General features: G+C 38.3%; 2 protein-coding genes across 3 annotated transcripts; one reads left to right on the top strand and one right to left on the bottom strand.

Annotated features, from left to right (window-relative positions):
* Positions 1-29,778: 29,778 nt before the first annotated feature.
* LOC139719993 (uncharacterized) lies at positions 29,779-98,104 on the top strand. Of its 2 annotated transcripts, none has more exons than XM_071631369.1 (3): positions 29,779-29,795; positions 83,659-83,821; positions 96,885-98,104. In XM_071631369.1, the coding sequence occupies exon 3, from the start codon at positions 97,096-97,098 to the stop codon at positions 97,768-97,770; it is 675 nt and encodes a 224-aa protein (XP_071487470.1). In that variant the 5' UTR covers positions 29,779-29,795; positions 83,659-83,821; positions 96,885-97,095; the 3' UTR covers positions 97,771-98,104. The 2 variants fall into 2 exon arrangements, with proteins under 2 accessions (XP_071487470.1, XP_071487469.1); XM_071631368.1 differs by lacking the exon at positions 29,779-29,795 and adding an exon at positions 51,950-52,355.
* A 10,657-nt stretch (positions 98,105-108,761) lies between these two features.
* On the bottom strand, positions 108,762-131,596 carry LOC139720009 (helicase POLQ-like). The gene is made up of 16 exons (XM_071631387.1): positions 130,529-131,596; positions 129,804-129,982; positions 129,054-129,254; positions 128,278-128,448; positions 127,901-128,011; positions 126,952-127,097; positions 123,577-123,828; positions 123,084-123,225; positions 121,904-122,008; positions 118,303-118,498; positions 115,447-115,607; positions 114,307-114,408; positions 112,017-112,193; positions 111,072-111,185; positions 109,986-110,120; positions 108,762-108,944 (listed from the first exon to the last, which is right to left on the bottom strand). Exons 1-16 carry the CDS (start codon positions 131,184-131,186, stop codon positions 108,861-108,863), a joined length of 2,934 nt encoding a protein of 977 aa, XP_071487488.1. The 5' UTR covers positions 131,187-131,596; the 3' UTR covers positions 108,762-108,860.
* Positions 131,597-144,179: the final 12,583 nt, after the last annotated feature.

The raw sequence follows: 144,179 nt of genomic DNA, 5'->3' as shown, positions 1-144,179 counted from the left end.
CCAGAAATGATTATCGCAGTTGGGCGAATTCATTTATCAAGCAGGAGTCACCTAAAATACCTTCCGGAGGTCCTTCTTGCGCAGAGCACACATATTTCGTCTGTGAATTGATGGACTGCATGGAGACACTCTGTACGAATTAAGACCACTTTCGGACGTCACGCGACGCTAATTATTTTCTATTGGGACTCTTTAGGATTATTAACATATTTACCACCGCCATTTGTTGATACAAGCGGTGTCCCCTGTGTAGGGCGTCTGGATATAGTTTTGAATAGCTCCCAGTTTACCAAGGATTCCCTGGTTCTCGTTGATTATCTTTACGGCTCTTAAGTCTGAACTAACTTTCTCTCTCTCTCTCCCTCTATTTACTTTTGAATTCAGTTCAGTTACTCTCAGATGTGAAAATACAAAGCCTCTGTCGTCGCTTTTATAACAAATTTAAAAAGATCACCCTTCCTAACCTCAGTATGTAGTACAAGAAATTTAAAGGGTGTGTACAATTCTGGTCGAGGTGAGGATTTAGCTTTTAACATTTTGCGAGATATTCATATATACTCTATGAGATGTCAAAGAGCATGCAATTCTAAGGGGTATCAAAAGTTTATTTGATGAAAATCGGTTTTGAAATGGCTGAGATATCCAAAAACAAGGTGAAGCAAAGAGATCCCAATAAAAGGCGTGGCCTGTAGTCTTTTATTATTATCACTTTTTGGGATATCTCAGCCATTTGAAAACGAATTTTCATCAAATAAACGATGAATCTTTCTTAAAATTACATGCTCTTTCATATTTCAGAAAAGGCTTCTCATTATCTCACTTAGGTCCAGCTTAGGAATGTTCAAAACATGAATCCCCACCTCAACCACTACTGTACAGTCCCTTTAATTCATTCTTGTCAAGAAATGTGATATTCCTGGACTTCCACTGTGATTGATTTCATAGCTCTTTGGAACACCATCTGACTAAACACTTCGGGTGTCCCACTTACGTATATAACGTAATACACAACACAAAATGTATGAAAGTTAGAGCACTGTATACTTCTATACGAAATAAATGATACCAATAGTACCATCCGATTGGATGCAATTCCATATTCGCGTCAAGGCGAAGGAGCCTATTCTTCTAATTGTCAAGACGTTCCTTAGCCAGAAATGATGCTGAGGAAGATCATAATGTATCATCAGTTGTTGACAAACAAAAAAACCATCTGGCACTTATCATTTCGCCGTGTTCAATCATTCCAAACGTATAATGCTACGTAGTATGCCACATGGTTTTCGTTGTCATCAAAATCCCCGATAATTTTAGCACTTTGTTGCCGGCATTCGTACGTTTATTTGTCTGCTTGTTTGTTTCTTTGCTTGTTTGTTCGCAAAATGACTCAAAAAGTTATGTTACGATTTGAATGAAACTTTTAGGAAAAGTTGATTATGACAGGATATAAGGGACAGATGATTAAATTCTGGTAGTGATCCGGATCACCATCTGGAACCAGGATTTTTTTTTTCTCTGGTCTTTAGGGTAGAAATCACAACATGGGTGGAAATGAGCTGCTTGGAGGAGGTTTACGCTCTCTGGGTGCTTTTCTAGTTGATAGATAAATTGTTTACCCAGTGTATTTTAGGCCAATGTGTTGTTGGCATCTGCTCCATGAATGGAAAGTTAAAAGTGATAATTCTTCCGGAGCGTGCTCAGGTACCATCGATCTTCACACCAGGATAGCATGTGAGATAAACTTTATGGGATTTGATGGAATTTTTAATTTGCTCAGGTACCTCAGTGTGACTTTTTTGTGCCGCAAGATGAAGAATTTATACGAAATCACTGGAATGTATATCGAAATGTCTGTTTGACGAATCGCAGAGTTATCTCCAGTATCTCGCACTGGGTTATTTTTGGTCGTGTTTGGCGGATTTAAAAAAAAAAACAGTGAATAACTCAAAATAACTGTAGTAATGCAATAAAGATTTTTGTTTATACTTGACTTCGCTCTTCAGACCATTCGGATATTATGCACAGCTCCTCTTTCAGCTTCTTCTTATTCATTATTGCCATTCTTTTGAGAGTCTTCTTCGGACTGAAAGTGAAAAGAAGAGAGATATCATAATGTGCAGTGAACGACGAAGGTGTGGGAATCGACCGGTCTCCCTGATGGATGGCTCCGTGTTAATGTGTTGGCGGAGCGTCAGCTTTTACACCTGAGTCAAGTGTCTTCCATTCTCCTTTTTTTTCTTCTTCTTCCTCTTCTTCTATCCCCCCTGAGGTCATCCGTATTTGACCTGTCAAATAATACGTCTGATATATTACGTCAGTCTTTAATCCTCTTTCATCAATTTCACGAAAAATATGACGGATGTCCGGCGGAATTCTAGCTCGCTATGACTGTGGGAGAGAGGTATTATGCTATTAAATATTTTATTTCAAGGGTTTTTAGCATTCAGTATAAGGGTATGACGTTTGATCAAAATCTTTACACTAATGACGTGGGTATGTTGTGCCTGATAGTGAAAAGGTATGTAATTTTCGGAGATCATTCAGAGTGCGAGTCCAGACTTACAAACACACTCACAAGCCATTCAACAGCGCAAGCTAATAACGACAAACTTTTATACTCCGAGCCTTGAACATGTATCAAGGAACCAAATCATGTGAATTTCGTGCTTTTAAGAAAGTCAGTGAAAACAGACACAAAAAATAAAGATGTTCTAAGCGACTTAAAAACATACTTCTTCTATTGCCCTTGTCTCTTGTGCGTATATTGGGCTTTGATGTTTTGAGCAGATACAATTTAGAAAAGAGATATGTAGTTCTAATAAGAACAGAGAAACTTTTGAGGGGTTTATCACCTGGAATCTGGAATCTGAAAGTGACATACATCCCTTAAAACATCATGCATATTTAGATACAAATCTGAGTACTCTAAGTCAGTTAGGACGAGTTCTGTAACTTGTTTGGAGAGCTGGTCGGTCTCGTATATGACTCAATGTTAGTTACGAGACTCACTCAATGGTTTATTGAGTCATTTGCAAGAGAGAGTAACTCAATTGTTTATCGAGTCATGCGAGACTGGTCAACTCTCTCTACAAGACTCGCCCTATCAGTATACCAGAGTCAAATACTCTAATTTGTGTCTAGATGATGGTGTCAGCACACGGACACTACGAAAACTCACTATAAAAGTGAGTCATTCGACTTGCATTGAGTCAATTGATTCAGTATGTGGGTGTGTGGGTAACAGGACTTGAGGAAAGGAAAAAAAGGGGGAGGGGCACTACACGGCCAAACTGAAGACACGCTGAAACTAGTCTTTAGACTCGGCATTTGTGTGTGTGTGTGCCTGTGCGTGTGCGTGTAGACACCACGCCACATGTTAGCCTCTGACTGTACTGAAAGAGAAAGAGTGCGAAAAATGACATACGGCCTAAAATTTTCGCGGGTAAAATGTCTACCTGCAACTTTTCATCACTCATTTGTTACCGTTTGCATTTATCTATTTCAACAACTGGAAATCAATGTGATTTTTTTAAAGGAAAAGTGTGGCTTTTCTGGCGAGGGGAAAAAAAGGAGAAACCGCGCGGCAATTTGCACTGGCGTTTCTTTTTTTAGCACGTCATTATGTGGTAAGAGACTGCGTGAGTTAACAAGCAAGACTCGATGGACTAGAATATTATGCCAGTGTCATACGAAGTGTGTGATTTTGCGCATCTTCTTGTAAATGATTCCGCGTTCTAAGTGATGAAAGCAACGCAGATGTATACTAATTATATAAAGGCAACACAACAAAGCAACAAGAATGAATAACATGCATGATATACAGATGAGCCCAACACATTTACGACGTACTGCGCATATTAATTCAAATTGTAGATCGATTGTACAAGCCAAAATATTTACCAAAGTATTAAGCGTTTCAACCCTGGTGCAACTCTTTGAAGTAGGCTAAAGATAATATCCGCACATTGAGAGTGCATAGACCATTATTTGCAATGAAAGGGAATCTATAGCGCAAGGAAATCCGAACATACATGATCCCAAGACTTGCTAGGCTATTGTTGTTGTCACCATGGCGCTACTATCTCTTTCTTTCTTTCTTTTTTGTGATGACGGAAAAAAAACCCAATGCGATCATGCATTATGCTCCAAGCTCATTAACGGAGTGTAATAAAGCCAGCTGCAACGGTTTTTGTCCCAACCATTCATTTGGCATTCACATCATTACGTGGAATACTGCGTGGGAGCAAAATTATTCGATGAAACTATAAATTGACAAGTTTATTGTGTTTTTGTTTCTTGAAGTAGGGGTGGACTATTTTTGTCGTCATTATGTCACGGACATGACGTCGGATTGAGTAATGCATCGGACTGCACGACCTCATGCGACACCTGATAGGCCCCACTCCAGACATCTAACCCACAGCGCCACCCTGCACCCGGAAGCGTAGAGTTGTTTGGCGGGATAAGTAGTCCAATTGGTTGGAATTTCCTACGACGTCTGTCAAGTGTTAAATGCCTGTAGGGAAGCTTTGACAGAGGATAAAGTTGGTGGGAGTAGAAAGTCCGTTGGACGTGGATAATGCGTGCATAAATGAGTATTGAAAAAGGGCGCTGCATTTAGTAATTCATGTACTATCATCACGAGCATCCTCTAAAGTCTTACAAATTGGTTTTGGCTTATTAAATACAAATAACGACTAGAGTATGTGAACTCAACGTGTTCCCGGCATACACACACAAACGCGCACACTTTACGCACTCCCACGATGTACTGGAGTATTTGATATACACAGATAAATTTCTCAGTCAAATATTTTGGTTGTGCCTGGCAGTTGAAAGGATCGAAATACAACTATACACTTTTATAAAGCACGAATATTGAGATCAGCGGTAGCAATCGTTGCATTCATTTGGTATGATACTCGTTCGGTTGAACTTTGCGATCATGATTTGGAAAGATATTATACACCGTTTAATGTTTCTCAGACGTTAAATATGGTAACAAGTCATCAGCCTCATATTACTGACCCCGGCAAAAAAAGAAGATTAAAGTGAAATAGAATAACGATAATAGCAATAATGGCTACGTCGGAGAGCAGCACGCCGACATCAAAAAAATCAGGAGGATCTCTACGCTAAATTATGAAAGCACAATGGCTTTCCCGATTAATTTGGTTCGCTTACTGGACGTTTGGAATCACCTGTGCAAATATTTTTTCCCCTATGAAATCGAGTGAATTAGATTGGTTTCGGGTATCGACCGAGCTATGGAGCTCGCGGTTCTGCCCATGCAGCAGCGTATGCGCTGCTCTGTATGCAATACGTGCTCGATTTTTAAATGAGATACGAGTTCAATCACATCGTGTCTTTTGCTCTGTCCCCAGATGAATAACCTCATTATAGGACGGACGTGAAGCTCATACCGACTTGCCGCGAGGCAAGATACATTCCCCATGATGCTTTAATGTCTGCCTAATCCGGGTATAGCGAAGCTTTGTTTACAAAAGGTGAAGCATTTAAGTTATTTTTTATTCCAGAAATCAGGAGATACCCGCATAACCTTCATTAATATACACATTTCAAGGCTTGGTGCAGAAATGTCAGAGGTAAAATGCCATAAGTAAATTATGCCATCACAACCATATCGGAGGTAAAAAGTAAAAAAAAAAAAAAATGAAGGAAAAATAACCGTCAGAGGGTATAATATACCAGGGTGAATATCATATCTGATTGATATATGTATAGTATGTTCAGTTTAATGTCAGTTGTTTTTATTTCTCTACCAGTTGAGTCTGACACCCACGAGTTATACAGCCCACGTACGCGACGCGAGGCAAAGACGGCCCATGAGTCCGACAATAGGCAAACAAGTCTCACGAGTCCGACACTGCGTATACATTAAGCCCCGTGATGAAATGAGTGTCGGACTTGTGGGCCTTGTTTGCCTAGTGTCGGTCTCATGGGCCTAATATTCCTGGTGTCGAGCTCGTGGGCTTTATAACTTGTGGGCTTTATAACTCGTGGGCTGTATTACTCGTGGGTGTCGACCTCGTGACGTGCACCCATTACACCACGGAGCTTGTCGGTTTCATGGATCTTTTTCCCTAGTGTCAAGTTCATGAGCTGCATGACTCGTGGGCTGTATAACTCACGGCCATTATTTCTTGGGCCGTATGATTTGTGGGTTTCTTGCTCGTTGGATGACCCCTCTTACTAATGACACCTTTACCTCTATTATTTTTACCTCACACCCACTTTTAGATTTATTTCGAAAGTGATCCACTGTATATGCGGATAATGATCAGTACCCGTTATAATTTGGTTAATTTCTAATGATAGTTATGACCACCTTCCTGTTATATCATATAGAGGAACTTTACATTCACATTGACCCTAGTAGTTTGTATTAGCATCATTCCGTTCTTCACTCGGCTTGTCTGCTCAGCCAGGGTATCTTACCGATCACTAGTAATGTAAACCCAGGCTGATTGATGATCATCAACGATTTGATTGGTAGGTTAAGTCATCATACAGATGACGTGGGTGAGTCTGTCATTATGCAAAGACGATACTATACTCAGCTAACCCCTACTATACTGATGAATAACAAACATGGAATATTATCATTTGCCTATTTAAGACTTAATTAGGTAATAAAAATAGTGGAACCTTTTAATCATGATGCAGAAAATACTATTTCCTACGGTTACTCCTCCACCTCCTACGACTATCAATGATATAGTGATAATAATAATAATGATAATAAAAATTACTTAGCATTACTCATCAAAGTCTACTCAAATTGAATCGAACTGAATTGAATCGAATTTCATAGTACAATTTTTAGAAGGACTTATGCTCGTATTATTACTACTATAAGTAATACGCCATTCTTTTCCGGTTATCATTATGCTCCCTTGAAGATAAGGGATAGTATTTGTGTCTTCAGATTGTAATTGCCACTATTACCATTACTGTGTTTTGGTTCGTTTTATACAGATGCGTGCGTGCGTGCGTGTGTGTGTGTGTGTGTGTGTGTGTGTGTGTGTGTGTGTGTGTGTGTGTGTGTGTGTGTGTGTGTGTGGTTCTAGAACTAATGATAATATTACATTGTAAAACAGATATGATATTTTTAATCCAGGGGTAGTCTATTCAGTGTTGCCACTGTTCTACCAGAGGATCCTGCTATTGCAGTTACCCAAGTACCAATCTATACACCACATTCGAGCGGGACATGGTGGGTTAAAAACATCTTGTCTGAGGACGAAGGCATTTGTAGGGGATTTGAACTCGGAATCTACGATTGAAAATCAAGAGTCTTATCCACCATGCCACAGTGCCCCGACAGTCTACTCAGTTTCATAGTACAATCAATTAAATGCGCTGAAAGGCAACATGAATATCACAAACCAAACTTTTGAACACACGACTGCGGGTAATTAAGCCCCGGCGCCCGGAGCAAAAAAGGAAGACTTAGAAATTGGATGTTCGCGGCCACCGAAATCGCAAGTATTGATTGCTTTCACGACATAAACGCCGAGTCGCCGACTTTGGATCTAGAGAGAGAGAGAGAGGAAAAAACACACCCAAATATAGACGTCGTTTCGATCATACCCTCATGAAATTCAGGCAAGACAACATGTGAATGACATGTGTATCAATCATTCTGTTTCTCCTTTCGTTGCCCATAAGGGGAAGGTTGTTCCCTATATTGAATCATACGGTGATGTGCAGTGGAACGCAGAATCAGGATACAGGTATTTCATTGTAAAAGAAAAAGGGGAAAAAGACGATGTTTTTAAGAAGAAAGTGTTCATGATATTCTAAAAACTGCCATAAGAGTTATTTTTGTAATAAGAGAAATTAAAGTCTCACAGGTCGTCTCTTAATATCGATGCTATACTGTCGCCACCATGTTATTTCTGTCCAACCCGGCCATGATGTCCACTAGGGAGTAACAGGACAGACGATTCTTGGGACTTTGATATTCCTGTCCACTCCTTTTGGCGGACAAGCCCTCGCATTTGGCACGCACGACATGCAGGAAATGTATGCGGGAAATCTCTGGCTCGGAAATGGTGTGTTCAGCTGGCCCTCCCAAGAGATGCTGAAACCTGTTTCTGCCTTGAAGTCAAACAACCGGCGGATCCTTTTCAATTCGTTTTAGTGCAAAACTCACACAGGTTGGCGGGTGGCACAACGTGAATTTTTAAAAAAAAAGTATTTCAAAAAATTGCCATGACACCACCTGTTCTTGTGTGTTCTTTCTGCACAGCGCATGACATTTATATCACTTTTGTTTTCTAGAAAAAGCTGCAGACATTCGCAGCATTCTATTAAAGCCAGATAATCAACCGAGCCCCGTTTTCGGCTTCACATCAGGATTTTGGAACAACGGACTACCCATTAGATGTCATTGATTTATTGGGTATGGTTACGCGCGAATTTATTGCCGTTGGCACACACGCGCAGACGACGTATATTCCCGCTCGTAGTACCAGACTGGTGTTTTGAAATCCAGCAGGCATATTAAGACTTCACGCATCCATCGTTTTGTCAACGAGGCGCCTGTTTCTTCACGATGGAATTATGCCTGACGGAGCAATATGAGATCTGTTTGTAACTTTTGGCATGTCATCAACATGTTTTTCCCCTCGCAGTCAAGATTCTCTATCACAATGTGTTTCATAAGGGAATCCGCGAGTGCCTCACAAAAATATTCGTCCCGAAGCAGCAACTGCTCGGAAGATGTAGCATTTCTATCCCCTCCCCACCCCCTCCCCCACTCCCCAAGCAAATCTAATTTAATAGTGGTATGAAGTAATAGTGAACGCCTTTTTCACGAATTATTTCTGAAATAACTTTACGGCGCATGGCTTACAAGCCTGTGAGCTACAAGTGTTCGTGTGTCTGCATAACGACGCGGGGTGAATTCGATGCTGCGCTCTGTGAGTGAAGTATATGAAATAGGCAAAACTGAGGAGAAACTGCCCCTTTCGCGACAAGAATTTGATCAGTGCAAGATGTGACTCTGGAACATATTAGAAATGATTTTGATATTGGATTTCTGCAGCTGATGCGCGCCCTATCTTGTTTGACGCACTCCGTTTTTCGTGTTTTCCTCCTTAAAGGTCGGCAGCTGCGACATTGTCGGTACCGAGGCGTACACGTGTGTGGCAGAAAGAAAGCTGCCTTTCTCGGAAGCTGTCCACAACAGGTTAGATACGTCTACCGATATCATCTCTTTTTTTTTGTATATTTTCCGGTTCCAATAAATGTATACAAGCTAAAATAAAGGATATCCAGGAAGATGAAATATGAAAGAAGGTGAAAGAACGAATGAGACGTAGGTACATAGATATAAAGTGAGAAGGAAGAGAAAGTATGTGTGTGTGTGTGTGTGTGTGTGTGTGTGTGTGTGTGTGTGTGTGTGTGTGTGCTTATGTGATGTGTATGTGTGCTACGTTTATCTGGACGTGAAAAAAGTTTTCAGTCGATGACAAGATATTGGAACTCAGAGTCCGAAAAGTATTATGCAGCTTTACTCTCTTAAGATAATTTAATTATGTTATTTTTTCTTCTGTTAAGATGAACACAAATATTAAGATGGCAAACTATATCTTCATGCAAGTTTACTAGCACCTATAGCTAGGAATATCCTTTACTCTCTCTTACATCATGAATCTATTTCTTGAATGATAGAATGTAATACCAATGAGAGTGGCTTAAACATAAAAGAAGAGTGGTCTAGCAATGGAGAAATACCGCTGGACAAAATTGCCAAAAGGAACATCTTACGTCCCAGCGCGCTGCAAGGAGAGTCTCGTGGTATTCCTTTAAAAACCCGTTTTTATCTCCTCAGCAACGCTTACGTCACCGCATGTTAAAATTGGACACCCTACACTCTAAACACTCCACATCGCCGGCACTCGGATTGGAGGTGGGAGACAAAGAATTATTTCAAATCCATGGCAACCGTCGGTGCTCTTAGCAACCGCACGGAACAGCGGCTTGTTGTCCGTCAGCCGAAATGGTGTAGCGTCCATCTTTTTTGGCCCTGTCAATCTCGGGGTACGGTGCCTTCGGTTACTCTCTTTTCACTCTACCTCCCTCTCTCTCTCTCTATTCTCTCTCATAAAAATGGAGCAAACTTTTTTTTTCTCTCCCTACATGGCCCAGATTTGATCTTGTTCAACCCATTTGACACAACACTTCGTTAAAACCACGTTCAGCATTAAAGCACCTTTTCAACGCTGTCGGCATATCTGAACTGTCAAGTATTTTCCAGTGTATCATCGATCTTATATTCAACACGATCATATTTTGCATCCGTTCTTCTCCTTGATGCGGTATAAGAGTCAAATTAGTAATGCAAGATTAGGACATCTACGGAAGTGTTTGATGGTATAATCTCATCTTACGCTTTGGAATTTAGACCGGCACTACGCCGTGGCCCTTGGGCAAGTATTAGAATTATAGGATCTGCGTCACCCAATACTCTCTTAATGTGTGCACTAAGTTATGATGGTAGCCATTTTTCCTACATCTTCTTCGACTGTTCTCATGATGGCATGCCGTGTATGCTTTTACATGTAACCATACTTATCTTTTCCGTTCAAGATACGGTTTCATTTTCCTGACTGATGAAAGATCGGCACAACACTTTTAGTACTTCGAATATCATAATAAGCTACATCATTAAATTGTAGGTACTGCAATCGTCTGAAAGCAGGCATGTTTCTTGGTATGTCGCGAATGTTATTCGAAGCACACGTGGGAGAAATAAAAGCAAAGATAATAAACTTGAAAGGCGTGCCGGGTTTCCATATTTAGAAAAAGAATGTGCGGCGTGAATTCACTGTTATCATGCTAACTAACCCATTTTTAGTGGCCGTTATTGCATTCTTGTGCACTGCTAGATGAATGACTCGAGGCAGAGAAACATGTTTCGTCTTTATCATCGTTTTTTTTCTTTAATATTTGCTTCAGTTATATTTCAACGATTTGATTTTATCATTTTTTTCCATGGCGCCAACAATTTAGCTACCCCAGATGTGAAATCACTCTGGATCAAGCGCAGCAGGTCGCCATTCCGACGTCATTTCGGTCGCTTATAGCTCCTCGGCCGACACCTGCTGATCACTTACCAACGGGTCACGTGACATTTGGATTGCGCCATGCGTCAAACACGGTGATTGTGACATCACGCGTAGTTCATATTTTTCCATAAGCAAAAGTGCGACCGATGTTTTCTTCATGTTTTTTTTTACGTCAATCATTGTTTTGAACGATGAACTGTAGCGTCACTCCCGAGTCCTTCTCTTCATAATCGTGGCTATTTCCGTCACATGTCGATTAGTTTCAAGAAAGGCCTCATATCTTCCGGACAGTGGGAGTATGTTTGATTTTTAATAGGAAGGGGTTTAGAAAAAAAAAGAAAGTGTATAGTTTCAAATTAGTTGAGGATTAATCACCCTCTCCGTCAAACTATATTGCATTTCACCCATTAACAGAGTAAATTATGGCCACCAAACGTCATCAGAATTCACAGGAAACCGAGTTCACTTTTTTTAGCGTACAGTTTCTTGTAAAATTTCTTTAACTTTGAATACTCGCTGGTTTCTCTCATAATTATTCTCCGGTGTCCTACCTGCCTCCAAAAATTGTGCAACCAAACACACGTAGGCCTACGTACACCCCCTCCCCCCCCCCCCCCCCACACACACACCCATGTATATCTATTATATTCAGTGCGATGAAGGGCAGGTACCGCGGCTTCCGACTTCTCATTATGTATATATGTATATATGTATATATGTATATAATAATGTATATATTACATGTGTGTATATGTATATGTATATATACATTTATTCATTTATGTCATTTATGTATATCATAAATATGTAGCCATGTGTACACACACACACACACACACACACACACACACACACACACATATCGTTTCAGTTGACATTAACACCGAGACTGCAAATTCCACGTTAATTGACTACTACCAACACTATATTATATGTAATTGCGATAGTGAATTATTATCCCATTCTGTCACAAAATGACTTCACGCTATACGCATTATCATATGAGCAATATTAACAAAGTAACATTAGCTTACAATGTAATTGTAACATAATTGTACGAGGTATCCACAATGAAAGTTTGGTTAAAAAGTTAATCAGAAATCATACCTGTCGAACTATTCATGACATAGAAATAAGGTGATTATCTAGTGTAGACTATGACACAATATATTAACAAACTGCAAATTTTTGACTCATGGGGCTACGACCCCATTCAGCATTCGTCAGGGAAATATTATTCAGATATTGCCTCTTTAGCGGTGTAATATGACACTTGACATTCAAGCGGGAGTATAACTTAGAAGGGACTGTTCAGTGTTATAGTCTGTTATAATTCTGGAATTATATTACTTGACTTGACGTCACTGTTCACGATATAACGATTTCGATACTCGCTGCATTAGTCACGTGATTGCATAATGACCAATCACTGACCAGTATTTATATAGACTATTTTATATGATCCGTTCATTGCTTGTGTCGAAATATTTTCATCGTGATTGAAATTCATCAGCGACTCCTTGATATGATGCAATAACGAGAGATAATTTCTGGAGAAAGTGAAATTAGATTATGAATGTGCTAATAAACGGTATAAAATAGAATACGCAGGGTTGAACAGTCAAGTGCGATTATGTTCTTCTTGAAATACTCTTGTTACCTTTATGTTGCAATCGTAGCCTGACAACACTTATGCTCGCAAAAACAATAGTCTATCTTATATTGGAAGAAAAAAAGACACATAATTTAAAGAAACGTAGACTGCAATTGGTATTTTGGTCACCGTCTTATTTCGAGAAATAACCATTAAGAATCCATTTTGAAAATTTTGTTGAAGTCGCGGCTAAGGGAGGGCGGTTGTCTTATTGACCTAAGCACTCCCAGTCTGCCTCTTAACATTACCTTCTTCATTCGTCCACCCTCCCCTCCCTCCCCCCCCCCCCCCCCGCCATCTCTACGGACTTGCACCTGTTCTAATCTGAAGTTCCGCCGCTTTGTTGTGGCCGCCTGCACTTCCCGTGTTTGAGTTCCATGATTGTTTTTGACAGCAATGCTCAGATTAGCATGTAATCTTTTCGCTATACAACAGGAACTGCGGGTTACAGTATTTGCCTGAAATAAGATGAACAGTTTTGTTGCATTGGCATACCAACACGAAACGCAGCTCAGTTATGCTATCAGAACGACATTCGTTGTCTACTAAATTCCATTTGATCATCTTCCCATGGTGGAACACTAATAGCCGCACCGGTATGAATACTCCTAAGGAATAATGTATCATAGTGTATTATTTTCACACTTCATATGACTGTGTATATGGATTACTGTCCTATGACATAATGGTTTAGACAGAAAGAGTAATACGCATTATACAATTTTTACAATGGATCCGAAAAGAGCACAAAGACGGGTAAGGAATTGAAATTTGGACTGAGGATCAAAAAAGAAGAAAGCGAAGAGTGTTATCCTTTGAAAAGACTGTAAGTAGACATACCTAATCATTCATGCATTGTAACATAGACGCAATTTCGATGTAGTTTTCGACCTTTCTAGAAATGTTTTTCGATCTCTCGTTTGACTAGAATGGTGTTCAGTTGAAGAAACTACAGCTGTTTAAGGGAACTTTGTACATTATGGCACAGAAACAGATATAGTTTGCTTTGCAGGTTTGAATAAAATACAGGCGTGTGTTGTAAATAGTGAATGTTTCATGCGGCTCTTTTTTTTTTTCAAGAGACATTGAATACATTCCCGGGCAGTTGGAGGATGAAGTAAGCATGGAATAGACTGGAAATGAGACAACCTCATACCAATGGCAAACAAGGCACCACTTTGAATAAAACTTTTTAAACATGATGTCAAGATGTTAAGCAGTTCGGATGTTAGAATTTCGTTAAAAACGAGAGAAAATGGGAACGAGGGGTGCAAGATTTTGAGTGACACTCCCCCATCGATGCCCTCACCATCTCCCCAATGCCGCAGACTGGGGGGCAAACTCGCCTCGAATCTCGGCCTGGCTGTCAATTTGCGGCCGGGGCCCGCGTCTCACCGCCCGGCTCACGGTCTCTTTCTCTGTTGACGCATTACTTTGCCGTGTTGACGATTCGATTGAGTGATTGGACATTTCGCGGTGCAACATCATGCTCCCCGAAAATCGGATTTTTATCCATATCTCGTCAGGAAACGGCACGTATTTAATTATTGACAATGCCTGATGGTATTTGAACACGCATCAACTACAGACGGAGGGATAAACGCAAGATGGATTCGTGGCTAACCCTGATAGACGGACAGACTACTCCGATACTTCGAAATTGCCGCGGCTCTAGGAACCATTCTTGTTGTCCCCTTTAAAAAATCCATTTTTTTCATCACGTTCCCCTCTTATATGCTTCATACGAACTCGGGCTGTTACATTTTCGTGTCCGTTCTCTTTTAATACTTCATGAGCACACCTTTGTTATACACCTATTGTGATGATCATGATGACAATATCCAGAAATAAAGACGATAATTGTGCCAGCATGGTTTGTTTGAGTTGACAAGACGAACCTTTTTCTCCACCCTTGGAAAACTACTATTCAGAACTTTGTTTACAAAATTAACCTTATGAATTAATCAACGCCACTCGTAAGTCGTACTTTGATGTAATCGATCCTTTCATTATCCGCCCTCATGCCGTTGCTAGGTTGGAGACGAGGGAGTGTTGCTCAACGAGTTTCTCCAGAGTTTCATGATGGGAATACATCTTGCTGAGCACACGATTTGATCAGTGATTTTCAGCTGACATAATATTGGGCACGAGGAGCTTTGATAAATAGTTCTTATACCCTGTGTGTGCTTTGATTGCCGATTGGTACAGAAAATTCCGTATGTTATTGTACACACAGTCCAAAGTCCCTGGCGCAGAAAGAGTTAAATGATGCTGTATCCATGTAGGCCTACTGGCACGGAAAGATAAGATTGTGTTGGTGCGTATTATTGCGTATATCATTGTGTATCAAAGGAAGTTAATGTTACCAGCTGTAGAGGAGCTTTGTTGAAATTAAAGCTTACTGATAAATGTAGGCTGGTATACCATTTAAGTACTGCTCGTGGTATTGCACTTACACAAATGAATCACATAGCCCCGAATTATGGGAGAGGTACAATTATAAACCGTGGTTTAAACCATGCAAGGTCTAAAATTGCACCATGTTTTGTTTTTGAGGGTTTTTTTTTCTAGACCGCGCTATGTGGGTTGCTTCAAGGTTTAAACCATGGAGTAATTTTGTGCCAGGGCAAAGTAGACCCCGGTTTAAAATGTCCATGGGTTAAGATTGTACGGCTTTCGGGAATTCGGGCCATACAGTTTATTGACACAGAGTAACTAATGATTACATGTACTGCTGCACTTGGAAGTGAAATCACGCAACGTTTATTGTTTTCGAATTAGGTCTAATAACACAAATACACTGTATTCACTACAATGAATAATCAAGACTGTCTATACTCCGGTTTCGTAATTAGCTCTTGTGTATATTTCTATTGAGGGTAGAATTAAGGATAATACCGCCCTTTATTTAAGGTTTACCATGACAGTTGTCGTGCATATAAGATAAATAAAAAAAATGAAATAACAACAATTAATATAGTATGATACAATAATAGAAAATCATGCTCCGTTTAGGAAATATGGCCCTTAGGTAAATACCATTTTGTCATGTAGAAGAAAAAAAAACGAACTAAAAATAGAGAACTCTATTATACTGTAAATTTAAGTTCATTATTAGGATGCATGTGGACGTGTGGGTGAGTGCGTGAGTGAGAGTGTGTGCTTGTTATTTTGAAGAAGTGCAGTCATCCATCTGAGAAAGAAGACGAATCATATGAATTAGATGATTGAAGTACATGCGGCAATGAGACATGATATCATAATCTTATTTTATTTTTCTCTTTTTTTTGGAGGGGGGGGGCAGACCTTGGATAGTGTATGTGTATACCTGATGGAGATAAGATTATCAAAAAGTGAAAATAAAAAGGTACCCGTGCCTTTTTATTCTTTTTTATAATATAATATCCATAAACTGCATTATTCCCGTCAGTCTTTGTCCAAATCAATGCCATTAAGATAGAGGTAAACAGTTGCAAATTGTTTTTTAATTCTTTTCTTTTTTGTCTTGATCGTTGTTAAAACTAGAATTCCATTTCGTGATTCGAAAGAGAGATAAATGGAAGAAATACAATGCATGCCACTTGGAGAAAAATCCACGTTTGTTTGTTTTTCATTAATCCTGCACATCAGCATCACAATTCTTCAACCATAGCTCTCCATTTGACTCACGCCGAAAAGGGATTCATTTCCTGTACCTGCATGTTTTCACAGTGTAATAAGTAAATCGATCTTGTAAAACTTGTCATGAGCTTGCTGCGATTAATACCTCTTCGGAGGGACTCGGGAACTTGGCGCGAACAAACAACTTGGGGCCTCCGCCTTCTCTTTTTTCCCCCTCTGTAATTGGCCGAACTCCCATGAATTCGATACCTCTCCAATTAATATAAATATCAGAGAACTGACTTTGCCGAGGGGTAAATGTGACAAATGCAGTCTTTTAATTTAGGAAAATCTTGGGGAATATCATGAACCCCCTTTCGTCTAATTGGATGAAGTTGCCCCGGGTTACCCCCATCCCTCTCAATAGCTTGGCGCAGTGCGATCAATTCACACGCGGAAAGAAAGACATCGCAACCTGCTTGCATTCACCGTGTTGTCTCATTACCGTCCCATCCACTTGAATTATTTGAATTTTACTGCCCTAAATAGCCTTTGAGGTCTCATTTGCATTCTGAGAATGCTAATGGGAGAAGAAAATGGGGCATCGTTCTGGACTGATGCCTTTTGTAAAATTCTAACCTACTTTCGATAGAGAACGAGACACACACAATACGTTGCTGAATAGATTGTAGCGTGTGTATAGCGCTTCGTCGTGTCCTCAGCTGCTCAGAAATTTAATTTGTCACAAGCAATTCATCTTCATCAGACGCGATTTCACAATTTTCCCATATTGAGTGTCAATTGTCATAACTCCAGTGCCACAAGGATAGACAAAAAAATGTGGTCATGACATACTGGGTTCTTCGTGTTCTTCTCTAGTTTTGAGCCGAGCTACATTTGGGGCATTCAGCTGAAAAACACTATACGTTACAATTGAACATATTCATGTTTCATACATTTTCGCTGTATCGGTATGATTATGGATACTATTTTGCAATGATATGCGATTTTGAACTTGTTTAACCTTCCTATATATTCTTATATAAATACGGGATATGATAGTGTTTTTGTTATAAACAGGACTGAATTGTCATTTGATGTGTTTGCGAGTGAATTTAGATGATATACCAAGTTATATTCTTATAAATACGCGATATAATGGTGTTTTTGTTATTAACATGATTGAATTATCATTTGATGTGTTTGCGAGTGAATTTAGGGGATATACCAAGTTATATTCTTATAAATACGCGATATTATAGTGTTTTTGTTATTATAAGGATTGAATTATCATTTGACGTGCTTGCGAGTGAATGTATACGATATGCGAAGTTATATTCTTAAAATTCGTGATTATCGGCAAAGCTCACCAACATGAATCTAGAATGGACGGTGGATGTTAATTTCGGCTGCTTAACTTTACACACGAGTTGCTACACATATAAGCGTGTGCTACTATTAGGTACAAAATTTAACGGAGAGCTGACACACTTCCAAACGATCGGCGCTTTTCAAAAGATTTTCAGAGGAGCACTGGTCAAAATCACTCTAAGCATGGGGAATCTTTTCGGGGAGATCAATTTTTCCTGTGTTCATCTTGTTACAAAAAGCAACGAGTACTACCCTATCTGTATCACCTCTTTTACAGTAAAAAAAAATAGTAATTATTTGTTTGCTTTCAGTGTAAAGGGCGCTGAGATCTACTCTAGATGGGAAATCACTAGCAGGTCATTAAAATTCCGCCTACTGTACCACGGGGCAGTCACCTCTTATCTAGCCATCGCGGTTTTTCTCCTTTTTGATCTTTCGACGGGTAAATCAATGACGCGTTGATGCAGGCAGTTGGCAACATACTCGAGTAATAGACCATATTTTTCATGCTGAAACTCACCTTCGTGAGATAATGGGAAATCATGTCCACTTCAGCACTAAAGTGGTGTGCCGATGGAAATTTGAAAAATCGTTTGCCATTTTTAAACGCAAAAGGGCGTAAAATTGGCTTCGGGAGAAAGAGCGGGAAAGGAAGCGCTCCTCCATTATAACCGTTACAGAGGGAGAGAGAGAGAGAGAGAGAGAGAGAGAGAGAGCCGTGGCAAATTACGTCTCCATTACTCGCGATAAAATGTCCATTCCAAATTCAATTTTGGGGAAAGAGAAAGGAATTGAGCAAAACAATATATATATATATATATATATATATATATATATATATATATATATAAAACGTCTAGTCGAGCCTTCCCATACTCTATCGATTATCGGCCAGTGGAATACTAGAGTAATAGGAACAGAAGATGTTATGCCTTCATTAACAAAGTGCCATTCTACGTTGTAAGGTAGAAAAACGTAAAATTTCTCGCATAATATTGTTCACGCTTCAACTGCAAGAAATCGTTCACATCAAACCAATTTGTAACGCGCAGGCAGTGATAAGAGGATATGATCAGTACCAAGGCAGAGGTTTTATTCATAGACATATAGACACATACGTTATTATATATAGGCCAACTTTTCAACTCGTGCTCTCCCCCCCCCCCCCCAAAAAAAAGAGGAACAGTAGGAGGAATAAAAATTTCAAGCTACGCAGCATCTTCTCCTTCGTCATATCTCATATATATATATATATATATATATACACACACACACACACACACACACACACACATATATATATATATATATATATATATATATATATATGCTGTAACATTAAGCTATAAAACGAGTCCTATCCATAATCGCTCAAGGAGACAGATGCATGTCTCGCTTCGGTGAGCTATTTTCATCAAGTTATCTTCAAAATGCCCCTCAAACGGGCAATATCAGACGCAAGCTTCCGCATGATTTTACTCTTCAAACTCGAGGAATATGATAAAGCAGAGAGAGAGAGAGAGACGAAGAGACAGAGATTGAGGGAGGCACAGAGGGAGATATAATGTAGACGCAGAAATGATTAAGCTTAAGGCAGAGGACGGGTAACGTAAGTCGCGTGTCAATTACGATTATCGTGAAGATGATTCCATAAACGTTTATGAATAATGGGTGTAACATCGCGCCCATGGCTGGGAACGTCATTAAGTCGTCACATCTGCTAATGTTTTTATCTCGGTGGACCTATTCACATCTAAGATTAAATCTGAATGTTCTCCAAGGTCAGAAATGTGCTCAGAAGATTTACGAATTATTAGTTTTACCGTGAGACGTGTATAGGACTGAAACTTTCTACTTGAGTCAATCTGCAGTCAGCTCCTTCATATTTTGAACAATTGATTTGTAAATCAAACAGGACGACTGCCATTTTTTTTTTTGAAAGGTGGAAGCAAACACAGATGTCGCGAGTCAAGTAAAAGATCGATAGGCAAATACACACATACATGATACATGGAAGATATAATATCATTCTGGTAAATACAGATCTAGTATAAGATGAACGAACGAAACCAACATTCCTTTTTCATAGTTTTTCAAAAGTATAAATGGAAAGTTTTAATGAAGCCATTCAGTTTTTACTGACGTGTGTATCAAGCGTATATAGAGAGAGCACAGGATTGCATATTATAATCTGATTCATATTTAATTTCTTGAACCCAGCAACAACAACAACAACAAAGAATAAGGGATATTAGTTAGTGGATACAACTAGTATACGATTACATGCGATCTTGTCTTGGCCATGAAATTAACCTGTACTTGGTGTTGGGCTGACTCTATATAGCGTCTTTATTTGACATTTTTATTTCTTTAATTCTTTACAAATATATTCTATGACTATACCGGAAAGTACCACGGTTACTTTGGGATGATGTGAGCTCATAATGCAATTTTTTCTACCCTTTTGTACCCCATGTTACAGAATCTGTTTGGCAATTTGATATGCACCTATGAGGCCATACTCAGCAGTCTACAACGTTGGGGTGCTGTCCAGCAAAATGCGGAACTTTCAAAATTACCACGAAGATCTGATTAAAATCTTATAACTACATGAATATAATGATAGGGTGCATGAGAGACGAGAGATAGCAGCTCGTATACCAAAGATCGTAGGTTCGAGCTTAACTCGTGTTCTCCCCTGGTACAGTCCTTCCCCGGGTAGGAGATGCAACTACCTTTAATATTATAGATTGCAACAACTGTTATTAAGCCATCACTGTAGAACTAAAGGTAGGTGAGATAACTTCGACCAAGTCTTTGTAGACATTTGGCGTGGGCACGGCTCTACGTTTTTGTCAATCTTTGCGAAGATCATAATATACACCTACCAGCTTACGTCAGTTCCTCTCGCAAGTAAAACGGCATTTCCTTTCGTTCAATATACGTAGGTAAGTCTATACTAGAAAAGATAATGAGAACTCCCAGTAGTCTGCATGAGTGTCTTTCAAACGCACAATAAAATATGTAAGAAAATAGCCTTGCTCTAAGCTGCATACTATCACTGGAGGATCAAGAGACATTATGCAACTCCTGTTACGATTGATATTCTTGGTTTGAAACGATATATCACAGATGGTAATATCCTAATATCAAATGACGGGGGAGTAGAGTTACACCAGTTGACAGCTGATCATTTTCTTTCAGTGAATATTAAATCCTTAAGAAATATGAGAATAGATAAAACGCTATCTGGGACAATGAACAGCAGTCTGGAAAAAAACAATCCCTGAAGGCATAATTGAAAGGCAAGTGATTTATTATTATTGTTCTTCTTCTTTTTATTATTCCATTTCGGGAATTGAGGTCAATTATGGCAAATTCGTAGATATAAATTGATCCTAAAAATGCCACTTGCAGTTGTTTTTGAAGAATGTAATTAGACCGCAGTCTTCGCTGGATACCTGCATTTGTTAAGAAAGATCGAATTCTAAATTTGAACATATTAAAGCAGTAAAGATAATCCCTATGGACTGATAACAATTGACCAACAGTGACATTTATATAACAACTGACAAACTGAAAGGAATGCGCCCACTGCCTAGATTAATTTGTATTCTCACGTTAGATTTGAATGTATTAAATTGAGAGAAGAAATATGGGATTAAGAACACAAATTCAGCCATCAGCTGTTTTTGCGATATTTTTGAAGTTTATGAGTGATCGATCGCAGAGTTGTGCTTTAATAGAACGATAAGCTAAAAATCATTTCAGTTTAATAGTCCTCAACCCCAACTCCCCCCCCTCCCCCGAAAAAAAAAAGAAACGAAAAACAAAAGGTTAAAAAAGGATCTTTGCCAATCAACCAATCTGTAACTACTCTGAGGGGAATCATGTTTACACGCTATCCAATTTTTCAAGATTCAAGATTCCAATTTATTTTCATTTCCATCAAATAAACAGAGAATTTGTATACAATATAAAAGCAGAAGATATCTTTAATGATTGCAAAAAAAAAAATCCAAACAAACACACACACACACCGTGATTTAACGAAGTACATGTGAAAATGAGTTTGGCCTCATCAGCAGTAGAACTGTTCCTCCTTGAGTCCACGAGTTAATACTGATGTGAGTTTAGCCTCATCAGCAGTAGAATTGGTCTTCCTTGAGTCCACGAGTTAATACTGATATCGCTGCTTATGCATTTGTTTATCTTGGTTTTAAACAAAATCCACATAGTTGATAAAACATGCCATTGTGAGGTGACTTTCAGTTTGTTCGGGTTTTTTTTTTTCTTTTCGCAGTGCCTAATGTTCTGTATATTACCCACTACTGCATGACAAACTTTAGCTGGCAAAATACGGCAAGGTTGCCTACACTGCAGTACGCCTTAAAAAGAGTTGAACTCATGAACGAGCATTAAGGTAACTATTTTTTGTGTGTCCAATTCATTTAGAGAATATATTGACAGAATGATATAAAGTTGTAAGGTCAGGCCGAGCAATACGTTATATATCTGAGCTGCAAGGCATTGCTCCCCCGAAGACGTCACGCCCACCTTTCTCCATTCATCGACTGCAGAATGGGGATAAATATGTCTCGATGATGCTCTAGTTAACATTTCTGTCCGGACAGAAGCCAACTTTGGGTGAAGGCAATTTATTTTGGGGGCTCCTAATGGATGTTCCTTATCATTACTGTGACAAGCATGAAAAAAGGTGAAGATGCGTGGTTTTAATATTACACACCATAGGGGGTTGGGCTTGTACGTCACGTCTCGACCTTTTACGGCTTAACGCATCCCTTCTCAAGTGTAAAGACAACGGACACCCGAGATCCTCTTTAATGATATGTCGATGATCGTAATAAAATCCTCCTGCATTATGCACGTCTCTTTCTTCTTACTAGGCGAGTGGAAAGCTGTCAAACACAGAAACAGTGGATCATCTATTTGATACGACCAATGTCTGTCGTATACAGTCTCACTTGACTTTATACCATTAAAAGGGTGGAGCCCTAGGCAGTCTTTATACAATATCTTGGCCCATGTCATAAAGCACTTAGTACAATTGCAATTTTGATTTCTGACATAATCGTAGCTGCTTATACAAATAGCAATAGTCAGAAAACCAGATAAGTTGAGATCCTTGAGGTAAAAAAACAACAAGTAAAACGCACAAACAAATAGTAATGCATATATCATCATAAGTTCTGATCACCTGACATCACCACGTGGATTCAATACCATATAAGTGAAGCAGTGCTAAAGCATCTAATTTAAAGGGGAAAAAGACGAACCAACTGCAGTAATAGACCGGTTTACTGACAAATTTAAATTTTATGCATGCCTTTCCGACAATGGTTCTTCTTGAAAACCTGAAAGCCTGCCCATGATTTGCCCGACGTAGTCGCATTAACCAATGATATATGCAAACTGCTTTATTCAAAAGTATTCCAAAGTGTTTTTGAGGTACAGGTTAGTATAGAATGGCTCGTTGACGTCAGGACTGAAGAAAAGTCCATGAATTTGAATATGTTAGTAAACTGGGCTATCGCCTAATTACAGCACACGGCACGGAAAAAAGCATAATGAGAAAAGTCAGTATAAGGTAACAGAAAATAAGAAGGAATCTACTTTATTTTTTCTTGAAGTGATCGAGGTGATTAAGGCTAAAAATGTGAAAGGTTTCATTTATGACCTTCTTCATCCCGATGCCGGATTCTTCAATCAAGACAAAATTTAATTCGAAACATTTCAATAAAACTGAAAAAAAAGGAAAACAGACAAAATTAGTATACGTTTCTGTACACCGATTTATATTACTGTCCCGAAATATCTTATTATCATTACCCTTAATGTATGTTACATGAAATGAAAACATTACTTGGACTCCAAAATAATAAAATAGCAAATTATTTGGCACCACGAGTTTGTATTTCCACTGTTGAATAGCAAGAATGTTGTTATTATTGTGATCATTATTATTATTATTTTTATTATTATTATTATTATTATTATTATTATTATTATTATTATTATTATCATTGTTGTTTATTTATTTATTTATTTATTTGTTTATTTATTTGGCCATATACAGTATAATGTCATGTAACATACACACAGGGGTATATGTATAAAATGTAACGGAGTGGCACATGGGTCAGGGTTCACAAAAGTAAAATTCTTTACTATTACCCGTGGGCATGTGAGCCCTCATATGTCACTCCATATCACATAATAAAGATCAATATGATATCAAATTTGATTCATCGTAATTATCAATAAAACAAAAAAATACAAGATAAGAAATCGTTTACATTGTAAGTGCAAAGTGTGTACATCAATCGTGTCATGATGATTACTATAAACAACATTTGCTGTTGAATACGTAATGATTATAGAATTTCAGTTTATATCTTTTCATTTCACATCATTTCATTTCATTTATTTTTCCATTCCGACAAAAATAAAAATATATACAATTATATATACAATCATAAACACAACGTGATTTCTGAATACAAAATATTTCAAACTGCTCTTCTGGAAGACCCTGTAAAATGATATACACATCATCACATTTGACATTTTAAGTCATATCATGTAAAACTCGCCTCTTATGTAAATAAACCTAGTATGTATCAATTTCACGTATAAAAAAACAAGATTTATTCCTACCTGCAATGATATGGATTTTTGTAATTCTACATGTCACGTGATATTTCTGCGGTATGCATTACCTCTTTCAGCGCTGAGCGACAGAACGGAAAACAAATGTTTGATATGATTTAGCGTGACCCACGCAGCGTACTTTTTCGTCACAACCAATATCTTGACATATTCATATTGATATTGGAGACTGTTTGTGACTGTTCCATTTGCTGAAAGCAGACGCGTTGTTTGCCATCAGATATAATCTTACGCCCTGAATTCAATGCAGTACGGCCTGAAAATATGACTGTTTAATTATCTTACTCCAATCAGAAATTCTCTTCTCGATACAAAGCTAATACTGCTAAGCATGCACGCCCATCCTTACTGACACTCCCAACCTACGCACACGTACACCCACTCCCACACACTCACACAACATGCACATTTAAACGCCCTCCCACATAAATCTCTCTAAATCTGAAAAGTAATATTCTTTTGCATTTCTCTATATACATGTAGATATTACAATCTCATTTTTCTTCATCTATGTGGAAATCCTACGTAGACATGTCGACCTTTTTACCTTTATAGACAGTTGCCTATAGGAGATGATATACAATATTAAGAGTCCTCGTTATTTAAAAAAATACTATATACACGTATTTTTTCTGCGAAAATTGAACTTCTGAGTATTGTAATCACTTTTTAAAATCCATAACAAACTCTTCCAGGACACTTGTTTTAAAAAAAATCAAAGAGTATTAATGTAGATTTGTTTAATATCTGCTGACTTCAATGTTCTCCCCCCTAAAAAAAAAAGATTTGTAAAATGTAACCATGATTTATATGGCGTCAGGTTTGCCGTTAGTATTTGGGGGACTTAACGCTTACAAATGATTCCGTTTTGTCTTATTTTGTGTCATTTTCTGTATTTCTTTAGTTAAAATAATTACACTTTAGTTATAGGACTGTGGCGATTTCTTAGAGTAAAACTTAATTTTAAATGAACAACAAACTCATATAATAATCTGTCTCCGTATAGTAGTTCTCCTGACAAGTCCCCAGAGAATGGCCTGGTGAATGGTGTGTGTGCGTGTGTGTGTGTACGTGTGTGTGTGTGTGTGTGTGCGTGCGTGCGTGCGTGAGTGCGTGTGTGTATGTGTATCATTATGAATGTCTGTATACATTTTCATTAGCAACAAATGGAGTCGGCGGATCTTGGAAATGTTTTATCATCTTCATTTGCACTCTGCGTTGCATAAATGAGGAGGGCGTGTAGAAAAAAGCGACACCTGTCTCAAATTAACAGGCTGAGAGTGCGCCGAGAGGGTTCTGTTGGATGTTGCCTCCGTCTCTCTATCTGTTAACCCCGTTGAGCGTATAAACACAAATCTGCATCAAATGTGTGACGGGATATGTAACGTGCTTTTGAAATACATTGTATATCAGGTTAAAGAATCGACCTGCCCCTAGAATCAGGCAGGGGTGCGCATCAATGGAATCCCGGACGTGTTGCAAACAAAATCACTCCACTTTTTTTCTTTTGCGGAGGAACAGGCAATGCATTTTGGACATAATCATTCCATCTACTTTCCAAATTATTTTGAATATGTCTCAATATAACGGCGCAAGCACACTTTGATTGAGAACAAATAAGCAGTGGCGTCAAATTTGATTCATTCATTCTTTTACGCTGCAGGTTTTTTTTTTTTATCGGGCATCATCTGTCTTTTTATGTGTGTGCGAGTGCGGTTTTTTTTTTTCTTCCTCCAATCTCATTCGGATCCATTTTGATTCAAGATGGACTAATACTATATCCGCCCGAGCGAGAAGCATTTTTTGCTCAAAGTGGAAATACACGTGAAAGCATTTTTAGAATACGAAATACGGGTCTGCAAATCGATTGGTTTTGGGTAAATAAGCGTGTGAATTTGTAAATTTGGGAGCAAATATTTCTGAAATGCATCGTACTTGAATGAATCTAATTAGTGTTGAAGAAGCTGGTGAAGTATCATTGTTGTATCACTGAGATTATAATAAAACAACAACGGTTTCAAGCACCGTCGTATTAAGATTCATTGGATATCTATATCGAGGTGCAGAAAAAAATGTATTCTAACCTACATAGGGCCTACTTATAACTATGTGTGTGCAATTAGGCATTCTAGATGAAATAATACACGATAGTTGTAATGGTGACCATTATGGAAATAGCTGGTGAACATTATTTCGCTAAAGAAAAGTGGAAAAGCATAATCGAAGTAATCATGAAACCAAAAAGGGAAACCCTTCCGAGAATAATGGTAGAAGATCGAAGCTCATTAGTTACAAGTCAGAAATGAACAGGACAACATTTTGTTGTTGTTCATCACAGAGAGATTACTCTTTTATTGCTTTATTTAGTAGAAACGGATATACATTAGGTCCTCTAGCAATTATGGTCAGACTGTATTTAGTCATTACCTAGAGGGAAAACGCGTTGAAAATATCAAAGTACTTCAGGGAAAGGGCATCTTCGTCTATGGGGCGCAATTTTAACCTACGTGTGGTCAAGTGCATTATGAAATCATACATTACAGCCACTTTGGGACAAATCCGGTATGAGCTATGCGGAACCCAGCCGATAATCTATCTTGATTAAGACGTATATTGCAATAAACCTTTGCGCTGACGTCACTATTGATGCCATATTTTGAGGAGTCGTTTTGAACAAGTGTGTCTGACGCACACGTGTTGGGCCTGCCCGCGCAGACACAACAAAAAGAGCATTCTCCACGCTCCAATACTATACGGGGTAGTGCATCGCCGAGTGCGGTAGATGAATGATAGCTCAAAATTCAGGTTTTGAGAAACTTGAATTTACCGAGCATGTTTTGTACATGTTGGAGGTAACTTTTTATTTATGACATCATCGCCACATTGCTGACCTTGGCTCATCGTGGTATAGGCTAGCGACTGAGCGAAAATCCAAATGCTGCAAGTTTTATCCGTGCGTTCTCTTGGCAAGCAACTTCACAGAGCTGTTTCAATGTAGTGTGTAAGCCAGCTCGTACCAACAAACAAACGCAGAGTGGTTACTTAAAGGGAATGGCTAGTAACTGATCAGTGGGAATCAGTGGGAATGCTGGAGGATGATTGTTCCAATCCTTGTGGGATTCATTTCCGAGTACATTATATATCTATTGTTGTATGAAAATTATTTGCTTCAGAATGGTCTCATATTCAAGTAATGTGCAGTTTAATGTTTCCAGGTTAGCGTGCTTGGTCAGTGACGGGGCATTAATCTGCACATTACTTGAATATGAGACGGTTCTGAAGCAAATAATTTTCACACAAAAGTAGATACATAATGTACTCTTAAATGAATCCCACAAGGATTGGAACAATCATCCCTCAGCATTCCCACTGATTCCCACTGATCGGTTACTAGCCATCCCCTTTAAGAGAGATTTTCTTCATCCCTGTACGCGGAATCTATCCTATACACTTTATTTATAGCTACTGGTCGCGAGAATGAAGTAACTCGTGAACATTGATTAAAAGTAGTAACGCAATGTATGTCCTCGCTATTACAATCATGGTGAATGATCTGGAGAGCAACATGTTATAGATTCCTCGTTTACAAGTATTTGGATTAAGCAGTTAAGTATAGCAATCATGACTAGATCATCCACCACTCATACAAATAACATATATTCGTGATAATGTTGATATCAGTGACAGTGGTGGCAACAATAACACTATGCACTGTAACAATAAGCAATAAATCTAAGGCAACGCCAATTCAGGCCATCAACAAAAGTGTCAATGTTCTAATTATACTGTAATGTAATAAGATATCGTGTGAAGTGATGAAATGGAATGCTATAAAATGTGTACTGTAAACACACTACACTTTACAACAAATACATAGTCTCCGAAACAAGATAATGTTTATTTCCTGATACTGTAAAAGCCATTGAAACACGGACGGCCTGCCGGCAACGAACTTGCCCCGATATTGGGTTACACTGTTAGGATTATTGCATCTATACTGGCGTTTTCTTTCCAAGGGTGTAAAATCTGCAATTCCATGAATGTTTGACTGCCTCGTAAGTGGCATCGTACGGAAGCCGTGATTGATTGCAATTTCCCCTCTGAACTAGAACAAAACATTATGATAATGCTGGAATGAATAAATCACGCTTTATTGTGCTATCCCGTCCCGTCAAAAATGCTGTTTTATTCAATCACTTGTTCCAGTTTGAAATTGATGGGTAATTGTAAGCACTCTATACCATTCTTCTTCGCCTGCAGCACCGGAGCTAATAGGTATCGATGTTCCGCAACCGGATAGAAACTTCTGCAATACATTCTAATCAAGTATTCCAGTTTCCAAAGCACGGTCTGACTCGAAAAAAATCACAGAATTTCAAATCAAGGAGATAACAAAGGAGTGAAAAATAATCAGATTTACAGTATGTACACACAATCACTCACCTGCACTACACAAACACAAACACAAACACACGCACACATACATTACTATGCACACCTTTTATTTGGGTGGTAGAAGGTTTAACGGTGCACCACTCCTTCTTATGGGTAGGTCTATGTACGTGACCCTGAAAGGGGCCCACCTACTCCCGGCATTTCGGCAAGCATGTTAACAACGACAACGGAAAACGGCAAGAACATGCTTGACGAAAGGTCGGGAGTGGGTAGACCGGAAGCCTTCAAAGATTTTACCTTTTAGGTCATATGAAATTTAAAAATTCGACAAGTAAAAAAAGGGGGAAGATAATAAGACCGTCAATTTCACATTTCACCAAGGAGAATATGAAAATGAAACATAATTTTACGCTCATTCAATCACAACAACAATTTGGGATTCTTGTTATCATTTGGCGCAAACACCAGCCTGTGTTACAGTCATGACTCATGTATAAGCACTGGAGATCGAATAAAACAACTATCACGTAGATATTCAATCCTCTTTCACGGTTTAAACAGCTTGCACATTGACATTTTTGTGCTGCAGATTTTTGATGATGTTACAATATGAGGAATGTAGTACGACACAGCCGGATCTGTAATTCTGTTACTCTCTGTCACAGTGTGTTACACGTGAACTAGCTTATTGATCTAGATAAGGCAGTTCACGTGTAACACACTGTGACAATTTGGGGGCTTGTCCGGGAGTTGTTTGATCATAACTTTACCCGAGTTTTGATGTATAATTGAAGGATCATTGGACTGTTTTTTTTTGTGTGTGTGTGTGTGTGTGTGTAACCATTTTCTAAGTTGCAGTTAGCAGAAGGGCTCTTGCAAGTACAGCTGGCCTAGCGGAACCACGGACACGCCAGTGCACCATCACTGCTAGCATCCGGCATGCGCGGCAAGGACAAGCGCAAGCAATTAGTCCACTTCTGTTATTGGTGAGTTACCAAATTATGCAAGAATTGCTAACAATTGCGTGAGTTAACATAGTTTTCTAACACCTGATTGTGGGACACCCGGGGTAAAAGTGAGACACTGATGATTTAACTGGTATATGGTCAGGAATATGATTTGTTGTGGCAAGCCACATGCCCACGCCGTCTCATAGGTCAATATTGTGAGAAGTGTTATGTCACTTGGTTACTTAGTTAGTTTATAAGTTATAAAGATTAATATTGAGAGTATGAATCCTGGAGTTATAAGGTTGTTAGTATTCGACGCATGGAATAACAGTCATTTAATTTGGAAGATATGTGTAAGCTCTGAGCTCAGAAGATTATTATATTGTATGACCGGATGTAGGACTTGAAGACGTGATTACACCTTAATAAATGCACACATAATTTTAACGGTACCCCATCTCTTCATATATTTCATTTCGGGTGATCAAACTGCCTCATCTAGATCAATAAGCTAGTTCACGTGTAACACACTGTGACACTCTCAATGGCGTAACATCACTCAACCAATGTTGCATGACTTGGATCTTGTAGCTTTGTATGCTCCACTTCATCTTTCTTAAAGTATATTCTTGCCTTCTCATGGAATCAGCAGGAAACTTTGGAATGAAACTGAATTCGGCGCTTGTCCTGACAAAACTGAGGCTTTTGAAACCTGATCATTAACCTTTGTGCTAAATTCTTAATAACTCGATTAACAAAGAGGAAGGCGAGAGGTTCAAAGTGAGGTAATGCAATCAATAGCTAGGTATGATTTGAGTGTCCTCACTTCCATCGGAAATTGAATTTTTTTGTCTGATACGCGAAGGCTTCCATCTTCGATTTAAAAAAAGGGGGAAGAGAGAGCGCTACATCAGAAGTGATGATGAAGGATAGCAAGGGGTCGTTTGCGGGAAAAGTAAAAAGTTCACTTCCCTCCCATCTTGACTCTGATGTACGTATGAGAAAATGTTACCTCGTACACCGTGCCCGCTCGCCTCATCATCAAAGACCTGTCAGGGGAAAGGCAGGAGGACGGGGATGGAAAGTGGGGTTGACCTTTTGTTTAGGCAGGTGCCGCTCATGTGAATGCCCCTTACTCTTTCCTATTTCTGGCACTACTTATCGGACCACCAATAACCATTTCCTGCTTTCCGAAACAGCCGTAGAATTGTACTATATAGCGAAAAAAAAAAGTTTTGCGAAAGAAATGTTTTTGAGTTTGTGCATATTCCCCTTTCTCCCTTGTCTGGGTAAAACCAGTCGTCTTCAAATATTCACGACCATGAACAATAACAAAAAGAGTCCAATCACATTTGCCAAGTCAGAACTATTCTGAGGATTGAATAGTCTTTTCCATAATCCAAATTTTGTCATTAGTGAAGAGAAGTTCGTTTGAAGTTGACATGTGCCAGTGTGTGCTATATGCGATTTTTTTCTCAATATTGTGTAGAACCCGTTGGTTTTTGTGCAGTTCAATTTTAGTCAAGTAGTTTTTTTTTTCCCCACAAATTTAGAACACGATGAAAAGCTTCGACAGATGCAAAATTACAAATAGACACTCATCTTCAAACAAACGAGCACATCAATGCATATTGTAACTGGTGTAAAAGAAAGACCATGGAGGAATAGCAACATAGAACATGCAAACAGCAGGGTGGAAAACGTCCTCGTGGCAGGACCTATTCATAGGTAAAGACGTACAATTTTCTCAGGCAATATTGGCTTAATGTGACAATAATAAAACTTTCCAAGCACAATCATTGCATAGAATGACTAGGGACATATACACACATGTATTTTTTGTATATCTTGGAAGTATGTAAGTTATACGCAGTAAATGATATCAGATATCTATATTTAATTTATGTTTAAATGCATGCGAGGAATTAAAGTCATTTAACACTCTGAAGTTTTCTGTTCCATACCGCAAGACCTTGATACACAATCGACTTAAAAGAATAATTGTCTTTTTTTTTTTACACAGATGCAAAATCTGAATAAAAATTTGATGGAAAATGAATGGACTTAGAGTGAAGTGATTCAAAACAGATAAAGTTGCATATTTCCCACAGCGTAAAAAAATGAAGGTTCAAACTGATACTGATACATACCGCAATTTATTCGAAAGCTTTAGTCTGTTGTATGTACATGTGCTGGTAATCCGTGAGCTGAAAACGTTGAATTGTACACAATATTTGTAGCACGCTTCTATTTTTCCCCAAATGATTGCGTAAGTGACAGAAGTCCGCATTCCTCGGAAGGAAGAACGAATACAGAAATCGAGAAAGGAACAACAATTTCCCCGTGAATCATCCTCAAAACTTCATTTGGAAATAGATTCGAATTATATTTTCCATGTTTTTTCCATGACAACTTTAATGGAGACGATGATAATGATAATTTTTAGACCTTATGCATTTGAATATCTATAAATCTTTTACAAGTATACTGGATACCGAGTTATGGAATTCATTATGATTGGAATGAGGAATAAGAATATTTCCGAAATTCATAGCAAATCACATTGAACGAGGATGGTGACATATAGCAGTTTCACATGAGAATGCATAATTCGGTGCTCGAGGAAGCAGAACAAAGAAGAAAGCATACAATAATCATATTCTACACAGGTGAACTTGTTGAGCAAGTGTTATTGGAATAGAATGACATTGCTACATAACTGGAAGTGTGTGAGCCTCTTGTGTCATCCTTGTGTAGTGTACTATATGGGATTTTTCAGAGTATTGGTTTATCTCCTCAAGGACCCCCAATAGATTCCACGGATCAATACAGGGCGGTATTTGTTGTGTTCTACATGATGTGAAATTATATGAATCGTCTGGAATGTCCCTTTAATGTAAGTGATACGAGCTTGAGTTTTTTAGCGATGAAACGAAATCTACTTCTTATCCAGCAAGATGTGTATCTAATGATTATAAATACATCTTTGAGTGAGCTTACTCCTATAACCCTGTTTCTTATTTACATAAATGATTTGTGTAGATCATCAGATATTCTTTCTTTTATTCTCTTTGCGAATGATTCAAATTTATTTTTTTTTCGCATAATAATCCTTTTACTCTTGTAAATACCTTAAATTCTGAATCAGAAAAAGTTGCTCAATGGATAAAAGCTAATAAATTATCTCTTAATCTTCAAAAAACAGAATATATGCTTTTTAGCAACTCCATTGAGGCACTACCTGTTGATATTATCTTTGATGGCACACCACCGGAAAATGTTTCTTATGTCAAATTTCTGGGAATAACAGTTGATAATAAGCTTTCATGGAAATTTCAAATTTATAGTACATGTAAGATTATTTCACGAAATATTGGTATAATCAACAAAATTAAATTTTGTCTTCCTTTGTCGTCCCTGCTTACAATATATTCATCCCTCATACTGCCTTATTTGAATTACGGTATTCTTGTATGGGGTAATACATATCAAACTCTTCTAGATAAATTTCTTCTGCTAAGAAATAAGTCACTGCGTATTATATGTCACACTGTATTTTTGTCTCATGCTGATCCGTTATTTTTGAAAAAAAATATTCAAAATTAAAGATTTGTGTTTGTTTAATTTAGGACAATTTATGTATAATTACAATAAAAATAATATTCCATATATATTTGAATCAATGTTTTTAAAAAATCAATCCTTTCATAATTATCCTGCAAGGCAATCCAATGAATTTCATTTGCCATTTTTTAGGACTTTGCTGGCTCAGCAAACCTTCATCTACGAGGGGCCAAAGTATTGGAACTCACTTCCCAACGACATAGTAACAGCACAAACTTTGAATTCTTTTAAGCACAAATTAAAATTATTTCTATTGAAATCTTATGATATGCAACCAAATTAGGTTCGGTTTTATTGTCTCAATCAAGTCATCTTTTTTACAAGTATTAAGATATCATACAGAAATCATCCTTTAAAGAAAATAATCTGTCTAACATAAGTTTTCCTCAGATATTTCTTTTATTGTACCAGACAACAGTGAGTCTATTCTCTTTCTCTTTTATTATATCTGTTCCTATGCATTCATACCGGTATATGCACCCAATATCAACCCAGGGAGCGTTTTATCATTGCATTTACATTATGAAGTCCAGTGTGCTTGTGTCCACGATGGCATGTGTTATACCATAGTCTCATTTCCCCTTTTTTCTACGTTTTCCTTTTTTTCTTTCTTTTTTCCTTCCTAAGTTAATTTCATGTCAGTTGACATTGGTTTCTTTGATTTTGTGTACGTATTTTCCGAGGATCCCATACCCTACAAGCTTTGCTTTTGAGTGGGACCCCCCATTTCCATTCTATAATCTTTGTATTATGTATATGTATATACCTTAGAAAGGAATTTCTGTTGTTACTCGTGACCACATGTACGTTTTCTTTGAAATTGTTGCAAATATGTTCTGTAGATGTATTGTATATAATTTTCCCTGTTTATTGAATGGAAATGGAAATGGAAATAAAATTGAAATTGAAATTGAACCCAAAATGCTGTGATGTTAAAAAAGAAATTGCAAAGAGGAAAAAGAAATCAACAACTTGATGCTTGCAAGTTGGTTCAGACACAATTCACAGAGGTACATTGTATTTTGGATTAAAACAGCGGTTTAAATCTATCCCGTGGACTTGAATATGCATGAAAGTAATGGTAGTGCACCTTGTGTACCCCGTAATCCAGTAAAGGATAAAGCGTGATGATGTGTACCATACTCCATACTTTGTGGTTCATGTAAGTGATATACATATATATATATATATATATATATATATATATATATATATATATATAGTGTGATGATGCTGATATTCCTACCGCACGCCTCTGTCATCTTAAGTGAAATTATAGTTGAGACAATGTAGATAACAGAAGATGTCGCATGAAACCGGCAGAGTTGTGAAGCTTTCGACCGTGGTCTTCCTCAGCTTTAATGTCTGTTTGTGAAACTATATATATATATATATATATACATATATATATATATATATATATATATATATATATACATATATATATATATATATATATATATATATATATATACATATATATATATATATATATATATATATATATATATACTTATGTACATAAGTGTGTATGTTTGTGAGTGAGACAGACAGACGATACATACATACATATATTCCTTTGTAGTAGGGCCTGGTATTTTATGTACAGACTTTCGAGAAAACTATATGCCAATGCCAAATAATTAGCGTGCTCTGCTCCAGTAAGCCAAAACGGTTTCTCCTACCTAGGAACACTAAACGAAATGAAGTCATAATGAGATTCATAGCCATCAGTAGATACCAGGAGCTTAGGGGCGATGAGACCTTCATACATGTCTGAGGGGGTGATTCAAAATGCCCACGCACTTATGCAATTTTCCTTTTGTGACGCACGCGGAATTTCCAAAAGTGACTTGGGATTAAGATGCGCTAAATATACAGTCGTCGCCACACGGACCTGGATGTATCGGGAAGTAAATTGTAATCTTCAAACACATCTCAGCATATTATGAAGAAGTTGCTGTCATCACGTAATCACGTGTTCGACATCCCAGCAGGGGGCCGGATCGCCAATAGATAAAATTATTCTTTTTAAAGTGACGCCCGTTCGTTCAACCATGCATATCTCTACTCTCTACATTTAAAGCTCCTCCCTCCCGCGCCTCTCTACACCCTCCACGCCTCCCCTACGCCCCCCCCCCCCACATCCCGTTATGGATACCATTCACTGGATATACTCACTATTTGCACCATTTGCTGTAATATGACTGCGCTGCCGAATCAATTTTTCTCAATTTTGTGTCTCCAAAACGAATGATTGCTGACAAATATCACTACATGTGACAGATCCAGCGCGTTCAATCAACTGCCGACGACACGTAATAGGCACGTGTCTCTCTCTCTCTCAAAATGACGAAACCGTGGCGCATATACTCCTTCCTATATAGAAAGCATAATTCGCTGAAGAGAAGCACTGCAAATGAAGTAAGTGCGTTCATTATTGTTTCACGCAAAATGTCAAAGTTCAAATGAATTTTCAACAGTGGATTTATTTTGAATGATCTCCAAAGTGCTCTTGTTCTCCAGGTATGAATCCAATCAAACCGATCTGTAAATACCGACCTGATTGCGAAATGGCCTACCTGAATTGCCTCACAGCAAAGAAATTGAAAGTAAGAGCAAAAACTTCATGTGACTGATTTTGTTCTCGTGCCATCGACAGTACGTATATTACACTATAGGCGAGGCGCTTTTACTTTCGACTGTAAAAAGCCGTCAAGGCGCGGTACGTGCTAATGCTTACGTCAGACATGAAAAATATACTATCAATATGTTTAGGTCAGTGTTCTATAAACCAGTCTGTGTGTGTGTGTTTTTTTTTTTATAGTAATGGGTAAATTGTTTCACAACAAACTGGAGAATATTGCATGATTCTACGACGGGTCGAACAAGTATAGGCATGGGGCATTATAGTTCTTACAGCTGAATTCAAGAATTGGGTCACCACGTCATAGCCGAAAATCTTAAACGATTTCTTTTCAAATATATTCCATTTTCTTCGTGCTGCTTTTTTTTCTTTTGGAGGTTTTTTCATGACATTTCGCATGTCTGCTTAGCTGGCCCCTAACGCCTCTTCCCAGAAATTAGTGTGACGCAACGGAAACACTTCAGACCTGCAGAGTGTACAAAGGTACTACTCAATCTAAAGTGGTTCAGAGCATTACAACAGTAATTCAGGAGCCTGCAGGGACCAGAGAAGGACAGAAAGCGAAAGAAACTGTTAGCTAAATCATTATATGGATGTCGTACCAGGCAGGGCTGCTCCGACTTGTTGTTGATGACATCATTAAGTGTCCAACATGGACTTCGTGTACTTACCTGTTATATATCTAGCAGCACATGATACATCGCACGAAATTGATAGGAAAAGACCAGTGAAGGTGTTGATTACCAACTCGCTCGCTTGGTTCCGGAAGGTGAAAGAGAAAGCTTGCTATCCATGTCTAGTCTAATATAGAAATCATGGGAGATATCATACCTCCAAACGATCATTACAGGGTTTTTTTTTTCAATACGTATACAGACACAGACAGACAGACACACATACACACCAACACACAAACACACACATGTCTGAATAGATTAAATTGATTTGAACTGAAGTATAAAATTGTTCTCCAGTTGTCATGACTTTAGCGTATAGTAGCCTATGTACAATAAAATTGTAACAAATTGTGGCATGGCGAAAGAGAATTTCTGTAGGATATGGAAGAAAAGACTTATATTGTCTTATGCTAGACCTTCATTTTGTCTCACGCTAGACTTACATTTGTGTCGAAGACAATCAGTGTGCTTACGGTCAAACGTCAGAGTACCCATACACGTGTGTGTTAGCTAGTGTATACAATTCACACAGTTACAAGTGGATGAAGTAAAGGGCTCATACAGTTTATGAAAGTTTTTTACCTGCGTACGTGAGAAAAGGATTTGCACATTATGTACTAACACTCAGACATGCATGAATACATACTAACACATTGTGTAGAATTAGAGACAGACCTGGAGAGAGAGGGAGAGTGAAAGAGGGAGTATACATGTACAATTCTGATGTATTGATAATGTTAATAAGTATGGCAAACTCGGGCAAACGTACACCGAAATCCCCCTCAGGCATTATTCTTTCTCAAAGCGCGCGATTTCTTAACGTTTAGCCCCCGCGTGTCAGTGAAAAAAAAAAAAAAAAAAACAACACAAAAAACATGCAATCGTGCACCGCTCTTCCCTGCTACATTATCCCATCGTCTGCGCTGAATCTTACCAAACATGCCGGCTCACTCCGAGGCTCGAGGAGCGAGCACGTCGCTGGAAGACCCTCCCGCGTTATTGGAAAACTAAAGATGACTGAGATTGAAGAATATTGTCCTCTCCAGAGGTTCCCATCAATCTTCAGAAGCTCACTCATCGTAATGTCCCCAACTGACTTTTATACCGCATAAAATGTCTACTAACTGTTTGCTACGGCGTATATACCACTCGGGGCTAAGTGTAGGCCTACCCATGCAGTTTCTTGAGGTTTGTCTGAAATCACTATCATAAGATTCGATGAGCTATGCTTCCGTTATGGGATTCTGTGGTACTGGACAGAGTTTATTATATGTGTTGCTTTTTGGTGCGGAAAATCGACCTAAGCACCGTGATAATAATGAATGTGGTTGTGTGCCTTAACTGTTGAGTATAACCAATCCTTCGTGTATTTCTATAAGTTCGTCAGTATGGATGAATATTAAAATCTATACATGTTTACATACATTGATTTGGTGAGCATTTGCAGTTTGCAGTTGCGGATATTCTGGGTTGTTTGATTTCAATTAAATAGCGAAAGACTGTAAATAGACTTTTTTTTCCTTAAAATAACTTTTTGTTTTGTTTCAACAGTGAGTAGATGCGTTTTGAATTCAGAATCTTAATGACAACCTGACTTGTTAAATCTATGTTTTGTGATATGACCTCTGGCCCGATATGTTCTCAATGGTATATTATATATATATATATATATATATATATATATATATATATATATATATAGACATAGGCCTAATTATCTTACACATGAATAATTACTGACAATGAAATTTCCGGAAATATATCAATGAAATTGTAATAAATACATATATACATATATATGTACATATGCATGTATATATATATATATATATATATATATATATATATATATAATGTATATACATGTACACACATGTTTACGACATTGAAAGTATAGATGTGTGTGTGTGAGCAATGAGTCACAAATGAGATTTTCAATAACAGCAATTTTCAAACGGCCATCATCAGCCCGTAATGTGGTCATCATAATCAATATTGTTGTTGTTTTTTCCTTGGCATCCTCCCAATATTGTGTACGCCAAAAGGTCAAAATTGCAATAATTAGATAGACATGCCGCTAACAGAAGCAATCTGCGTAAACAATGAGCGAGAAACTCCGCTCTCTGAAATTCAGAGACATATGTATACGCACACATACGCAAATAATGCCCACGATATCACGTGTAATCACTCGTTACACACACACACGCACGCACGCACACACACACACACACACACACACACACACACACACACACATAATCACATGCACAAATCTCATGGTTATACGAACTCTCACAAACATGCAGTTATGATTATAATGATGGGAAGCTCATTAAGTTTCCATAATTTATGAAATTCTCTTCCGACTAAATAGGAGGAATTTTGTATAATCGGGCAAGAGAGGGAATGGCATTCTACCCGGTCAATTATAAAGCACAAACCTCTGTCTGACGTGCAGAATATTGTAAGCAGTAAAATGGGACGAAACGTGCGGGGCTGCGCACAGGTGCACTCGTAGGGGGTACTCTGTATTTCTCTAAAATATCCTGTCAGAAATCTGGAATTTGGGGCGTTATGACGTCAGAAAGCCTTCGCGCTGTCTCTGCGATTCAAGCAACAGCGTGCGCCAAATGCAATGAGGCTTTTGCCCAAATAAAAATGAATAAAGAAAAAAAATGCAACACAATGTTAGAAACAAACAAGAACGATAAATTTTCGACGACATTCCCTGCATCCACAAAAGGTGTGAAATCAGCTGTGATATGCATAGAGACAGGGGCAAACAATCAGTAAATATAGGCGTCAGAAAATAAGGCAAGTAATTTGAAAAAAGGTGACCTTTTGAAAATTAGTAGCATAGTTGACATGGTGTTAAGTGACTGTGCTTGTCTTGTGCATAGGATTATACAAAGTTCTCCTCGTATATCAAAACTCTCAAGACACATTTTCTAACATCGTTATAGTGATCTTAAAAGAAACCAAAACCAAACAACAACAACAATAATAAAATCCACAATACGGTGATTTGGTGATAATTATAGAACGCCGTGTAAGACGATGACTTTACATTCCAACAGTTCTACTTTATATTTTGTCCAGTTTTGCTCATTATTATCTTCGCTAATGTGTTGCTGGCGTGTATTCTGTTTTGCTTTGATTGCTTCCATTCCAACAATAGATATGAGAACAGATATAAAACAGTGAAATTCGTAATAAAAATTCCTGTTCGGTAGATCGCGATATACACGTATCGATGCTGAATACCGTCTTTTGCAGCGGCTTATACATTGATGCATGCATGACACTACATGACTTTTGCTCTACCGGAATCGATCATACCAGATTAAAAAAAAAGGAATAGAAAACCACTGCTAGTTATATACTCTCACTCCAACTACGGACGATAATTATGTCTGTCATTCGGAAAGATATTGGGTTACGGTCGGTATGGGATCGACATGAACTGATCGGATAGTCTAGCCATGACATTGTGCGGTCATCACCTTTGTGTAAGTCGTTATACTTGACGACACCGATACAAGATTGTCTCACACCTATGAATAAAGCGGACCAGTCCATCACTTTTTTTTTTACCAAAGAAAATTGAAAGATATTACAGTAAATCTGGGGAAAATGTATATAAAAAAAAATACGCCACACCATAAAGGCTGTTCAAAATCATCCAGGTGCTGCTGATGAGGGTGAATCCACATGCAAAAAAAACAACAACTTCATTTGAATTCAGGACACGCTCTCTTTTACATTTAGGAGGAGTACTTTGTTTCGGCGTAGATTCGTTAAAAAAAAACGTGAAATTTTTGAGTGGCAAAACCGCACGTAGAGTCTGTCTTTAATAACCTTTGAGTGGAGTTGAGCTGAACCTCCTACCCCCTTGAAAATTTAAGGACCGAGTGAAATAAGTTAGTCCAGTTAGATAGTAACACGAAAGACAACGAATCTTTAGTGTACTTATACATTTCTCCTTTTTTCTTTCTGTGATTAACACCTGTGTCTATGGAGGATGATAATAATACAGGTGTGAGGCCTATAGATCGTGATTTGTCCTTGGTCTGTGCAATGCATGTACGAGAGAAGAGGACTCTTTAGAGACACTATCGGAGAAGAGAGGGCACGTGATGAAAGAAGAGGATGAGGGAACAACGTTATAGAACAGAGAGACAAGAGTGAAAAAGAGATAGAGAGAATAAAATACTTGCTGTAAAGAAAGTCACGAACAAAAAAAGGCAGATCGAAGTACATGTATAGAACCTGAGATAGAATTGACCAGAGGGAAGGATGCTTTGAAGGAAGGGAAAGATGGAGAGGGGGTAGGGTGAGAATGGGGGGGGGGGGGGGGAGTCTAACGGAAGCCATGATAAGACGCGGATACTTTCAGAGTATACCAGTACCAAGGGACTGAAATGCAGAGAAGATGCAACATACTAATAGAGACGATGATGAAAGAGACATAAGGAGAGAGAGAGGGGAGGGGAGAGAAGGGGATGGGGTGTGCGAAGAGAGAGAGATTAGAAAAATCAGTGATCACTATCTCTCCAAAAAGAATCGAGTGAAAATATTCACTCTTGAAGGAGTGAATACAAAAAAGAGTGAATTTAGAGTGAAATTGAAGTGAATTTTGAGTGAAAATGTTCATTTTCACTCATTTTGGAGTGACCTCAGGGATCACTCGAAGATTTTGGAGTGATCCCTGAGGTCACTCTAAAACGAGTGAAAATGAACATTTTCACTCAAAATTCACTCCAATTTTACTCTAAATTCACTCTTTTTTTAACTCACTCCTTCAAGAGTAAATATTTTCACTCGATTTTTTTAAAGAGGGGATAGAGAAACGATTGTTCACTCGCACATCTCCCAGGTTTTTGCATGTTTTGCTTGATAACAAAGCACTACTCTATACTTTGTTGTGTATAAATCCGATGTGACGTTGGGTAAGCTACGTCTAGACTTGACTCAAAGATATAGACTTATCATTTACACACAAATTCGGGGTTTTTCGGTTGTTATTAGAAGTTACTCTTTCAGACAAGACTAACGTCATTATCTTCTTAGTTCGAATGCAGAAACTTGAATGTGATATCACTTTTATGAGATAAGCCTTATACGGTTGAGTGAAAAATGTTGATAGCCAATCCATGTTTTCAGGACCACTAATTGTCTTGTCTGAGACAAAATAAAAAAATAAGGACATCACTGGCGCACTTGACCTTTTGCGGTCCTCCGAATCTAGGCTTCATTTAAAACACATTTCTTGGTCAGATTAAAAAAAATGGAGCTCGTTTACAGCATGCAGCGTGGCATACCGTCCTATATGATGTGTGAAACATGAAATTAAAGAAGACCCCGCATTATGTCGCGACGCGATACGGCCAAAGTCCCGTGTGTAATCCGATATACTCCACCAACTGTTACAACCAGCCGAGATCCCTTTATATTGCAGACATCTTATCGCATTAAAAGAGACAGAAAAAGAGACGAGGGAGATAGAGATAAAAGAGAGAGAGAGAATAAAGAGAGAGAAGGGGGGGGGGGGGATGGAAAAAAAAAAACGTGGTCAGCGCTCCGCAACGTTGGTCTGGTGCATAGTTTTAGCCTGTATTCGGTTGAAGGTTATTATAAGCATGCTTATTTCAGCCTTAAAGGCCCACTTACTAACTTTGCCTATACAACCTTGTAAACTATTTCAATCATAACCTTTGGGTTTTTTTAATCACGTAATTAATGATGATATCACATTGTTCATGTGTTGGTAAAGCTTATAGGACAAGGAACAAAGCTGCGATGATGTGTGAAGTTCGAAAGTTGCGTGCTTAAAATGAGCATGTTTGGCAACCAGGATATGAACACACGCGTGATATGTAAACTCATAAAAACCATTTTAGATAGCAGATAGGAATATTTGGTAGACCATAACATGTAAAATGCGATTTACAGAGGAGCGAGAATAGCGTCAGCTGGTACTCATGGTCAAAACTTAAAAGAGAGTTTGTTTCAAAGTAGTGTTTCAGTACCAAATGCAGGAGGGGGGCTTTAATAGAGGTCGAGAGACAACGCGGGCGAAGGATGAGGTGGAAATATAGTCTAATCAGATAATTGGCTCGTAATCACGGTGTCAGCTTTCGCATCTTTGATGTCCGCCTGATGAAGACGCATGCGCAACAGCGTGGAAATAATAGCTGCAAGAAGATATTGTACTATTCGGAGATTGCAGTGTCAGTTATAGACCCATTGTATTAATGCCAAGGCTGCAAGAAGAGGCGTCTGTATTTGGCGATGATGACTGCCACTGTGCATGGAATGCGGCAGATGGAAACGGAGGTCTTTGTAGACCTTCAATATTTTGCAAAAATCGTTGAATATTCCACGAGATGTTTAATTTCACCTTTCAGAATTCTTTAATCGTGAAAATGCATTTGCCAAGATTACCTGGCACCGTATTTCAACTCATTATATGCCTTCGTCTCGTGTCCCCATCAAAACCATTGTGCTACTCTCGACAACACTTTTAACCTTGCTTCTCCAAAGTATTACATCAATAAAAAGGTATCTTGTATTGTTGTCCCCCCTCCAAAAAAAAAAAAGGAGAATTAATTGATATTGCTGAGTTTCCAGTTGTCAATTTCACTATTACTGAAAAAAGGCAATGGTAATAATTATTTTCCATTATGTCCAAGAAAATTTCCCATTTTCTGTACAATGTAATTTCTCAATCTCGTTAGTCTTTGAGCAATCAAAATTAATATCAGAAGTTAGCATGCTGTATCATGAAAGTAGTATAATTGACAGTGATAATCAATACAATGGCCCTAAATCGGCGCATCAAATTCAGTGAAGTAATAAGGGGAAGGATAATTCAATATGTGAATCGTTGTACGTGTTGCTGTGAGGCATGTGAAAGTTTTACGTTTTGAAACCACTGTAATTTGCCGGCTACTAGTTTAGCTGTATCCTGTATGACGATCTCATCACACTTAATGTCTAAATCACTTTTAGGTCTGATATCATCAAAATTGTTGCAGAACTGACATTGTGTGAGACGGCATAACCCCTGTTTATGTGTCGTTCGAAAAGGATAACCGTTTGGCGATTGAAATGTATCCTTATCTTTGAGAATAGTGAGTATTTGGTGTGCCCCTACTGTTGAGAAATCAACTATATCAATTACTTTATGTAAGATGTTATCTACTAAAGACTGAAAGAAACAGAGTTATAGCTATTGTCGAAAAGTGCTTGTCTTTCTTTTTTTTTTCTGATTTATTCACGACATACTCTGATGCTGTCTAGTCGTACAGGAAATTATACTTGCATGTAATATCATATGCATGCCTAAGACGGCTTTTTGAAGATTTTGAGTAATCCCCTCATAAATGTCTTACTCGTGGAATGGATATTTACAGTTGGGTATGGTGGGAGGGATGGTGTGGGAGGGAGGGGCTAAAAAGGAGAAGATAAGGTAACGTGGGTGGGTCTAGGAGGACTCAAGTTGCAGTTAGGGATGAGTTCCGGTAAGGGATTGACCAAGCCAAGAGGGGCGAGCGAGACACGGTCCCCCGAGACCGGGAGATGGTGCGCACCAGTGCGCCGGCTTGAAATGTACCTACCCACTTGGGGCTCGAGGAGGGGAAATTGTCAGGTCGTGAGAGATAGCCCTAGGCTATGTTCAAGGCTATAAAAGTCCATTATAGTACACGATTGGTGTGTGGCATTCAGAGTGGCCATCTTGGAAGGTCACTCTCGATACTTGTTTCTTCTCGACGTTTTACAACCTATTCGTGCCACATCGTGTATAATATGTAATGAAGAATGCAATTTTGGCGAATACATTGAATCACAGCCACACAATTCACCGTTAATGTAATGGGTATATAAGGCAGTGAGCTTTAAAATTCAAATTGTATATTGTAAGTACACATGTATCTCTGCTTTGATATTTCAATGACTACAATTCAAAGATTATGATTATATAGGTCGTTAATGATTGGTTATAATTATCAGGGATGTCTACAAAACAAATTGAAAGCGAAAGTACTTCCTTATCTACTGCTGATAGCGCAATCTCAATTCGGTTTTTACTCCAGTACGCATGGTGTCTAATGAGATCTAAGGAAGGATTTCCATTTTTGCATTCATTCTCACTTGTGATCAAATTGCACCCTAAGTTAACAATACATAATTAACTAGATGACTAAACGCACCATACTCATAAATTCCATCATACGTGTACATATATATATATAAATGTGTGCGTGTATGTGTGTGTGTGTGAGTGTTTGTGTGTACATATACATCTATACGTGTGTGCATGTTACGATTATATATTTATGTATGTTGTGTATTTGTTTGTAATGTAATGCAACGCATATCAAATGTAAAGTCATCTTATACTCATGAATTCCACATTATTGTGTGGAATATATCTGCACATAATCATGTATATATACAGTTGGCCCACATAATCAAATTTATGAATAAACGAACTCTCCTCATGTATTTACAACAATTTGATTGAATCTAATATGTGGTATTTACGTTATATTGCATATATTTGTTTATGTTATGAAACCTCAATAGTTTCATTTCCACAGTAAGATTAACCAACTAGACAATTACTATCCTGCACAAAGTCTCATGGTGATTAAACCACAACTGCTCTTGAGCAAGAGGATGAAAGGCACGCTTTCCGAAATTCTGAAATTACAGCTGCCATACCACTATCATTCGTCACAGGTCTCTCGCAAGAGGCTTGCGCTGGATTATCTTCCGTTCAAGAGAATGCTTTGTATGAACCTAGAAGACCAGTAGAAATGTTCAATGGGTTATATAATCCCTGTCATACAGGATAATTGACGAGGTAAAGGAAAGAGCAAAATGAATATGGAAGGATCACGTCATACGTGAATGCAGAATTTTAATCTTAGACGTCAATCGCCTTAAGTATACTGTCTGTCCCTAATGCAAAACATTCTATACTGGATCGCCTTAAACACACAGGTTTTCATAACGTTACGATGTCAAGCAGCTGTTTTAGGAATAATGTTGTAAATCCTGTTCATTTCAATAGATGATTAAACATATATGAATTTCAACGCAATAGAAGAAAACAGAGGTGTAGATAATATATTAAATTTCGTTTAAAATCCTTTGACTATTTTTATATTGTCATATTGTTTGATTGAATTTTAACGTCTTGCTCCGAATCATCAAATATAGACAAGGAAAATCAAACTAAGAAGTTTCCTTAAAATTGAAATTAAGTAACCAAGTCATAGAACTAAAAAAAACAACAACTTACAATTCCCATTCAAATTAATGATTTTTCGTACTTTTACCCCCTCGAGTTATTTGTATTGCAACATAAATGACTAATTGCTCTTCCTCGATGCAAACAAATAACTATCATGAAATCAATTCTTTAGTAATAGCAATTGTTCCAAAATCATGGGTATTTTTACGTATTTGGGTTTGATTTGAACCCACACCCTCCTGATTGCTCGTCAGGGGTAATATCCACCAGACTACCGAGCTTCCGCCGATAGCCATTTGTGGTTTTGATCAATTATGGCAACTGATGCTTCGTATTCATTCATTTCTATATAGTTTGATGATTTCTAGATTACAATGGTTTCATTAAAAAAAAATATTGGTTGTAACCAGATTTTCAATTGTCATATACCATAAATCGCTATACTCCATGTCTCAAGTAAACATGCACAAGTCTCTAGTCCCACCAGAACATTCTTAATAGCATTTCTTTTTCTATCTCATTTCAATGAATTTGAAATTTTCATTTGACATTACTTCTTTATCGAAGCCAAGATGAACATGGAATTGTATTGCACTTTACAGATAAAATAGATTATCCGAGCATAAGTTATATCGTGAAGCTATGGAATGCTTCCATGGTTTATAAAGTTGAAGTAACCACTCTTGTGAATAGCCCTAATGCCCATTGATATGAACGCATGTTTATGCGCTATTGAATATTAAAAAAATAATAGCGCTAGTAATATGACAGTGAATTGATACTGATTATCAAGGTAGTAAGGAATAATACAAACGTTAGCTACAATAACAGTAATAATGATAATAGCGTCGTATTTTTACCCCCCAAAATGGACACTGATTATCATGATTACAACAACAATTGTCAGAATAATGAGACAAGTTATCATAAGTATAACAACGATAACTGTAATGAAATTAATGATAATAATCGTAATAACAACCACATTTACATTGTCGATTTGAGTAAATATTCATAGCACAAACAATAAAAAGACATAATTTATGCTAGGTTAACTAGACAACGTTTGAATATTATTTTTCAATTCCATTCAATTATAGCTTATTTCCATCCAACAAAATGTCATACATAATACAAAGTATACATTTGATAAACTATATTGTTTAACAATTTATAAGAAGTCATGTAAGTATGGTACAAAATATATACATATGAATGTACCAAATAACGGGAGAGACAACGCATACTTTGCACTGGTGACAAAAGTGAAAATAGGGATGGAAACGAGTGATCTATATACTATACAAGATGACTCGTAGTATTGTATTTAAAGTATGCATTTTTTAAACCAGAGAACAAAATAGAGAGCAATGGAAACAATTTTCTCTGATTGAGTTATCAAACGGGAAGTCAGTATAAATGATTTCAAAACAGGAGACTCGACTTATTGCGAAGGAGAGCTAAAACCTGTTGTCCTTTAAGTGGTGAGGAAGTTAGATATCATATTCTCCTGCGGCGGAAATCACGATGAAGGCGCTGCACCTGATGTTCATTTGCTGTGGCCATTCCGGGTTTTTTTTTTCTATTAATAATTATTATTTCCAAGGCGCGGATGACTAAATGGACTGACTAAACTCAAGAAAAATCAAAGAAACAGCCGTGCTTTCCGAGCGACGCGTGCAGATTTCCACTATAGAGCGAGAGGTCAGTGTGTTGAGACGTCACAACCGAAGGTGCAATGAGCGATAGCCAGCAATCAATGGGAGCCACAAAGCATTTCACTCTCCCTCCGCGGGCGAAATCTTGCCATTTGCTTGTTTGGTGTTTTTGTTAACTTGTCCTTAAAATCAGCCGCATCATTGGAAAATGCTTTGGTAATGCACTCAGCACGCGCCACTGATGATAAGAACAACGCTTTCTCTCTCGCTCTCTTTCGATCTTCTCCTATCGTTCCCATCTTTACCACTATCTATCTATCCCCTGTGTTTTTCGGCACTATACCATTTTGATAGCAAGCCTTTAGCTGCTAAACGTACATTTGAATTGAATTTGTTGCGAGAATTATTTTTGTAGGACAACATCACAGCAAGCTAAATCTCTGATCAGATTTGTTGCCTACCTTTTCATTTTTTTTTCATTTTATAAGAACATCAACGAAACTATGATGTAACTGTGTCCGTGTCTTGCTGAAAACTACTGTATTGCGTTTGCGAGTCCACAGTTTCGCCTTCGCTTGCGTGCTAATTCGTATTTATTGAGGAACACATCTTGTTGCTTGTATTTTTTTTCACCGCTATTCGTAAGGCTTCCTGGTTTGTTATGCTTCACTGTCAAGTGCCAAGGTTCTAATGCTATTTATATATCCTGATCATAAACATACAGTTTGGTTTGCTTTGCAGTTTCGGGTTTTGCATTTACTGTCTGCCATGTTGTTTCGTTCGTTTGTTTACTTGTTTTTTGCTCGTGTGCATTTACGTTTATGTATGTATGTATATATATATATATATATATATATATATATATATATAATCGTTATTGTTATTATTATTATTATTATTATTATTATTATTATTAGTGTTGTTATTATCATTATTATTATTATTATTATTATTACTATTATTATTATTATTATCATCATCATCATTATTGTTATTATTACCAACATCGTCATCATCATCATTATTGCGGATGAGAGGGAAATACTGGTGGCACAGCAACACGTCACACATTCTGACAACAAAACAAATCACCACCACCATGATATCAAACTTTATTCTCCCCTCGCCTCACGCGCCATCGTCCCAGTCTCGATCCATCTCTTTCTCCACGTGGGTCGAACAGACCACACCCACTTTGTACAAATGCATATTCATGACAGAATGTATATATATGTATATATATATATATATATATATATATATATATATATATATATATATATATATCTTTATCTGTAAGTGTGTTTGTGTGTGTTTTTTCTCTGTCTGTATACACGAACAGATTTATCACAGTATTGAGATGAATTGTTCGACTGAGATCGAAAGTGGGCCAAGTACCAGAAGATGATGATGATATGATCCAACAATCTCGTACAATCCATGACTTTACAGGAGATGGAGAGAGAAAAAAAAAAAACAACTCGTCGCTACATTCTATGACCATCCAGGGCGAAACAATGGAGGGCAAGGTCGTTACGATATGGCGGAACGCTGCAGTGCTCAGGTATATAGAGACAGAGCTCTGTGGTTGATTATTGTCTTCCTACCAGTGTCTTCTGACTTGATTTTTCTTCCCATTTCTAACAATATTTCGCAGTTGGTAGGTTATGTCATCACTACTTGCATTTTCCGGATAATATCACATCAAATTCAAGTTCAAACATGTAACAATATTTTTTTTTTAAACAGAACATTAACTATTCAACGTAAACACTTTATTGAAGTAAAACGTACAGAACGAATGACTTGTGAACAAAATTTCAGAACACATAGATTCGACGTTACATGATATCACAATATAATATAACGCTACATATGAACTCTTTTTAAAGAGACTAACTAGGGATATATCGCATTCTATCACGATATAAAAACTAAAGGGAAGAAGAAGAAACAGGAAGACTTCATAATGAAGATGCGATTTAGCTCACTGTGATTATTCTTTTCACTTGCTTCGCGTTTATTGGAGCCATTTTCTTGAAAAGTGCCAAGGAGGGTGATATATATATATATTTTTTTTTCTGTTTTGAGGAGTGTACAAATTCAATACAGGAAGTAATGTGCCAAAACTGTTAAGAATTCTTTTGATTGATTCTTTGTGTTGGTGTGAGCGTGAGCGTGCTTGTGTACTGATCTTCCGTCTTTCGTCCGTGCCTGCAGATGTTTCACACTGGGAAATAAGTTTCCTGCGGCCATATGGGCAGATGGTGATGATAGATTGTAGTGGTAAATATATAGCACATCATCTTTAAACACGGAAGATAACAACACACGTGCGCACGCACACACACACACACACACACACGCACAGACACACACACACACACACTCACACACATACACACGTACACTACTACTACTACACACACACACCACACACACAATGGCATACTGTCTCCGTGATGGCATTATCACCGGAGTAAACAGATAAGTGGTTCATGTAAATATAGTGCTATCTGCATTGGCATATATGGTGTATACTGTTATAGCGCCAACCCCCTCTTTTTATGTTGTCCTGATACAGTGCGAGAGAAAGGAAAAGAGAGAAAAGATATCATCTCTATATTTCGATTCACGAGGAGCTCATACCTCCAGCCTATTATATCTTTAGGCGGGTGGGATATCAACATTCTGTTCAAACAGGGTAAGCGATCTGTGGGCACCAAGGTTGATACTCCCTTTAAAGAATATTCCCCAAATTTGTCTCAAACCCGTAGCAACACGAGACTTAAAGTGATATCACGATGAAGAAAAGGCAAAAATAGAATTCAATAGCACCACATTTAGAAAATAAAAACTCGCATCTTTCCTGCTTGTAGAATAAAGGTCATCTTTTCGCCTGAACACATTCGTATCTTCTTGGTTTTGGCTTTGTGTGTGTGTGTGTGTGTGTGTGTGTGTGTGTGTGCGTGCGTGTGATGGTGTGTGTGTGCACTTATAGGCAATGACTTGGTGAGTTCATTTAGGATATCTTTTGAGCTAACTGTAATTCTATTCATTTTTTTTTTCGTCTGAAATGCGCCACAAAACAAAAGGCATGGATTAAAAGGAAGCTGACGAACAAAAGAAAGACCAAGACCAAGAAATACCGATAATTATCAGTGTTTCATGTCATCAAAAATTATTGCAAGAGGTATATCCAAGTGCATAGTTAATATTTGTATTAAAGATATATGCATATTTAGTATTATGAAAGCGTCAATATCGTAAAAAGCGATGTATGTATTTATAGTCATTTTAAGTAATGAGTTTATGTCAGTGGTAAGCGTGTCAGTGTCTGAGCGTCATAAAAAGAATAGGAAAAGCACAGCACTTTGATCATTCTATGCGTGTCTATGTGATGACATAATATCTTCTGCTGACAATCTTTTAATTCAAGGCAGGGAATTCCCCTTGAAGAAACAAAAAATAATGTTTTGGATCATTTTCAGTCAATGACCAAAGAGGGGCGTGTCCGGGAAATGTCCCTTGATTCATTGCAAATTACTCAATGCCTGTAGTGTAGCTATACCACATCGCAAATATATCAATGTCTTGCTTTTGTACAGGGAATCGAAATAGGAAGTGATATTATACTTTCATGAAATATGACATAAGTCTAAAATCTTTACACGTTGGCTTCAGCATACTAAGGTGTTGTGGGCAAAAGGGTTTGGTAACGAAGTCATGATAAGACTGCTTTATTTCCAATATTTTACCAAGGATAAAACTCTATTATGTTCTATGATATTTCCTCAAAGCAAAAGGGATGTGTATTTCCGCCTTCCGCTCGCGCGCGTGTATGTGAGTTTGTGAGTGATGTCTTGTTAGTTTTGATATAATGTTCATGCTTAATTTGAAAGCTTAAACGGAAGGAATTCCCCTACTCAATTATATAATTCTGAAACTAAAAGCACATGGGAAAAGCGAATTGAATTTAGAGGGAGAGCAGCACATGCCCGAGAAGCCGGACTATTACAACCATTCAATCTCCACCATGATTGACAGGTCTTACAATGCATCATTCATAGATACTGCCCGGCGCGTGCCATAGCCATGAAAAAAGATCGCCTTGCGCATGCGCTCAACGGAGGGGCAAATCTACAAGTTTGATTGGACATCGTCACGTGTGGGACTCATGACGTCAATACTAATTTGTTTCGATCCGGTACACAGGGAATATGTTGCACGCGTGTATGAAGGCTAGAGATCCCTCGCACCGATTTCCCCGCACAGAGTTCAGGTACTATTGAACGGAACGTGTTGGCACACACGAAGTCGCGGTTTTTATCGTCGAGATCTTTTGCTACTGTGGTCGTCTTTCTTGTCCGTTTTCAGCTGGAGTAATAATTTTTCTCTTTTTTCATCAGCATCCTTTTAATATGTTTTCGTCTGCGTGATTGAAAACAGGGGAATTTCTTGTCGGACTAAAACAGAACTGAATTCAGTGCTTTCTTGTTCTCGGAAAACATCCCGGCAATCGACAGGGGGATGCAATTATTGTCAGAGGGATATCGCATTAGTTCTTCATTTTCATTCATTCAGAATATTATGGTTCATAAGTATCAAGCTCACACCTATCGATGCTCATAAAAATCATTATAACAGTGTTTTCATAGAAAACATCCGTGATCCTCATCATTGCTCGGGCCAACGTTTTGACAACTGCTTCGGAATTGAATAGAGGTAAGAAACAAATTAGAAAAATATTTAAGCTTTTGCACCTGTAATGTCATGTGTTTTCCAAAGCCGGTTTTCCTGACGCCTCCAGTATCCTCCTCATCTCTATCATAACCAGTTCATTCAATCAGCATTCATCATTTTTCCAACAGACTTTATCGATAATGTGTCATTGTAAGTACGAGTCTATCTTTACGTGTTTGTAGCTTTTAAGTTTCATATATATATATATATATATATATGCACGTGTGGAGGTGCGCGCGTGCAATTAAAAGGAAAAGAAAGTTAAAGCGTTGCTGTCAATGCTTGCGCGCAATAATTTTTTTTCCATGATATGCCTGCGGAAAGTTTTGCATTCTGGAGATGAACTTACTTTACAACTTTGTAACATGTAGGTTTGATCACGAGCCAAATTGCTGCAATTGATTCATGACTTTACTGTTTCCGTTTTCTGTTTCCGTTTCGAGTCTGTAAAAGGTATTGATATGAAAACCTATTCCAGCTACAATATTTATAGGATATGCACTTGAATGATCTTTCGGGAAAAAGAGGATATATATAACATATACGTACAAATATATTATGGAGGTTTATAATCTCACAGACCTGTGTTTTTTGTACTTCTGCTTGTTTGATGATTACGGATACATGTCGGTGGTCGTCCTTGTTTGATAAAGCGCGGAGGGTATATCAGCAAAGACCAGTTCAACAGCCAAATACTCGCAAGCTGCAGTAGCTGACTGTCACATCAGCCTTTCTTCGGAATTACCGTTCGGCGGCCAGAAAATTTTCAGGTGACGAGTACTCCTATGACATCACATTTTCTCAATTTACGTGAAGGTCGTTGACAATGAGGGAATAATTCCAAGCCTACCGGTAGAACCCATGATGGGAGAACTAACGCATCATCTCTAGAGGGATAGAAACTCATTGGTTGTCTCTGCCTCAAGGTCAGGGTGTCTGCTTTGAGAATCTATCTGTTTTGTGGTACTCAAGAAACGATAAACACTGTCAAAAAAGGTAGAACTTTCAGTTCATTGGCACTGTGGGGTAAGATATAGTCCGAATGGAACATCATTTCGGATTTATGAACCACCACTTCAGTTTGGCAAATTCATCTTTAATAATTTGAAAGATATACGACATATTTTCATTGCAAACATATAAACACACGTCATTCATATAAGATATACTGCTGTGATTGAAATCTTTTTTTTTGTCTTCTTTTACCTTTATCATAAAACTCTTTTAGGGTACTGTGGGGAACAGGCAAGCGAAAAACCTACTTAACTCTAATGAGAGTTCTCCATCTCAATTCACCGGTTTCTAACCAAATGATAGAGATCGCACTATGGTATACATTCGCTTGAGAATCGTAATTTGATACTTAACAAGTTGTAGCATTTTGAAGGCAAACATTCTATCTAAACCTATGGAGCTAATGAGCCGTTGGTAATACTTCAGGTCTGTCAGAACTGTGTCAATTGTTGTCTTAACCGAGGTTTTGTCCCGGAGGATTTAAATGCTTTGAAAAACATTTATGTTTTTCTGCTCTGCGTCAGTGATGTGGGTTGAGAAAGGTGAGCATTGTTGTCGTCATACGTCGTAATAATATCATTATTGTTATCATTATTGCTACTTTCGTCATAACACCCTTGGGGTGGTAAAGGTAGTGAGAGTGGGAGGACGGTGCAGAATCAGGGTCCGGGAGTAATAGCGTTGATGTTGTTGATATTGTACTATATCATTGTCATCATCGACATCCGTGTTGTTGTAGTTTGCTTGTTTTTCTCTTAATTCTATGTGCACCCAACAAGCGAGTGTGCATAGCCATATATAGCAGATCCTTATCGTCGTTAAAGTTTACAGCTTTACAAAAAACATCCTCGTAGGGAGTGCTGTTACGAGATATTATCTTCTTTGAGATGAAAATCGCTCTTTCCGCGAAAAACACCTGCAAGTCAAGTTACTGCAATGTGAGTTTCTTTTGTATGTGGAATTATGTATGTTTGCGTCTTTATAACATTTAACCAGCAACTTTTAAGAAAAACATGAGAACAAAGAGCCCATGGGAATGACAACGGTGAACGGAAAGCAATACATCGATGGGGAAACTGAGTGAGCATATAGCTGATGTACCGCCACGTCACAATAATGTTCTCTTTGGTACGTGACAATCGTGCTTTCTTGTCACACTATGATGACAATGATTATTATCTTTAAAGCTATTAGGGATGTACCTACCCTACAATAAAGACGTCAATAACTGCCTTTTTCTTTACATAAAGACAAAAAGTACACACTGTACTCGCAAGTGACTCCCTGAAATAGTAAACATCTTTTCATGTCCTGACAAAGTGATGGTAAACCTCCCCGATTTTCGAAATAGTTTTGCATATCGATAGGTTGTAGATGCATGTAACTCACAAGCATCTACCTGAAATTTTCTTGAATCTTCCTGGGGGGGGGGGGGGGGGGTTTTCATCAACGTTTGTCAGCGCTGACAATCAACATAGTAACAGTCAGTGACCAGAGCATCTCATCCAGTCAAAACCAAGGACTTTGCTGAAAAGCGCTGACAAACGTTGATGAAACACTCCCCTGGGGACCGTTTCATGTAACTTTTTGTCAGTGATTTACATTGACAACTGTTAAAAGCTACTGAAATCCTTGCGTCTGATTGGCTGATAGCAAATTTGTCGGTGAAAACCTCCGACGAACTCGTTGATGAAACGCCCCCCCCCCCCCCATCTTGATGTGAACATATTGGCAGCCCTGAAAATAGCATGCTGGTGGGGTTTACAGGCCGTTTTTCCGAAGTTCGTTATAATCCGAAAATAGCATATGGTTCGTTATTCCGATGGTCTGTTAATCCGAAAAGAAAAAAAAAAAACAACAACAAGGTTCCTTATCCCGAAGGTTCGTTAATCCGGAAACAAAATAAGGTTCGTAATTCCGACTGGTCGAATTGTTGGTACGCACTTTCTTTTCATTTTCGGATCAAGGAGCCTTATTTCATTTTCGGAATGTCGAACCTTCGGAACAGTAAACCTTCGGAATAACAAGCCTCATCAGTTGGTGGTGCTAAATCGAGTTGAACAAGAAAGCTAGTTTAAGGTATCCAAACTGACGACAAAGGTGATCAAAGCTACATTCGGATGGTTCAAAATAGTTTCCTCTTCCTAAAGTCATCTGGAAAGAACACAGTGTCCCGCAGTGTATTCACATAGTCGACTTTGTGAAAACACTCGAATTTAACAGTGTGAAGATAATTTCACACTGTGGTGTACTTTTTCAGAGTGTTCACATAGTTATGTTCTGTTTCAGCTTGAGAACTGATGATTTATAATGTGTTCACAATGTTAAAACGCTCGAATTTAACGGTGTGAAGAGATTTCACACTGTTCACAATGTATTCACACTACATTTCACACTGTGTTCACACTGCATTTCACACTGTGTTTCAAACTGAGGGACACTGTGTTCTTTCCAGCAGGGGCACCAGGTGAATTTATATATTTTTTCTTGCTGATTTGCAGTGCATCATTTCCCTTTCTTTTAGCGCGTTCTTGCTTACTCTTCTCTTCGTTTGATTTGTAAAGACAAACATCTGCAAAAATAAATGATAAAATGATGAATTTAATTTCTTTCCTAACGGGATGTACCGTTTTCCCTGTCTGTTATAGTAAAGCAAGGGAAACTGGATGCACGACGACTTACTCGCGAAGAGTCCTGAAATATTGTTTCGCTAAAGAGAAAAATCCGATATAATTGACATAATTATGTACATACACACACAAACACACACGTAATAATATATCAGCATACAATTTACATAATTTCTCTATTTGATTGATTTGCATTTTCCATATAGGATTATAATTGTATCCGTATGATATTGTATATGTGCGTGTGTGGTGTGAGTGTGTGAATGCACGTCAACACATATCCTGATAGCGGGTTTTTTTTGCACAAACACAGAGTCTCTTCAGTCGTTTTAGCGCCGAGCGCAGGTTCATCGGAGCATGGCGTATACAATAATTTGACCTGTTGAGCCTGATACGAATGTGAAAAAACATCAGCAAGTGAAGACGCTCCTTTCTCCGGGAAAACGGCACGAGCCCGGTGAAAAAGCTACAAGTGCAAATATGGAAGACAAATTTTGTGTCAAATGCCATCCTCGATGATAGTAGTTTTGCGGATATTTTAGCGTTTTCTTCCGAAATGTTCTGCTTTATGTGCATCTACGTGATGACACGGGCTCCAATTTCGTTCTTCACATTCTGACAATCGGCATATACTGCTACCACGTGTTCCGATGGATTTATGGCTCGGTGCATCAAAAATTCTTCCCGCTTGTCTCGCACGAAGCTAAATGTCACTTCTTGCGGGAGCGCCATTACTGTTGCCATAGCGACAACATATCTTCCAAGAATTGAACCTGTATGCCCGCGTGAGGGTGTGTGTGTGTATGTATGTGTGTGTGTGTGTGTGTGTGTGTGTATGTGTGTGTATAATCGTGTATACGTGTGGCGGGAATTCGATGCGTGGAAGCCGAAAGGAAGTTCACTACAAGGTAGAAGACCACTACAGGTAGTCAGACGAGTCAACTGAGTATGTGAATATTGGTTGGACACCATAAAAAGCAAAATTGCTTCATTTTCACTGACACAGTGAGGAAAAAAGAGAGAAATATAATACTCTAGAAGGAATGCAAAATACGATCTGTAGTCAGCGGAGGTTATGAAGAGCACGTAGCTTATTTGAAAATTGTACTCCTCTCTGATATGGCTTGAAAAAAAAAAAAAATCCAGTATTCCCTCTCTAATGACACTTAAGGCTGTTTATGATTTGCACGAGCAAGACCTCGAAAGTAATGTTGAATAAATCTGTTTCTCTTCTAATGTCCAAGATCGAAAGCTGTGGAACGGTTTACTGCCAATTCAAAATTCTACCCATAAATCAAAGAAGACGGTTTGACATTGCAGAGTCTTCCCTGCCTTAGCAACAAGTATAGTTCTTGTTAAGCCATAATGCACGCACACTTGATTTCAAGCTTCGGAATGCATCAAGTATTATGTACAGTTGGATGAAATCCTCCTGGATACCTCTTTTTAAGTAAGAATCATGACGTATAGCTACTGCGCTAAGCAAACCAGGTTAAACCGGATATCTGAAATGACCTATTGCACGAAGAAACAATCGCATGTTTACTCCACCTGTGTCAAATATTGCGTGTGAGTGATAACTTCGTTTCAGAAGCGGATGGGGGAGGACAGGACAATTTTCTATAAATCTGAGACGATGTTCTCTGTTAGTCTTGCTTCAAAGATGTCAGTTTGTTATCTTTTCTTGTGCAAGTTGTATCCAGTCGCTTCAAGGATTGAACGTTAGCTACATTGATATAATAATCGTTCAACATTCTCCGTTTATGACTACGCGGGTGTATTTTCAATATACAATAATTTTATACCGTGAAAAAAAAAGAAACGTCCCTGGCTATAATAGATTATGTCTGTTAAGATTTTTACATAGCGTTTTGCTCCAAGACAAACGGTCAAATAATCAGGATCAAAACCAAACCATAGATCATCTAACTTCCATTTTCTCATAAATTATTGGAATTTTGCATTCAAGATTCGGGTTTTCTGTGTGAATACAGTCTCGTCGTCAACCTGCCCGCGCAGATTACAGCTGATAGACACACAAAAGGTACAATGAAATGGGGAGGGTCTCTCGCGTTTCTGCGAAAATAGTGGTATGGTGTAAATTAAGCCACAGCGACAGCGGCGGGGAGATCGTGTGTGTGTGTATAGCATGCGTTCTTGTGTACAGATGATATTAATGTGTATACACACCATCGTGTGGTATCCGTTGCCGGTTTTGATTCGGAAGCTGTTTGTGCAAGCACTGACCGTGTGTACCTCTTTCACCGAAAATTAAGTGGACCTGTCGGTCTGCATTTCTGTTTTTTTTCCTATGATTGTACTGCAGGCATCCCTACACGATGTACTGTTTGATGTCAGGACCTTATGATAAGTGTAAAAGAAATTATCTCATCATAATTCACACATAAATATATCATTTGGTTGTCTATACAATTTGCTCCATTTACGCCAGATCTCAAGATGTAAATACTTTTTTTAAAAGAAATATATTGATATGTTGTCAGATTTTTACTATTTTTTATGTTTGTTTTTATTGCAGCAATGCATAATAGACTGACAGTTAGATTGTACCTTGTCCCTTCGCCTCGGTGCAGCGCTTGTTTGCTCTGTTAATATTAACCTGTCGATATTTTGGTACATAATGATATTAATGATTGATAACATTGGACAGCGACAGAAGCCGTACGCTGCACTACATGCGTAGTTACGTGAGCCAGAACGACCGCGGTGGGCCTATACAACAATGAAAATGTCTGTCCTGTTCTGATGTTCTTTTTGCATTATATCTGAGTCGGTGTTGGAATTGTGATGCGAAAAAAAAATCCACCCATGTGATCGTCACCGCTTTTCTACTACAGATGGTGCAGCGATATATTCCTTTCATAGGAACATCGATTAAAGCGCACTCCAGCGCCACGATTCACACCAACGTTGTTAACATGCAGATATCTCGGAAAATAACCCCTAACAGGTCTCTATAGACAAACAAACAATGGAACTGTTGCAAAGCCGTAATAATTATTGTCCTTTCTGAAACCAAAACGAATACCTATATAGTAATGAGTTATGAAGATTGCAGTTGATGAGATAGTGTAATCACCGTGATGGACAAATTGTTTACACAAAAGGTATCAATGCAACAGAGTATAGTCCTGAGTGGAAATTGCTTACACCATTGCTAATTTGATGTTGAACACAATCACGCAAGCATAATAATGAGAAATGATATTTTTAATCACTTCACTGATTATAATTGACATGCGCCATAAACACGATATTTTTGTTAAGCCTTTAATTCAAATATCTTTCTGTCAGGGAAGATATGATAATAAGCCAAATTATATCAAACAGGCGACAAATAGAAATAATTTCTGATCTTATATTATTAATGAAAGATAAGTTTATGCTTTGTGATTTTCACGCATGGTCTCTCGATTTCGTTGATTTTCAGTTTTTCCTCGGAGTCTTCCCTGACAGTTTCTTGGTCATTAATATTACCAACGCACGTCTAAACACAAATTAAAGGAGACCTCTGGATGATTTTCAGATTTTTACATTTGAACAACTATAAATTAGTTATAGTGAGGACAGACTTTCTGAATTCGTGATAATTGGGATGAAGAATGAGAATATTTTTTCAAAATTTAGAACAAATTGCAATGAACAAGGATGATGACATGGCAGAGTCACCATAAGAATGCATGAGTTGGGGCTCAAGGAAGCAGAACAAAAGAAGAAGGCATGCATAGATTATACACAGGTGAACTCGCAAGCAAGCGGTATTGTAATGGAATTACACTGCTACATTTCTGAAATATGTGAACCTCCTATGTCATCATCCTTGTTCAGTGTAATTTGTTTAAGGTTTTTCAAAGTATTGTTTCTCTGCTCAAGCACCACAATAAATTCCACAAACCTATACATGGAGTTGTCGATTTATGTACCACATGATGTGAAATTATGAAAATCATCTGGAATGTCCCTTTAAATGAAACTTTGAATAAAGCCAGCACGTATATACGCACTGAAACCCAAGGACATGTCCAACAAAAGTTTGCATTTTCCGTTTGGGATGTGTGTGTTGGTGTGTGTGTGTGTGTGTGTTTGCGAAGACAGCATTTAATAGGAGAGTGAACGCATGTCACAGATAGTTTGGCAACTGTGTAAACTGATGATATCAGAATTCTTATAGAAATGAATCATGTCACGTTGGATTTCGATGTGACCTTCTGATGACTTGTTTTTCAGCTGAATGCTAATTCACAAATCTATATGCGAAAACTTGAAAGAAATCGAGGTGTAGGAATATGACAACAGATGAATCTAAAGTGTGCATCTAAATGTACCAGTTTCTCTTGTGTGGACCCCGAGGGAAATCAACGTGTTTATGAATGGATCCTAATAACAGTACGTCGTGCATGCTGAAAGGGTTTTTAATGGGATTGCCTGCAAGTTCCATGATTCACAAGAAGATGTTCGTCACACATTCATTTCGCCTCGCTCGCCAAATGCTTGTTCGGCCCGCATTGTCGTCATTAATTATGCATTGCTTTCATCGTTAAAAAAAAAATAAAGCACAGTAGGCCATGCAAATCGTGAAAGAGTCAATTCGATAATAGGTGTATAAAATGAGCTCTTTCCTATAGGCCTGCTGTTTGCGCTTGCTCAAACCGTAACGGGTATGACCAGATGATTCCCTCGGTACAATCGTGCGAACAATTCGAAACATTTTCGGAGAATTCACCACATCTAAATTGAATACGCGCGCAAGCTTTGATATCAGTTCATTAATAATCTTATATGATTGCATTATATCAAGATGAATCAGAAAAATACGAGCAATACTCATTTGGAAACCAGCATAACTTCGTTACTCTCCTTAAAGACTTTTTTTTTGGTCTTCATACCTTTACTGTAATTGGATTTGAATGATCTGCATTGATATTTGATGAAGCAAGCTCTAGATGATTATCATTATTATTCAGGTTTGAATACAAATTTCCGTGTGATTGCAAATGCCAGAAACCGCATGGAAAATGCTTTCACATATAACTAGGCGATATCATGGATTACGTTATTAATCCAACATGTTTAAGTGTGAATTTTCAGTACGATTTTGAGGTCATCCACGGCATTGAAAAAAAAAAGATAAGAACAAACCTAAAGGGTGACACTATAACTGAGATCTAAATCAATCAACGGAATAATTCCATAATTCCTGAAGTTTGGAGATCCAGTGAAGACCCAGGGAATGACTTCATCTTAGAGGTTATACATTTCGACTCTTTATTATGATGTTTATTGTGAAGTATTGGCTGTAAGGTAAACATTTGATAATATCAATGTATCAGATGATATGTATAAACAGGGAATGCGGGTCATTTTTTTTTCTTCAATAATTTCTATCATATGTGTATAAAATTATAAACTATATTTATACGATTGTATTCAAATTATAAACTCAAAGAGATATCTGTAACGTAATGAGTGAAAAGTAAAAGCAAACCAAACTGAATTAATATATTTGGTTGTTTTCATTTACTATAAAGATAATCAATTATTCAATCAAGAAATACATGAATTCATTAGTTTCCATGTTTGGAATGATTGGTGAAATAAGAAGAAGGCAGGTACTTTATTAGGTTTAGTACGAGTTGTGCCCAGAAAACACAGAGATAAATATCTGAAGTTTGAGGGATGCTAAACATAGCAAAAATATTTTATACTTTTTAACGAAATTGTGTTGTGTGTGTAATTTGATTTACCTTGCTTTGTGAAGATATACATTTTCAGAGGTTTCTATTCAGTAGTGACTTTGCTTTAAAGACCACCTCGTAGCTAGACATTGTCCTTGCTGACAGCACTCCCACTGACTCAGGGACAGTGTGCTTGATCATGGCAGATGGATGATGTTCGTTATTTCGGAGGTTCGTTAATCCGAAAATGAAGTGAGATTCGTTATTCTGAAGGTTCGTATAATTCCGAAACATACAATTCCGTATGAAATCATCTGGATGATCGCTAATCCGAATATGAAATATGGTTTGCTAATCTAAACATTCGAGGCGTTATTCTGAAGTTTTGTTAATCCGAAAATAGTATAAGGTTCGTTATTTCGAAGCTTCGTTAATCCGAAAATAAAATAATATTCGTTATTCCGAAGTTTCTTTTGTCCCAAAATGACGTAAAATTCGTTAATCCATTTTTTTTAAAAGTCCAATCTTCGGAATTATGAACCTTATTTTGTTTTCGGATTCATGAACCTTCAGAATATCGAACCGTATTATGTTTATTCTCAGAATTACGAACCTTAGGAATGATAAACCTCTAGAATAACGAACTGTAACCCTTTGTTGGAGGATGCTGAGGAGCCATCAATGTCAACATAAAAAATACTGGATCACAGCTTCAAACGTAGATAACTTGAGGTCATCCGCCATGGATTTAGCTCCGTGTACTCCTCTCAGTCAGACGGGCCACTATCCCGCCATTGGTCTCATGACGTTCAGTCGAGAAATTATGATTAAAATTTCATCGCTCAAGATGCCTTTTGCAGGAGGTTGACCCAATAATGCCTTCGAATAGCCGCCCGTCGCTTTGTTGTAGGTGAGAATTCGAGTTTTGTGTCACAACCCAATGTGTTAAACTGTGATCATAGCAGGTCATGCGAGTCTAGAACGGATATCATCAGTCTTACTCAATGATTGTTTTTGTGTTCGTCAATGTCTTTGAGGGTTAAAGAGTTCACGTCCTTGAAGATGAAAGCGATTAATGTTCACTAGAAGAATACGATAGAAAGGAGTCAAATAAAGTGATACACATATCTGTCGCCCCTTAAAATTGTAATAAATAATACGATGATGAAAGTTATATAAAAAGGGGAATTAGTTAATCTTATCAACCTCGTATTTCAAACAAACAAAAAAAGGAGTTTATTTTGAATGTATCTGCCTTCTGCACTACAAAATGTCAAAATTTTCCCCACGGATATAAACAACTAGCAGGTGTGCACATAGATTTACATATACTGTTTTAAACTGGTAATATACTGTTTCGTTTCAAATCCTGATAATGTTATACCAATAAAACGCTTTACAGTTTCCACAACTTGCACATGGGCATACACCATGAAGATCACTGTGTTCATGTATTGAGACTTCGTGCTGTTATGAGCCTCAAAGCATTCTGCGCTGACCACTTTTTATTACTGCTCCCCGAGTTCTATCGAATCCCTCTTGAAGCCTCGTTTCCTCCTTGAATGTCTGTTTTCATGTCGCAAGCCATTCGTACCCTTTAAAAGTCACTGTCACCCCTTCCAGTAAGACCAATAACGTAACCGCTGTATTTGCCTAACCTCTTTTCTACTAGATTAAGTGTATCCACAATGATCTAATAACATCTACATAACTCGATCCCCGCAGCACTGTCACCGCAATCAATGACGCCAGCGCTGCCTTTTCGAGATTGAAAAAACACATAACACACAAGAACGTCATTTTGGAGCATATTGGCAGAGTGTGTTTGGCGGGGAGAGAGCGCGGGAGAGCGCGGAGCAAATTTCGATTGACGTTAATGAAAGCATAATAGGAATATCATAGATAATGATCAAATCACGGTTGAGGAAACTCCCGGCAGATCGATATTAAAGCGTCCCAGACGATCTTGGAGGAGAGCGAGATGCTAAATGATGATGATATTTCAATCGGATACGTGATTACTGACATCCATGTATAGTCTTTACATCACAGACCATTAAAGGTATCCTGCCTATCTACGGCTCTTGTGCTTATTACCAACAACATTATCTTCATCACCCTTACTGATTGGTCAATCATTCGATTTACTCAGAGCAATCAAGTAAATGATGTTATTATGTAAATTGCGCGCAATCAAGCATACATTCTTAAAAGACTTTTCTTCTTTTTGATCAGAAGAAACCTATAGAATCATCTTGCACACTGAACACGTGGGTAAATTTAACAGAAAAATCATATCCCTTGAGATATTAAAGTTACATTGTGAAAACACAACACTGTTCTCTATAAAAGAGCACACTAGGTAACACCAGAGTGTCGTCCAATCCCAAACTAAACCAACTGTACATAAAAAGGAGAAAGAGCCAAATGTTAAAAGCGAGTTCACATCAACCATGGGGAAAGTATCACCTTCGATACCGCTAGATACAAATCGATACCACGTGCTGGTTGATCGATAGTTCGCGCCGCGGTAATTCTGCATTGTGAGTTCTGCAAGAAAGCCGTAGTCTTCTGAACAGGCTTTTCCCTCTGGGGGTCTTTTACAAGGAGCGCAGAGTGAAAGTGTGCACTTTTATGTTACAATTTGGTGAACGAGATTCCATCTAACCACTTCTCTTTAATGCAAATATATTTGTTCCATCAAAGACATGATACTTAATATAATTCGATGGCGGATGTTTCGTGCTCAAACAGTGATTTATTCAGATTACTATTTCAATCCAAATTTGAAGTGTTCCTGATTACTAGGAAATCTTGAATTCAATTTGCACTATACCCTCAAGACTCCCCTTCGACAGAAATGCACGCGTTCATTCAATATGCAGACAATCGTAATTTCCCTTAACCCCACCCCTCCTTATTTTCACCGTGCGCACACCCTTAACCCCCACACACCTACGCCCTCGCAAACACCCACACAAACACCTTGGCGTAACGGAATAACACCAATGCGGCGTGAGTGGCGCCCTGTCCGATTTTCAGCCAATTATCGGAGCCCGTAGGAGGATCAAGTGTTTCCCGAGATCAAGTCACGATTTTTTTTTCCCCTGCCAGCGAGAGCTCTCAGTTACAATGACCGTGTCCTTACACGTAGCGTCCCGGAAAAAAGCTCGACTTTCATCAGGATAAGATTTCAAGATAATCCATTGAAACACGCGGCTGTCTTTTGGGGGGAGAAAATTTCGAATTGTCAGGAAAGATCTTGAAGAAATTGACTATCTACTATAAATGTGCATGTGGCGGTTCGAAATTCAGCCTTGACATTCGAAAGTGCACACTGGTGTTGCATTTTCATGACTTCTCCACAGGTGAGACCGCGGCCTTTGTGTGGCAGGCCTCGCTTTGCATTATCACATTTCTGTTAATTTCGTCTGGAGTAGATATAGTTTCCGTGATCCTTTGACTCGGGGGGGGGGGGGGGGGGGCTCTCTCATTCCATGGCGATAATCTTTCTTTTCCGTCTATATATTCATTTAGATGTAAGAAGTACGGCGCTAAATTTTAATCAGTTAAAGTGCTAAAATGGGGTACAATTTGCGTGTAACTATATTAGTACCTATTAGGTCTCCCCCTCTCTTGACGAAAGTGCTACACATGCTATTATAGTTACGGAAACTAAAGCGATACACCTGAACGCGATTTTGATGCAGTCCTTGTTCGAGAACGACTTCTGATGAGACTATTATATGACACCATTTGGATTTATCATGACTGTTACTGATCGTCCTGCTATGCCTAATGTAAAATTCGTTCTGCATTCCTCCTCCCAAACGATAAGCGAATTCCCATCAGAAAGTATCGAATATATTTAAACGTAATGCCATCCATCCATGCAGGAACGGATGAAATGACAGTCAGTCGGGAATTCTTGCAAAACAATCATGTTTATGAATACAAATGCACATACACATTTCCACAATGCAAGATGCACACATTAAATACACAGAAGTACACGCACACACTCACACATACACACACACACACATACACAAATGATATGACTTTATTCATGTGCACATTTCATACATCGCTATTATCACAACGTGTGTGTGTATGTGTGTGTGGCACGTTATTTGTTTCTTGTACCGCTTTTCCGTCTTCATTTTTGAAATGTTACATCAGAAAAGATGAGACGTCTTGATTTCTCATAAACGTCGTAGTACTTGAGGATAAAAAAACCTCTAGAAAATACTGCTGGCAGTTATCAATGCAGCTAAACAGCATGCATGGCAGATTTTCTATCACAAACTCTACTTCAGGTGTCTGAGGGCCCCATGAAGGTGCTCAATAGTAGTACATCAGGACATTGACGCTTACAACTGTACAAGCAATTCAACATAGTATGATCATAGAACCACTGAGAAAGGAGCACTCTATTGTAGTAATGTGTGTCCTAATGCTTGAGCGTGGTCATAGCAGTCATCCTATATACTTTATGCTTGAAACACAGCCTTCATACAGGAGATATCTTATTTCGAATGAATACATTCAATCAGTGATTAGAATGCACCACTTGCGAAATAGTCAAAGGTTTAAGCGTAACTTATTGTGTATAGCAAGACGCTGATTATGAAAACAATGCAGTTGCGTAAATAATAATCTATACTTAATACATGTTTGTGGTCAATAATAATGAATGTACTACATTCAAAAAAGCAGAAGAAAATTTTCAATTTTCATTTTTCAATTTCAATTCATTTTCATATATCTCAGTGAAAAAGACATCAAGTATACCAAAATAAAATGATACATTATGTACAGCTAAGAAGCACAATAGAATATTGCAAACATATCTAGAACATGGTGGTCAATCTATGAAAGTATTAATCTGAAAGAAATATGATGGAACCTACGTAAAAGCAAGCTTGTTGAGCGCAGGTCTCAGTATTAAAATCGAGTGTAAAGATTAAGATGAGGAGCACGGGTGCAACAAACGACCAAAACAGAGAGAGAGAGAAAAAAAAGAAGGCAAAAATACTTGGGGATATAGCAAATTCTTCTCTAATGCAGGTTTGGAGATCAGATAAACCACATGCTGTGAGCGGATGAACAGTTGTTATCATTGCAATATTAACGATATGATATAATGATACGATTTAGACAAAAAATTTATATCAGTTATTCACCTAACGTCCTTCGCATTACATTTTACGTAGCAGTCTTTCGAGCTGGGCAGCAGTTTTATACATTATCCCTTAGGATTATCGATCATACAGACATTACTCATCATAATATCACAATACCACAATCAGTTACGTCACTTGTAATATGTTTATCTTTATTATTGCTCCAATTATAATCACTATAGCCTGGTATCTATACTCTGCATATAGATATAAACTGTGGAAAAGAAGTGCGAGAAGAGATCCCATAACATAACAAAAGAAGCATAACAAACAAGTAAACGTATTTATCATTTGCTAGCCACTAATCATAAGTGCAAGTGAGAGTGTGAATGTTTGTAACAAAGCTTGAGAAATGGCACCTATGATCTGCCTAATATTCATCTATCCCTAATTTGCATATCTGCATAATAATTATCTATCCCTAATTTCGTCACAGACGCAAGAGCCAATGACCACTATACGGTGTCACATCTTTCATCTTTTTATCAGCGATGTTATCAGACAGAAACTGTCATCATAATATTGTTCTTATATACTATATATTTTGACATATTTCGAATATGATTTTGTATATTTATATATTAACAATTTTTTTTTGTTGAAAATGAAAATGACAATATAAACATGATATAAACTGAAATGAAATCAGATTAAATAGAGAGAAATTATCATGTAGAATGATTCTTATTTTGTTATATAATGATGCTCCGCGCTGTTTAAGGAATTCTTCCTTTAAAGCGTGAACTTCAGAGGGTTCAGTTCCACGTGATGACCACGGCGGGTCGGGTTAACCTCTTTCACGTCGAATTTGGGCAGATCGATTCAGATTGACCACCATTCCTTCAGCTCGAGTTTCACGCGGTGTCCCCTTGTCGGGATATGGCACCTTTCGCAATAACGATTTCCATTTCACCCCCTTCGGCTAAAATCTTGAGAATGCTTCAAATCTAATGCTTCAGGTACGAGATTATGTTTCGTCCTTAGGATTTAAGGCGGATGTTGATAAGAAAATGTAGAAGAATCTTGGAAGCAAACTAGACAGAGATACCCCCACCTGAAATGTTTTGTACTCAAAACGTCAGCTGCAAAACCGACACTACCTTCGGGCCACTAAAATCTATGAGTTCAAAATTTTGGTCGCCAGAAAAAGAAAGGTAGTGGCCCGAAATAAAAGGAAATATAGAAATCATTTGGACTTTTGGCGGCCGAACGGGTGACTAAATGAAAGAATTTTGGAAATTTGGTGGCCTGACATCATTTTCAGTGGCCCTGGGCCACCGCTAAAGTCTGTACCCCTACATATGCACATAATTATGTAAGAACATATATATGCGTGACAGGACTTTATAGTAATGTTATGTTCTACTTTGTCTTGTCCCTTAAAACGAGAGAGAGAGAGAAAGTCGAGAAATACTCATCAGTATAAGGCTCGGTGCCCTGTGTCCCCGTCACGTTCTTCCAAGGGCACGGTCAAAATGCGTGAAGTGCAGTGCGAGGAGTGCGCGTCGCACTTTGCATCCCATGGTACACACTACACACCTGTACTTGCATGTGTCACACATAATTACCTTGTCCCTGTTCTCCCCACTCTTCCCTCTATCGCACTTTCCACAGTTTGGCGACGATTAACGAAGTTTTTTTCACGACCAAGTTTAAAAGAAAACACCAACAACAACTCCAGCGATATCGTCCGGAAGTCATGTGCTATATTACTTCGTGGAGAAACAGTTTCATGCTTATGCAGAGACGGCTGACAAAATTAGATGTTCTTCCCTTTCTCTGTATGTTGTTACATAAAACACTAATTACAATGATTAGACTAGGGCAAGATGAAGTATATACACAGTAGAATTAATCTCTGTGTGTGTGTGTTTTTTAATGATGTATTTTATTGCTGACAGCAAGTGCTGATAAAGTTTGTATTATTGCTGAGGGTATGTTGACGTTGTGTGGAAGAACACACATATATATGCACAAAATGCGTCGCTAGTGTATGTTGTCTGCAAAATCGTCATTTCCATCATGCACTGTCCATTGTCTTTCATCACGTGGGAGTAGTAATTACAAAGTGCTTAAACGGTCATGATGCAATTGGTAGTCCATATAGTATAATCACACAACACACACACACACACACATTCTGGTATTTGACATGCCATTTTCTTTAAATTGATTCTAGATCTCTGATCTACTTGCAGTAATCTGATTTACCTCGAGAGACCGTGGAGTGAATTGCTGAAATTATGTTGGGACTCTTCTTTTCCGCTGATCAAAAAGATGTTTGATAAGCTACGTCAATAATTGAAACCTATCTGGTGAGAAAAGCTTGAAAAGAATTGTGAGTTATTCCCTCATACTTGCAACAAACATCTCACATTTTACTTCCTGTGCGCAGGTATCAGTAAGGCTGTTCCAGTTATTATCCGTGCACATTACAAAAACGATATTTTTCTCGGCGTTGTCTTCAGCCAGCACGCAGTATCATGCGCCAATTACGGGAAATCTCTACACAAATTTTATTCCTCCTATAGGCTCACTGCCGTTAGCTAAACCACAGTTTTGCAATCTGCATCAGATTTCATTTCTGCAGATTGAATATTGATTGAATTTGCTAAGAATGATAATAATAACCAAAAAAAAGTCATTGCTTCCAGCTGCTGTCTCACAAACAAGATAGTATGATAAGAATTGCTTGAGTCTCTACTCTGTCAAAGCGATGGTGAAAAAATGGAAAATGAGGTGTTATATGCATCCCTAGGTGTGGCAAACTTGTCCGTTATACTGTGGTGCTTAGAAAGGTGATACAATAGCTGCATCATGCTTAAGAATCAGAAAGTCCTTTCGAAAGTCTAAAATCTGAATTACATGAATAGGATAGTTTGTCAGCTGTTCATTGCACGATGTACTATGTAAGGTGTTATTACAGGTGATAGAATATACATCTGGTGCTTGAGAATCAAACAATCCTTTCGACACTGTTCTAGACTCTGGGTTACATAGAATAAAGGATATGCGTCATACTGTTTGTTTACAATGTACTGTAGGTGAGTGTTGTATCAGGTGCTTAAGAAAAACACATTTCTTTTGAGAGTACCAAATTCTTAATTACATAGAATAAAGGCATATATCGGATATTTGTTTGTTTCTTGTTGTTGTTTTTGATAAAAGAAGGCTGAAATTGTGCCTTGTGATGATATAAATGCATGCAGAGGCACATTTGACACGTTTGAGGGAAATTTTACCAATATAAAGCTAGTGCTCCGATGACAATTCTCATTCATATTTGGATAGAATAACAACACTTTGTAAGGATGCAGTGTCGTCAGTCAGCCTTCTATTGATGACATTATGCGCTGAGTTTTTCTGAAGCTATGACACATTATATATATTTGATACTTTATCTCTAAACTTGTGATCGACGGATACGCACCTATATACATTTATACGTGTCATCAGCTTGATGATGCTATTGATTCAACGTGTGTACTAACCCATATTATATTCGAGGAAATTCTTTACATTTTATCCTCGATCACGAAATCGTCGTTAATTAAAAATGAGCGAATTTCACACACATGCAGGGTGCACTGACAGTCAGTCGATATTCTCAAACACCTTCTTCTACTGAACTAAAAAAAAAATCAGAAATGTTCATTTCTATCCAGTCTTTTTGATCAAAATTTACTCGATTATCTATTTCCCTCGAGCAACCACCTGTTACAAACTCACTTGACTTTACATAATCACCTGGAAGAAAACAAACAAATAAACAAAATAACTTCTTCTTTTTTGCAGTACATTGCACTTAGTAATTGGGCTTACATGTGACCATTTAGGAAGGATATTAATTATCTTTTTGTTTTTAGACGCAACCGGACACATTTACGTTTGCACCTCAAGTGTAATTTTGAAGGTGTTAAATTATTTCGCAGTGTATTAAAGAAAGATGTGATCTATAAGCTCAAAGTTTAAAGATTGATACATCATCATGTATGTGACGGTGTGGGTAACTGTCAAAGTGGAAATAAACTTCGGCATGAATGTAAAATCCTCTTTGTTTTCCACAAAAAAATAACATAATTAATTGTCTGACAACATAAATAGAAATTGCTAAAAGAATGAAGTGATAGTGGTCTGAGATATCTTCAGGGATGGTGATTCTGACTTTTTAGATTTGCATTTATAAGGTTATGTAGGGGTGCTGACAATTGCATTTCTTTTTTCAATTGAATAATCAAACAAACATTTGTGAGGTTTGTTGTTTAACCATTTGTGTATTTGCCTGCCGATACTTCGCATGTACACGCTGTCCAAAGTCCCTCCCAGCACAGAAAGACTAAAAATTTGATAACATATCTTATGACCAGTGACGAAAAGGTTTATTGTCATGTTCCGACTAGTTGTTCGAAGGACGTAAAAGGTAAAGGAAGCTTTTATAACGACCAGAGGTCGAGATGAGAATTTCCCAACCAGCTTATAGGGAAAAACCAAGGAGTTTGCAGTATTCTGCTCGCGATTCGGGTAAAGGCAAGTGGCTCAGTGAAAATATCGAGGAGCTAGGCTATTCAAACTTTCTTATCATACGGTTGAGGGAATTCTGTCTCTTTTCAATAGACCGTCGATCGAGAGAGAGAGAGAGAGCCTTCAACAATAATTGTCTACTGGCGTATAAATAAATTGGCATTTACTTCGGAGCGTTCGTGTTTGTCTTTGCATCTCTGTAGCCTTGTTGTCGAGTCTAAGTAGGGGTGTTCATCGTATTTCAGAGCTCCATCAGCACTAAGGAGTTTGGAGGGAAATCGTGACACTGCTGACAGTCGACAGTTGTTGACGAGTTTCTTCACCTCAGTGTCAGCCAATTCCCCTCCGGAGGGCACGGCTTGCCCGCAGCCGTAATTCCCCGCAGAGAGGCGCGTTCTAGAATGTGAGCATTCGTCTTGAGATTCCGCGGTATTATAGAGGGTCTCTATATACCCTACTCTCGATAAGGCTCTGCCGCATTAAGCGCTTTACCGCCGACTCCTTTCTCTCCCCTTTTCCTCGTCAAACAGAAGCATCTGCTTACAAGATGAATGTCATATCCATTCAATAAGATTATATCCTTTAACGAAATGATATCCCACACAATCGAAAAGACGATATTGCATGCATATACCTGTAGTATGAAAATACTTATAGCCGCTTTCTTTCAGACGTCTGACAAGAAAAACAACAACAACAAAGAGAATAAAAGTCAGTGTAATCTTAAACGTTTTTAGTTTTTAAATATCAGTCTATGATTGCTGCGCACTGTGTATTTTAGTTACCTCCACAAAGTATTGTGATTGTTAGAAATGAAACAAGTTAAAAATGTCCGGATTTTACACAAAGAAATCATCGAAAGAACACCTTTATTTCGGTTCTTTTTTTGGGGGGGGGGGGGGGGCTGGCACATTATCTCAGGTTGACGCTCCCTGAGCGTATGTACAGCACGGAGAGAAATCTAGCAAATAAATAATGAAGTACCGTCTGGACAACATGCAGGAAAGATACTCATCGGACGCTGTTGACCAACCACTACACACGTCATGACATGTAGAGAGTTACAGAGTACCTAAGACTCATGTTACATTAATCCCACTTCTCTCGCAGTGGCTTTCCACTCTCTCGTGTGTATATTATATGTGCGTGTGTGTGTGTTTTCTTTTCTTTTCTTTTCTTTTCGCTACGCGCACTCAATCTACTTCTCTTTATAAGATCTGTCAGGTGATATTAGTCTGTCTTCGTTTCGTTTATTGCAAAGACTAAGTTATGCAAGAACCACGTTGGTGTGTATTATGCTGCATTGACTCACTGAGTAAACGTGACTACACAATGTGGGAGACGTATGCCCACATTGTCGACAGACAGAGAGACAGAGAGAGAGAGAGAGACAGAGAAATGAGCGCCGGATTTTCAACCCAAGACTGTAATTTGAATAGTCAATGAAGTGAGAGTGAACTGACAATATTTTACCCCTGTGCCTCCGAAATGCTGCCAATCCTTGTAGGGGTGATTTCACGGCAAACCCGGTTCCCGGAATGTATCGGTTAATTAAATCTTGTGAAAATGCAGCATGTTTATCTTATCTGTTTTACGCTTTGTTTATTTGTTTGTTGTTCGGTTGTTTGGTTGTTTCTAGATTATACCAATTCCGAGCGAACATAATTGACAGATTCTTTAAAGGTCCTGTTTACCTTTGGGAGCAGTGATTTAAAAAATGTTCAAGATATAACTTTTGATGCATATTTGCAGGTCAGTTGTATCACAAAACATCCAACCATCTAAATTTTTCGCAATAAGGCCTACCCCCCCCTAAAAAAAGGAGATATCACTATTTTTCTCATTAAACCATAACTGTAGACGGTTTAGTCTGGAAACATTTTTATTATAACTATTGTTCACATTTCTACACTGGTTGATTCTATCCCTAACTCACATTTTAGAACTATTTTGGAGCACTAATGGTGGGTTTTGGTTTCATCTGCAAATGGTAAATTATGTCTTTAAAATTCCGAATAGTGCTTCCAGATATAGTTTATTAATAATTCATCAGTAGTTTATTTGCCACCAGTTATTGAACTCTTTAAAAACGCTAAAATTATCTTGTGTTTCGTTGTTAAAAAAAATCCCATTCCATAAAGTGTTCAATGTAGGGGTCAGAAGGATCGAATATTGATGCAGGAATAAAATTGACTAGTTTCATATCTTATGACGATGTCTGTAACCTGGTTCAAACTTCATGCCCACCAGCGTCCCGTCTTATGTTTGAGGTACATATAAAAGACACACATTGATAACATTGATGGGATATATATATATATATATATATATATATATATATATATATACATATATATATACATGATTGATATGAGTATGTGTGTTGTACTGTGATAAACCCTAACAAAATGCGCGTCTTGACAATTTGATATGCTTCGTGAACGTATTCCTAAATGCGCTATATTTTACAGTCACAGAAATTCACTGCTCATAAGGGCAGTAGAACTAGATCACCGAAATTTAGTATACAATTTGACTCCCCCCCCTCCCCCTCCCCACTACCCCCCTATTGTGACATGACTGGGATTATGTAAGTGAGGTATTTGTTCCTTCTGTGTCTATTGTCTCGGTGTACCTCAATGCGTGCCTAAATTTATATGGATGCCAACCGATGGGATGTAGACACATAAATGATCATGTAAAGACGTTTCGGAAAAGATATGTTTTCAGTAGATACCTACACAAACACACATACACTAATACACAGGCACACACACACACACATATATATATATATATATATATATACACACACACACACACACAACATATATACATCTGTATATACACACTTAGATACATAGACAAATAGATAGATAGATAGATAGATAGATAGATAGATAGATAGAGTACAGGTGTTATGAATATAATATATATATATATATATATATATATATATATATATATATATATATGTATGTATAAAATATGCAAAAATAGATAGATAAAGATACAAAGATGATGCCCAATTTATACACATTCACAGTTACACTGACTTCCGCAGATGTGTGTTCATATAATGACACGATTCACAAAATATGCTGGTACCGGAGCATAATTTGATATCCAATCCGAAAAAGAATATACCCGCATGAAAAAAAAAAAAATCATTGCAGACTTTGATTTCCGAAAACCAACCGCAGTTAAAAATATCACTTCCTCAAAAGTTTCGACTGTCTCTCTGCTATCCCAGTCTTCAGAATCAAGGTCTTCTACTACACACATTTTACCCATTTTATTGTTGTTGTGGTTGTTGTTCACAATGTGTGGTTGCCAATGTTCATACGTGAAATTGTGGCACACCTTGGTGTATCTACACTGTTCAACTTTTAGAGATGTTTGTTAGATTGATTTATTTTCTTCAACATACTTTCATACATATTATTTAAATTCAATTCAAGTCAATTTAATTTATTCATTTCATTAAATCACATTCAAAATATTCACATAGAATAAGTGTGAGTCAAAGGAGGAAATCACGCAAAAGCCTAGGGCTTGAAAATGGAGATTTCCTTTACAATATCGTTTAAAATCACAGTGAAAACAAAAACATATATGTCAAAATGTGCCTAAAAGTAGACCTAAATTCAGAGGACTACAGAATTAACAACACATTAATCATAGACAACATGAAACAAAACAAAACAACGATTGAACTAAAACAATACAATTCTTTTCAGTAATATCTCAGAAAAGGTCTATATATCTTACAGATTACAATGTACATGATTCGAAGAAAGAAAATACATGCGTATGCTATTTCCATTAACAAAATATGTACTGTGTCACCAAATTTGCAAATAATCGACAAAGAGATTTTGCAGAAGAAGAACTGCTACTATAAACGGATGCTTGTAAGTGTAAGATGTAATATTACAGTGACGTAAACGAAGTATCCTGTCACCCTTTGCCGATGAGTTTTAAGTCAGACATGTTGCCAATTGAAAACCCATGCACATTTCTTCTCGCCTATAGGACAATTAATACTCACTGTCGGGTTAGAAAAATTTGAAGAAAAAAAAATCAGAAGATAAATTACAAGTAATTATCGATATACGGAAAGAACGGCTATACATTTCAGCTCAACTCACAGATATAATCATGCTTTGTGGAATCAACTAGCTGTTCCCGTAAGCGCTAATATATACGCAAAATTCACTCGTTTTTAGTTGTATTTTTATTCATGTGTGTGTGTGTGTGTGTGTGTCTGTCGTTGGCAATGCAATGCGGCACATGTAAGTCGAGTCTAGGGTCCCGCCTAAAAGTAGGCTTTCAACTACTGTGCGTAGGATGTGGAGTGAGTCACAGCAAAATCATTATAATACGTGAAAGCATAGAGGGCCTTTTAATGGATGGGGTGCGCGCACTTATCATAAATTTGTGTCATTTATTGGGGGAAAAATCCGTATTACAGCCCTTATAACATCAGTAAGGACAACATTTTGTCCTCGTTTGCGGTTGCGGTAAGACCTAACATGTTCGACGAAATTATCTTGATTTTTACAGAGAGAGAGAGAGAGGGGGGGGGACACAAGAGGCAAAAGTATACGCATGGCATTACGTCAGGAAAAAAAAAGAAACTAGAAAAGGACATGGTAAATATTTTTCAAACATCAAGATTGTTCAGTTGAATTTACAATTTTTTTTTACAAATTCTTGTCCAGTATACACTTGCGGGTAAGTGCATGTGTGTGTGTGTGTGTGTGTTTGCTTTAAGTGATTTCAACTTGAATATTTAACAATAGGCTTAAATACCAATGTATGACATTTACAGGGTATTCACACCGATTCTGAATTCCCCTACTTTTCCCCACCATTTTTACAGAACCATAATCGCGATACTTCAAAATGTTCACACTTTTCGAAGAGCGATCTACTTTCTTTTCTTTGAATCGCAAAAAGAAAATTCAGCCGATGAAATTTTGTCGTTGTCGGTGTAGACGTATAGCTGCAGTGATATTTCTCCGACAGCACTTGATTTTTAGAATAAAAAGTTCCCGATATTTAAGATTTTTGATGGGTTCTATACTCTGGAATTTCTGTTAGCCTGCGTCCTGGAATCGCCAACGTCGTACTCTTCTTGTTTCGTTTCAGTTTTGATGCAAACAACAACAACAAAAAAAAAATAACTCAGAATCTTGAAGTGAGATGCCGCTTCAGACGATTTAAAACACCGTTTTCATGTCCGCACAATTTCTGTGCATTATGAGAGCTAGTCACGTGACTGCTCTTCGCACATTACCGCCTCTGTTCGCTGCGTCCATGTAAATGGGGGTAATGATACGTTTTAGGTATCGAACGTTTTCCATCGCAGTTTACAGTTCATGTCCTGTCAGGCCTCTGTTGTACACCTAATTATTGGGATAATAAGTTGCAAGGTTCCAGTAATTTAGTCTCGCACCTCGCTTTCTTTTCACGATGCAAGTGATGAGAAGCGCCAAAATAACCCAAATGTAAAGGTGGTGTGTGTCTGTGTGTGAAGATAAGCTCGTATGTAATATATATGACGAGTCTCGTTAAGCACTATTCGGTGCTATGCCGCTAGATAAACACACAAACAACTCGACGTTGATAACGTAGCGGATTTAAAGGAGGTTGTTGCTAAAAATACGTGATGCATTGATCGTCCGCGGTGAAAGGCTTGTAACTGCGTTCTCCTGGCGAGAGTCGAAAGGAGACTGGGGAAAATGAAGAATAATGTCATTAGGTAAACACTCGAGCGTGGCAGGTTCGTGCTGGTTGATTTGCTTGTCTGCCAGCGCTTTCATCAGGTTCCACTCTCCCGCCTCGCTATGTTTCCGTTCCACTGATTGATGAGACGAGATGGCCAAATAAGGAGACAATCGAATCGACTGCCTTTCGTCTTTGATATGCAGTTTAAATACCTTATTCCACGAGTATTCTATAGTAAGGTAAGGCAACTATAAACAAAACACGAATGACCCTTAAATGATTGCAAAGGACGAAGAGAATTCCCGTTACTGATGACGAAAATACAAAACACGGCTGATTTTAGTATAATACTTTGTACGTTGTGAAATTGATGTCAATGACTGATTTGGCTACTTCTTATATGCATACATGCGTGTATATATATATTTCGACCCTCAACAAACCATATATTCCCGACGGATATATACCCAACGGATATATATATATATATATATATATATATACTCCTAGATGGCACCTTTCGAAGAAGTTGTTTAAAAAATGTGTACAAGTGTTATCGGTTGTATTAGCCACGGAGTGTTATGAACTTATGTGAAAACATTAAGAAGACACAATTATAAAGTGGTCGATTACAAGTATAGATGCATGCAAGTGGAATTGAACACTGAAGTATGACTACATCATCTAAAAATCGACATCTCTTTTACAAACTAATATACTTGTCTAATCGTGACGTCATTAGAATACCATGTCTTTGATGCTGTGATCGTGTACAAATGTTTGTTTTTTCATGATTAAGAAAGATAAAACTGCGTATGTAAATAGAATTATGTCGGCTGCTCGAGGCGCACCGAAATATTCCCATTTGCGAAATCTTTGTTTGGAGTGGGACCCTTATTGCCCGCCCATTAGGTAGACGCCAGGGCTGCTTAACGAATTGCTGCCATAAATGCCAGGAAATATACGAAAACTATCAACAGATTGCACTCGTGTGCTAGCTAGTCAATGAAGTCGTTCTTTCATTTTACTCGATCCGGATGGAAAAGACATTTGTGATGCAATCATCGTTCGGTATAGTTCGCCGGGTGGTGCCGGAGTGTTCTCTCTGATGCATGAGTAAAGTGGTGAAGTCCCCAAGCACTGCATCCTCTTCAAATATTGTTGACATTTTCTTGACATAAAGTCGAATACACTTAGTATTAAGGTCATGTCGCTATTTGCGGTATTTCGATTTGTTTTCTTGTTGCGACGCCAAGGGATAATGGAGAAAAAAAAATTATACAAACACAGTTTAATCGCCGACCAGATATATTATGTTTGAAGCTAAAATACAGTCGTTTGGAGGCAACACTTATTTTTTTCGTTAAAATTGTCCATTTGATTTTTTCTTGTGTGTGTATTTTACTTTCTTTATCATATACTCATCAATGGTGACTAAAAGACCCCAAGTACAAGCAGTTATCACTTCCATCAGCAACTGAAAGTTCTACACACCATTAACACGATGCAATGCAGTTGAAACACTTTCGCTTTGTGAAAATAAATGAAATGAATAAAATAGCGTTTCTATCTGACCTAAAATCTAACTAATTAAACCCTTAAACTCACATTTTCCACTTGAATTTCTATCCGAGAGGCTTTATGTCAACATTTTCGAAAGATAACAGTGTTATCTGACCTTAATTAGCGGATATGGTCACATCAAATTAAAAATACTCAGGAGACGATAGCCTTCCATGATAGAATGCACACTTTATAATGATAATAATAATAATAACACTAATAATGGTAATGATGATAATAACAATAGTAATAGTAGTAGTAGTAGTAGTAGTAATAGGGTCATTCCATGGGGTTGGGTCTTCTCTAGATTTTCATGTTGTGTAGGGAATAAAAGTCATATTCTGAAAAATTTATCAAATAATTGTCCGTGGTTTGCAGTTATTCTTGGAGAGAAATGTGTGAAGAATTATTTGATGAAAAAAAAAAAACAAGCCTGTGTACAAATGTATTTTGTCTATGACTGTTTCACTAATGATGTCCCATGGTTTTTTGTGGTTTATGTTGTGACATAAATATATGCCATTTTCATGGCAATGTAAAACAGGAATATACAACCTTTCAGCATTATGCCTATCATAATTAAGAGAGGCAAGGTGACTTCTACAAAGACTATAAGGCACAAAAACATTTGTAACAAAATAAGAACACCAGAGCATCTTCAAGCAACCTCATACCTATGTTACAAACGATGTCCATGGCAATTTTTGTTGTAACATAGGTATAGCATGGTTTTACATACACTTCCAATCATAATATGATTAGAAACTTTATTTCTATAATGAGATTTATATTTCAGGAGTATTCTTATCCAAAAATTAGCATCAAAATCCTCCAAATAAACGTGAAAATACGGAACATATCACTGTACTTCAGTGCGATGTCCAGCCTCTTCGTGTAACGTAGGTAAGGAAAGACGCTCTCGCGATAAAAAGAAGAGCTACTAACTTCAGCAATCGTATTCATGTCACTGGCAGTCCTCCCCCAATGGCAGAAAAACTACTCACAGCCAATGTACACCTACCTGGACAGCGCAAGATCTGTTTTTCTGCCGTTGTCCATGTAACGTAGGTACAGGAGTTTTAATGTTTCTGATGTCAATTGGTAAGCTTTTACGCTATTTTACAAAAATAATAACATTTGTCATATTTTGTAACTCTATTAGAGGAAAAAAAATGACATCTAAACCTCTGAACTGGCCAAAAATACTGTGGACGATGATACTGTAGTCCCACATACTAAGATATTTGTTACAGGTTCATGTTCATAATTTTGATTGCCAAATTTTCCGTCCATGCCGGTCTCTACAAAAGGAGCATATATTCCTCTCTTAGAAAACCATACAAAAGTATATCAGTGTATCTTCACTGCAATATAAAATTGTTTTACCTCCCGATTATTGTGAATTTTTGGACCCTTTCGTCATTAGGTATCTACCAAGGTAGACGTGCTAGAGTTAGTATTAATCACTATATACTAGTTGGAAAACGTAGATGTCCAGACTGCATCTGAACTAGAGAAATAGAGTTTGCCTTATTTTGCTGGTGATATTGCGGGAACTAGGAGCTGTGAAATTCTTTCTCTTTAACAGATTTACTTCGAAAATGTCAATGTTTTCCTTCCAAGATTTCACTGACCTGTTAGATGCTCTGATGAAGTTGTTAACATTTCACAAGGATTCACCATTTCCATTCCATGTTCACCCACTGTGAAGTCTCAAAGCTAAAATGCCAGTGTCCTATTCAGTTTGGGTGGGTAGCGGGTAGGAAAGGCTTCAATAAAATTATGAACCTCAATCAAAATTGGATTATTATTGCTCTACACTATCATTCAAAAAGAGGGCGACAATTTCGATGGGGGATGAATATAAAATAGGGCCTAGTATTATTTTGGGAGTCTATTAAGGACCATAACCGTAACCGTAACCCTGACTCTAGCCCTAACCTTAGCTAGGACACTGGGGGCAGCGACCTGCCCTTCCTAGCTTGCATCTGAAAACAAGTTTTTAGCATAGAGTATGAAAATGATATTTTCCTATGTTTTACATGCTATATTATTGTTATTAATATTTACATCATTTTAAGCATAACCCATTTTTTTTTCGATTTTGGTGGGAGGTACACATGGAACTCTAGCTAATGGGTATGCCAAGAGGTAGAAATGTAAGCAAACTTGTTAAAATTATTTAATTCCATTCATAAACACACAGATACATCAACAGGAATATATAGTCAACCCTGACAAAAATTTTCTTTTAATTTCTTTATTCTATTTCTCTTTACACCTTTTGTTCACTTTGTTGATGAATCTGCCATGGCTCCTTCTCTGCCACCGCTACGTGTTAAACTACATGAAAGAGTGAAAAGGACACATCCACAGCACTCCACAAACAGAGAGGAAGCCGACAAAGCAACACCCAAGAAGAGTGAATGTAACAAACTAGACAAGAAGAAAACTGCACAGAGGGAAAATGGACAGAAGAAAAACAAAAATCGAGGGCTAAATGGACATTGGACAAAAGAGCAGAAATTAATTTCAAACAAAGAACATGGAGAAGACAAGAAGACTTGTCTGATTTCTCTTTATTAGTTTTCTTAGTTAGTTGACAACTAGTTGATGATGTTGTTAGTGTATATTAGGTCAAATTGTGTAAAGCTTCACTTTCTTCTTCTTCTGATTAAGTCTGCCTTCTTTCATACCAGAGTTACAAAGAATTGAAGTCTGTGTAACATAGGTATTGTTCCACAGGTGTGCAGTAGATATAATTCCAAAGAACTGTTACAATAGTGTTATTTGTGGGAACATACATAAAGTCTACATGTGTAGGTTTTAACATCTCACACCACAATAAAGGAAATCAGTTGATATGTCGTAGTGTACCTATGTTACAAAGACATACTGTCCGTGTAACATAGGTAGTACACCGTGGGCGAGGTTGTTGTCTGAAAACCCCTGATTATAACAATAAAATCATGTTTTCACTTGAATACCCATACAAATCACTTGCTTCAATTGTGGTGCTTTTAAGAATATTGTCATTGTGTCACTCTTGATTAAAAAGTTAAACCTTTGATTGAAATTGTTAATGGTTTGTAGAAAAAAACATGTTAATAAAAGTGGCTTGCAGTTGACATCAGAACATACAATCTTACTAATAATGATCTCATGCGCCTGTTAGATAACATGTTGATGTGCTATGGACGAAAAAACGTGGATGTGTTCATTGTTATCATTTCAGAACACAAAATTATGAAGGATGTCAACAAATGAAATCCGTGTGACATAGGTATTTTGCCATACCTGTTTACCCATGCTGACTGAAAGTGTGCGAAGTACTAAACAGATTTCTAGTGGAATAAGTTGAAGAGTGGGAGTAACAAATCAGGGGGAAAAAGGAAATTTCAATTTACCCAACTTGAATTTTCAACTTGTATGTCACAATTTCAGTCCCAACCCCATGGAATTACCCAATAATAATAATAATAATAACAATAATAATAATAATAATAATAATAACAATAATAATAATAATGATAGTAATAATAATAATGATAATAATAATAATAATAATAATGATAATAATAATAATAATAATAATAATAATAATAATAATAATAATAATAATAATAATAATGTCCTCTTTATCCAAGGTATAAGCCTCTTCAGTGTTGCCACTGCCATTATCATTACTCTAGCGTTGCCAGGTACCTATTTATACACATGGGTGGACAGAGACATGGTGGGTAAAAACATCTTGTCCAAGGATGTTAGCACTGGGCGGGAATCGAACTCGGGTCCTCCGATCGGGAGTCGGGAGTCTCATCCACTAAACCACATGCAGTGCCCCCACTTTATCGTCCGCTTCTGAAAAAAAAAATAAAAATATATATATGAGGTATCAGTGAAAGCTGCTGGTAGTGTTGAAACACTCAATTAGGGTGTTCCATTTGTAGATGTCCTCTTTGTGTATCAGCAACAATCCCAACGCTTCCGATCGATCTTGTTGCACCAATTAATGCTATTTAAAATCTTTGCTCGGAATCTCTTCCCTGTCTGAAGTGATCGTTCATGATATTTGAACTCTTCGCGCATCCGATGCCAAACATCAGAATATTGTTACAAGTATGCGTCTACTCATGTAGTCAGCTCACGTTGCATTTCATGGTGTTTTTCAAAGTCATGCGCTGATAAATTTATGAGACGTTTTCAAGTTGGGTGGTTAAATTTCAACCAATGTGTGATCAAAACAGTCAAGCCGTTTAGTGCGTTGCAAGTAGAATTGCAGCGTCATTGTACACTGTTTCTGTTGGTCGTCATTTTGATCTGTGCAGGAAAGAAAGTGATACTTTATTTATGTAATGGGATTCCATTTTAGCGTTTGCGGTTTTCTTTTGTTTTGTTTTCTGTTTTTGTTTTGTTTTGTTTTTGTTTTTGTGGGTTTTTTTTAGGATCAACCATCTTGTCCTGTCTAGTAACATGTTCGAAACTCAGGAGTAAATACGAAACTGTTCATGAGATGTACTGTGCATTACAGTCGGACTCTATTAGATTTTGTTTGTTCATTTATTTGTTTGTTTGTTTCTTGTTTACGATTTGACCCGCAAATCGGCAATGAACCTGCTAACTGTATAGCTCGTAGCATTATGGAAGAAGACGAGACATGAACAGTGAGTTATAACGAGCTCGTTTCTTGGGTTTCTTTTGGCAAAACAAGGATAAAGAGAAGATTTCGGAATAACCTTGGCAAAAATCGGCACTGAGTTAACAGCAGAATCTGTGCCACAAGTTGTATTTCCGCCAGGCTCCCGTGTCAATGTGCATATCCGCGCCACACAAATCATTATTCAAGCGTAATGCTACCTCTTTCCGACGGGTTTTTGAGAACCACCATGCGTATAATGGTGCCTACATTAGAGCCTTATTTCTCTCCCGTTCTCTATTACAGGCCGGACGACATTATGTTTTGACGCACTCGGACTCCCATTCCACGTCACTCCTGGCGTGCCGTTTTGCCATTTATAGTTGCTGCATTTCCCACTTCGAGGCGCAGTTTTGAGGACGAAACTGCCCGGACAACTAGCCGGTACTTCAGGCGGTGTTCGATAAACGTGAGTAGCATTCCCTTTTTTCCCTTTTTTTTCCCCTCTAGTGATATCGGGACGTCATGCATTCGTCTCTGAAGGGAGAAACGAGCGCATTTTATCGTACGCTATTGTTCTCAAATCGTGCATCATATCGCCGATGTACAGTTCAGTAACCTATACCCTTGTGTACAGGGTGCGTTTTCTTTTCCAACAAAACTTTATAGGTCTATCATTGAGGTAAGAAACACATAAAATCATTACTTTATATATATATATATATATATATATATATATATATATATATATATATATATATATATGACATCAAAGAGCAATTCCTTTTTAACCAATTCCCTCTAGGTGTACTTAGCTTAGTTAGCCATATATGGCTTAACCTATATACATACTTCTTCATCGATCATCATTTTGTAGAGTTGAGATTTTGTGAGAAAACATTCAAATATTTCAGCTTTCTGAGAGAGAACGATAAAAATATCTACACACGAAAAAATTATCATTTTCAGCCAATAGCCCCCTGCTGCCCTGTTGAATTTAAATCCTTGTTTATTTATGGTCACATCAGATATGTGTACATGTAATGTCCTACAAGGTGCCCAAGTTCATTCATCGCCAATATTCTTTGAGAATTTTCATGCTTCTTCGAAGTGCTGACTCTCGCATTACCTGCATCAAACATAATAAATGATATCTGCAAAATGACTATGTTGGTTTCCTATTGAGCCCGTCTCAAAGAACACTTTTAACCACTGAGAACCGTATCACTATTATCGAGTCTCTTATTGAGGCAATTACCATAGAGTAGCGCCTTTGCAAGGGAACATAACTGTTGCTGTAGGAGCGCAATAACTTATTATGAACTGGTTGTAAGATAAATTTCATCGGGCACCTGGACAGGTTTTTAACCATTATCCCGAAGTCGTTGGGGCGAAATCATGCAAAATTATTTCATCGACATGATTGATTTTCAGTTGACATTGGCAGGTGAAGGAATACACGTGCGCACCTGTACCATCCACCGTTGTCTTGTTGTTTAAAGTCTGCGTTCGCCGGAAGCAAACGATTTTTTTTTCTTCCTCCCCCTGTCTTTTTCCGCAGGGTTTCGAATGTACCGTTATCGATATCCACCAGCTTCTATTTAAAGTGAAGGACTGCAATCTTACCGGCCTTGGACCATTCTTCCCACTAAACTCTTTATGCACGCTCCGACATACGTACGACCAGTTGTGTGTGTTTACGCATGTGTCTTTGTATGCGCGTTTTATTATCATCACCACACATTTTTGTTTGTATATGAAAGAGAAAATGCATAAAAGATATAGAATAGATTGAAATCAAAAGATGGTAGTGGAATCATAATCTGTTTGTATAAAAGGCATTACTCCTTCTTTCAGCCTAAGATACTCGTCAGGGATACTGTGTAAATAATGTGTCCCTTACGGCGGAGGTGATATTTGACCACAGACAAGCAAAATTATGTCTTGCACTGCGCTGTCTGTCACCAACGACTGCTTACTGTATTTCGGTAGAGAAAAGATGCTTTTGCTTTGGGATGCGCTTTACCTTGCGCACACGCATGCACAACAGTGCACATTTTGTTAAAGTGATTGTTTGCACGTGTGCGTTAATATATTACAGATATATTATTTTGACTCGAGGTATTCTTCACATCATCGTATCAATAAACGATCCCTTCATTCCAAATTCCCATCATAAGAGAAGTAACAGCACATCATTGATGCTCGCCCACATATCGGGATGTTTGACGTCACAAAAAAATAATAGGGAGACAAAGGCTGGGAGCCATTAATTCTCGGTCCTATTTCATGAAGTATTTACAGCGATTTGCAAATTGCCATGATTTCGGCTACATCGTGACAAAGGCTAGGTAACAAGCAATCAGCTCTGATTCTTTAGTCGTCGCTACGATAAATGCAGCTTCTCTGACGCACAATGTTCTCAATGAAATGAGGGCCCCCAAGTCCTGCTCTTATATCAATTTGAGCTCTCCTGAACTTCAATCTCTGTTAGAAGATCGAAGCCACACGTTTCAGGGGAACTCATGTTTAACGGAAGCTGCTTATAGTTTCACTGTGCTTAAATAAGCAGCAATTTCAAGCGGAGATCATCTTCTTCTGTAGCTTACAATTCAAGGAAGCAAGCAAGAAGCACCTAAGCAAATCCCGAACCATTATGCTCCTGCTTTCCAACCGTGGTAGTCGTTCATAAGTAGCTTATACGTACACTTTCTCCTGAGAGCCACACCTGGTTGTTAAACACCATGGAGACCGCCTTATCTCAGTTCGCGAGAATGCAAATGTTGCGCCTTGACCTGATGTAGCTGTTGAGGCGTGCTCGCCTTGCGGAGTGTGCCATCTTGATGTTGAAGGAGCCGTGATTGAATCGAGAGTCGGCTGAAGGGAGCCCTTTTGTTTCCTGCACAGAAATCTATACAATATTATGTGTAGTATTCCCTATTGTTTTCATCGGCGAACCATCTGAGTCGTAGTCCGAAAAGGTACGTGTGTGTGTGTGTGTGTGTGTGTGTGTGTGTGTGTGTGTGTGTGTGTGTGTGTATGTGTGTTCGTAGTACTCCCACAATGCACCTATTGTGAGTTTGTGTGTGCGTGTGTGTATATTTTGTGATGAGTTAACGAGGGTTTACCCCATCTCGCATAATGATGTGTCTTCATCTGGATTGTGATGACTTTAATAACACCTCGGTCCAACATGTTTACATCATTTTGCGTAATTTGATCTGAAAGGAGCTCGATAATTTTTGAAGCTGCGTAAGTCATTACGTCTGTAACGTATCTATTTCATTTCATCTGTATTGAATCTAATCCATGCTTTAGGAAATAAATCTATTTTTGGAGGAGTACGACAAGCAATACTTTCTAGTGCCCTTCACTTCGATAATTTGGATGGAAGGAGCTTTCCCCGTCGAACAAATGAGATTATTTTTATCATGAAGCGAAACAAGGATTATAGAAGAGATGCGTACTCTCTACATGATTTATGTTCCATATACCTTGTCAAGTATCCTCAAGAGAGAAATAAAGATACCATTCATTCCTGATGTTTTTTTTTCCTCAAAAAGAGATAGGAATTGATTTGAACTTTAGCTCGCCACCAAGTAACTTCTACCAAATGCAGCCGTCTTCCCTGAAAATGATTATGTTCGCTGTACTCGACGCCGAACTGATTTTCAGTGAGTGTATCCTTTTGAGAAGCAGCACCAAGGTGTGTGATTAGAAGAAGCACGTGGCTGTAATGTACCCGTAGAAAGAAAATACATGTATACCCTTTGTCATCACTCACAATATTCACACACCAATTAAGATTCAGCCTTTCTCTATTCCATCATTGATTCACAGTACACAGATATAAATGCGTATACTAAATATAGACAAAGAGGTACTAGCACCTCTTTGATATAGACAGACAGATATAAACATAGATATAGATAAATATAGATATATAGAAAGATAGATAGATAGATAGATAGATAGATAGATACTAGTTGAAAGATATAGATGTGTTTGAGTCAGTGTGGTGTGCGTGTGTGGACGTGTGTGTGTGTGTGTGTGTGTGTGTGTGTGTGTGTTGTAAATTACAATTGTTTCATATATGTCTGTCTGCTTGCGATGAAGATATCAAAAGAGTAAACTGTCAGCGGAGGACTATTTCCTGCCAGCTCGCCACAGAAGAAAAAAGAAGACGAAGAAGAAGAAGAGAAGACCACAATGGCGAGGGCGAAATGGGGTAAAACACCTCAACAGTTTGATTACAAGCCCCAGGTGGGAGATGGTCGCGTGTCACGGCCTATTAAGGTGTAATTTATAATAGCGTGCCAGAGCCGGAGGTAATGATCATCTGGGCTCGAATCAGCCCTTTTCTAATTATCACTTGACTCCCCGAGTCCGATGTGCTGACTAACTCGCCTTGCCCGCGTCCCCGGGGGATAAAATCGCTGAATAGCTAACGTTTCTTACGACGCATTGTCTTTTTTTAAAGGAACGTGTCTTTGGCGAATCATTATCATCAGGCTTGAGAAACAAGTGGCAGATATATATATATAATCTGTCACCCGATTCTCAAGCCTCACGATGATTGTAGCCTACATACATATATATTGCGAGAGAGAGAGAAAATGAGAGATACAGATATAGATATAGACATATGCATACTTGTATCTTATCTATATCTATATCTATCTATCTACCTATCTATATATATATATATATATATATATATATATATATATATATACAAATATAGATTATCACCGCGTGGGTTAGATACGATTTATTATCAAACAGAGGGAAGAGAGTGTCTTTCGAGATGCATTTTACTTGTTTCATACACACATGGAAGCGCAAACAAAGACATATCGTAAAAGAGTTCATGACACTTCATTTCACTTGAATCTATTCTTTCATTCATTCATTTCGTAAGTTTTCCACATAAATTACATGATTATGGAAGCGCGAACAAAGACATATCGTAAAGAGTTCATGACACCTCATTTCACTTGAATCTATTCATTCATTCATTCATTTCGTAAGTTTTCCACATAAATTACATGATTATGAAACACACTTCTACAGATCAATGAGTAGTGACATATATTTTCTAAATCCAGTGTATACGGACTGAATGTAAAATGTTTTTATGATACCATCATATAATTTATGTTCACCAAACGAATTATTGTCAAGTCCATCCATGATACGCTGTAAACCTGTGCATTAAGTCGTTTTACTTTCAATTCAGCTTTCTCTGTTAGATATTAGACTTTGTCCATTTCTATCCTGCTAAACAAAATAAGTCGAATAAAGCGAAAACAGCATCAAATCATGCTAAAATGAGAAAGCCCTTTAAAAGAAACGTATCTGTTGCCTTTACATTCATATTCATCACCAAAATTATTAAAAGCACATCATAAGAATATGTTGATATAATACTACATTTATAACAATACTATAAACATCGATATCATTCTAACATCGCAAAATACTGATTTGTCGACATCCGGTTATATTGTTCAATTGTTGCGTCCTTTGTGACTTACAATATTTGATAGATGTCCTTGATTATAGTGTTTTGCTTTTGTCACTACGTTGGTGCCTGTCTAGAGTTTTTGTTTGTTTGTTTGTTTGTTTTATTTTATTAGTAGGAGAAAATGTGACATTTAAATAATAATGCTTTGTTCGTATTAAACAGGAATTCGCATTTTCTCACATTTGATTAAGAACATCCGGGGACATCCGGGTATATCGCCCAGCATCGCCATCTTTCTCCTAATAAAGAGTGAAGCTTTTCATTATTTCAGGGAGCGGTCCACGTGCGCCTTCTTTGTGTAAAGTCTCGACTCCTTGTTGATATATCCACTTCCTCCGCCCAAACTTGTACGTGTTGCTCTTCAGTCTGTAAGGCTTTTCATCATCTCAATTGAGTTTCTACCGCCGCTGCTTCGGCTTGTCGGGGTTGAGTGAAAAATCTTTCATTCGACCATCTTGAAGCCGCGTGTCTGAGCTCCTCGCACGGCCACGCGGCGTTGATTCCGCTGGCGTTTCTATCTTAACGCTTTAGTGGGCACTTTTCGTGTGTTTACATTTCTGCCCTGTGCGTGGAAACAGCTATTCAGGCTGAACTACTAGGCGATGTAATCTGCCCTTTTTCTCATGCATAGAGGAATTGTCAGCACGTTTTTATGTGCTATTTACAGATATGTCTGTGGGAATTTCATTCATTTCTCCCCCTCTGATGCGGACATTTCTATTCCTTTTATTTTTTTCCTTTTTCACCATGAAAACTAAAAATGCGTAGGCGGGAAAATTCTGCCCACTTCCTGTTGAACTTAGAAAGTTTCAATCAATATTCATATATGAAATATTACTTATTAAAGTCATGTTGAACTAGGAGGCAAGTCCATTTTAATAAGCTTTTGGTATGTAGCAAAAAAAAAAAAAGATAAATAAACCGGTTCGGTTTAATCTCAGTCCATTTGTTCAATTAATCCGACGTCTTCATTTGAATACTCGTGTACTATACGTTATTAATGCCAAATTGAATTATTATTTCTATGCCAAAATTGAAGTTGTGCATTTCTTTCCATGTCTTTTTCCCACAAAGATGTAGTCACCAATTGTAAGTGTTAAATATCACATAACTTCCCGACAACCTAAACTTACGTAGAAGTCAATATTTAAGACGATGACTTAAATCACTTAATTGCTAACAAGAAGACACCACAGACCTTCCCGAGTTAATCCTGCACACGATACGCTGCTCTCAGTATTTTTGTTGTTGTCGAAATAATAGTAAATAACACAAAGTTATTGGTTTATGGAAAGCATGTTTCGTCGTTTGTGAGGAGGTTAACATGAGAAATACATGTATAATGGAAACTCTCTACCCCCATCTCAAGGTGACATTGCTGAAAAGAGAGACTTCAAACTAACAGAACAGTAAAAGTTTCATTGCTGTCGGACAAAAATCATCGAATTCTACGTAATTTACTCATCTTTTCATTGCACTAATAACTTCGGTTAGAATAACAAAATAGAATGCATATTGGACAATACGAAAAAAAGTATACACCTTACTTCTCCCCTATTTGTTTGCGCGTTAAATGAATAAGAAAAAAAAAACCTAATTAGAAATGATCTAACAATGGTTACATATTTCCAGTGATAGAAGTCATAAATGTTAAATAATGACAATTTCAGAATCAAATTCATCTGTCCAAATACACTGAAAAATGAGAGAAAATTCAATAAAGATCTAGTTGTAAGTTTATCATGGAAGATTTGCAACGGACAACGGAGTAACGATGTCAGGTCTTCTCATTAAATTAGCAATGTCATTGTGACCCATGTCACTCTCACGTTTTGTGGCATCATAGAGTGTTTTCAATTTCACGTTTCTCACTTTTATTTATTTATGTTTTTTTTAGGGGGGGGGGGGGACAAAATTCAATGATAATTTTACTATTCCGTTTTGTGTTTCCTCTGTCCATTAATGTCCATTTTCAATATAGAGTGGCGCTTCATCCGGAAAGCATCTGGTGAAATGAGATGGACCTTAACGAATCGCTCCCTACTTACCGTGACGTTCCTTCCATCTTTCTTCCTTTCATCTTTCCTGCGAAAAAAAAAAAACACCCTAACCCATCCACACCTCTCCAAACTAATTCCACACACACAAACACACACACACAAACACACACACACATACATACACACACACACACACACGCACACACACACAACACACACACACAACACACACACATATATATATATATATATAAACTGAAAATATCTCACGTTGGATGACTTTGTTGTAGATTCAACGCAGAAGCCACATGCAGCAGGTGTCTGGCGTGTATCTTTTCGACCGAAGCCGAGTTCTGTCCTCTGTCCTTAGTTATACAGGTGAACTTTGCAGAGTTTCAGCTGTGATTGCATTTTTGTGCGCCCCTGTAGAGAGGTCATCAATTTCAAGCGTGTTTTGAAACAGCTTGTGAAAAACAACTTGAGGAACTAAATGCTCAAAAAACACCAAAAATTTGCCCTGTGGCTCTGTGTCTCTCCATTAGAATTTCTGATAGGGGACGTTGAAACAGGCCGCTCAGAATGAAAAAATAACTTTTTCACTTCATCAAAATTCCGTGAAGACTGGAAGTGTCGGGGTGAGCTCATTTCTGAGGCAGCTAGCAACCGCTATCACGGACACCGACAAAGTGTAATATAGAAATAGAATTGCTTAACAGACCGCGCCTTTCGTTTCTCGTCTGGATTTGCTCAAATTGCTAAAGCAAGTCAATATACACATGAATCATGCATCAATACAGCAAAGCACATATTACACAAAGAGGCTACCGCCTGGCCATAGGACATCATACAAAAATAAAAATGGCATAGATTTCATTTGAAGGTCCCTCAACGGAGGACCATGCACACGGCGATTTACTCTTTGTGCGAGAGTTCTCGCAACCTTGAGCACACAAATGAAGCATAGGATAAATATTGCATTTAGGCGACATACGTCAACAAAACGTCAACACCGAAATATCGAAATACACCGTAATTTGGGCAACTATATGCGGATTCACTCTCTCTCCCTCTCTCGCTTTCTCCCTCTTTTATTCTCTCTCTCTTTCTCTACAAAACAGGTATGATATGTAATACGATACCATACATATGTGTATGTGTGTGCCTGCAATATACTCCTACATTTCGTACCCACGCTCTGTCCCGTGCTTCAGACAGCTATCCATGCAGCTCTACGACCGACATGATAACGTGATATAGTAGGTGGGTGTGCACGTGTGTGGGTTTTATTTGTTGTATTTCCCTGTGATGGTCAATAAATGATTCAAAGATGCAAATTGACATTTGCCCGCTCGTCCTGATCGGAATATTTTAAATCAACTGGTGAACTCTTAAAAAGATGAACACTCGGCACCGCGTGCCCATGCACAACGAGTCGACAATGTAACAAAATGGTGGGCTTTGCGGAAACTCTTCCCGTCCATTAACGCAACCCATCCATCACAGGGTAACATCCGATCTTAGCTTGCGGTGGCAACATCATCGTCTTCCGGAGAAAAAAGAAAGAATAGCTTTTTGAGATATTTTCACTCGGATTTTAATCCTTTCCAATTCGATAGGGTTTCCTCGAACATGACTGATGCGACTGACAGTGCACTAGCTCAGCAGCAGACGTCAACTGACTCCCACGTACGAGACTGCAATGTGGACTTTTCAGTCAAAAGCTTAATCTGTAGCAAATTTAATTACAAAGACTGTTTCGTAGATCCTCGATAAAGGTATAGGGTAGGTAGAATTCGATTGGCAGTGAGGCATTTCAATAGGTCCAAGATGATGAAACACACATTATATACATATATATATATATATATATATATATATATATATATATATATAATACATATATATATACATATATATATATATATGTGTGTGTGTGTGTGTTATTATGTAAGTATATATGTATATAATGATCATATATATATATATATATATGTGTGTGTGTGTGTGTGTGTGTATGTGTGTGTGTGTATGCTATGGCATGCATGCCTGCAAAACAAGACATGCCTGAGTGACTTCATTACGGTCGATTAAGTTAAGCGGGTTATTTACATACTTAACCCTAAAGGGGCCGGGCTTTTTTGGCTATGCTCAGGCCGGGGGGGGGGGGGGGATGGATTCCGCCCCCCCCCCCCGAGATCTCGGCCATCGGTGGCGCGATCGCGATGAAATTTTGCATGCGTGAGACCCGCGTCATAATCTACAAGATTGTGTCACAAGATTTTTTGAAACAATCAATTTCTAATTTTAATTAATTAATTATGCAAATTAAGGTCAAGATCATATTTTAGCCTAATTAAAAGCATTGAGAGTCTAATTTTTGGTCTGTAAATCTGTTGCAGCATATTCAACGATTGTACATCACAAAAACTTCCAAAATTCATTTCGATTCTTATGTATTTTATTGTTTTCAGAATTTCTTGTGTATTTCTTTGTTTTTCAACTTTTGTTTTTTCTTGGTTTTTTTCACTGGAAATTGTCACTGACCACTTTTCTACCATAATTAGCACAAAACTAATCAATGAAAGTGATTAATTGTAAAAATAATCAGGTTTTTATGACTTTCACGACAGAGCACTGTTTTCCATAGGAAATGTACACAAAATCACAAAATTGTGCCTGTTTTGGGGCGACATTCCGTTACAAAAATGGGCGTGGCTTCGCAAAAGTACGCGCGGACGTCGCAAATTTGGTCTTAAAAGTTGCGCGAGACTTGAACAAACAAAGTCAAGAAGCCTCGCGACGAGGCCTTCTCGCGTAACAGAATTATAGCGCGAAACGTCGAGGGGGGGGGGGGGCGGATTCCGCCCCCCCCCCCCGCCCTTTTAGGGTTAATAATACTCAATAACAGTTACGTTAAAAGTTGACAACATCCTATTACCCGGAGTAAAGACGAAAATTCCCTGTTGATGGTATGACGACCCAGATCTGTTATGTTAGCTAAGTTATGCGATCAATTAGGTATTACCAACACAGGACTGGGGCTTTGATGTTATCAGGCCTATAGAATTGAAATTCAAGTTGCTATAAATATTATGGACACCACATTGGATCACGCTGTGCCGCTTAAGCGTTGTTAATCAATATTATCATTCATCAAATAGTTAAAAGACGACAACCGGTTGATAAAAGGAAAAGTCGCCGTTTGCTGGTATATATAAGCAAGTATAGATAGACTGAGTTGTTACTCCTTTTCATGGGTCACGGAACAATTCGTGAATTGACTATTCGCCTGGCCCTCGTTGGTCGCATGACGACCGCCATTTCATTACTTATGCCCCCCACACATAATACACAGTCCACTGATCAGAGAGCTACTTCTTGTCTGCGATGCTCGTGGCGGAACGTCTCTGACTACAATAACAGCACGGTAAAGCTTTTCCTCCGCAACACTTTTCTCTAAGCCACAAGTTGCTCGTAAAAATCTCTTCGATATTGACTTGCCCGAGTTCTAGCCACAGGCCCCACGGTCAACGCTTTTAACTCCGTTTGACGCTCTCGCTTTGACGTCTATTTGTTCTTGCCCGATCGTAAAAATGGACTTAAGAGTCGTCACATTTACATGAACGAATTCATCCCCGAAATAGAAAACTGGCAAAACGTTCCTATTTCTCATAGAATAGATAAGACGAAACCGAGATGGGAGAGAGAGTGACTCGGGAAGGAAATAGATGGAACGTGACGGGAAGAAAAAACCAATAAGGCGTCAGTCTGTTGGGAATTGAGATTGAAAAGTGAAGATAAAGGTGAAATATACGTAAATCGCTATGTTCGAAAGAAATATACAAACAGACGTGTATATCCAGTGTACTAAATGTACGGAAAGGAGTATAGAATTAGGCCTACACTTGACTTTTCGCACTCCTATCACGAAAACGGCTTCCTCTGCGGTCCCTGGGTGTTTTCACAAAGAATTACAGTCGATCTTAAAAGTTTAGATAAACTTAACATTTTGGTGCATGTTTTGTTTGTCTTCAGTGGTGTTTTATAACTTCCTAATGAAAATGAAAATTATGGTGTCTTTATATGTAGCCATTAATACACAAAATGAAATAAGTGACAAAAAAAAAAAGATTTCTGTAAATTTTGAAAACAATATGAAGTGGATTTTGAAAAGCCGATAGAACTGAACAGGAAAACCAGTGGCACACCATAGTATTAAGTTGATCTTAACAATAAAAACCCCCATGCGCTAGGCAAGAAAAAAATACTTAAACTTTAGTTTACTATTTCTGCGTATACGTGTCAGAAAATGAAAAAAAAAATATAGAAAAAAACAACAACCAAGACAACGATAACACAGAAGCAAACTCAAAAGACAGTCTTCCCGTTCATCCATGTTTCATGAGTATTTCTAAATTCACTGTCTGATTATCCGTGATTTGCTGGCAGTCCCGTGCTGCTGTCTTTAGTACGTGATTATGAGCTTATGAGCCACGAATCCCTGTAGACCATGATGTAAAAAGTAGTAGAGCGTAAAGTTTTATTCATCCACCTACGACCTAATTTTTCCTCAAAGATTTGATAATTTTCCCACGCTACATTTCTAAATCGAAATCCATTCAGTGAAAAAAAAATTGCCCACATCCGTCTACATTACACAATCTTAGTTTGCTCACTATCTTAAGATTCAAAAAATCATTCCCACATAAAAGTATTTTTGGCGGAAGTTTCAGCCAAAAGAAATCTTTATAGTTTTGTTTTGCTTTGCAAGTTATTACCCAGCTCTTGGCATTATGATATGGCTATTGATTACCATCAACTTAGAAGATGTTTGGTCAGTTAGTTCCATTCAAAATGAATTGATAGTAGTTATGTCAAAGGTTATAGGTGAAGTGGTTATTTTGATACAGGAGTTTCAACTCATGGAGTTGCATTTTTAGACCTAAGTCAGAAAATATCGTTAACAGTCTAAAAAGCATTTACCTGATGCAGGTGGAGATATGACTAATATTGAAACAAACGGACGAGAAACTATACGAGCCATATCGCTTTCTGAAACCCCAGTTGAGAAATTTTCGTCATCTGTATCATTCTATTTTCCTTGACACTAGACTTCGAGACAGCCATTAGCATCCCACATTCCTCCGAGCAATTAAAAGATAGTACTGTGAAGACTGAGAAATGTTAGACGACAAACAAATAACAGACAAACAAACACAGGCGGGATTTGTTTTTTGCAAACCCTGTGTATGATCACATACAGTCACAGTACCATAAAAATAATACAGTACGAAGCTGCACCCCAAATGAAAACGGAGTTTCAAGAAAATCCTCAATAAGTCAATTGGAAACCAGACAACAGTTTCATTGAAAATTCGGCATCGTTTGAACTACGTGTTATGCCATTGAATGAAGACCGGGTAAGGCTTACAATAAGTGGCTGCTTTATACCATCGGCAGGGTGAATGTCTGAATAGTCGTTTTCCACCAGTATACAGGAGCTCCATATTGATTTCCGTATTTGCAACGTCGAATACGGCCTTATATTGTCAGTCCGCAGAAACGGAAAGACTGGAATATTCGAGCCAATAGTAAACATTCAACCGAAGAATTTGGAGTTTGTCTCTAAAATTGCCCTGCAGCTCTTAAGGGAACCATGGTAACAGAGCCAGTCAGCAAACGATTTTCGATATTTTAATCTTTATTTCAGAGCCGCTGGACGATTCCAGACGCAACGCAACAAAGGAGTCAACTTTCGTTGTGTTTTCACGCCGACTATCTTTTGTACTTCCCATTTGGTTTCCAGTATGACGTATTCGAAAAAGTCTTGAGTAGGAAGTGATCTTAGTGACGTGTTTTTTTTTTTTTTTTAACCATCCGGTAAACAGATATGATAGCAGGTGGGGTATGTTACGCACTTTACGTAATCGACACTTGTTTACTCTGAATGTATTTTTAGCAGACGGCTACCTTAAACTGCTATGTTACCTATGTTCTCTTTCCAGGGTGCCAAATTTCATGGACACGCAACTGCATGCAGATCGGACGAGCTGATTTTATTCAAGTGCGACCTCCAAAGATTTTCGGTGCTGAGTGGGACAACACGCATCACTGAACTTGTAGGTGGCCGGGACAGACGTCACTGCGATTCCTCCGATTCCGTTCCATTAGCGTTGTTTAACTGAAGCTCCGAGTGGTCTGCGAAAACGAGGGACCATGTCGTGGAGTCAGTTCGACGATGATGACAGCAACGCGCCGAACATCAACGCCTGGTGCGCGGATGTTGGCCTGTCGAGCGCAAAGAATTCAGCCAAAAAGCGCCGTGGGCAAAAGCGACAGTTGAGTAGAGCGAATTCTACCGAAGACGGTTCGAACGATGGATCGGGAGAGTGCGAATCGTCCACGGGATCGGTCGTCGACGAAAGCGGCGGGAAGCGATCAAAAAATGGGCGCAAAAGCGGCAGCGGAAACCGGCGGCGCAAAGGAATCAGCGCGCGTGAAAGGAACGTTCGAAGACTAGAGAGCAACGAGCGAGAGCGCATGCGCATGCACACACTTAATGATGCCTTCCAGAACTTGCGTAATATCATTCCACACGTGCGCGCAGAGCGGAAACTTTCGAAGATAGAGACACTCACACTGGCCAAAAACTACATACTTGCCCTCTCCGACATGGTCGTGGGACTAAAAGCCGACCTTGACCGTCTGTCGACAGTACATGGGATCAACATCAACACTACACTCCACCTTGCCCCAGATAATAATAACGACATAGACTTCATTATAGATGAGCAGCCAACCACGGAGGCGGCCAGTGCCGCAGCTGCACAACTCCTTAGCACTGACGACTTGAATGATGAGCTGGAGGAACAGCTAAAAGTGGAAATATGAAGGCAAACATGGCTATCACAGAGATGTATAGGGCAAGATTAAAAAGTGGTCGAGAGGAGGAGACGACAGTGATCGAGAATCTGATCTAAAGGCATTATTTCGGGAGTTTTCGAGTAAATCTGCAATTAACGGAGAACCTTGAAAGGATTTTTGGCCCATCTGCCGCGATACGGAAGACGACAACGTGAAATAATAATTGGCCTCGAAGCGCTGTGATTCCATGGTGGTGATCATAGGAAAATGCAAATCTGTCAATCCAAAGACCCTGTAGTCTTGAAGCATCAAACTGTTTTCATGATTTAGTATTCTTGATATATCGTTGCAATCATTACAAAAGAAGTATACACGATAGAGTTTTAAAAAAAAAACTATGAATAAGAAATAAAGATATCAAATTATACTAAATCAATTTTCATTACGAGTATTGATTAAGTGCTTCATTTCTAAAGTGCTTAAAACTTTATGCATTTGCTTTTTTTTCCTTCAAATTAATATATTGAATATTGAAGAAAATTGACGAATAAAACTCAAAACCATCTGACAATTTTCCCCGTCTGGACTGACACGATCATGATGCTATTTGTTCAACGTCGTACAATGGGAAGTTGTCTCGTGATATATGAAGATGTAGGGGTTAAATCTTTAAACATGTGAAGTCAATATTGTTCGACTGACTCTTTTTCTTAGTTTCTTTCCGTATTTTGTGTACATAAAAGTATCCTTTAAACAATTTCTCTGACTCTAACGTTGCATGTATTAACGCATCATATTCAGCTTCCACCTCACAGTCCTGGACTAATGAAATTATCTAGTCGAGAAAAAAGAAAAAGAATTTATGACATCTTTTTTTTTTCATAGCCGCGGAAAATTATTTCTACTCACAAATGACCTCCTGTGTTCTAGATTACGTCTATAATTAGCATAGGTTTTCCCCGCCAATTTCGTAAAAATTGTCATCCTTTTTCATTTCATGTGCATTCAAATTCGCATGTTTGCAACTGTAGAGTGACTTTGGTAAAACAATTTCATGTTTAGTTGCCTTTAAATTAAGCACCCACATCAATTGTCACAAAGTTTAACTTCGGATGTATGAGGCGTTTAGTTTCGTGTCTGGGCATGAATTTCCAAATTTGTGCATTCAAATTAGTGCGATGGGCTGAATACACACTTCAAAGCACTTCAATTTCGTTTGTGAGCGATCGATTTTCACAACTGAGCGTTCAATTTTGTAATACACAAGCAAAGCGATTTCGTTAATTTTATCGTTGGACGTGATTTTTACCTTTAACTTTTAATTTCATCATTGTCATTTTTTGTTCATGTTAATTTCTATCTTTTGCTCAACGTTTTATGTAAAATTCATTATAAATCCTTATTTGCATCATTATCATCACATTATTATTGTGATTTACATTCTTATGCCCTAGTTTAATAATGATCACCATATCATGTCTATAACTCTCATTTTACATATTCATTATCATCATAATGTGTGATGCACATATAGATGTCCCCATACATTCAATTTAAAATACAGTACACAAGTAATGCACTTTTTATGGACACTTTACAGGTTTCATTTGAATGCTCCTATCATGAACTTGCTTGCCTGTATGCGAATTTGAATATTCTGAATGAGCTTGCGACAGGTTGAAACGAAGTTGCATAGCCATTGCCGAAAATGTATGGGCATTCAATAAATTTATGGACAAATGCGAAATTGGTTGCCACACTAGTTAATTTGAACGAAGACAAAAACAATTTTGAATGACGATATTTCGATGCATAAGCGTACTTGACTAAAATGAATGCTTTTGATATGAAATTGAATGACAAAACAGTGAAATTGGCCGGGAAAATCTACATTAAGCAAGCGTAGAATTCTGAAATTCGGGGATGGGATCACCGTTGCTAAGCAAACAAGGTGTACGAGATCATGACATCAAATGAAATAATTTGATAGTAATTAGATGACTAAAGATAATGGTACTGATAACGCCAATGATATGAATGATAAAAATGATAAGGATGGTTATGATATCATATCAATGATGATGGTGCTGATTACAATACATTAAAACATGCATTGGTATTCATGACGATAACTTAACGAGTGCTGCAACTCTGTAGCTCTCTTTCAAATCCTGTGTCGGATGCACACCCAAGCTGCTGACAAAAACAGTTTTAATCTTTGTCTATATCAAGGTAAAGGAACAGACAGAGTGAAATGATTTTCGTGAGGGATGTCAAATTTGATGGACCCTTCTACATCCCATATTTGTACATGATGAGTTTAAGTAACTGAAGCTCAGCAAATGTTTTCCTCGCCACAATATGACAAAGAATAATGAAACAAGTATTTTATTTTCAATTTGATAATGGAAGTTTTAAAGTGTCGCTGGTGTGTAGATGTATACACATGCAAATATTTTAGACTGTGAAGTGCTAGGTCATGACAGAAAAAAAAGTGATTTTAGGCAAAATACTATTTTTGTAATGCCACAAATACATACAAAAATTCAATTAGTTTTGTGAAGTTAGAATAAGATGACTGTTATGATATACTCTTGTCACCAACTGTTCTGCCAAATCTGAATTGAATTGAGTACGATAAAAGGATGTTTTTACGTCACGTTTTGTGCTAAAGAAACTTAAGAAAATATTAAGTCTCATGTTATTGCCGGAAAATATGACATTATGTTCACACTATAAAACAAGAATCTTCAGGAGTGGAGGGGGTAGATTAAGAAGAAAAAGAAGAAACCAAATGCGGACGGATAATTATGATAATATGAATGTAACACTAGGGGAGTATTATAATGCGTTATAGGGGCTTTTGTGCATGTGCGGCTAAGCACCCCATTCTGATGCCGGTAATAGACAGCAATTCGTAATGCTTTTACAGACTAAAATGATGATAAAAGAAGCAGTATAGAACATTTAATCTTTAAAGATTTAGATGTTTGCCAATCAACTGTATAACTTAACGGAAAGGTAAACACAAATCTTGTTTCGTGCTTTATTTCACTGTTGGTTATTCTCTTGAGCAAGGGGTAGCAACACACGAAGTCGCAGGACGTAAAGCCATTTTGTGTTCTGTGTTGTCTTGTTCTTGGATACACTCGTGTTTGTTTGTTTGTTTTTTTAATACGACATAGTGGTAGCATGGTCAGGTTTTAGCGGAATTATTTGAAACATACACGACAAAGTGGTTTACCGAGAAGGCCTTTCACATAACTGATATATCTGAACCGTCCTTGGTATCTCATGCAGTATTAAACATTAAAACGGACACTTCTCTAGGTACACAACCGTGTGGGCCTTAACAAGACGGAAGTAATTCTAATGGACATGTATTCTGCCACTCCGCGTTGCAAAATATTATGACACTAGAATTAGATTCTAACCTGTGAACTTTTCTTTTTCCTCGTGCGATGTCGGGTGACGGTCTTTCGGCGGTAAAGGGGGAAAGCGGTGATTGGGTAGTTCGGCGTGTCGTCTGATTATCAACTAACATACAAGCCTAAAATAACTCGAATTAAATGAGTGTACTTAGCAAATGTAATAAAAAATGATGCGGCATTTTTATTATCTTCTTCTGGTTACGTAGTCTAGACCTTTTCTTTGCTGCAAATGGTTGAAACAATCTGCATGAGTTTAAACCGTTGTTTCACGAGCAAGCGGTTGCTATAGTTTCTATGGAACAAATTACTCATCCACTTTTTGAATTCATGTGAATGATATCAGATAAGGTGACCTCGACCTACTAGCAATATTTTAAACAAGTTCGTACTTTCCTTTTCTATCCGTCAGTGTTACTGTCGAATGACGTTTATCCAGGTATGATATGGAAAGGGCGAGTGTGCATTGTACGCCACGTATTGACCGAGTGCTTCAATCTTATAGGTCAGGTTCAATCCACTCTCACAAAGGAAATCAATCTAAATCCTTTTCAAAGCCAGAACAATGTGCAAAGAATCGATATCCATACTGAGATCGATTTCTTTCCTTGAAGCAAGTTTCGTTACCTATGAATACTAATATGGTTTAGTGCTTATCGGTATCGTTCGCATAAAGTATCAGCCTCTCTCGTAACAGTGTATAATCGATCAAATTTATAGCACGTCTTGAAAGCTCCATCGAGCTGAGAACTAATAATGATGAACAATCGATGACATCGAATACTATAAGTATGACATTATTCACGTGAGACTATCGATCACGTGAAATTACAGAATGTGTCCAATGACATTTAACACTATCGGCACAAACCAAGTGTGACACGTTTTTATTTATATACTTGTTATACAGCCCAATGTTTGCCAAGAGATGAAAACACAGCAATAAAAAAAAAAAACAAAAACGCTTGAAATTGTCGGAAAATTAATAATCCGAGGTCAATGGATATAAAGGAGAAAAGGATTAAAAGTTAAAGGAGATAGGTATGAAAATACACCTAGACAACAATTTGATTCGAAGGAAAAGTGTGCATCATAGTATCCGTCTGAGCAAGGCAATTAAAGGGGCATTCCGGACGATTTTCATAATTTCACATCATGTAGTACATAAATCAACAGCTCCATGTATAGATCCGGGGAATTTATTGTGGTCCTTGAGCAGAGAAACCAATATATTGAAAATCTTAAACAAATTACACTGAACAGTGATGATGACATCAGAGCCTCATATATTTCAGAAATGTAGCAGTGTAATTCCATTACAATACCGCTTGCTCAACAAGTTCACCTGTGAAAAATCCATGCATACCTTCTTCTTTTGTTCTGCTTCCTTGAGCCCCAACTCAAACATTCTTATGGTGAGGCCGTCATGTCATCATCCTTGTTCATTTAAATTCATAATAAATTTTGAAAATATTCTCATTACTTATCCCAGTCACTATAAATTCTGAAACTCTGCACTCAGTTTGACTAATTTATAGTTGTTCAAATGTAAAAGTCTAAAAATCATCCGGAGGTCTCCTTTAATGCTAGGGAAATGTTGGACAGCAAAATAATCTCTCTCAGCGGTATCCGTCACGACATGGGTAATATAGGAATTAAGTGGCATGACAAGCTAAAAGGTATTTCAATTATGTAGACTTTGGCCATCAGAATAGACAATAATGACGCGGAGACGACGGGGATTATATTGGTCTATGTATCTATAGAGTCTATCAAACTAACAGCAGAAACTAATTTACTGGATGTATTTCTTTTTTGTTTTAATATTGATGATTCTGTAAGATGGATGGAAGACAACGAGAGAGTGTCGAAAAATCCTTTACATTTTCTGAACGAGTTCCTTGCACAGATTTTTTTTTAAAAGAAGATTCATATTACCTATAATTTGAGTTAGTCCTATCAATATTCATTTGTCTTTACAATTTGTCTCTGACTGGATAGAGCATACCACACGCCTTGTTCAAAACCATTTTTTTTTTTCAGGACAGGGAAGGAATTGTATCATTTGAGATTTAAAAAAAAACCCGAAAAGCTGGTATCAAAACGCAGTGACAATTATTGAAAAAAAAAGTGGCATTAAGGTTACACAGAATTATTTATTCACAATTTTAATGCAAATGTATTTTTGGGGCAAAGAAGAGGTCCCTTCTCAGTCGACAAGGAATAGCAACCACTGTGAAGATGGCTGCGATAATGATTATTTCGTTTCGTTGTACAGTACAGTCATTATGTCATGTCATTTTTTTTGTTTCGAGGAGTTGTGAAAATAAAATGGATGTAAAGAGATGCGGAACACAAACGTTTCTACGTGTGTGTGAATTGAAATCGTCGGCGGCGAGAGAGAAAAAGGGATTCACATCATTAGTCACATCTATAAATCTCCATGGCAACCGGGAGGCAGACGAGCGATCGCTTACCACTTCATCGCAAAAACAGTTAACCCCGACAGTACCACCGGTAATTATGCCGCGTTAGATGTCAGCGGTGTTTTTTAAAGCGTAGTGATCTAGAGTGAATGAAAGGTGACGTTTCCATAAATAGAGAACGAGAAAGTTTGAATAACAGTGTTATGTCGTGTATAAAAAGCAGGGATCTGGAGAAGAACCAAGTCTCGGCAAAAACGTAGTGTAAAGACTATTTTCTATACAATCATCTTGAAACGCATCCTATAGTCAGGCAACTCTCGGCTACACTCCGCTCGGAGTATGAATCATCTCAACCGCTCCTCCCCCCCCCCCCCCAAAAAAAAGAAGCTTGCTCGAGAGACGTTATTCTCTTCTAAATAGTGTTTTGATGTTCTAGTTTGATTGATAATGCCTATCTATATTTGTTTGTGTCTTGCAGATACAGAGACTTGCAAATAACATCCATTTCATGATTAAGCTGTAGTTCCTCTGATTTGCTGTTGTCTATAGGTCGGTGGTTAGAGTACAATTGTAGGAGATGATCATAATGCCAGTAAATGATTGGAACAGGGAAAGAAGGAGAAGGAAGGGGGGGGGGGGAGGAGGAAGAGCTATTTTGTTGTAGGGCTAATGACAGAATGTATCATAGAATGTCACCGTAATCGAGCCGGTACAGGTCAATGAGAATCTTACTGCATGGTCAAGGCAGGTATTCCGCAAGAAGTGTATAGCCGAAAGGCGCTTTGATGAAAGACTACTATGCAGAATGGCGCCGTAGATCCGAACACCCAATCACGTGGTATAAACGTCTGGAGATGACTAGCAATGGAATCTCTCCATAGGAAGACTAGGGGTTATTCCCCCCTTAATTTCTTTTTTTTTTTTCAATTTCACAATTCAATTTTAATGTTCAAAAAACAATTTCAAATTTGTGCATGGAACCTCCTTGCAGTACTGTAAGTGGGAAGTGTTTCATGAATGCTTCAATTCATCAATATTTTAGTCAACCCAAGAATGCGAAAGGAGAAATGGAATGACGAAAAAACATTTAATAAGCTGACATTCGAAAAAGAATATTAGGCCTACATAATCTCCTCTGATGTTTGAGGCCGTCAAAAATTCCTTGCTTTCTTCTTTACTATTGTAGAGTTCAGCATGGTGATGGACCCCTCTCCCCCCAAAAGAAATTGATACATGTAGCAAAGCCTCCTTCTCTATTCAATTCAATTCAAATCAAATGAATTTATTGGAATTTTCTGTACTGAATATATATTACAAATGAAATACAGTCATTTCTTTTTATTTTCAAGACAATAAAACATACAGTGTGTACATCCGAACATAACTGAGATACGTGTACGGATTGAAGAAAAGAATAAGAGATTACGTCAACTGGGAACAATAATGATAATTCAATAATGAGAATTTTAAAAAAGAAAGAAAGAAGAAAACGGAACCAAGGAAATGAGTTTTGACAAGGGCTGCTTCAAAATTATTTTCTTGTTCATGTTTTCTACACTTATAAGATAAGTTAATCTTCAAATAAAACAGAAAAACAAAATAAAATAATTTTTAAACATACAACACAAGTAATTGTTTGAAAACGTAAATTTGATTACCAATTGTTAGCCAGCCTCATTACAAAATTGGTGGGCGTTTTGTTGCTTGACAATGATTAACCAAAATAAAATAGCCAGTTCCCCATAACAAGTATCATAATACACTTTACGTCTTTAACTCTGTTCATCGTAAAGTTTATTTTATTACTTTAATTTCAGGAGTTCTTCCGATGGCATAAAGCGTGAAATGATTTTGATTGACATTGTACGGATGATAAAATGCTATATTTCAAGCGAATACAAAAGTTAATATTAGTCGGTAAAGTCTCGCTGGCGGCATTAAGTCTAGATGTGTAAATGTAACATATACTACAAGATTAGTGAACAAACGCGCGCGCGCACACACACCAACATTCTGACACATATACCGCTCGAAGATCCTGTAGATTGCTTTATATTTTTTTCTAGACTTGCAGAAACGTGACGTCATGTCAAATCTTGTACACACGTCACATCATCACCACCCTCTCCCCCACTCCACCTCCCCGTCAATTGATTGATATCCGCGGTTTTAACGGTTCATCCGTGGTTTTTACAGTTCATTCGCGGTTTTTACGGTTCTCTCTTGAGGCGGTTGGGGGAGCTGATAGACGACGTGCCACGAGTGTGCTAGACGTCCGGCATGACGTCATCAATTCTCAACCCTCCCTGAACCATCATTCCCAGATACCCTGATGATAAATTACTTTAAATGCAAAACAGGTTAGACGCCATTTTGAAACATCTTAAAGTAAGTCCATCATCAGATAGAACAAAATAACACCTTTCTACCGTTACCTCACATGTTGCATATTATCAAGGAATACTCTTGTAGTTATGATTAAAACTATCATCTATTTTCCTTATCATTTTCTTTGTTTCTTAGCAGGTTTTATTACAAATATTTAAAACTGACAAGAATGGAGTTTACTCATTTTGCGATGAAACTCTTATGATAAATATTTCAACAAGAGCCAACCCTTCCAATTGTTTTTGGCCCGAGTATTAATGGAGTCCATTGGGAAGATCTAACTGACGTCAAATTTTCCTACAAGACTAGTACCATTCCGTTCATTACTTGTCTTTTCATCAGGATATATACAGCAAAAAGGTATATTATTTCAGTATTCTAATTTAGTTTTTCATTTTAGCATTCAATTATCTATGTCAGGGACATTGGATACTGTGTACAATGCTCGGGTTATTTTTGTATTTGTTTTGTTCTGGGTTTTTTTTTTTTTGTACCAATTGACGCTCACAGCACACATAGGATTAATGACAAAGAAGTTGATTATCTCCACTATCATCCCATTTTGAGCTTAAAAAAAAAAACTGGCCCAACATCGTTCTGTACATCCTACTTGTATTGTGTCGCACCACATGTCATGTCAGTAGAAGACCTTCACTTGCTAAGTGGACTTCTCAAGTGTGGTACAGGATTTTGAAGAATCAAGGAAACACTTTGCATTTGGATTACAAAATATTACAGGGTATTCATGGAAATTACACACAATTGCCTGGAAGTATTCACATAAAACATTCCATGTATACTCAGAGTCAATACAGTAGTCTCATTGTAGAATAGCTTTATTTTTCCTCGTGCCTCTGCATGTCAGATTTATTCATATTGGATGACGTACAAACATACGACGAGTTTATGTATATTCAAACATACGATTGAAAAATAATACATTTGTATTTCATTACATTTGAATATTAAAATGCTACATGTCATATTTTGACATGAATAACATTTACATGTTAAGCTACCAAATACAATTTAAAATTGTTTGCAGGGATAACTTTTCACCCAAAGTCATAAATATACAATGCCATGTAGTCACATGTTAAATAAGTACTGGGTATTGGTGAACCAATCACCAAGAGTTTGGATAGGGCTACATAATATTCATGAGCAAAACAGAGACAAGAAAATTAATACTGTGTATGACCTGAGAAGAGAATACAGTCAACCGTGCTTAAGTCGACCTCGCATAAGTTGAATAATTGCATAAGTCGAAGGCCTTTTCAAGTCCTCTTATCTCTATATTCCATTGATTTTAACCTGTATAAGTCGAATTTTCCTTAGGGCGAAGCAATTTCTTCAGTCCAAATTGATTAGACTTTGGCAAGGTTGACTGTATATATATTGGAACCTTGCTGTAACGAGCTGCTTGGGACCAGTTAGATTTTGTTGTTATATCAGGTATCTCATTACATCACGGACAAAAACAAAGAATTTGAGAGGAATCGGACTGGCACAATTACCTCATTATATCAGGTACAAGTATCTCATTTATCCAACCTCAATATACAGAGGTTCCACTGTACATGTACATAAATTGAGAGGGCACCACTGATACTGTATTCAAGCCTTAAAGTGCATTCACCTCTGAGTTCAAGTTGATTTTGATAAATAGAGTATGCTCAAAGAGAACAGTCTAAGATTTGGAGATTTGTTGAAAGTGGACATAGAATGTGAAAGATATGGGATTTTCAATACACTGTATTTCACACATTTCAATTAAACTGTGATATCAGGGGAGGGGGTTACTCTGTATGCAAATTAGATGAGAATGATGATGTCATAGCCTCACAAATTTGCCACTGTCACAGACTCAAATCTTTACTACAGTTCTTTTTTCTTTGAAGAAATCAAAAGGAATATATCTCTCAGCTTCTGCATCAAACTGTTGCATCGAGCGAACTGAGCAATAATGACTTTTAGGTGTGCGGAGCCTATAGCTGCTAAAATCATAAATCGAAAACATGATTTTATATTTGTATGTACAGACCAATGAAACTGAGAGTGGCACTGACTACATCATCTTATCTGTGTATGTGGTTGCAGACAATATCAAAGTAAACATATTGAACTACAAAATCCAATATCTTTGTTATACATCTAATTTCGATGAAACATCTACATAACCTTGTTTCAGTGCACTTATTTAAAGTTAAATAAAACATTGAGTGTTGCTGATTATTCAAGTAAAATATTGACGTAAACTCAGGTCATGACCTCAACAAATCTTGAAGAAAATCCAGCCTCATGCACATTTCAACTTCAGAGTACACAACATAAATACATGTACTGTACAGCTACACATTCCCTCCGCAACACACACTTTTTAATGGGAAACAGTGTAACATGTTTGAGGGAGATGCTTAATGAAGAGAAAATTTCTTCATGACGAAATTTTGACAATTCAGTTGCCTTCGTCAATATAAATCATAACTTTCCACACTAATGGACAGAATATCACACTTGGCATGTAGCTGTCTTTCATAGGTGTCCATAAACAGTACCTATGAATACTGGCATTTTCTATTGCACATTTTCACAACCAGGCCCTGAATGTGTTTTTACCGTAAGTTGTACATAGGCTAGATAACATTCACATCATGCAAAAACAATCCACAATACAATAAAATATCATATAATTTTCCAATGACATCATGTGTTTGAAAAGGCAACATTTCATCCAAAAAAAAAAAAAACCTGCAAAAGTCCTATGGTCCTTGTTACACCTTGATGTAAAATTTGTGTCAAGTTGGGCTCATCTCCTTAGGCTTCAGACACACCTGCTTAAGGCTTGATGTTACACCTTGGTGTACAGCTTGTGTCAGGTTGGGCTCATCTCCTTTGGCTTGGTGTTCAGCTCTTCCGCCTCCTCATTCAATGCCTCAATCTTCTCTACCAGAGCCATCTAATAATTTGATTTAATTTGATTTGATTTGATTTATGTTTATTTTCTGAATGACAGTGCTTTACAATTTCTTATTTTGTGCAACATCACCAAACATTATGATACTACACAGCATGGTTATTTCGAACAATTTTAACAATTTTCATCACACATATACATCTGTAATTTATTTACATGAGTTATAAATGTCCATACAGAATGGTGGCCAAGAATAAGCAAAAAGCTCAACTCTTTGCAACAGATGCTACATGACATTAATAGAATGAAACAAGGGGGTCTAAAACGATTCTCATGGAAGAGAGGGACAAGGAAAGAGAAAGAGAGAGAGAGAGAAAGAGAGAGGGAGAAAGAAGGAGAGGGGGTGATAATGAGAGTAATCTGCATCTATGTAGAGCATAATAAGATTCTCTATATGCTTTAATATAAAACTTCCAAAAATCAGAAGAGAAAAAAAAAGTTTCAAAGATTTTATCAACTGCTTAATGTCTGTCTCAGCCTGCCCTAAGTTTATCTGGCAACTGACTCCACAAAGTCGGTGCTGCAATAGCTCAATAGCAAAAGAACAATCTCCAGTAGTATCTAATTCACATTTAAAGCAGGAAAAAACTGCTCTAATCAAAGGCTACAAATCTATTGGATTCATGTTTACACTTTTTGGGCTGTCACAGGAAAACCGGCAGTGAAATGCCTTTTTGAATCATTAGAGTGAAAAAATCAATTCTTTTACTGAATATGTATATCAGGTTCATTTCCCCAAACCACAAAGTGTTTTCATGTCACACATATCACTCGCTCTTATACATGAAAAATAAAGATGTATTCCTAGATAAATAATTTGCCAAAATGACAGCTGTCAGTAGCAATACAATACTCAGCATACTATAGAACAATAAACAAGCATGGAAATGAAATTGCTATCAAATTTTTCCAACATTTTACATTGTCACCTGAGACTATCATCCATCACATAAAAAAGGAAAAAAAAAATCCCCCAAAAGACAGAAACAACACAGAATGAAAAAAAAAGACTATCTTTAATACCTTTGCAGCAGCAACAATCTGCTGTGCTATCTTCTTTGGAAGATTCTCGATGCTCGCAATCAAATCCTTGGGCTCGGCGTGAGCCAAATGCTGCATGGTTTTGTAGCCTGCCTTGACCAGCTGCTTGGCCCGACCCTAGGCACAAGGCAAACAGAATTCCACGGCAGGTGTATTCAGTGTATCGGATATCGGAAAACATCTGTTCCAGGCATGGAAACATTCACACACTAGATGAGAAAATAGCTTTGGTGGAATATTAACAAGTGTTCCACTCATAATGTAGACACAGTCAGCACAGTGCCACCGAGTTCCACTCACGCCTCAAAAAAAAAAAAAAAATCAACAAAAAACATTAAAGGGATATGTCATCCCCCCTACACTTTCACAGACTGCTCTGGAACGTGTACAACCTCCCACAGTTTCAAATTCATAATGAACGTGGTTTCTACGAGTAATGGCTTAACAATATTTTTGGAGCTGGTTAAACTTTTGTCCTAAATATCAATATCCTGTATATAACCACATAGGCAGGAATAGCTCTTTAATACTAGGAATTGCTAGATATCAGGAAGGTTTTGGAAGCAAGACATATTCACTATGCACGCGGCCATTATGGATTATCAAGTAAGGATTGTATAAGAAAAATAAAACGGTACATCTCTAGCAACTGCAAGACACCTTGAGCTTTTAAAATAACAAATAAACATCCAACAAGGAAAGAATCAATTAGGTAAGGATCATTACCATAGAAGGGCTGATGGCCCATTCACCAAACTCACTTGTGTCACAATTTGCCATATTTCTCTAAAATTCTCCCTCTCCCCCTGCTCCCAACCCCCCCCCCACAACACACACATATATAATGGAGCTTGATTTGCAAACAAAGACAGGTACCAAGCAGTTTTTATCAAACAGAATTAGTTTTCCTAATTTTGCAGCCAACCAAAGTCAAACTGTTTTGCTTTAAAAACAAAACTAAATGAAGTCAGATGCTACACAGAAGGGATTATTAGAGGAGAAACCTTGGATGGAAGCACCCTTTAAGCTTCACAAAGTAAATTGCAAGGTAAGAAGCTTTAATCATACCTGTTTAACACCAGGAATCTCCAGAAGAGGTAGGAGATCAGCCGTAGAACAGTAGGTGAGATCTAAAACCAGCTTGCCCAGGAGCTGATGAACAGCCCAGAATTCTGGTAGATCCTGTCAGATGTGATTAAATACCATTGTGCACTGTACTTAAAAACCTCTTTCTTTAATGTCAACCTTTTCTTATAAGTCAACTTTTAACTGGTTTGGAATTCCCCTTTAACCACAAGCTATTGAAGTAAATTGTTGCTTGTCATAAAAGTACTAATGAATCATTCAACTTAACAGATAATGAACCACCACACATCATTTTCATTTTCATCTTTTTTTTTGAATGGGTATTTGCAATGAGTTTATTTTGACGATAAGACAATTTGCTGCACAATGAATTCACTTCACTTGTTGAATATAAAAAGCAAACAAGATAACTGAATAAGGACATGTTTGAGAAAGAAAGTGTGTATATGCAAATTCGTCATTTCCTGAAAAGTGCAAGCACTGAGTTTATGTAACTCCACATATTATGCTGCTAGCCATGAAGACTGCTACTATATTCTTGTCTGAAATATTCATCATTATATGATTATCTGTTTCTTCTTAGCAGTACCTTGACCTACAGTAACAGCTCTTTGCCCTGTGACTCTTCCTGTTAAAAGTACTTTCTGAATCAGCAGCTCTGTAATTCACCCATGAAGAGAGAACAAAAAATTCACTTTTACCTAATTTACACGATACTCAGAAAAGATACATTTTAATTATGAGGTTTGTTTGTGTCAGAGGAATGACTAAAGATATAATTTCTATCACTACCGTCACAAATGTTAATTGCTATCAATGTGAATTTCATGGTAATAAATGTATTCTCTGCATATCTCTTGGGCTAAAACCAGGCCAGAGTACTGCCCCCAAGGTCAAACTCCCTCAAACCAGGCAAGAAGACCGTACCTCACAGAACCTCTGGACGCTGAAGGCGAAGCTGGCGGCCGAGCTGAAGAGGGACTGGACGAAACCCCTGGGGACCTCAAACCTGGCTGCCACCTCCCACACACTCTTCCTACTGAGCATCTGCCACAACATGAGGTTCAAGTAAAAACGCTGGGCTCGCCTCTCCAACTCTGGTGTCTGAAAAAAATGAAAGCAAAGACAAAATCATAACTTGAGAACCAGAAGAGCACTATCGATTTGAGTGTAAACAAAAATGCAATGATCAATTTTCATGAAATAAAAAAAAATTAACTGAATCAAGAGTAGGTAGATTTACAAGCTCAGTTTCAAATACCAAGTAAAATAGCAGCCTTGTGGTTTTGATTTTTAACATTTTAATGAAAATGAAAATGATCTAAAATTGACACCATAATGAAGAGGAGACCAAGATCTCTATAATTCAATACCCCCCCCCCCCCCCCCCCCCCGAAAAAAAATGTGATAACAGCCTTCTGGCTCTCAGCCTGACAAAATGATGAAGGAAGGCGTAGCCATAATATCAGGTGTGTGACAACCTTCCACCACCCCCCCTCCCAAAAAAATGACATAAATAAAATGAGAAGATGAACATGATATTGAAATTCATACTTGTCACAGCATTTTGAAAGATACCTGACGTGATGTATCACATGTGCAGATATGGGTGCAGATACTGGTAGTAGACATATTGTGATGTAGCACACGTGCAGATACGGGTAATACTGAATACGCTATGTATTTCGCGGGGGTTTTATTTTCGCGAATTTCGCGAGTCGGGAGCTATTCGCGAAATTAACAACACGCGAAAATATTACCTTCCAAAATGAATCCCTTGCCTTGATTAAACGAACATTTCAGTACTAGCATACAAAGTCATGGCTTACAGAACAGACCATACAGTGTACTGGCTATGCTTGTTTACGTACATATTATTGCACGCACACGTCCAAGTCTACTTATATACGAATACTGTACTAGAGAGCCAATCCATTTAATTATTGCAAGGGGACCACTCGTCAGAAGTCTAGCGCAATGGACTTAACCACTTCAAAAATGTTGAATTCTAACTTACTAGTTCGCAGAGTTTGATAAGTTTTTTTATGCAGTGTCTATAACTAGTATCATTCTTATTTGCTAGTAAGTTGAAAATTCACACTTTCTTTGCAACTTCATATTTTCTCTGGTCCCCCAATCGCGAATTTAACCACTCGCAAAAATGTGTGACAGCGGCAATTCGCGAAAAATTATGTATGCGAAAATTATAGCGTATACAGTAGATATATTGTACATACATGTATGTTTGCTGAGTAAACAGCAAATGATATCACTTCCAAACTATCACTGTGTATAGTATGACAGTGTGGGAGGAGTCTTCCACTAGGAAGTCTCTAGAAACTAATCTTATCTCCACAGAGCTGTCTATTTTGAGTCACCAAACTGATTGAATAATTTTTTGATGAATATGCAAAAAAAACCCCATCATTTATCAACTTTTGAGCTAAGATGCCACACCAACAAGAATTGGGATAGGAAAAATGAGTTGATGGTTTCTGTCAAAAGTGTCTTAATGTCACACTTTGAATCAGTATTGTGATGGGCATCTTAGCAGGAGTACTGTTCCATTGCGGAAAGTTTCTCACAGTAAGGGCACCATTGAAAATGAATAAAAAGCCCTTGGACAATTTGTGTCAATCATTCCTGCAGTACAACAAGTTTTGTAATTCTATGAAAGACTTAAAATGGTAGAACAGGAGTAGAGCAAGTGTCCAGTTTAATATTCTACATGATTATATACTGCCTCAAAGTGATATGTCACGTGGATTTAAATCTGGTCAACTCTTCTTTGAGAATCACATTTCGTAATGCACAGGAAGATGGTTATGGATAAAGCTTGCCATTCCCAAAATAACTACTTTAATCTGATAAAATTGTAAAAATATGAATCTTGCTGTATTTCTGCGTGATAAAATTCATGACGTCCTTTGTTTCCAAAAACTTGAAAACTATTTTTCTTGGATATCATAATTCTAAGCAGGAATTCACATGACATACCTGTTAAGATTTCCAGTAGCATTGGCTGATTTTGAAGAGCAAACATACCTTGATAAAACTAACACTTTATCTGATTTAAAAATCAAAGTGATCATTGTGCATTATAGATCATAAGATATAAAGAGAGGGCAAAATAACAAGTATTTCATGATTCTGCGGATCACAACCTGTTATCTTACAGAACAGAACATTTAAAATCATTTCTTCCATCTGTACTCACAAACTTCTTGCTCATATGTCCAGTCATCTTGCTTTGCATGTAGAACTCGGTGACACCGATCAACTCGGCCACTTTACGCTCAGCCTCACTCAGGCCGCTGAACTGTTTACAAAAGAAGCAAAGTCAAAAACAGGAATTCCTAATCAGTTCCAGCAAATTTGTGTCATTGGTAAGTCATCAAAAAACAAACAAACAACCACACAAACAAAAAAGTTGATACAATTTAAGATCAAACTGCTTCTTCATTTGGTGATGAGTGACTGAAGATTTCTTGAGATATCCTTACATTTTCTCTGAATAAACATATTGATTATCAATCTGTCAAATTGAATATAACTCAGACAAGTCCTTGGTATGCTTTTAATAATAAAGGTATGTACATATCAAATGATTGTCAAATTTTAACAGTTTTTATCATTTCTTTGTATTTCAAATTTCATAGCATGGCATCCATCAACCAAAAAAAGAAAAAGAAAAGAGAAACAAATGTCAATAAACTCTTAAATACATGACTAAACAATAAAGAATTGGTCTTTAATTCACCACTTGCCCTAAATATGCCTCAAACTCTCTGTAATATGACATCAAAGACAAAAATGAAGTGACTTTTGCATGTAAAGGCCACCGCACACTACACGATCAGACTGGTCTTAAAGTCTTAAGCCAAGCTGGGTCTTAAGACCAGTCGTACGACCGGACACCGCACACTATACGACTTGACTGTAAAGCGCGCGCAGTGCGCACTGCGTGCGCTTGCATTTTGCTGCATTGTGAATGGCTGAAAGCTCACGACTGGTCGTAGAAATTCAACATGTCAAATCTCTACGACTGGCGCTAAGACCCAGTCGTACGACTAGAAAATGGCAAGACTGTGACGTCACACTTCTAGTCTTAAGGTCTTAAGACCGGTGAATTGGGGCAAAATTGTGTAGTGTGCGGCGGGCTTAAGGGTTACTGCTTAAAAAGACTAGACCAATCTATTTATGACAACCACTAACTAAAAAATGTAGACCATAATCTCTGGTACTTCTTCCAAGTAGTGGGAAAAAAAGAACAAAAAAGGAAAAACAACAACAACAACAACAACACAACACAAAGCAAAACAAAAAATGAAAAACTCTCCCCAGCGGCTGTACTAACATATCTCATGTATATGTTCCAGTTTGGCCGGGTGCTGTCGATTTGATCGTAGGGAGTGACTAGGTAGAGCAGGTGAAGGGAGTTTGCAAGGATCAGTCCATGGTCACAGGCAATCTTCAGATCTTCATAAAGAGTCTGGCAGAGATCGATGTCTATGGAGCCTGTAAAGAGCAAACAAGGGGACAACCATATGCAAGTTTTGTCTCTTCTCTTGATAAAGTAATATGCAAAAAGCACAAGAAATGATAATGAAACATTGAAACTCCATTTCAAAATTTACAAGCAATCTTTGGATGGACAAATAATTCTATCAAGCTTTCTAGTGAACCAAATAGCATTATAAAAGTCAACATGTGTTACACATCTGGAAGAAAGGAATATAATGACAGAAACAATATATGTTACATAAGTCAAGTGTAATTTGCTGTACTCTCTTTAATGGAAGCACTGCAAAAGACAATTAGTAATGAATACACAAAGCATAAATCAACCATCACAATGACAAGGAAAAGTAGAAATTACGCGGTGCGTAATATATGTCCCCGCCGGAAGTAGCATTTAGTAGCAAAATGTACAATATAGGTAAAAAGATCAAGGTCAAAGGTCAAAGAAGTCAAAGGTCAAAATTCTGTGTAGAAGTTTTGAAGCCCTCACCTAGTGCCATCACACAAAGCAAACGGAATCGAAATCGGGTTAGAAATGGCGAAGGAGTAGCATTTTGTAGCCAATGTACAATATAGGTAAAAATCAAGGTCAAAGGTCAAAGAAGTCAAAGGTCAAAATTCTGTGTAGAAGTTATGAAGCCCTCACCTAGTGCCATCACATAAAGCAAACGGAATCGAAATCGGGTTAGAAATGGCAAAGGAGTAGCATTTGGTAGCAAAATGTACAATACAGGTCAAAAATCAAGGTCAGAGGTCAAAGAAGTCAAAGGTCAAAATTCTGTGTAGAAGTTTTGAAGCCCTCACCTAGTGCCATCACACAAAGCAAACGGAATCGAAATCGGGTTAGAAATGGCGAAGGAGTAGCATTTTGTAGCCAATGTACAATATAGGTCAAAAATCAAGGTCAAAGGTCAAAGAAGTCAAAGGTCAAAATTCTGTGTAGAAGTTTTGAAGCCCTCACCTAGTGCCATCACATAAAGCAAACGGAATCAAAATCGAGTTAGAAATGGCGAAGGAGTAGCATTTTGAAGCAAAATGTACAATATAGGTCAAAGGTCAAGGTCAAAGGTCACAAGTGAAATTCTGTGTACAAGTTTCAAAGCTCCCATGTAGTGCTATCATATAAAGCAAACAGAATCAAAATTGGCTCATAAATGACAGAGAAGTAGCAAATTGAACATTTTGATCACACACGGACGCACAGACGGACGCACAGACGGACGGACACACAGACACACACATGTACCGAGCCCGTTTCATAGTCCCCTGCTCGAACTCGTTCGGCGGGGACAATAAATATGTCATAACATGATTGTGACACAATTTCACTCAATATCACATCAGCAATAAACACAAATCTGCAGGCTTGTTTGTATCAGCATGAAACTTATAAAATCAAGCATCAAATGTTGATTTGCTCTGACACTTTTAATGCAAAAATATTGTTAAAACAAGGAAAAGTAGAAATTACGCGGTGCGTAATATATGTCCCCGCCGGAAGTAGCATTTAGTAGCAAAATGTACAATATAGGTAAAAAGATCAAGGTCAAAGGTCAAAGAAGTCAAAGGTCAAAATTCTATGTAGAAGTTTTGAAGCCCTCACCTAGTGCCATCACATAAAGCAAACGGAATCGAAATCGGGTTAGAAATGGCGAAGGAGTAGCATTTTGTAGCCAATGTACAATATAGGTAAAAAATCAAGGTCAAAGGTCAAAGAAGTCAAAGGTCAAAATTCTGTGTAGAAGTTTTGAAGCCCTCACCTAGTGCCATCACATAAAGCAAACGGAATCGAAATCGGGTTCGAAATGGCGAAGGAGTAGCATTTGGTAGCAAAATGTACAATACAGGTCAAAAATCAAGGTCAGAGGTCAAAGAAGTCCAAGGTCAAAGTTCTGTGTAGCAGTTTTGAAGCCCTCACCTAGTGCCATCACTTAAAGCAAACGGAATTGAAATCGGGTTAGAAATGGCGAAGGAGTAGCATTTTGTAGCAAAATGTACAATATAGGTCAAAAATCAAGGTCAAAGGTCAAAGAAGTCAAAGGTCAAAATTCTGTGTAGAAGTTTTGAAGCCCTCACCTAGTGCCATCACATAAAGCAAACGGAATCAAAATCGGGTTAGATATGGCGAAGGAGTAGCATTTTGTAGGCAATGTACAATATAGGTCAAAAATCAAGGTCAAAGGTCAAAGAAGTCAAAGGTCAAAATTCTGTGTAGAATTTTTGAAGCCCTCACCTAGTGCCATCATATAAAGCAAACGGAATCAAAATCGGGTTAGAAATGGCGAAGGAGTAGCATTTTGAAGCAAAATGTACAATATAGGTCAAAGGTCAGGGTCAAAGGTCACAACTGAAATTCTGTATACAAGTTTCAAAGCTCCCATGTAGTGCTATCATATAAAGCAAACAGAATCAAAATCGGGTTAGAAATGGCGAAGGAGTAGCATTTTGAACATTTTGATCACACACGGACGCACAGACGGACGGACAGACGGACAGACGGACAGACGCACACACGGACACACACACGTACGGAGCCCGTTTCATAGTCCCCTGCTCGAACTCGTTCGGCGGGGACAATTAACTTAATCCTCTGCCCATCCCATACCAAACAGGCTTGTCTGCATCCGCACACAAACAAACTATACAAAATCCAGCTATTCAATATCATGAAACCCTGATTTTACTTTCTAACCTTTGAAACAAGCATGGCCAACATTGGTGACTTCCAGTGAGGTGGCATTGTGGGTTTCCTTTACGAGTTGGAGGTCAATGACCTGATGCAGAGCGTTGTTGGAGAGCTCCACAAGATCTCGTTGAAATTCGCCAGCTTGAATGCCACACAGTGTGTTCTCAATGAAGGTTTGCAAGGAATCATGAGTGGTTGTAATCTATAATTAAAGGGGGAGATGTAAATAAGGAGTAATATGACATCAAAGTTTTTTCTTTGCTCCTTCCTGTTGACTTCAGTCCACTGCACAAACTTATTTTTGAGAGAAATCTCATGAAAGATGTAGCTCTATTACCAAGTTTCAGGAGACACCACAAGCTATCATGAGATTAATGCCTTGTGTAACATTTCACATTTTTTACAACTGATCCCTTTAAACTCCATCACATTTGCACAGAATGATCTGATAATTAACCCATATTCATATAACTTTCATTTATTTCACTGCATGATTTTCATTTTCAAAGAGAAAGTGTTAGAAACGATAAGTTGAATTCTTTAAATGCTGTTACGTACACTGATTGATCATAAACTAGCTTAGCTGAATCTTAAAAGTTCATAAAATGGCATCTGGCACACAATAAGCAGTTGACTTTGATCATCATTAGTACATTACCTCACCATCCCTTGGCTAAAACTCTACCCATGGAGAAGAACAAACCATAACTAGACTTGGAATTTGTCAAGACTGACAAATTAGGTGATCCGATTTGTTTTAATCGATGATTCGAGTCCTGATCGCAATAGGCATGACCATATAGGTTTCATCTGTGTTTAGAGACATTGGCCGTGTAATGTTTGGATTCCCAATTAGAAAAGAGAGTCAGGTCTGCCATCTTTGGTACCAAATTCGGTATACACTATAACGAAGATACAGAATGAAGTATATTTGACCATTGACCCAACTTTGCACAGCCAAGATGGCATCTGAGCAAAAAGTGGTTATTTTGTGAAATGATTCTTGTAACATGGTCTTTGCGTGTGGAAAATATGGGAAAGATAGGACATGTATTCACCAAGATACAGGTTGAAACATTTATGACCTTTGACCCTAATTTACATACCCAAGATGGTGTCTGATCAAGTAGTTGTTATTTTATGAAATAATGTACGTGACATGAACTAAACATGTGCAAAATATGGGCGTGATAGGGGCTGATTTTCTTGACTTATTGCAAAGAAAGTTGCAGAAAGAAAGAAATATCTCAATACATCGAAGATAAGTTTGATTTCAACCAAGTTTTTTGATGTGATCTCGGCATCTTATGAAAAATTGTAGAAATATTAACGATAGCCCAAAGTCTCAGCTACAACATATTAAAATCTGGGAGAAATTCACCGAAGAGTAAGTGAACTAGTGCTCAATAAAGACCGTCATGTCAATTTTCATTTCCAGAAAAATTCCCTCCCATAGAGATAACACGTAAACTGGTTAAATTTGACAAGGTTACATTATATCTATTTTCACGAGGTGAAGACATCATCCGATTAAAACTTTGATTGAACCAAACTTAAAGAGTATTACATTGGCTACAACATACTAAAATCTGGAAGAAATTCACCGAAGGGTAATTGAGCTAGTCGTTGATAAAGACAATCATGTCAATTTTCACATCTAGAAAAATTCCCTCCCATAGAGATAACACGTCATAATGAAGATAAAGAAAGAAGTACATATGACCTTTGACCCTACTTTGCACAGACAAGATGGCGTCTGAGCAAAAAGTAGTTATTTTGTGAAATGATCCTTGTAACATGGTCTTTACGTGTGCAAAATATGGGAAAGATGAGACATGTATTCACCAAGATACAGGATGAAACATTTTTGACCTTTGACCCTAATTTACATACCCAAGAAGGTGCCCGATCAAGTAGTTGTTATTTTATGAAATAATGTACGTGACATAAACTAAACATGTGCAAAATATTGGGCTGATAGAGCTTGTTTTTCTTGAGTTATTGCAAAGAAAGTTGCAGAAAGAAAGGAATATGAAAATACATGGAAGATAAGCTTTAATTTCAACCAAGTTTTTGGGCATGATGCCGACTCCGTATGAAAAAACGAAGGGCACACTTACGATAGCCCAAAGTCTCAGCTACAACATACTAAAATATGGGAGAAATTCACCGAAGCATAAGTGAGCTAGTGCTCGATAAAGATAGTCATGTCAGTTTTCATTTCCAGAAAAACTGCACTCCCATAGAGATAACACGTAAACTGGTCAAATTTAACAATGTTACATTTAATCCCTTTTTACGAGGTGATGCCGTCATCTAATCAAATTGTTGTTATTATATATCTGAAAGACCATTTAATAAGCTACAACATATTGAAATTTCAACGAAAATCAACTAAAGAATAAGTGAGATATGCTTGAATGAACTTGAAATTTGATGACGTCATTTTGAAAATTTACTTTTTTTACTTTATTAAGAAATTTGATACCTTTTAATCATTTTTTCAGCATTGCCACCCCATGAAATAACATGTACAACTCATCAGCTTTCAGAATATGTAAAGAAAATGGGGGGTCACCGTCCATCCTGACGAGTAAAATTGGATTTAAAATTGGTAGTTTTTTGGCATTGTTGCACTGTATATCGCCATTGACGCGCGCGCGGAATTTCAACTTTGACGGGCCCGTATGACGTCATATTGAGTCCGATTGACTTGAAACTTGGTAGAAATATTCCTTGATCTTTCAGGTATCGGATCAAAGTGAAAAAACGGGAAATTTCTATTGCATATGAGCTGTGCGTGCGTATATGCGCGCGCGCGTACGCGTCCGTCCAATTTTTTCAATTTTTCAAAAAATGCTCCAAATGGTCTGAAACGTGTGCAAAAAAAATTTGAGCTCGATTTGAGCATACAAATATTTCAACGCGCGCGTACGCGCACTTTTTAATAATAGATTTAAATTTTGATAATATGAGTAGAATGCGCTTGACTTGAAATATATGTGACGTAAATTTCATTGAAAAATTCCATTCCATTAATGAGATATGATTGAGAATGTGTTTTCATATAATGACGTCATAGTGACGTCACGGTCGACTGATCACTTTGATTTTAGTTCGATTGCCGTCTTTGGGAGACGATACATATATGGTTTAAGTTTGAAATTGATAGGAAGAGGACTTTCTGAGCTAATCGATACACAACTTTTGGGGAGAAATAAGAAGAAAAAGAAGAAGAAGAAAGAATCCGTACAAAAACAGAAGGTGATCCGAGAGGATACTCGGATCACCTAACTAAAGACCCCATCTGATCTTTCCACATTGAGAGTGTGAAGTCAATACTGATATCAAACCCTCAAAACCCTAGCTGGTGAATCTCAACCAGTTATATCTGAATCCACTGCCAGCATCTGTACCATGTCAGTCTGACTGGACCGCAAGCTTCCAACCCTCCAGACGCCTCAGGACACTACAGCCAAGTGACTCTGAAACAATTTACTGGCATCAATCCAAATAATCATGAACTCCTAGGATCCCTGACATTCCGTCTCATGACATCACATCACATGACCCTGTGGATAGTTCTTTGAGAGTGATAACAGCTCACCTTGAGACTGATAAGGGAGAGAACCAGGCTCCGCATCCCTTTCCCCTCCTCATGCATCAGACTGGAGTAGCATCCCTCCAGTGGGGTGTTCAGGAGTTCATTGACCTACGCGGGATACACAACAGACCAACACCCAGTAAAAACAATGCAAAGATATTGACAAGTAACCAAGCCATGCATACAAATTTCATGAACATGGCTTCATTCTGTTTTCAGTCCATCATCATCACTTTAAAATTGTTTAAAACAGAAATCAAACATTCCTGTCTTAATGCGAGAGGAAGAAGGCATCACTGGAATAAAATTAAAATTGGTGGCAGAATGAACCTATGAAGTAAGCAGTAAAGGATAGTTTAATGATTGTTAAATACGGACTGATAAAACAGGATGAATACTACCTCTAGCTAAAACTAGACTTCAGAGGTAAAACCACTTCAGAAAGGTCGAGTCCTCAACCTCTATTCTCACTTGTCACTTCTGTTTCTTCTCCTACATACACAACGTACATACCACTTGTTACTCCTTCAACCCAATCCCCTCACACACAGACTCACTATCAGATGCTCCTATATCCTCCCTCCATTCATCATCACTTTCTCTCATTGTCTTCCTCCATACACTAATTGTTCTTGCTCCTTTAATCCCCTCCCTTTCAACCCTCATTACCTCTTGCCTCCCCCTCCTCCCCCCCCCCCACACACACATGTGCCCCTTGGATCTTTCCTCCTACATGTGCATCTTGTTTGCCCTTATAGCTCCCCCACCCTTTACACACATGCTTACACACTAACAACATAACAACCTGCTGCCCCTCCATCTTTTCCTATCCCCTTTCCCTAACTCACATACCCTCACCAACTGCTGATCTTGTATCCTTCCAAAACATTCACCAACTCTTGTTCCTTTACTCCCATACTATTGACCTTCACACACACACACACACACACACACACACACACACTCTCACACACAAATACACATACTCACCAAGCTTTACTTCTCCATCTTTCCTCCATATTCTCATCACAGCCCCTCTAGGTCTTGTCTCCCCTGCCAACTCTTAAAAACTGTCATCCTTTATTCCAGACCCCCCTCCCCTCCCCTCCCCCTCTCCCCCCCCCCTTGCCCCCCCCCCCCCCCCCCCCACCACACACACACACACATCCTGACTCCCACTCACCAACTGTCTCTCCTTTGGTTTGATGATAAGGATGCTCTCCCCTGAGCTGTCCTTGCCAGCCCGTCCAGCTCGTCCCACCATCTGCTTGTACTGGCTGGCTGTCATCAAGTCCCTGGCTATGTACGGACTTCTCAGTATCACTCTGGAAATTTGAAAATAATAAAGATGAAAATCTAGGTGATAGCTTTTCAGAGATAAAAGTATAAGATCCATACAGGTATAATAGCAAGTGTGCTGCATACAGTATATGAAAATTGTATTTAAAGAAACGCACAAAATCTTGGGTACATATAAAACAGTACAGTAGCAAGAACTAAACAAATATCATCAATAAATCAACGATTGCTGTAATCTTCTTATAATCAAATTCATTATTAAATAAGTTTCAACGACAGCAGTCCTGATTTCTCTTAGGAAACAAATGTGACTGTAGTTCATCAGATGCTGCTTGCTGACCCATGGAGAAGTATTCAAGCTCCCGATTTCAACTGACCTCCTCGCCGGTAAGTTGACCCCTGCTGCCAGGGTGGATGTTGCCGTCAGGAGACAGAGGGTCCCATCGGAGTATGCATCTTCTATCAGTTTCCTCTCGTCCATCGTGAGGCCGCCGTGGTGGTAGGCAGCACCATACGGTATGGTGCGCTTCAGGGTCGGGCAGATGTGATTGTCGCCCTCTCTCAGGAGGGAACGGAGCAGCTCCTGCTTCTCTTCGTGTTTGTGCTGAAAGAGATGCTTGGCCAGGTTTCTGTACAGGATAAATTCAGTCTGAGGCTCTCCATTTTTTATCTCGCAAGAATATACAATAATCTTGCAAGAATATACAAATACAAAATAAAATGTGTTTTGCTGTTTGCAGTTTCATCAAATGGAGGTGTATGGGTAAATTGGCATTTCCCATCAATCAACACATCTGTACTGATATACACAAACTTGATTCAAATAGTCTCTGCACTGTTCATGTCATAAAAACTGTTACTCATAAGTACCATGCAAGACAAATATCATAGACATATTTTATGCATACTTTTTTTTATTACATTCTATAAAAGAACTACTCCAAGAAAAAATGTCATAGCATTATGGAAATTTTCAAGCTCTGAAATTGGCAACGTTGTTGAAAATTTGCTTTTTCAATTAATGTTCACAAATCTGTGGCATAGTGGAAAAGACTCCCGACTCGCGATCGGAGGACCCAAATTCAAATCCCGCCCAGTGCTTTCATCCTTGGACAAGATGTTTTACCCATCATGTCCCTCTTGACCCAGGTGTATAAATGGGTACCTGGCAACGCAAGGGTAACAAGGAAAAGTAGAAATTACGCGGTGCGTAACATATGTCCCCGCCGGAAGTAGCATTTTGTAACAAAATGTGCAATATAGGTAAAAAATCAAGGTCAAAGGTCAAAGAAGTCAAAGGTCAAAATTCTGTGTAGAAGTTTTGAAGCCCTCACCTAGTGCCATCACATAAAGCAAATGGAATCGAAATTGGGTTAGAAATGGCGAAGGAGTAGCATTTTGTAGCCAATGTACAATATAGGTCAAAAATCAAGGTCAAAGGTCAAAGAAGACAAAGGTCAAAATTCTGTGCAGAAGTTTTGAAGCCCTCACCTAGTGCTATCACATAAAGCAAACGGAATCGAAATCGGGTTAGAAATGGCGAAGGAGTAGCATTCTGTAGCAAAATGCACAATATAGGTCGAAAATCAAGGTCAAAGGTCAAAGAGGTCAAAGGTCAAAATTCTGTGTAGAAGTTTTGAAGCCCTCAACTAGTGCCATCATATAAAGCAAACGGAATCGAAATCGGGTTAAAAATGGCGAAGGAGTAGCATTTCGTAGCAAAATGTACAATATGGGTCAAAAATCAAGGTCAAAGGTCAAAGAAGTCAAAGGTCAAAATTCTGTGTACAAGTTTTGAAGCCCTCACATAGTGCCATCACATAAAGCAAACGGAATCGAAATCGGGTTAGAAATGGCGAAGGAGTAGCATTTTGTAGCAAAATTTACAATATAGGTCAAAAAATCAAGGTCAAAGGTCAAAGAAGTCAAAGGTCAAAATTCTGTGTAGAAGTTTTGAAGCCCTCACCTAGTGCCATCACATAAAGCAAACGGAATCGAAATCGGGTTAGAAATGGCGAAGGAGTAGCATTTTGTAGCAAAATGTACAATATAGGTCAAAGGTCAAGGTCAAAGGTCACGACTGAAATTCTGTGTAGAAGTTTCAAAGCTCCCATGTAGTGCTATCATATAAAGCAAACAGAATCAAAATTGGCTCATAAATGACAGAGAAGTAGCAAATTGAAGATTTTGATCACACACGGACGCACACACGGACACACGGACGGACGGACGGACGGACGGACGGACGGACACACGGACGGACACACGGACACACACACGTACGGAGCCCGTTTCATAGTCCCCTGCTCGAACTCGTTCGGCGGGGACAATAATAATGGTGGGGCCCTCTGGTAGAGCGGTAGCAACACTGAAGAGGCCACCCTGGGTAAGTAAGACCTTATTATTATTATCATTCTCTGTATTAACTTTTCTTCTCTCCCTCTGAATAATGCAACATCAGTGAAGTTTGTTTAACTTGTGATAACATTAAGAAAGCATTCTCAACTGCAACAAAAACAGCAACTAGAAATGTCGCTAAGGCGACTGCTATGCCTCCGCCATAATGCATGATTCTCCTAATAGGTCTATAGTACATGTGGACAATGTATAATTACATTTTCACAATATTGGCAAAATATTGAAATTACATGTTTGTCACAAATGTGTTGAATGTTCACCTTCCTTTACCTAGGTTTAATTAGATGAATAGGAGAGCATGTATTTGGGGATTCAAGGACTTTAACTTGACTTTGACCCATTCACAAGAGTATGAATACTGTAATTTTCAAGGTATGGAGAAAAAGTGTAATTTCTGTATTGAAAAGTACACTGTTACCATTTTCTTTTGGCCTTTGACCCTAAAATTCATAGGATAATCACTGTCAGGCAGAACATGCATAAATATGTAGTAAGTTTCAAGATAACTTGAGCCACTTCTGAGATATGGAGGAAAAAGTTAGTTCAGCACTTTCCCTTGATCTTTGACCTTTTGACCTTTGAGGCAAACCCCCGCCCCCCCCCCCCCCCAGCCAAAAAAAAAAAAGAGAAAAAGAAAATTTCCAGATAATCTAGGTTATACATGCATACACCAAGTGTAAAAAAAAAAAATTGCTGGCATTACATAAATACATGTATGAGGGAAATAGTAAAAATTTGAAGTGTTGCACTTGACCTTTGACCCCTGAACTTTGACCCTATGAACCCTAGATTATCTAGATAATAACTGCCAGTCAGTACATGTATATATACTATGTTCCATGAAGATACCTTGAACAATTTCCAAGGTACAGAGAAAAAAGCGAAGTTTTAATATTTTAACTTGACCTTTTGACCTTTGACCTTTGACCTCATGACCCAAAACTTTCACCAGAGAATCTTGATTGGGTAATACATGTATACACTAAGTTTCAAGAAAATATCTTCAGGCATTGCATAGATATGGAGGAAATAGTGAAATTTTACGTATTTGACCTTGACCTTTGACCTTTGACCTTGACCATGTGCACCCAAAAGTTGATAGGCACAACTTCACCCCCTAATACACATACATGCCAAGTTTCATTAGGATACCTTAAAAGATTTTGATAGTTACCCTGTCCACAAAATTTATTACGGTGGACGGACGGACGGACAACCCGAAAACATAATGCCTCCGGCACCACTTCGTGGCGGAGGCATAAAAACAACAACAAATAATAAACAAACACATATCGGCAGTGTCCTCCTCATTAGTGTTAAAGCAAAGAACACACCTTGGGGCAAATTTGCAGATGATCTCGGCCACATTCTGGCAGTTCTTCTTGGTGGCACAGAAGATGAGACAGGAGCTGGCTGGGACGACCTCCAGAGCCAGGCCCACCAGGTGGTCAGGGTCATTCTGCTGCATGACCCGGGAGTACTGTGGGGAGGAATGCAGCAAGGGACATACAGCTTGGTGAAGGTCTGACAAGTGGATAGCGGCACTGCACTTACAACATCACAATTAAGTGGCATAGACATGTGAGTTCATACTGAAACAACTGAAAAAAAATGCAAAATTATATATATCATCAGGCATTAAACCATTATAATAGAATAGATGAAATGTTGTAATATATACTTGACATGGCTCTGAAATTCAGATAAGGAATTTTTCATTCTGATTCTCACATGACAACACTGAAAGAAATAAACTGATTGAAAATGGTTACATAGATACCCCCTCCCCTCTTCATTCTTTGTCACATAGCAGAACTTTTGATTTGATTTCAATTGACTTGATCTGTTTTACATGATCACCAAGGAAACAATGAGTGCTAGTTAACAAGCAACCACAGAACTGACGGCTGTCAGTTCCCTCTGAAATACCAGGCAATGTAGATAAAGTGCCTTACCTAGGGCCACAACTGCCACAGCTAGGGGATTTGAACCAGGGACCTCCTGATTAATAGTCTGTGGGGTTATCCACTGATGAGTCACAATTATAGCTTCTCAACCTATTTGGCCAAAATGTCATGTAATGCTCCACCTTTTCTAAATGCATGTCACCCACATTTCTTAAAATCGTAACATTACATGAAACAGGTGGCTATGGACAATTGCATTTGAGGGAGTGGGTGTTAACAACGACCAAAACCTCTAGAGCTAACATCCTTCTACTCCTAAGAGTCATCCCTGTGATGAATAATCTTCTGGGATGATTCACTCATGACAGAAACTCACCTGAAATGCAACTGTTCTGGCGTGGGTGAACTTTTCATCCTCTGGCAGATTGCAGCCGGGGTTCACATAAAAGATGTTGTCTTCCAGCTTGATGTATTCCTTCAACTCGACCTGTACCAGGCAAAAACAGCATAAGACTAAATTCAACAGGATGTGCATCTACGCAGTCTCACTATTCCACAGTCACTGATAACAACTCCAGCCTCACGGAATGAACAGTCTCCACTGAGACAAATAAATATGCATTTGTTGAATCCAATTCTAATCAATGTTCGTGCAATACCAAAGCCAAAACTATACTTGTCCAACTTTGTTGCACAGTTGTTCCATAACTGGTAAAATCCATGCAAAATTTTCTACCCCTGGTCCTAACTCACCGGTCTAAAGTTGTTGGTGTACACCTCAGCACGGAGGAAGCGGCACAAGTCCTGGATGTTGCTGAGAGTGGCACTCATGCCCACAATCTGACAGGAGTTCATGTGGAGCAGCTTGGCCAGGCAGATCTCGAGGGAGGCCCCACGGCGTCCACCGTCGCCCACCATGTGCAGCTTGGTATAGCAGAGAACAGAAAGTGATGGAATCATTAGACACTTATTAAGTATGTAGGGGTTAAAGGTCATTCCGATCTCTTCCACTTTAATCTCCCTTCAGACTGATTCTTCCTGGCTTGTATAATTAGACCTGGCCAAGAACTCATGACTTGCTCTGTACAAGTAATGTCAACCCACTAGGGGGGTATGAGTTCTCAAAGTGAGAATGGCAACATGTATGACTCTGTCTCTTCATTAGCTACTTGGATCAAACTTAAATGAGTTTGAAAATTCCATTTTCATTACATAATGCAAGTTGTATTTGAAATCTGACAAAAGCATATATCATGCTTAGTAGTGTGTGGTTTCACAGTACACCATGTATTCTTTCTTGGATAAAAGAGTAGTCCTGAAAGGGGCCTACACATTCTCTGCATTTTGGAAAGCCTGTTCTTAACATCCTCAGGAGAATACATGGTACATAAAAGAAAGAGCACATGATGTACCATGAAACCACCCACCACCAAATGTTTCACCACCATGGAAACCTTCAAAGAATATACAATTTCATGCTATTATTTTTGTTTTCAGATACAACTAATTTTGAAATTGAGAGAGATTACCTCATCTACAACTGTCAGGCCTATTTCTTTGATCCGTTCCTCCTGGATCAGACTGTTCACCAGCGTGTGAGCCTTCTCCAACGTGCAGACATAGAGGGCATTCTTCTTTCTGCGCCGGCGTGGTGGGATTGCACCTTTGCTGCTTGCGTACTCCTCAACGAGGAAGCCCAGTTCAACTGCCATAGGAGACATAGATGTTACCTGCACGGGAAAAAATTGATGTTCTACTTGAATTCTACGTCACTGACATTTAGAGGCAAAAAAGACAAAACAACTCTCCTTTTCAATATACATCAAACAAGTCTTTGTGTAGAGATTGAAAGGATGATACCTACTTTTTATATGTATATTTCGCAAGTATGATACTTCATAAATTAAGTCTTGTTAGGCAATTTTTAGAATGGTTGAACTTGCAATCGAGAACATTGAAAGACAAAGAAAAGACCATAAGTCAGTTATTTCCCACTTTTGAGACAATATGCGTACATTAATGTTATGGGAGTCAAAGATATGCATGTTGTTTATTTTGCAAAGATTGGTTGATTCACAAAATTTGCAAATACACATGCACACATAAGAAATCACTGACTTGACAAGGGCAGTGTCCAAGTCAATACATGCACATGGTCTACAACATGATACATGCTGTTACCATCAAAAGTGAACACACCACATATAACCCGAAATCTGGACTTCCAAACAGCTTGCAACTTTCAAACATGAATACACACACTTGTATATGGAACTCACCTTTTCCTGGACAATGGAGACAAATGGGAGGATGAGGAGCGCATCCTTTTTGTGGCACAGAATTTGCTGCATGATGAGTATCTCGGCAACCAGAGTCTTTCCTCCACTGGTGGGCAAAGAGTAGACCAGGTTGCATCCTTTCCTCAGGGCAGGGTGGCTCAGACACTCATGTTGCCAATCTACAGATTTAAGTAACAATTAATCATGTTGCTAAAAATTAAGTTCTAGAGGAGACAGCACAAAGTATGTCTGATAAATGCAAGAGAAAAGGAAATAGAAAACATAACTTTTCAGGCACTACACCAGTGAGTGGTAGTTATTTGTGTTTGTCTGAGTCATTCCACCTATAAGAGCCATCAAATACATCACTATATGCATAGTGCCTTTTCCTCAATATTGAGATGGTTGTTAAATCAAATACCAGGGGTATACAGATAAGGCCTTTTTTTCCTGCATTGCTTCGGGTGCAAATTCTAAACATCACTGGACAGAAAAAAACAAATCAGAGTCATTACCATGTAATGCACTTTTTTCTGTGTGCTTACATGAAGGACAGGCATGGATGGGTAGGGTTCAATAGTGGTGTACACTATCCATGTGCATTTCTCCTAATCGCATGGTGTATGATTGCGTCGAAAATATTTCATGTATCATTAAGTCACAACTGACTCGTCATCAAAAAACAAACAATAAGAAAAAAGAAAGTTGACAAATATTCCACATACCATAGAGTCTCTTGATTCCTCGTTGCTTCTCTAGCAGGTCCTGGACCTTGCGCGGCAGCCCGTAAAAAGGTCCAATGTCCCTCTCCATGGCCGCAAACCCGACGGTGGCCATCTTGTCTAGGGCCTCGTCGACTACACGCTTCTGAAGCTGCTGAGCTCGAGTCGAAGTGGGCGTGGTCACAGACTTGGCATTGCTTTGCAGCCTCTGCTTGAGGCGAGAAGTTGCCATATTGTTCAAGTTTGGTGTCCTTACAGATGCACCAGCTCCCAAACGTGTCTGCCCATCACCTTTTGAGGTATCTCCTGCCTTAAATTCCAACGATTGCTTTGCACTTAGTAGATTCTGAGGGGATGGTTTACCACTCTCACCTTTCCTGGGAGAGCTAGGGGCAGAATTCTGCTTACTCTTTGATCTTAACTGGCTGAACCAAGTCTCGGTGTCAGGTGTCTGCTCTGCACAATTGCCCCAACCCATCTCGCTTGCATTTCTTCCAGCTACGTCACACCCTACTTCATCGGGAAAGGGAAGCACGGATTCCTCTTGGGCTGATAGGCAAAGAGGACTCACAGGCACACTTGACTTTGGAATGTTTCTTGAATGACCAACCCCTTGCATCGCATTCAAACCATTTCCATCCGCACATTGCCCATGCTGCATTTCTTCTCTCTCGGTGCACCTCCCTTCCTTTAAAAGGGATTCTCTCGATTCTGATGTCCTCACACGTTCTGCTGATGCAGTCTTGCTTGAGTCTTCACGACCACCAGCTGAGGAGGGAGGCTTGGTGGCATTGGCATTGCTAGCACCAGTCTCACCACGATTCTGTGATTGTCTGACCAAAAGACTGAGGTTGAGTTGAGCATAAAAACTATCATCACTTTCCCAGGGGTCACATGCTGACCTCTGGTTTGTTGGGATGGGTGACCTGTCGTGATTTTGACCCAAGTTGGACTCTCCCTCCTGTGCCGGATCCTTATTGGAAGCCTACCAAATAGAGAAGGGAAAGGAATTGTGAAAAATGTACGCATGAAAGTTGAATGGGAGATGATCTACAAATGCGCATAACCGGGGAAAAACAAAGAGATTATAATAAGAACCACAAAAAGAGTCATTTCTATCTGCTGTTCTTCTATTCATGTCCTTTAAATCAAGGCATTAGAAGATAATTGTGTTTGCCAGTCTAATTCTAAATGGCACCAGAGTGAATATAAACAGTCACAGAAGATTGGAGGTCATTCATCAGTGTAGCTTTTAAACCATCCAATGAGTCCACACTCTTCAGCAATATGTTAAAAATGTAAGTTTGGATTCTACACATGATTTTCATTTCATTTATTTTCAAATCTCACAAAAAACATATGAACATAACTAAGCCTGAAAATATTTGCAGTTCTCAAAAAAAAAAAAAAAAAAAAAAGAAGTTGGCTGTTGAATATAAAGAAGTAATGAAAGGACAAAATATTTCCAATGACAGGGCAATGGAAAAATGCAGAATGGTACTTCTATCTATGCACATAATGATAATCATTAGAAATCAAATACTATATACAGTAAACCTCGCATGAGTCGAAGCTCTCGGGACTGACGAAAATGCGTCGACTTAAGTGAAATTCGACTCTCGCGAGAGTCGATTTTTTTTCGACTCACAGTTATGTACATGTATTATAGTACATTTGCATGCATATGTGTGTGTGTGTGTGTGTGTGTGTGTGCGTGCGTGCGTGCGTATGTGTGTTTGCATTCAAATTTGTCTGTTCTTGAAGATAATGTTTTTTTTTTGTTCTAAATTGAACATGGAATTTGTATCAATACTAGTAGTTAAACGTAGTTCTGAGAATGTCTGCGCTGTAATGTGGCAATGTGCCGATGTGCTATGTCTATGGTGCAACATCTCTGTCACCCTACCCTGAGACAAACACTCTCCCAGGCCCATCCCACCTCCATTGAACAAAACTATACAGCCAGCCAGGCACGCACAAACAAGCTCCGCCCACTTGGCCTGTCACTAAAATATTAAAGCAGCGATTGGTTGACCAAGGAGTTCTGGCTTGACATGGATAAAGTATGGATGTGCTGTGTGTATGGATAAAGTACCGGGTATATGGATCGATGTGCTGTGTGTAAACATGTACTAGTATACATGTGTATGTATTCGACATGCGTGCAGAGCGGTACGGTGAGTGTGCATGCTTACCTGCAGCAGGCCAGGGACGGGGTTCTGCGACATGCCGATTTTTTTGTTCTCTTCTAAATGTAATGAGAATGCCAGACAAATCTTCTTCGGCTCAAGTGATGTAAACTACGTATATTTTGTACAAAAGGGACTGAATGTTTTACTTCGACACAGCCGAAATTCGACTCTCGTACTTCGGCTTATCCAAATATTTCTTAGAGAAAATACATAGGGAAAAATCGGGACTTTTTATTTTGCTTCGAGTAAAGTGATTTTCGACTCACTCGACGTCGACTTATCCGAGGTTTACTGTAATTATATTTGGATGAACACAAACAGCTGATTATGGACAATATGTATACATCCCAAAAAATCCATGGGAAACTTAAAAAAGAGGGAACTAGGTGTCTTTAGAATGACCTGTCTGGTCATGACAGAGCAGCTCCTGTCCTTACATGAGCTATACCACAAGGTTGATGCTGTCGGACAGGTGAGTTTTCTTGAGCTTGTGCATCTTTTCCATCTTGTCGTAAGATGGGACTGTCCTCAGCAAAAAGGTCATCATCCCCTGATATTTGATGTGGATCTTCTGCACATCTTGCACTTGAGAGTTCTTGGCCAGATGTTCTACCTGCTCCTCCATGGGGGAATTTTGGTGATGATGCAATGAACAATGGCTGCTTGTGTAATATTCCTTTATATGGGAGTATAATGAAATTGAGGATTATCAAAACAGCAACAACATTTACTGCAATAAGAAAGTGAAGAGACTGCAATAATTTTTTGTAATTGGAAAATAAAAAGACTTTCACATGGAATGAAATAAAAGAACAAGAAATGGATCCTCACAATATGAATTAATACCCATTCTAAATATATTTCTATAGGCATGATAAATGTGACATGGGTGTATTATGCAATGCCACGAGGAAATAATCAATCCTCCTCATGGGCTTGATGCTTTCTTATTTCTTGGTTTGTTCCTTCTTCTCTGTTAGAACTTTACTACACCTTGGCATATTTGTTCCCATTTCCATAACATCAATTTATCACAAATTTTGCTCTAAGATAAATTTGGGAGGTTCATATAATTTGTATATCAATAAGCAAATTCTATAAACATTAGCAGTATAACATATAATACACTTGCACAAACATAGAACTGAACGAAGTTTGCCGTTAAACTGACCTTGCAGCCTTTGACGGTTCATTCGAGATGGATTGGGCAGGATAGGAGAAACATCTATGGCATTCAGTGCAGCAGCTCCACCTTGCTCGCATCGTGGATGTTGTGTGCTGGTGGTTACTATGGACATACCGAGTAGAGACTTGTCACTGATGAGGTCATCACAATCTTCATGATTGGCCTCTTCCAGGTCATGGTTACTCGACGTAGCCGGTGTGTCTTGCCCTTGGTGGATGTGTGATGATATAAACTCACCGTGTGATTTACGCCTCTTTGCAAAGCTCAAAAGTTCTTGCGCAGAATTCTGGGAAGGCCTGGGTGCTGAGCTACGTTTGCGCTGATTGTGTTTGAGACGCCTCACAGGCCTGCACACATCACTCATGTTGGTCGAAGAGCTGATCTGATCTGCAGAGGATCAGAACAAAGATGAAGGGATTGGGTTTCTTTACTAAAAGAGTCAAGCACTTTCAAAGGACACAACAGTAGCATGAACAGAAACAAGAGATAAGTACTAAAGTAGACACATTGACTGTATAATAAGACAATTACACTGCAGTAGGTTCTACTCACTAGTATTGAGTTTTGACTGGATGAATTTTTGCCAAAACTAAAAGGCCAATCTACACAACTTCCTTCCTCCTAAGGACGGCTATCAAGTGTAGGCCCTTGATCAAAATGTATACTTGGGTGACCCGCACCTTGTCATAGTTAATGTTTATGCATATTTGAATCACATTTCGCCACTGAAATTCTATGAAATCCCATTCACATACAGGAAAACTGCTGAAGATTCCAATAGAACCACAAGTTCACTGATCGATACTGGAAAATCGCAGCTATCGTCCTCAAATGCGAACGATGTCATTGAGTCGTGCACATTCAAGGGGGGCCCGCACCTCGTCACCCTTGCCTCCATTGACAATACACGTTAAACACCCGTGCGGGGACGGTGTTCACAATAAGTTTACAGATCATTGTTCTACATCGTTATTATCTTTGTTGTTTTATGCAGTACACACCGGGTTTTTATTTCATTCTGGTCATAATTTGATGTTTCCAGTTCTAAAAGTTTATTTAAAGTGACAATCTTAACGATTATACATGTACTTCGAATTGTTAAATGCTCTGGTAGTAATGATTTGATCCTCCTCTCTTTCCTCTACTGTGCATATTTTACTGTATGGTTGTATTATATGTTTCTTTCCAGAAATTCATAATCAGCGTCAAATTATTCACAGTTCCTATATTGGAAACTTACTATAATTTTGTGTAAACCATAAAAGATATTCTACTGAACTTGCACATTTCGAAGTAACGATGTGTCTTCATGTTCTGATGATGATGAGTCGATTTGTGTGTTTTGTATTTTGTGTGTGGTGCATTTTCAATATCTTATTTCGTAAATTAATGACACGACTGCGGTCAATGCAAGGAACAGGCACATATACAGACGCACACACACAAACATACATAATCATACACACACAAACACACAGAAAATACTCATGCTTAACGCACTCTTACGTAGGCATACTGTAGATAGAACAAAAGCAACCTCATCCAAAATATTTAACAAACGTGAAAAACAATAAAAAATAAAGCAAGGTAAACACTATAAGATCTCCGTTACCACAATTTTTTCTTCATTTTTTTTTCTCTCATTTCAGTGGCAAGTGCATTTGAAGACATCGTCTTCGACAAAACTGTGCAAAGGTGTGCAATATTTTTGATTCACCCAATGCGTACACTGGCTGTAATCGCATGCAACCCAAGAGAATATCTCGATTCCTCGAGATGTAGGACGATTCGGAGGAGTGTTCTGTTTGCAGATGCAGTATGGCTTGTTGTCATCACTGTCCGTGTCGTCACCATCGCCGAATAGCCGTCGATTTAACTGTGGCTGATATACACCTGATGGGCCTGGCTGCGACTTGTTGGTGTGTTCCGTGCTCTTTGTCGCCACACCTGGTGTATCTGGTTGCAGCTGCGTTTTTCTTCTGGCCTTTGCAGATGTCTTCTTTGCAGCCTTTCTAGATTTCTCCTCACAAAGGAGAAAGTAGGCAGCATCCTCTGTCATGCATTTTCCGGATGCGTTGAAGCCGACACTATTTTCACCCCCTACTTGTTGGGCTAATGTGGAGGACTCAGAGTTCTAGATTTGAGGAACTCCTCCCCAGACACTTCCTGGTTTGGGCCGGCATCACCCATGGCTCCTACTCTGTGAACACCATGGTCGTTGTGTACCTCATCGTGGTCTGTGGATCTCGGTGTGACCATGATACTTGGTCTTGTTGCCTCTTCGATTTCAACTGCGTCTGGATTGAAGGGGTGTATTCCGCCTTGCGGAACGCAGGCTTGAGGTTCTTCGCCTTCGTGCCTCGGAGGTACACGATGGAGGATAACCTTCCGACATCAAACCTCGTAATGTGCTGCCCGGGATGTTGTTGCATAAACTTCCCACATTCAGTGAAGTATGCTCTCTTCATAGATGAAAAGCATGCAATGTCCAGCGGCTGTAGCACATGGAAAGTATGGGCAAGCAGTAATAATAATAATAATAGCTGGTTTTTATATAGCGCATTTCACACTTAAGTGTCTCAATGCGCTTTACAGACTATTATTACCCCGGTCACTGGATACATGATTTCCAACCAGCACTAAACAGTGCTCACTCTCCACTCCCTGGGGAGCATTCCAGCCAGTCGCAGCCATTTTACAGGCGCGCACATGCTGATCAACCAACATAAGCTTTCTCATCCTACCGGGTACCCATTTATACTCCTGGGTGGAGAGCAGCAATGTGGATAAAGTGCCTTGCTGAAGGGCAAACGTGTCGGGCTTGGCATGGGCTCGAACCCACCGTACCACGCTCATGTCGTTCACAGACGAGCGCTCTTATCCACTCAGCCACGACACCTCCACACTCACACACTCCACAGTACAAATAGTATGATGTGATGTTGACGTGCAAACTCAATCACAGGTATTGAAATGTGAGAGGTATGTCCATCATACAAGAGTAGGACGTGCTCATTCTCTTTCCGATGTGGAAGCAACTTTAGGAAGTAGTCCTCGATGAATGTCTTGAACACCTCTGTGTTACTCCATCCGGAGCTCATCATTGACATTTTTGATCCTGGCAATGTCCTGCATCAAGCAATTTCTCCATGCCACGTTTTCCTTTGAAAATGTAACACGGCGGCATTGCTTGGCCTGCGGCATTTCCGCAGGCCAGCAGAGTTGTTGTTCCAATTCTTTGAGAAGTGATTGAGTGTGTCTTCTGATTGGAACTGGCAACGACGGATGGTGTTGTATGTTCCGTGTTGAAGTTAGTCTCGTCCATGCTATAGACAAGACTTGGTTTGTCAAGAAGATGGTATTTAGTGAGAACTCTCTTCAACTCATCAAAATACCACAGGAGAACGTCTTTGCTTGTCGCCCTTGCCCTTTTCATTGAGAGCTTGCTTGATGTTGATAACCGGATACAAGGCCATCGTCACATGAATCAACGCAACCAGTGTCTCGAAAGCAGTCTCCCTTTCAGTTGAGCTGGACGTCTGTTCAGATGGTCTATCATGTCAGTGGCGAGATGTAGCACCTGTGAGGAGATGAAGTAGGAAATACATGAGAAAAAGATACTTGAATACACATTATACTTTCCAAGTATATTTAATGTTTAATATGGCAAAGCAATCAAATAATTTTCTTTATGTAGAATTAGGAACGTCAATATTTTGACATATTCATTTTCTACAATAAAAGGAAGATGATAATCAACATACCTGCATCCTTGAAAGCCCATAGCCAACAGAAGCCAGATACCGAAGATGATCCACCAGTGCCTTCTCTTCCTCCTTCGTCAACAAGGCGCCTCTCCCCAGATCCTTCCAATTGTTCTTTGTTTTGCCATTCACACGGTCACTAAGGGTGGTGCAAGGTACTCCACATCTAAGTGCAGCTTCTCTCTTAGAGCAGCCATCCTTTACTAACTGAAGAGCCCGTTTTAGATTTTGAAATGAGTAGGACCGCCAGCGAGCAGCCTTCCGAGGATGAAGCTGTATAAAACAAAAATAAAAAGAACGGAAATCAATATTAATGTCAATACATTCACACAATGATTCATTAAGGAAATAGGTGGATGAAAAAAGAAATAAAGGGAATAATCATCTAAACCAATCACACAAACTTACAACCTACTCTGAATGTCATTTCTTTCATTTTTTGTATCATGTAAGTATCAAGATAATCAACTTTTCTAACCCTGTAATGATACCATCATTTCATCATCTTTTATTTTTCTCAAAATTGTATCATGATAAATAATAGACACGTCAGTTTTATGATATCTTTAAGCATTCTCTTTTCAAACATTCAGCCTTTTCAATCCTGTCGACATGTCTTTCATCTTTATATTTTAATTACAACATTTAATCTCTGTTTACAACCTCTCTTTCGGTAGTTACTTTTTCGACTCATCATCACCATCATATTCATTGTCTTTACAACCAGCACTAAAGCATTGTTAACAAAACACTTGTCCTCATCACCATTAAAAAAAAAAAAAAAATGCCCGATTGTTTTTTTTAGCGTCCGCACGAAGGGCGAAATCTGCTCTAGGCGCTAACAGAGAAGTCGTTGTAGCTAGCGACAAATGCATGACGTCATGAGAATACAGAAATTTACGAGAGATCGGACTACAGACACCTGATGGCGGTGAATATTCACAATATTGACGCTGGTGCTTGATAACGATTGCTAATTTCCACATAAGGTATGGATGCTACACTTTAGGTGTGCATTTCTTATGAACATTTTAGATTTTCAAAGTATAACTTACCTGTTTTCACCTCATCTTGCTCAGTAGTGGTAGTCTTGAAGGGTTCCAAGTGTAGGGCGCTCAATCCACGCGTACATTTTTGTTCTGTGCACTTATAGGGCTTGTTACCCGTGATGACGGTATTTGGGCCCCGGCCCTGGAGAGGTGCGGGCACCTCACTATCCACAGTCTATACTGATCTACCGACTTTGTTTCCAATTCCAGATAATTCAAATTAGAATTTACTGTGACATCATGCATATAACCACAGACACAGTCATTCATTCCCATATTTTATATCAATTACAAACTTGAAACTAGGTTACTACAAACTACTATTTGCATTTGCATTTGCTAGGTTACTACTCAGTCCGGGAAACCCGCTCATGAGGACCGCCCCCGCGTACGAGGATGGTCCCTCCTCATGAGGACCTCCCCCCGCCTCATGAGGCCCCCCGGGGAACGCCTCATGAGAACCCCCCATTCACTTCTTATTCATCTCACATCTGACGTATAAATTGTCGCAACTTTGCACGGTGATTTTTTGTTACACACATGTCCACTATCCATGATGAAAAGAAGAAAAAATACTGTCTGGTTTTTTTTTCAAAAATCGAGTTTTAATCAACCGATGCAGAGCGCCCATCAAAACACGGGCGCCAGCGCGTTCGCACAATGCAAGACTGCCGCACCTAGCGGCCTGATCCGACTAAATATTTTCGATGCTTTTTTCTGTGGCTCTCACCTCTCCGCGCACGAATCAGCCTCGTGAAGCTGAAGTCTGACATCTTTTTACACAAATTCGTAACGAGAAAAATTAAATCAGTACTAACCTGATCTTGTCCATATATTCCAAATTACTATTCCACACTGATAGAGTAGGTGGGTAGATGACATACTCCAGTTTGTTAGCAAAATAATCACTTTGTAGGTATGACGAGTTCACTTTCTTCGTCAATTCCGCCCACGATTCCGCCGCCCGCTTACCGTTTGGGCGCTTTCTCTGGATTCATCCCGCGACGCGACGTACGTCGCATCACATCACGCATCCAGCACATACCAGTCTGGTATGTGCTGGATGCGTGATGTGATGCGACGTACGTCGCGTCGCGGGATGATTCCAGAAAAAGCGCCCAAACGGCGGAATCGTGGGCGGAATTGACGAAGAAAGTGAACTCGTCATACCTACAAAGTGATTAGTTTGCTAACAAACTGGAGTATGTCATCTACCCACCATTGTGCGAACGCGCTGGCGCCCGTGTTTTGATGGGCGCTCTGCATCGGTTGATTAAAACTTGATTTTTGAAAAAAAAAAACAGACAGGATTTTTTCTTCTTTTCATCATGGATAGTGGACATGTGTGTGTAACAAAAAATCACTGTGCAAAGTTGCAACAATTTATACGTCAGATGTGAGATGAATAAGAAGTGAATGGGGGGCCTCATGAGGCGTTCCCCGGGGGGCCTCATGAGGCGGGGGGAGGTCCTCATGAGGAGGGACCATCCTCGTACACGGGGGCGGTCCTCATGAGCAATTTTCCCGGACTGTACTACTATTTGGCCTAAATATTCTAAAGAGAATGGAAAACGCCACTAAACACAAAACAACAACATTTACACCTTGCAGTTGCACTTTAACCGTTAGTAATATTGAGGATCTGGTAGAATTTAGAAACGCACACTGTTTTACACTAGCTGCTAGCCCTTAAGTTTACAACATATGTCTTACTAGTGACAACAGATCGATGTCATGGCCCATGGCCATATCGGTCTAACTAGATCTAACGTTAGACCCTATGCTCTAATCTTACTGCAATATATCAATGCGTCGGGAGAGGCCAACCCACCAACAAATTATTCCACGTGTGGGACTCACTAGACTGCTCCTGATGTAGTGATGGCTGATCGTTGTTGATACGTGGCCGTGATGGGAAGAGTACGGCTAAACACGCAACGCCTGCTCAAGAAAGTTCGATAGCCGCATAAATGGACATCATATTAGTCGATGTAGAGGAACAGTGATCGTAGATAAAGCTCTCGTAGATTGTTGGTATACGATCAGCAACCCACTGCAATCGCTGATCATCTCGATCTACTAGTATCTCATCATAGTCCAGTCAAAATATGAAATGACCCACAACTAATTGCAACAGAAACGATTCCACTTGCATTTGACCCGGAAGAGCTATCAAAATAACATATTAAAAGTTCCCTAAAATTCGAGTGGTGGATCAGTGTCTAATTTGCATAAATTCAAAATGGCCGCCATACAACCTATTTATGCCTATATCTGGGGATATATAACCCACAGAAAGTAAATTCCGGTGTCTAATCCTATGTTTTTTAGGTCAAGGAATACAATTATGTTATGTATAGCAACTTTCAAACATCCTTGTATATAGTTTTTGCATATATTTGCATATAATTACATGCAAAATGGCCGCCATATTGCCTGCGCAAGCCCGTATCTTCGTATATCATTAATGTAGTACACTCAGGAATAAGTCGCTATCTGGACATAAAACCCGCAGAAAATAGATTCTGGTGTCTAAACCTATAGCTGTTTTTTTAGGTCAGGGAATACAATTATGATATAAGCAGTAACTTTCAAACTTCCCTTTATACAGTTTTTGCATATATTTGCATTCAATTAAATGCAAAATGAACGCCGTAGTGCCACTACAGGCTTATATTTCTATCTGTAAAAGGTACCTAGTGATGGTGTCTGTGGTCTTAATTTTACTGTTGAGAATCACTGATGTAGAATACGTTCCACTCAGGAATAGTTACCTATATTTCACTAAAAATTTGCATATGTTTATACATAAATCTATTCAAATTACTACTGTGAATATGATTTCAGATATACGAATACAAGCTGCAGAACGTTAATTGTACTGTAATGTCTCATCCAAGATATCAAGGGAAAATTGTTATAATACCATTTAAAACCTTGATGATTATCCTACTCCTAGTGTGTATATTCTAATTTATCAAAAGTATTGTATTACATTGTACTCACATTTTCTTGAGATACAGCCTCAAAACAGAAAACAACTGTAAGTAGCATCGAATAGAACATACCTTTATTTAACTGTAAATTCAACTTATCTTCCAAAGTGTGCTCAATAGGTACACAAATATTAAAGTCTGAAATTATGTAGTAGGAATCGTTAAAATATTTCATGATTGCATGATATTTAATGTATTATGTTTTGTAATTTGCCCTCATGTCTACTGCTTATTACTTGTGTCTATGTTGCAATTCTTTATTTCTTCTCTCTTTTTTTTTTTTTGCCAAAGGGGGGGGGGGGCATATCATCAAGTTCATGATTATCCATAAGCTACTCTACAAAAGTTTCATGAGTTTGGACATATCTCATATAGCTTTCAAAGTGTGCTTACGGTACACAAAAATTGGTCTTAAATCATTCAGCAGGGTTTTTTTCAAACATCTTTTTTCTTACCTGCGATGATTTACATCCATGTTTAGTTGATACTTGTGTCCTTTGTTGCAAAACTTTTGGTAAAGGCATGTTTATCAATGAGCAACATATGACCGTGATAATTTGTATGGAAGTGGATTTTGTCATATTCTTGCACGGTTTCACCCAGTGACTCACTGAAAATGTGAAACATTGTGATTTACAGCCAGATGTTGTACAAAGAAAAAGAAAAAAAAAAGGAAATGCCTTAAAGCAGACCTCCGGATGACTTTCAGACTTTTACATTTGAATAACTATTAGTTATACAGAGGACAGAGTTTCAGAATTTATGATAACTGGGTTGAAGAATAAGAATATTTTCAAAATTTAGAACAAATTGAAATGAACAAGGATGATGACATGGCAGAGTCACCATAAGAATGCTTTAATTGGGACTCAAGGAAGCAGAACAAAAGAAGAAGGCATGCATAGATTATACACAGGTGAACTCGCAAGCAGGTGGTATTGTAATGGAATTACACTGCTACATTTCTGAAATATGTGAACCTCCAATGTCATCATCCTTGTTCAGTGTAATTTATTTAAGGTCTTGTTTCTCTGATCAAGAACCACAATAAATTCCACAAATCTATACATGGAGTTGTCGATTTATGTACTACATGATGTGAAATTATGAAAATCGTCTGGAATGTCCCTTTAACAGTTCTATTACTAGTACTCTGGATTCATCAGTCGATCAATACAAACAGCATCCTTCTCATTGGCTTCAAGCTCATACAACACATATAAATTCTTATAAGTCTTACTTTTACCATTTTTCGTGTTGTATCTGCAGCTTTATTAAAAGAAATGTTTCCTATTGCATTGAGGCTTCGCACTAATAACATTTTCACCAACACACAGTTGTTGTTTTTCAGAAATGCGAGCAGCATGAAGGCTGAATTCAGTTTTGCTGGCGAAAAAGCAGTCTTAAGTCAGATAAAAAAGAAAATACATAACATCATTTTCTGTTCCTAACCCTTCCAAAAGGTCCCTTCCCTCCACCTCGGTAGCAGCTTTTCTTCAAGTTAAACAGTGGAAGGGAAATGACATGCAATCATTGGAATTGGGACGATTTGAGGAAGATGTTTAATCAGGGGGAAAAATCAAATATGTTCTGATCACTACAGACAAAGCTGCAGCTATTAAGGAACTCCTGAAGAAAATCTGATGCAACTGCAAGACAGGATGTTAGCAACTGGCAGTGTATAGTTGCAGGGCAAGCAGATTTGACTGCACACGACCCATACCAGTGTCAGATGCGGGCCATATATCAGACACTTGTAATGTTGTATTTCTAAAATATGTGAGGAGTGAGATTATGCTGTTCTAATTGGTGACTAGGAATAAGAAGCATTCTCGAAAGACATCGACACAGTGTGCAACAAACGTGAGACTTACCTCACTTCAGTATGAAATGGAGCCGAGATCCTGTTTGCTTTAAATTAATCAACTGCAATTTCACACCATCCTAGTCCAGAATTTGTGGTAAACACATAAAACACTGTGAGTGTAAGCTATACTCGTTTTTCACTTTTATCATTGATCTCTATTTTGAGAGATCACATTACATACCTTAGTATCTGTATTATCACAAGCTAGAAAATGAAAATAATGTACAGGAAACGAAAGAAAGTTTTCTTGAAATCAAGTGACTTTGATCCATTAGATTTTAAACTCATCTTAGCCAAAGGTTCAAGACAGCAAAAAAGGTTCAAGCTAATATTGGAAATAGCCATCATTTATATTCTACTGTCCGGTCGTCGGTCATGCATACATTTTCAAAAACCATTTCCAGGTTCTCTTTAAAAAACCCATGTAATGACAGATTTTCAACAGACTAGGCAAGTAGCATCCCAAGGATGATAGACTTTCAAGGTGTTCAAATAGACACCATGTCCAAAAGGTCCCAGAATCCCGAAATTAAGGAATCTATTATAAAAAAAACTCCCCTCACACATACACCCTCACACACACACACGCACACACACACA

This window comes from Diadema antillarum, unplaced genomic scaffold (assembly GCF_040938485.1).
Source record: "Diadema antillarum isolate AM-2024a unplaced genomic scaffold, OU_Dant_1.0 scf00000119, whole genome shotgun sequence".
Lineage (NCBI taxonomy): Eukaryota > Metazoa > Echinodermata > Echinoidea > Diadematoida > Diadematidae > Diadema > Diadema antillarum.
Note: the sequence above shows the minus strand (reverse complement) of the source record. Positions and strands in the feature narration are given on the sequence as shown.

What these genes read in the sequence shown, in the direction of transcription:
- LOC139720009 (XM_071631387.1), bottom strand. Translation starts at nt 131,186, where the DNA reads ATGCAGCATGGGCAATGTGCGGATGGAAATGGTTTGAATGCGATGCAA. An exon ending in ATCTGCAAATTTGCCCCAAG is followed by an intron (nt 123,829 to 126,951) that starts GTGTGTTCTTTG and finishes TATCCTGTACAG; the next exon opens with AAACCTGGCCAAGCATCTCT. An exon ending in TGGCCATGCTTGTTTCAAAG is followed by an intron (nt 115,608 to 118,302) that starts GTTAGAAAGTAA and finishes TGCTCTTTACAG; the next exon opens with GCTCCATAGACATCGATCTC.
- LOC139719993 (XM_071631369.1), top strand. Translation starts at nt 97,096, where the DNA reads ATGTCGTGGAGTCAGTTCGACGATGATGACAGCAACGCGCCGAACATC.